Raw genomic sequence first — 127,747 nt, forward strand, 5'->3', positions numbered from 1 at the left:
GTATGTTCTTGTGAGTAGACTGAGTATACCAAACATCAGGAACACCTTCCTAATATTGAGTTTTGCCCTCAGAACAGCCTCAAGTTGTCTGGGCATGGACACAAGGTGTCTAAAGCGTTCCACAGGGAGATTGTGTGGTGCACCATTCTTGATAAATAGAGGACTAGATGGAAATAACTCATTTTGGTTTTGACATTGCCATTGATGACTTCCACAATGTCACGTTCTGACCTTTATTTCCTTTGTTTTGTCTTTATTTAGCATGGTCAGGGCGTGAGTTGGGGTGGGCAGTTTGTTTTTCTATGTTGGTTTTTGTGTTCGGCCTAGTATGGTTCTCAATCAGAGGCAGGTGTTGTTAGTTGTCTCTGATTGAGAATCATACTTAGGTAGCCTGTGTTTCACTTTTGGTTTGTGGGTGTTTGTTTTCCGTGTGTGTGTTTGTTGCCACACGGTACTGTTTCGGTTTCGTTCATGTTCACGTTTATTGTTTTGTATTTTCATAGTGTTCAGTTTATATCTTAAAATAAAACGTTATAGACACTTACCACGCTGCACGTTGGTCCTCCGATTCTTCACGCTTCTCCTCCTCAGAAGAGGAGGAGGAATGCCGTTACACACAATTTAAAAGTAGTCAACTGGGTGGGGATTCCTACGGGTTGGGAGTGATCAGCCAATGATCAGACAGCATTGTCTTCTTCATATTATGTGGCCTATGGTTTGTAAACCAAAAACAAAGGTCATTTCCAGGAGCCAAGACCAAGATATATACCAGGACATTGGTCCCAAGATCCAGACCCAGTGAGTTGAGACCATGACAAGTTAAAAACTGAAATGATGTGGTCTTGAGTGGTTTCAATACCAAGACCATTAGATCAAGAGACGATGGGCACTTTCTTCAATTGTAAGAAAGTAAAGTATACTGAACAAAAATATAAATGCAACATGTGAAGTGTTGGTCTCATGTTTCTCTCAAATGTTGTACACAAATTTGTTTACATCTCTGTTAGTGAACATTTCTCCTTTGCCAAGATAATCCATCCACCTGACAGGTGTGGTCTATCAAGAAACTGATTAAACGGCATGATCATTACACAGGTGCACCTTGTGCTGGGGACAATAAAACCACTCAGGGATTTCACCATGAGGCCAATGGTGACTAAAATGGTTACAGAGTTTAATGACTATGATGGAGAAAACTGAGGATGGATCAACAACATTGTATTTACTCCACAATACTAACCTAGTTGACAGATTTAAAAGATGGTAGCGTTTACAGAACAAAAGTATTCCAAAACATGCATCCTGTTTGCAACAAGAAACTAAAGTAATACTGCAAAAATTAAGCAAAGTAATTCACTTTTTGTCCTGAATACAAAGTGTTATGTTTTGGTCAAATCCAATGCAACACATTACTAAGTAACGCTCGCCATATTTTCAAGCATAGTGGTGGCTGCATCATGTTATGGGTATGCTTGTAATCGTTAAGGACTGGGGAGTTTTTCAAGACAAAAAATAAACAGAGTGGAGATAAGCACAAGCAAAATCCTAGAGGAAAACCTGGTTGAGTTTGCTTCCCACCAGACACTGGGAGATTAATTTGCCTTTCAGCAGGACAATAACCTAAAACACAAGGACAAATCTACACTTAAGTTGCTTACCAATAAGAGAGTGAATGTTCCTGAGTGGCCTAGCTACCATTTTGACTGAAATCTACTTAAACATCTATGGCAAGTCCTAAAAATGGTTTGTTTACTAATTATCGCCAGCCAATTTGAAAGAGCTTGAAGAATTTTGAAAATAATAATTGGCAAGTGTTGCACAATATAGGTGTGGAAAGCTCTTAGAGATTTACCCAGAAAGACTCGCAGCTATAATCACTGCCAAAGGTGCTTCTACAAAGTATTGAGTCAGAGGTGTGAATACTAATGTAAACGGTGTCAATTATTTTAGTAGCGACCATTTTCGGTTAGTTTAAAAAAAAACATGTTTTTGATTTAGCTAACATGGCTGGCTATTTTTCATTTGGACAGATGTACATCCCAGTAAACTATATGTTAGTCCTAAAACCATACATAACATATTTCTTTATATTAGATGTTTGATAGGGACATGTCTTAAAAATAAATTATTTAGATTTAGCAACTTAGTATACTACCTGTGGTGTCAAAGGTTGTTGAAAAGTGTGTAGCAGAACAACTGATTGCCCACCTCAACAACAGCCCCTTCACATTACACTCCATGCAGTTTGGCTTCAGAGCGAAACACTCCACAGAAACGGCCAACTGCTTTCTTCTGGAAAATGTGAAGTCCAAGATGGACAAAGGGGGTGCTGTTAGGGCTGTGTTTCTGGACCTAAGGAAGGCTTTTGATACTGTTAACCATGAGATTCTCATCACAAAATTGTCCAAGTTAAACTTTTCCCCTGATGCCTTGAGATGGATGAAATCATACCTTGAAGGCAGAACTCAGTGTGTCAGTGAGCAATGAGCTGTCGCCCACTCGTAGCTATGATGTGGGCGTGCCCCAAGGGTCAATACTGGGGCCCCTCCTGTTCAGCCTGTACATTAATGATCTGCCTTCTGTCTGTACTGGGTCTGAAGTTCAAATGTATGCAGATGATACAGTGATATATGTGCATGCAAAGAGCAAACAACAAGCTGCACAAGAACACTACTGTAATGGTCCAGGTTACAAAGTGGCTCAGTGACTCGTGTTTGCGTCTCAATGTGAAAAAAACTGTTTGCATGTTCTTCACAAAGAGGGCAACAGATGCTACTGAGCCAGATGTCTATGTGTCAGGGAGAAGCTCCAGGTGGTATCCGATTTTAAGTACCTTGGCATCATACTTGATTCCAACCTCTCTTTTAAAAAGCATGTGAAAAAGGTAATTCAAATAACCAAATTCAACCTAGCTAATTTCCGATTTATGCGAAATTGTTTGACTACAGAGGTAGCAAAACTGTACTTCAAATCTATGATACTCCCCCACTTAACATACTGCTTGACTAGTTGGGCCCAAGCTTGCTGTACAACATTAAAACCTATTCAGTCTGTCTACAAACAGGCTCTCAAAGTGCTTGATAGGAAGCCCAATAGCCATCATCATTGTCACATTCTTAGAAAGCATGAGCTCTTGAGTTGGGAAAATCTTGTGCAATACACCAACGCATGTCTTGTATTCAAGATCCTTAATGACCTGGCTCCCCCTCCACTCAATATTTTTGTTAAACAGAAAACCCAGACATATGGCAGCAGATCCACAAGGTCTGCCATGAGAGGTGACTGTATAGTTCCCCTAAGGAAAAGCACCTTTAGTAAATCTGCATTCTCTGTGAGAGCTTACCATGTCTGGAATACACTGCCATCAGACACACATAACTGCACCACATATCACACTTTCACAAAATGCTTGAAGACATGGCTAAAGGTCAATCAGATTTGTGAACATGGTCCCTAGCTGTGTGTTGCCGCTTTCCATGTTGTCTGTTGTCTGTAGCTTGTGAGGTGTGGAAACACTTTGTTGCTTTTATGAATTTTGTCTTGCTGCTTTTTGTTTTATGTTGCTCTGTCTGTATGCTACGTCTTGCTTGTCCTATGTTGCTCTGTCTGTATGCTATGTCTTGCTTGTCCTATGTTGCTATGTCTTGCTTGTTCTATGCTGCTATTGTCTATATTGTAATTGTTTTTAATAACCTGCCCAGGGACTGCGGTTGAAAATTAGCCGGCTGGCTAAAACCGGCACTTTTACTGAAACGTTGATTAATGTGCACTGTCCCTGTAAAAATAAAAAATAAACTCAAACTCAAACTCAAACTTATTCACACATAAAAAAAAATGCAGCTAGATTACTCACCATGTGGCCGTAAAGTATAGGGCTGCAATCCCATCACCTGGTGATATTTGTAGGGTTGTGGCATAGCCTTTTCCCCTGACAGCCGCTGTCATCCCCGTATACGGGTTGAAAATGGCAGATTTGTTTTATTGTTAAGCACCAAAATTGGAACAGCATCAGATACAAAATACAACACATCAGAGTTCAGGTTCTCCGAGAGCCGATAACTTGAGCGCGACGAGAAGACGCCCCCATCCCTCCTGCTAATTGGGCTACTTTTGCACCTTTCTTGTCTGAGTGAGGGAAATGCTGTGAATCGTGAGGCGACGTCGAGGTTACCAGTAAATATACATGTGCACTTCACATTTCCACATCCATTCTACAGTCTTTTAAATTGTGTTCTTCAGTAGTGACATCAAAAGTGGGGACAGCATTTTTCAGAGAAAGATGTTTGAAAATTTACTAAACTATATATATTATATGAATTTCTTTATTTTCAAACATCAAGTTTAGGAGTCAGGGTTCTCAATATAGATAAGCATAAACACAATGACTGTACTATATTAACATAACAATATGTTTCTTATTGCTTTGGATTGAATTAGAACATATTATGATGTAAATAAATGTCCTAAATTTGGAGACATAACAGTTTTTTTTTTATCTATATTTTTTGGGGTGAGACAGCAATTTACACCACTTCTGCAGAATCACCCATATAAGGCAGAGGTGCACAACATTTGGAGCACATGCCAAATGCGGCCATAGAGCTGCCCATTTTTGGGCTGCGGGTGTCTTTATAAAAAATAGAATCAAATGTATTCTCTGGATTGGAGCAACTGCTAAACGATGAATGTAAATGTGTAAATGAAGATATAAATATAATAGAAAAACAAATGAAGGTTTTAATGTCTACCTGCCACGCTGTGCGCCTCTCCTGTGCATCACCCCCTGTGTCTATGTCTCCCCCATGTGTCTCTGCAAGACCCATGGCAGTGGGTGTCTCTTGAGAGTCTGGATCACTTTGACTCATGACACACATCACTCAGACTCGAGTTGCCTATAATTGTAGAATAGCAGGACTTTGTGCTTACCATCAAGAACAGAACCTCTTCATAAACACCTTGGCTCCACTGAATAAGTTTTGAATTCACAATGTGATTACTAACGATACGTTCTCCATCTCAACTCCTTGTATGTGGAGGCGTCATCGGCTGGAGCATCCTAATGTAATGTATGTATTTAAAAAAAATGGTCTAATAAATTCAATCATTCAATCCTTAAAGAGCCACCACTCTCCGAGGATACTTACCTCAGCAGCTGCTCGGGACGTCGCGCTACGAATACTTCCATCAAGACGAGTTGCCACGTTTATCAGAACGACATATAAAAGGTAGGATCTCCTTAGTTCTGTCAGTGGTTGGTTCACACATTTTTAATGCTATGACTCGCCCCAAGCCTTTGCTGTGGCCAACCCGATAGACAACGATTTCAAAAATGTGGAATCTAACCGTGACCCAGGAACAATGAGCCAGAGGCTAGCCACAACCCACTAGTAGGCCCCAAACCACTACATGGGAGAAACAGTCCTAGTTGGATTGAGACATGTTTTCTGTCTGTATGGTGCCTGACTGCATTACCCATCTTCACTGTTCAATGTTTTTTCCTAGTTTCAGAATCCCCCTAGTATTTTTCCCATGGTTTTCCTCAGGTATTCATCTGAAATGGTCATCATTTATTTTAAAGAAAAACGTTCCCATATGAACACCACAAGCAGCTTTTATGATATTATTACCTTTGTTCTAACCATTAACTTTTTTTATGTACTATTGTGGATTATGAAATATATTTTCTTTATTCCCGCTCTCTTTCCCATCTTTCTTTGCAGTGTTGTGCAGTAAAGAGAAAATAGAGACAAACAGCTACAAATTCAAAACAAAACCCATCTTGTCACTCTACATAGTAATTTCTTTAGTTTTATAAATCCCTGGACCAAAGAAGTAGAATACATAGTGTCAACCTATACAGTCATATTTTAAGTACAAGCCTCCATCTTTTGCTCCTCTTAAGGAACGTCACTGATCTTACTGTACCAGAATCAGACTGTTGCTGTAGTTTGTGACAGTATGTGTGTAATTCAACCTTTTCTTCAAACTTTACCCCAAAACTGTTTTCTCGTGTGTCCAGATTCTCTCACATCTCTTGCATTGACCACTGTCGAACAGGCAGATCTATTGACAAATCAGACCAGCCAAGTCATTCCAGCAAAATAAACCTTACCTGTTGCTAATGAATGTTTCTCCTTCTTGATGATGTCAAGAAGTCTCTTTTCATCCTCCCAGGGAGCTCCAATGCTTTTTAGTACCATGATCTACGCTGGAAGCATCAGTACCCAGATCCCTAATGAGCTGCTAGACTACAACAGGTGGGGCGACAGCTTGGTTTAGCCGTCGCCCCACCTGTGTCAGTGTCAGTGTTGACAGAATTGGCTGATTAACAAGGGGGGAGGTAGAGAGACGAATATAGCCTGTATGGATATTAATGCCATTGGATGCCCATCAACTTGTGGAGTGGATGTGTATAAAGAATATCAGCCTGTGAAGGAATAGCCATAGAACTGGGTCATAGTTCATTGGGGTGCATCGTTACATCACGTTCCAATGTAAATATTTTATTTAGAACCGGCATGCTTCTCTGTAATGTAGGTAATCGTTTCAACTCATGTCAGTGCATGGTACCCCAACGACAAGATCCTGGTGTCATTCCTGGTGAAGCTTTTCACTCACTGCAATAAGCTGTCAAAAGCCCCCTCAAAAACACTCATGAGAAGTTGCAGGTGTGAAAGGCACACACGTTTGGACCCTTGAGTGCCTGGAAATACCAACATATGTTGTTCTTCAATTTCTATCATTATCAATTTTTATCAAATCAATTTGTATTTGTAACATGCGCCAAATATAACAGGTGTAGACCTGACAGTAAAATGCTTCTTACAAGCCCTAAACCAACAATACTTTAAGAAGTTAAGAAAAAACAAGTGTTAAGTAAAAATAATGAAAACAGCAGAAGTAAAATAACAAGCGAGGCTATATACAGGGGGTACCGGTACGGTACAGAGTCAGTGTGCCGGGGCACCGGTTAGTCGAGGTAATTGAGATAATATGTACATTTAGAGTTTAAACAGAGAGTAGCAGCAGTGTAAAAGAGTGGTCTGGGTAGCCCTTTGATTAGATGTTCAGGAGTCTTATGGCCTGGGGGTAGAAGCTGTTATTAAGAAGCCTTCTAGACCTCGAATTGGCGCTCCAGTACTGCTTGCCATCCGGTAGCAGAGACTACAGTCTATGACTAGGGTGACTGGAGTCTATTACCAGGCAGTGATGCAACCAGTCAGGATGCTCTCGATGGTGCTGTAGAACCTTTTGAGGATCTGAGGAACCATGCCAAATCTTTTCAGTCATCATGAGGGGCCGCAGTGGCTCGCGGGTCCCCACATCCACACCCACAACCACACATGCAGCCACTGAACATTTGTTGGGGGGCCCCACCACCCTGAGCAAAACATTTTAGCTTGACAGTGGAGAGAAAAAAATTGAAGTTTTATAGATAATTTCCTGCAATTCTACACATTCCATGGAGTGTAGAGAAAATGTTGCCGTTTTAAAGCAAGTTTGCTGCAATTTTACACATTTTGCCATGGGACAGAGAGAGAAGTTGGCAATGTTATAACTCATTTCATGTAATTCTATTCATTTTGTCATAGGGTGGAGAGAAACATTGGCACTTTTTGATATGATATCTGAATCATTGGAAGCCCCCGGTAATTTGACCATGATTACTACAAATTTAGATAGCTGGTTAGACTAACTTACCATTCTAACACAATGTAGCTGACATGGGCTAATTGAGTGACTGTCAGTAACTAACATAACAAGTGTGATGCACACCTACATTTCAGAATTGCACCTTACTGTTCTAACTCTCAACAGTAAGTTGAAACGCCAACTGAGTTCCAATTTTTTATTTTTTATAAATACATTTATTTGGGGAAATTGATCCGCAGGCCTACAAAAGGGGTATGCCAGTTTTACATTCCTGAAATAGTTTCCGTTTGGCATTGTAGCCACTGTAACAATTCAAAGCAGTAACAAACCTCAGAAATGCCTGAGGTATGTGTGATTTTGAGTTTGGAACCCATGACCGTTTGGCCCCTGAAAAGTTTAATTTGACGGCTAGGGGTTTACCCTTCCACGTAATTATGACTATATAGTCGGCGAGCGTGTTCTCTACGAGAGGGTTGTATACATATACTGTAGGTGGCACGTGTTCGGGCGTTGGTGCCAGGTTCCTTCTTTTCAGAGCTCTTTGGTGGACATTTTGATGTTCTTGCAGGGAAATCTTGAGCATGGCCTTTCTTTTTCCAAATTGAAGGTTTATATGGCAGCTATCTCAGCGTGACATGTAAAGACTGACGGTTCTATCCCAGCATCTCATCCTGTGATGGTACGCTTCCTGAAAGGCGTGTATCGGCTCAGACCAGTGTCTAAGCCTATAGCACTGACCTGGGACCTTATTTGGTCGTTGACGCTCTGTGTGAGCCTCTGTTTGAACCATTGGAGTCTGTGGAACTGAAACTCCATTCCTACAAGACTGCCCTGCTCATGGCCTTGGCGTCGGCCAAGCCTGTTGGGGATCTCCATGCGCTGTCAGTACACCTTCCTGTTAGGGAATTTTCGCCTGGTGACGCCAAATCGATGTTATGTCCTAATGCAGCTTTTGCTCCCAAGGTTATGCCTATTTCTTACAGGTCCCTGGCTTTCGAGCTGTTCCCTTTCTCACCTCCTCCACTTGCTTCCAGTGAACAACGGAGATTGCATGTCCTGTGTCCGGTGCGTGCTTTACACACGTATATGGGTAGGACCAAGGACAATCAGTTTTTAGACCAGCCATTTGTCTGTTTTTCTAATCCAGCGGGCGCAAAACCGGACAGGAAGATCGATCAATCAATCAAATATATTTGTAAATCCCTTTTTACATCAGCCAATGTCACAAAGTACTATACAGAAACCCAACCTAAAATCCCAAACAGCAAGCAATGCAGGTGTAGATCACGTCAGTGACTCAATCCACTCAATCCACCAGTGACGCACCCCTCCTAGGGATGACATGGAAGAGCACTAGTAAGCCAGTGACTCAGCCCCCATAATACGGTAAGAGGCTTGCCATTCACTTTCGCACCCCTGGGCCAGACTACGCTTAATCATAGGACCTACTGAAGAGATGAGTATTCAGTAAAGACTGAAAGGTCAAGACCGAGCCTGCATCTCTCACACAGATAGGCAAAGCCCTGCCCATGTACATATGTTTGCTTAGAAATTCTAGGGACAATAAGGAGGCTTGCGTCTTGAGACTGTAGCGTATGTGTAGGTATGTACGGCAGGACCAAATCGTAGAGATATGTAGGAGCAAGTCCATGTATTGCTTTCTAGGTTAGCAGTAAAACATTGAAATCAGCCCCAGTCTTAACAGGAAGCCAGCCAGAGGCTAGCACTGGAGTAATATGATCACATTTTTTGGTTCTAGTCAAATTTCTAGCAGACATGTTTAGCACTAACTGAAGTTTATTTAGTGCTTTATCCAGGTAGCCGGAAAGTAGGGCATTGCAGTAGTCTATTCTAGAAGTAACAAAAGCATGGATGAACTTTTCTGCATAATTTTTTGACCAGAAGTTTCAGATTTTTGCAATCAGAAGAGATCAGGGTCCAGAGTCATGAGGGGGTCCTTCAGTTTTATTTGACACGAATGTACAACCATCAAGATTACTTGTCAAATCCAACAGCAGATTTCTTTGTTTCTTGGGATCTAGAACTAGCATCTCCGAGTTTAAAAGGAAAGAATTTGTCGCCATCCACTTCCTGAGACGTATACTACGTAAACTCACAAACCGTAAATCCCACCTCACTTCTCAACACATTGAATAGAAGGGCATTTTCCCTATCAACTGTTTATTGAATCATGGGATCAAGCGTGGATGTCACACGATTGGTTGCCACTTGCATGTCAAATCCGGCCAATCACGAGTATGATCAAAGATTATGGCACGGACAGTAGAGCCATGGTAGAGCCTTATTCAACACAGCTCATTCTCAACAAGCAAACAAACCGTGAGGTGTGAAAACATGTGCCATAAATACAGGCTGGTCCTAAGAAAGACAAACATCTGATTATATCTGTTTTAGATTTAAAGATTTGTTTTTTACTAAATTAATTGTACTATTTTTTGTGAATGCCCTGAATTGAGACTGTTAAAGTGTGAGTTTGTACAGTAGGCCTAAAGCCCACCTTATTGTTGTTGTGTGGTGGCATTGAGTGGAAGTGAAATACTGTTCTGTGCTTTGGTTCGAGTCAACCTCCATTGCTCCTGTCCCAGATTAAAACATCAACTCTTATCCAGGGTAGATTTTTAGATTTAGTCATTTTTTCTTTCCTTTTCTGTCCTGCTCAGCTATCACATTGTATGTAGATTTCATATCCTTTTAGTAGTTTGTTTTTCAACTTTTGGGGGGTTAATGACTCAGGTGTTTTTTGCCTTGAACCTTTCTGATCTCCCCATCCCGGATCCGGGATCGTGAATACAGACTCAAGCTCATTACCATAACGCAACGTTAACTATTCATGAAAATCGCAAATGAAATGAAATAAATATGCTAGCTCTCAAGCTTAGCCTTTTGTTAACAACACTCTCAGATTTTCAAAATATGCTTCTCAACCATTGCAAAACAAGCATTTGTGTAACAGTATTGATGGCTAACGTAGCATTTAGCATTAGCATTCAGCTGGCAACATTTACACAAAAAAACAGAAAAGCATTCAAATAAAATCATTTACCTTTGAAGAACTTCAGATGTTTTCAATGAGGAGACTCTCAGATAGCAAATGTTCAGTTTTTCCTGAAAGATTATTTGTTTAGGACAAATCGCTCCGTTTTCTGCGTCACGTTTAGCTATGAAAAAACCCCTGTATCCAGGATTGTGTAAATCTATCAGCAAGCTCATTAGCATAACACAACGTTAACTATTTATGAAAATCGCAAATGAAATGAAATAAATATGCCATCTCTCAAGCTTAGCCTTTTGTAAACAACACTGTCATCTCAGATTTTCAAAATATGCTTCTCAACCATAGGAAAACAATCATTTGTGTAAAAGTAGCTAGCTAGCGTTAGCATTTCGCGTTAGCATTTAGCGTTAGCATTAGCGTTAGCATCCAGCACGCAACATTCACAAAAACATAAAAGCCTTCAAATAAAATCATTTACCTTTGAAGAACTTCTGATGTTTTCAATGAGGATACTCTCAGTTAGATAGCAGATGCTCAGTTTTTCCAAAAAGATTCCTTGTGTATTAGAAATAGCTCCGTTTTATACATCACATTTGGCTACCAAAAAAAATCCCCAAATTCAGTCCTCAAAACGCGAACTTTTTTCCAAATTAACTCCATAATATCGACTGAAAACATGGCAAACGTTGTTTAGAATCAATCATCAAGGTGTTTTTCACATATCTCTTCATTGATACATCGTTCTTGGACACATGCTTTCTCCCCTGAATCAAATGGTAAAGTAGAAGCAGCTGGCAATTGCGCACCGAATTCGACGCAGGACACCAGGCGGACACTTGGAAAATGTAGTCTCTTATGGTCAATCTTCCAATGATATGCCTACAAATACGTCACAATGCTGCTAAGACCTTGGGCGAACGACAGAAAGTGTAGGCTCATTCGTTGCGCAATCACAGCCATATAAGGAGAGAATGGAAAACAGAGCTTCAGAAATTCTGCTAATTCCTGGGTGATGCATCATCTTGGTTTTGCCTGTAGAATGAGTTCTGGGGCACTTACAGACAAAATCTTTGCAGATTCTGAAACTTCAGAGTGTTTTCTTTCCAAAACTGTCAAGAATATGCATAGTCGAGCATCTTTTCGTGACAAAATATCGCGCTTAAAACGGGAACGTTTTTTATCCAAAAATGAAATAGCGCCCCTAGAGCTCTAACAGGTTAACTTCTTTGGGATCAGTATCCCTTCCACGGGATGGGTGAGATAACGTAGGCTAATGCGAATAGCGTGAGGTTGTAAGTAACAAGAACATTTCACAGTACATAGACATATCTGATATTGTTTGAAAGCTTAAATTATTGTTAATCTAACTGCACTGTCCAATTTACAGTAGCTGTTACAGTGAAATAATACCATGCTATTGTTTGAGGACAGTGCAAAATTTTGAACATGAAACCTTATTAATAAACATATTGGGCACAATTTGGCAGTCTTGATACAACATTTTAAACAGAAATGCAATGGTTCATTGGATCAGTCTAAAACGTTGCACATACACTGCTGCCATCTAGTGGACAAAATCTAAATTGCACTTGGGCTGGAATAATACATTATGGACTTTCTCTTGCACTGCAAATATGATGGTACAAAAAAAATACTAAATAATGTTTTTTCTTTTTTCTTTTACCAGATCTATTCTGTTATATTCTCCTACATTCCTTTCACATTTCCACAAAGTTCAAAGTGTTTCCTTTCAAATGTTACCAAGAATATGCATATCCTTGCTTCAGGTCCTGAGCTACAGGCAGTTAGATTTGGGTATGTCATTTTAGACGAAAATTGAAAAAAATGGGGTGTATCCTTAAGAAGTATTAAGCAAGGCCATTTACAGTAGCTGTGGGCTCTGAGAAGCGCTATTTGTTAGGAAGGGAGGCTAGTTAGTGACACATTCACAGTGACACATTCATCTACAGCTTCAAAATGTAATATCCGGCTACCCGGATAAAGCACTAAATAAACTTCAGCTCGTGCTAAATACTGCTGCTAGAATCCTGGATAGAACCAAAAAATTGGATCATATTACTCCAGTGCTAGCCTCCCTACACTGGCTTCCTGTCAAGGCAAGGGCTGATTTCAAGGTTTTACTGCTAACCTACAAAGCATTGCATGGGCTTGCTCCTACCCATCTCTCTGATTTGGTCCTGCCGTACATACCTACACATACGCTACAGTCACAAGACGCAGGCCTCCTAATTTTCCCTAGAATTTCTAAGCAAACAGCTGGAGGCAGGGCTTTCTCCTATAGAGCTCCATTTTTATGGAATGGTCTGCCTACCCATGTGAAAGACGCAGACTCGATCTCAACCCTTAAGTCTTACTGAAGACTCATCTCTTCAGTGGGTCATATGATTGAGTGTAGTCTGGCCCAGGAGTGTGAAGGTGAACGGAAAGGTTCTGGAGCAACGAACCTCCCTTGCTGTCTCTGCCTGGCCGGTTCCCCTCTTTCCACTGGGATTCTCTGCCTCTAACCCTATTACAGGGGCTGAGTCACTGGCTTACTGGTGCTCTTTCATGCCGTCCCTAGGAGGGGTGCATCACTTGAGTGGGTTGAGTCACTGATTTGATCTTCCTGTCTGGGTTGGCGCCCCCCCTTGGGTTGTGTCGTGGCGGAGATCTTTGTGGGCTATACTCGGCCTTGTCTCAGGATGGTAAGTTGGTGGTTGAAGATATCCCTCTAGTGGTGTGGGGGCTGTGCTTTGGCAAAGTGGGTGGGGTTATATCCTTCCTGTTTGGCCCTGTCCGGGGGTATCATCGGATGGGGCCACAGTGTCTCCTGACCCCTCCTGTCTCAGCCTCCAGTATTTATGCTGCAGTAGTTTGTGTCGGGGGCTAGGGTCAGTTTGTTATATCTGGAGTACTTCTCCTGTCTTATCCAGTGTCCTGTGTGAATTTAAGTATGCTCTCTCTTTCTTTCTCTCTCTTGGAGGACCTGAGCCCTAGGACCATGCCTCAGGACTACCTGGCATGATGACTCCTTGCTGTCACCAGTCCACCTGGCCGTGCTGCTACTCCAGTTTCAACTGTTCTGCCTGCGGCTATGGAATCCTGACCTGTTCACCGGACGTGCTACCTGTCCCAGACCTATTATTTGACCATGCTGGTCATTTATGAACATTTGAACATCTTGGCGATGTTCTGTTATAATCTGCACCCGGCACAGCCAGAAGAGGACAGGCCACCCCTCATAGCTTGGTTCCTCTCTAGGTTTCTTCCTAGGTTTTGGCCTTTCTAGGGAGTTTTTCCTAGCCAACATGCTTCAACACCTGCATTGCTTGCTGTTTGGGGTTTTAGGCTGGGTTTCTGTACAGCACTTTGAGATATCAGCTGATGTACAAAGAGCTATATAAACACATTTGATTTGATTCACAATCACCTTTGTTTTTTTACATATCTGTTTTGTTTGTTTTATTGGTGGGCTTATTATGAGGCACTTAAATGTTCAAGGCATTATTGCTGCTTCAACAGTTCTGGTTTGTGGCAGGGAATGCATCTCTCCAAGCTGTCTTGTAAAAAAGGTTTTTAATAAACATTATTTTCCTTTTACTACAGTTGTCCTTTGGTACACATGCACATGTGCACACTACATATGAAATCAATGTTGTTGTTTCCTGTCTGTACAAATGTACTCTTTCAATCCATAGACTTACTTCGTCAACATCCCTGTAAGGCTAAAAACTAGGTCACTCATGACTACAGCTGCTTTTTGGGTAATTACTTTTATCTCAACCTCACTCCTTCCCACTCCTCCTTTTTGCCTCCGTACTAGAGGGATTACATTTCCCTAATTTCTCAAATGTGATGATAGGGCACTGGTAAGTGTGATTAAGTGTGCCCAGGGTAAGCTGGGATAGTCCCGTATTCATAAAGCACCTCGGAGTAGGAGTGCTGATCTAGGACTAGTTTTGCCTTCCAAATCATGACAAATAAAATGACATAGATGGGAGGGACCTGATCCTAGGTCAGCACTACTACTGTAAGATGCTTTGTGAATACAGGCCCAGGTGTATATATAAAGTCAGCACTGTGGAGGATCCATTCGGTTGAGGATGGGACGAGCTGCCTCTCTACCCTGCAGGAGAGGAACCACCTATGTCACAGAGCTCTATGAGTGGTTAAGGTAAGACTTGTATCTAATTTTATCTACATTCAAAATATCAATTTGTTTTTTAAAGATCTTAATTGATTGTTCTTTTAATGACTTCTGAAGTTAAATGTTGATTTTGTCTGGTTCATGAATGATGGCAATCAACTATAGATGGGTTGGTTGTTTAGCAAAAAAATGTATACGTGCTCAACTGTGGGGCAACACAGACGGGGCTGGATTTGATTGTTGACAACATGTAAACTATATTTTGTCTTCAATGTTTATTGAAAACATAAATAAATGTGCACAGTGAGCACTTGTTGTCTCTCAAATACATTGTACAGTTGTTTTTTAGCTAGCCAGCAAATGTTTTGCCATATTAGCATAGACTTGAAATCAGTCAAAACAGCTAAAAACAAGACATGGTATCAACAACATAAAACTAGCTAACACGAGCTACCTACGATTCTCCACATGGCAGCTTCTTGTCATTGTTGCTAGCTATCGGGTCATCCAGAATCACAACATCACACAGACTTCTGCCCCATTGAAGTGTTCGCATCGTTTATAGATAACCACTTAGAAAAGTGACCATAAAAACCAAAGCCCATTCAACTAAAGGCAAGAAAAGCAATCTACTGTATTACACATTGAACCTCATGTAGATTTAGAAATCCATTGAACAGTTTAATGACAAAAGTATTTAAAATTATAAGTCCATTTCAGAAAAGGACAGTGAAAAGTAAAATTGTACACTTGTTAAAAGTCTCAAATAGCTACAATTGTTTGCAATTTTCCATCAATATTTTGCTGGACGGCTTAAATAGAAGTTTCCTGAAATGGCTTCCCACTGGGCACACACTGGTTGAATCAACGTTGTTTCCACATCATTACAATAACATGAGTTTGAACCAACCTGGAATAGACGCTGAATTGACGTCTGTGCCCAGTGGGTTATCAGTGATAGTTTAGCCTAATTACCCTAACACTCACCTGCCAGGATGTAAAGAAGCTTTCAGCCATATTAAACCACTCCACTGTTGAAGCTGTTTTTTTGACTTAGCTGTCTAAGGCACTGCATCTCAGTGCAAGAGGCGTCACTAAAGTACCTGGTTTGAATCCAGTCTGCATCCCATCAGGCTGTGATTGGGAGTCCCATTGGACGGCGCACAATTGTCCCAGCATCGTCCGGTGTTTGGCCGGTGTAGGCCGTCATTATAAATAATAATTTGTGAACTGACTTGCCAAGTTAAATAAATAAATAATAATACATGTAAATCCATTATTCACGATACAGCTGAGTCTATATAATTTTACACTGTTGATTGATGAGATCTACTTTTATAATTAAGAGGAGTAAAATCTTTTCATTTTAAAACATTTTTGTCTGTGTTCTTTCTTTGGTTGTGTTTATTTGTGATAGAACATTTATGAATGAGTGCCCTAGTGGACTGATCACTCTGCATGAGTTCCGGAGACACTTCTGTAAGGGTACTGTGGGCAATGAGTCAGCTGAGTATGCGGAGCAGATATTCCGTACCTTGGATAATAATGGGGTAGGCACCAAAAACAAACTTTTCTCATCTTTACGTCTTTTTACGTTTCTTATCTTTAATTCTTTCCCGTCTGAAAATCTGAAAAGTGTTAGCCATCCTTAAAACAGACTGCATATCAGCTCTGTATAGGTGCACTGCTATTGACATATTTCTTTACAAAATACTGGAAATAATTTACATTGTGTACCTGTGTAGTATCACACTAACTATTCTATAACAGCATTGTATTAATATGTTGCTAGTAAGTTAGAAATGTACTGCAAATCATTTCCTGGTAATTGCATAGTAGTGGAATTAAACATTATTTGGTTATTGCACAAGTGGAATAGGGAACAGGCGTAAAGATTTACTGGAATGCTTATCACTGTGTGTGAAACTGAGGTTCTGTGGTTATCCACAGGATGGGGTTGTTGACTTCCGGGAGTATGTGAAAGCCATCAGTATGCTGATTGAAGGTACCCCAGTGGAGAAACTACGCTGGTCCTTTAAACTCTACGATAAAGACAAAGATGGAGCCATATCACGCAGGGAGATGCTGGAGATCATGCAGGTAGGTCCTTAGACCATAGATATATAACATAATACATTATATTTCATTTTGTGGTTCCAACTGGAAGGTGCAATGCTAGGACACAGTGGGAGGATGCAAATTGAACAATGTTACTGTTCTTTACCTTTACTCAAAAAATATTTGCTCAAATTCAGATTACCTCTCAGGATAATTCATGACTGGAATTTGTGTGGCTGCTGTGGGAGCCTACTGGCACTGCATTGCACTGTCAGTGGCACTTGCACTAGCTGCATTCATAGCAGACATAACTGTGCTTGTTGTTATTCACTAGATGGCGCTAGATGTCCAATTTCACAACAATGTGTATGGTCTCTGTTTACAGGCTGTGTACAAGATGAGCGTGGCAGCCTCACTCACCAAGCCTAACCCGCTTACAGCTGAGGAGTGCACCAACAGGATATTTGCAAGATTGGATAAAGACAACAATGGTGAGGACTGCACAGAAACCATTCCAAAACACACATAATCCTAATTTACGGTTATAAAACTTTTAGCATCCTCAGCTGGTTACCTACTGCTGCCATTATTCTGCTTCTACTGTAATCATCCAGCCCTGCCTTGAACTCTATGTTCTGGGACTTGTGATTGTATCTTAGTCTTGTGAGTGTGCAGCCAATACAAGGCTGTAAACATATTTTTTATTATTCTATTCTATTCAGCCATCATCAGCCTGGAGGAGTTCATCGAGGGGGCCCTGGATGATGAGTGGATAAGGGAAATGCTGGAGTGTGACCCCAACACTGTGAAGGTTGAGAGGCCCCCCAAGGGCCACATCTTGCTTTAGTAAGGACAGACAGAGAGGTGCTGTGGATCCAGAGTTTCGTTTCATTCTACCTTGGATGTCAGCTGATGAACTGAACTGGGCCGAGACAATATATGTAATCTAGCTATATTTGTAATGCTTCAACTGTTTCCAAAAGCCAAAACTACATCAAAGTGTTCACATGGTGTTACAGGTCTTGAGCGCATTTCTATAGCCTACTACCATTTCTGAACAAAATGCCATTCTATTAATTAGGTCTAAGATGTGATGTTTTTCTTACTTTGTGTAAGCTATACATATTTATTTGATTTTTTTGCCGTTTTATTCTGTCCTCACACTATTTAAAAAGGCTCATTAGTGTTTTCTAGCTGACATTTCTTTCACATTATGTAGTTTTACTCTGTCCTCTTGTATAACAACACTTATTTTAGCAGTGTCTGTGTCTGAGACATAATACAAGCCAAATAAAATGTGTGGGAAATGGCATCTTAGTTATCCCTTATATTTATGAGCAGAAAGAAGGACGATAAAACACAGAAATTTGTAAAGTAACGATGAAATACATTTACAGACAATTTCACTTAGGCTAATTCTGTGCCCCCTTCAGACCACATGAGAACATCTTGCTTTTTCAAAGTTGATTGGCAGGCACCTCCCAAACACGGAAAAGATCCCAGAGAAATGACTCTTCCCAAACCAATCCAATCGGGAGCGGGGCGGGATGTACATTCAATGACGTTTCCACTTTCCAACTTTCCACTCAACTCCCATTTTTGACATGGCGTAGGGAAGAGGCAACGCAGCGGGCAGGCATTGTAGCGGGAAAACCGTGATCAGTTGATAAAGTAGAGGAATTTCTATGTTTTTATTTCAGTAGGTTGATATACATTTGCAAGTTGTAACTAAGAGTCAAGCAGAGTTTAGGTAAGTGCGACATTTACGCAGTTTTGTATCCATCTAACTCGGTCTTATTGCGTAGCGTCTGCTGTGATTCAACGCAGAAGTTGGTAACAACGTTGACAGACGTTGTAATGTTACTGTTATCCGTCTCGTTCTAATCTTTGCCATTTTAATAATGGCATTGTTTCAATATTATCTTTGCACGTTGATTTATTTGCAAGGGAACTTGTCTTAATCATTTTCGAGTAATTGCTTCTACAGGTATTTGCCTTTAGACAGCATTTATTTTGATCCAGTGAATGCATTTAGCCTACGTCAAAGGAGTTTGTTCCAGTGAAAAGTTTTAATAATTAAAACCTAAGATACAATGTAGTCAGCAACGTGGCTTGTCCCTACATTGCTCTTGTTAGGTTTGAAGTATTATAACATTTCACTACAGACAGCTACAGATCGCTTTGAGATGCTTTCAAACACTTGCTGCCATTCATCAATAGCATGTTAACGATTTCGCAACACAGACAGCAGTGTTTTTACAGATTGCCACGAATGTTCTCACCCAGATTCAGCTTGATAAATAGTTTTCTCTAACCTTACAGGGTAGAGTTTATAGACCTAGACACAATCTCAACTGTAACTAATGCTTTTCGTGGTTTGTTTTGGTTGATTGCTCATTGCTCCAATCCAGACAGTAGTCAAGTCAACTGTGATATTGACATGTTCTATTCTGTTATATATTTAAAAATTAATGTATTAGTTAATATTTCTGCATTGGCTTTTCGGGTAGAGAATGCATCTCAAAAGGAGTCTACTGCAGCTAATAGCCAACTAGTCAAAGACAACACATTTTTGTTGTCACTCACGGATGTTGGGCAAATTGAGGTAATGATTAGTTTGCCCCATATTCAGAGCACTGGTCTCCTCCTGTCTTTTTTCACAGATGTCCAACCCTGGTTCAAAAGTCAGGGAACCCCTTCATGTCAGAGGTTGTTCTCCTCTACACTGCACAATAGCAAATAGAAGTCGATGGTAAAATCAATCAGTTCAATGGCGTCCTTGGTATGTTCTCTTCTTATCAGGCATTTTGAGTATGACCTGTTCTAGAGCGGGCCAAATTGGAATGCTATTTTTTTTATTCCAAACTTGAACAACTGCTGCGTAATGTTAAAATAATGTCATTCATGCTACCTAAAAGAGTAGCTGTAAGTCCTCCAACCAACTGAACAAGGCATGCATGTGGCGAAACATAGACACTTCAGAACTCTGTAAAAAAAAAACGTATTCAGATGCTTGTCATCACATTCAAACTATTTATTTTAGCTCACAGCTGTCTCTGATATTCTCTGAAACTTCATACTTTTTTGTTGTTGTAGCTCTTGTCTTGCACCATGTGCACATAAAAATGCCATAGAGATGCAGTATTTTTACAGTAAACTAAGCTATATATAGACATATGGGAAAGGCCCCTTTTGATCATTTTAACCTTTCATATAGTTGTGTGGGGTATAAAATGTGTGATATATTTTGCCCCCTCACCCAGACCAGGTTTGAAATAGCTGGGAGTTTATTTCAGATCAGCCAGTGTCCTAGAGGCTGCCTGCCCTGGATGGCTCGGCTGCATCTGCTGCCTGTGGAGAATAGAAATGCCATGATCACATGCAGGTGGGAATAACTCTGGACAGCTCTGAACTTGAGGACATCACAGGTGTAAATAGCAACTTGTTGCCATACTGGCACTGTGTGTGTGGCACGTACATTGACATATATAAATGGGGCATTTACAATAGAGAAATATACTAAAGAAAATCACATGTTGATTGATTGGGGAACCAAGTGTACAGTAAAGACACAGCTAGACCACAGCTAATACTGCGTACTAAAATAATGTGCTGAATAGCAAGAGCATGGCATGAAGTGAAAAAACTACTTTTCTGACAGTCAAGATCCAGGTAACCTCTAGTGCGCTGTCACATAATATTGTGATTACCTTCTCTGTCATTCATCCTCAGTACAGACGTCTGTCTTTGCTATTTCCTGTGCTGGGGAGAACATTCCTTCGTTGAGCTAAGAGGAGAAGATCATAGGGTAAGAAAGCTAGGCTCAAAGTGGGTCAAACAGACTCAGTTCTGGGTTGTAAATGTGTAAAAGTGGTTTATTCAAGGCATATGTCTCAAAAAATGAAATCCTATGAGGAAAGCCAAGCGTATCTATGAAGAATGTCTTTGGTGGATCCAGCTCTGGCTGAATCAGATGTTTATGATTGAGTATTGTTAGATTTTCTATTATTTTAACATTGACTGGGTCAACAGTACTGTCCCTCCCTCCCTGGCTGTCTGGCAGAATACTGTGCAGCACACATGGGGATCGGTGCCAAGATCGTAAATTCCTCTCTCCCATGCGGAGCTCTTTATTGCCAGAGAAACAACACATAGCAATGCATTTCAGCTTAGTCTCTTGGGATTCAGAGCCAGCTCCCAGAGTTGCATGGCTGCCATAAATGCTTATTTTCTTCCCAGACGAGTGGCCCTCAGGCTAGTGTTTTTCTGAAGCATGTGCCAAGAGAGGGTTTTCTCTCTGTTAGTCAGACAGGCAGAGTTCAACATAGGACAGGGGTTTGTATGCTGTGCTCATCAGGGAACGCAGGGGAAATCGCTTTAAAACGCTTCGCCACTGAAATGAAAATGAGCATTTCGTATTGTCCAGGTTGTCCCTTCTTGTTTCAGTCCATTTTCTTCCATTTGGTGACAAATGAATACGACCCAGGATGAGCTTGGTGCTCTGTGGTGTGCAGAGGATGGGTTGTGATGCTTTCTCAGCCTGAAGGGCCCAAAGCTGCTGGATCTGAAAAGCCATTAGTGAGAGGATTACATGCCTGAAGTTGCTTCTTGAGGACAATAGTGTTTGTGAGTGACTGTTGAGCAATGTTTTTACTCAGTACAGTAGGTCTGAAAAGCATATTCAATCAGACAACTGGCATTACTGTGCAGTGTTGTCGCTTGGTATTGTCATTGTGATTTCTTTGCAACCGTCCCTACAGTCTTTGTGTTTGTCAGTTCAAACCCCCTTCAGCATCAACAACAGTTGATCGTGTGTCTTCTTGCACTTAGTAGTTATGGAACACACTAGGTGGTTCTCAAATGCATGCTACCGTGCACCACACGCTCATGCTCCTAGTGCATTCTCCGAGGATGTTCTCTTGAGTACGTTCTTGTACGTTCTTTACCTCACTCTGCACCTCCCCATTCACTGGGTCGCAAGATAGCAATTATTTGTAGCCAGCCAGCCCTATTGACTTGCTATGGACTTACCCATTCGCTGAACCTTCTTCCAGCCAGGACAATGGCAACAATAGTCAAAATAAGATATACACAAAGCAAACGTTTTACTTCACAACTATCAGCTAGCAAGATGTGAATCGTAATAAAGTAGCTAACCAGATAGTTTAACAGGAAAAAATGACCTAAAACTAATGTTATGTAAGGTAGATGTCAATTCTTTGTGGGTAGCTAGCTAACTAACAATTATTTGTGGCTATCTGGCAAGCTAACAGTAGTAGCTAGCCAGTTAGCCCTATTGACTTACTATGGGCTTGCGATCTACGCAAATTACGGTGGGTATTGTAGGCAGGTAAAGATGTCAAAATTTAAATGGCATGTATTTATTAACATATCAAGATCAAATATTGTAGTCGGGCAACATATGTGATGTAAATTGGCAACATTTAATTCCAAAGTTGGAGTGTATACTGTCTCGCTTAAGCTCAAATAATGTCTGCCATTGATTTCAAGAAATGTTGTGTAATTCTTTGTGGTTGGGGCATATTTCTGGGCATACTTTCAGTTGAAGCTTGCATTGATGCATGCTTCAAAATATGTACAAACTGAGTACGCATTCGAGAAGTGCCCGCCGTGTTCTATTTCGCATACTTTCATTTGGACCATTCCGTGCTCCAATTTGCGTGTTTGGAGAATGGCAGTATGCATTTTGAGAAACACCCGCTGAGGCCTAGACGACTTTAAAATGTTTTCAAATAATATTTGAACCCATGTCTTGTACTTGCTGGCTGCAGACAGTTGTTCATGAGCGATGAGTGGAACATAGCTGCAGAGTAAGCATTACCGCCATTAAGCATGCTTTGTTAGGAAGTCTTGTCGAGCTGTTGCGTACACAGCACTAACACATTGAATGCATAGAGGCCTTGGAGGATGATTTAATGTCAGAACCGCTCAGATGGAAGTGTTCAGACATGATTCCTGAACTTGTGAACTTAAAGTGGATGACAAGTGGGCAGCAGGCTTCAGAGCAGTGAGCACATCTGGTGTGGATATGCCTGTCTGTTTGAAGTGTGAGGGGCCAAGTGTTTGGCAGGTGTCAGCCAGGCAGGCCACTATTTGTCTTCAGGGATGTGCTGAAATAGGGGTTTTGAGTTGGGCTACATCACAGATTGTCTTTGACTTTGATTGAATAGCATCATGAGACATTGTAAACAAATTGCTCCCGCAGAAAGGATGCAGGACATGTGCAGTCTTAGCTGTGGATTGTTATGGCTGTTGGTTCTGTGACGTTGTGGCTTATTAGATCTTAGCCTTACTGTTAGTTGTCCTGATTCTAGTTTCTCCATGGTTCCTCCAATGCACAGTGAGAGCACTGCTATCACTAATAGCATATTTGCCTCAACCTTTCATGGTCTTTCTGGATTGTGCTGAGTCGAGTGCAGTCTACCATCTAATTCTGTTTGTCTGACATGTGAAGAGACAAAATAAAAGCAGACTTATGGACAAATTCCACCTTGAGATGAGTCAAGTTAATTCTCCACTTGCCCTCTGTGATTCTCCGAAGCTTTGAATGTCTGCAGCTTAGGCTAAATCGGTGAAGATGCAACTTTTTACAAATAAACAGGACTGGCTTTTGTTATATGCTTTATTGACAGTTTGTGTCACCGATGTTGATTGTCTTTGGCTCTGTGAAATGATTTAGTCCTATTTTTGGCCACCTGAGTTTTGGATTATTGCTTTTGAAATTACTCCAACCATGGGCCTAATACAAATCCCAACTATTTAGAAATGCGTATGCTTCTGAAAGTTAATCATTTTAGAGTTACCAGAAACTCTGGAATTACATTTCAGGGGGAGATTAAAGGGTTTTAGGCTCTTGGAAGTATTTAAAGTCATTCAAAGGATTTCTGTCAAACTTGCTGATTAGCCCCACATTACAGTGCCTTCAGAAGTATTCACACCCCTTGACATTTATCACATTTTGTTGTAAGAGCCTGAATTTAAAATTGATTAAATTTAGATTTTCTGTCACTGACCTACACCCAATACCCCATCCATGTCAAAGTCATTTTTTTAAAACTGAATGGTCTTGCATCATTAAGTATTCAACCACTTTATGGCAAGCCTACAGTGCATTCAGAAAGTATTCACCTTTGGCAGTGATTACAGCCTCAAGTCTTCTTGGGTATGATGCTATTAGCTTGGACACCTTGTCCCGAAGCCACTCGTGCATTGTCTTGGCTGTGTGCTTAGGGTTGTTCTATTGGAAGCTGAGCCTTTGCCCCAGTCTGAGGTCCTGAGTGTTATGGAGTAGGTTTTCATCAAGGATATCTCTTTCCCTCGATCCTGACTAGTCTCCCAGTCCCTGCCGCTGAAACATCCCCACAGCATGATGCTGCCACCACCATGCTTCACCGTAGGGATGGTGTCAGTTTTCCTCCAGACGTGACACTTGGCATTCAGGCTAAAGAGTTCAATCTGGGGTTCATCAGACCAGAGTATCTTGTTTCTCATGGTCTGAGTGTCCTTTAGGTGCCTTGTGGCAAACACCAAGAGGGCTATAATGTGCCTTTTACTGAGAAGTGGCTTCAGTCTGGTCACTCAGCCATTAAGGCCTGATTGTTGGAGTCCTGTAGAGATGGTTGTCCTTCTGGAAGGTTCCCTCATCTCCACAGAGGAACTCTGGAGATCAGTCAGAGTGAACATCGGGTTTTTGGTCACCTCCCTGACCGTTCTCCCCCGAATGCCCAGTTAGGCCTGGAGGCCAGCTCTAGGAAGAGTCTAGGTGGTTCCAAACGTCTTCCATTTAAGAATGGTGGAGGGCACTGTGTTCTTGGGGACCTTCAATGCTGCAGACATTTTGTGGTACCCATCCCCAGAGCTGTGCCTTGACATAATCCAGTCTCGGAGGTCTACGGAGAGTTCATGGCTTGGTTTTTGCTCTGACATGCACTGTCAACTGTGGGACCTTTCCAATCAGGCCTGATCATCGACAACGACGAGACAGAGACCTGGCCGTGTGGTGCCAGGACAACAACCTCTCCCTCAACGTGATCAAGACAAATGAGATGATTATGGACTACAGGAAAAGGAAGACCAAGCACGTCCCCATTCTCATTGACAGGGCTGTAGTGGAGCAGGTTGAGCGGGCACGACAAAACAGGAGACTGAAAAGATTTGGCATGGGTCCTCAGATCCTTAAAAAAAAAAGCCAGACTACGGTTTGCAACTGCACATGGAACAAAGATCGTACTTTTTGGAGAAATGTCCTCTGGTCTGATGAAACAAAAATAGAACTGTTTGGCCATAATGACCATCGTTATGTTTGGAGGAAAAAGACGGAGGCTTGCAAGCTGAAGAACACCATCACAACCGTGAAGCATGGGGGTGGCAGCATCGTGTTGTGGGGGTGCTTTGCTGCAGGAGGGATTGCTGCACTTCACAAAATAGATTGCATCATGAAGGAAGAAATTGATGTGGATATATTGAAGCAACATCTCAAGACGTCAGTCAGGAAGTTAAAGCTTGGTCGCAAATGGGTCTTCTAAATGGACAATGACCCCAAGCATGCTTCCAATGTCGTGGCAAAATGTCGTGGCAAAAAAGGACAACAAAGTCAAGGTATTGGAGTGGCCATCACAAAGCCCTGACCTCAATCCCTTAAATGTATTAGCAGAATTGAAAAATTGTGTGTGAGCAAGGAGGTCTACAAACCTGACACAGTTACACCAGCTCTGTCAGGAGGAATGTGCCAAAATTCACCCAACTTATTGTGGGAAGCCTGTGGACGGCTACCCAGAACATTTGACCCAAGTTAAACAATTTAAAGGCAATGCTACCGAATACTAATTGAGTGTATGTAAACTTCTGACCCACTGGGAATGTGATGAAAGAAATAAAAGCTGAATAATAATCAACGAATAATCAATAATTCTCTCTACTATTATTCTGACATTTCACATTCTCAAAATAAAGTGGTGATCCTAACTGACCTAAAACAGGGAATTTTTACGAGGATTAAATGTCAGGAATTGTGAAAAACTGAGTTTAAATACATTTAAATGTAAACTTCCGACTCCAACTGTGTAATTATAAATAAGTTGACGCTCAACTACTGTATGACTCTTTCAACATGCAAATGAAACGGTTGAAAGCTACAATTCATTTTATTACACCTGACAATACTGCAGAGTAATTTAAAGCCATTTGCAAATAACAAGTTGGATGCTTTGCAAAAACAACTTTGAATATCCATCTGAGGGTAAGTGTTCTTGTTTCAAACACATACTTTACCATCTTTGAAGGGATAGTTTTTTTAAATAATACAAACTAACATGATATTCCACCAACCTCGGGTGTAGTTGATTCAAGAAGGCAGTTTTGTGATATTTAGTTTATTTTCGATACTTAAGACATTTTTTTGTTACTGTTAGGATTCTCAGTAAAATTTAACATGAATCTGTTCTTGTGCATGTTACAAGACTTTGCTAATTGCATTTTAATACCCTAGTAATGAGCTGAGAGTTGTTACTACTGTACATGAGTAATAGTGACTTTCTTATACCACTTATGTAATAACTATTATTTCCAACCTATGCGACAACAATGTGATATTGTCATAATCCCAATGTTACAACACGTGTAAGAACTAGATGTCAATTGTTACTGTATTTCCTGATGTCTCACTCGTGAAAATACAGTATATTTGTTAGTAATTTTGAAGCTGCCTAAGTGGTCTACTCAAATGTTGAGGTGATTCCATGACCCTAATGTATTTAATTGTAGGCTATAGGCTATATTAAGATTTATATCTAAGGGCCCTCCAAACCATGTGCTTATGATCGTATATTTCATTTTAATTGACTTGTTTTTGGTTTTCCATCAAATATTTGGCGGCCGTCAAATACATATTTGTTTGATTTCAAATAAGTTGCATATATTAAAATACCTTCAAATATTATTTGTTTTTCTGAGACCTGTATTTGAATATCAAAGAAAAAAGTTGCCTTTTAGTTGAAACTATATTAACTATATTTGACTACCTCAAGTATTTTAAAAGTTTGTATTTTCAAATAAACTACAACTTTTTTCTGCCCAGGTCTGGTGCCAAGTCGTCAGGACGAGTATCGTAACGGATATGAGCAATTGTCCTGATACAATTCTGATCAGAGTTTTTATTTGATTTTATTATCCTTGATCAGGAACGCCTCTGGGTGACGGCAAACCTGTCTGCCCACTGTAAATTGAGGACACAGACACTGTTATTAATCTGCAGCTTGTTTCAATCTATAAACATGCAGGAAGAATATTTTGCCAATCTCCTAGTTAGGCATATTAAAACACTTAAGTGTTTTACGATCATGAGTATCATCCGATCCGACTATAAACTGTCATTACAGACACAATTGCGAATATGAGTATGGCCAGGTCGACACACCCCTAGTAAGGCAACAGCCGGTGAAGGAAAGCTCTCAGGAGTGTGTGACTCGGGAGTGGAGTATCACAGGCTCTGTAGAACACTGCACTGTGTGAGTGGGTCAGTGGGATGGTTGAAGTGGGCAGGACCACATTGACTCAAATCGTATAGCAGTGTCCTAACATGCTGGACAGTTGAACTGATGGACTGACTCATTTTGAATGTAATTTTGACATAGAAAAGGCCTGTATTGTTACTTGCATTGATGATTGTCGTCAGAGCTGATATCGTGTGTGTGTGCGTGTGCGCAGCCTTTTGATCGGGAAGCTAGACTGAAAGAATGGCCCTGCTGTGCTTTTTTGGCATTTGTACAATCTATGGCCCAGAAGATGTTTCTCACTGGTCTCCAAAACAAAGTGTCCAGTGTCCATAGCGGTAGCTCACTCAGTGTCAATAAGAAGGGTAAATGTCTTAGTTCTTATCCTAAATGTGTCCAATGACCCACACCTGACAGGGTTACCCAGGGAACACAGGAAGGGCTGAACTTTGGCCAACATTTCACCTCAAGCACAACAAGGAAATCCTATTTCTCATTTGGATGTGAATATGAACCCCACCTCCTGCCTGTATTAAAACAACTGTGTCCGTGTTTGAACAGAAGCAACCACTTTACGAGTGGGGAGATAAGAAAAGGGGCTACTTGTGATGCTGCCGCACATTTACATTGTTTGTTAAATCCTCCTTATGTGAGGGTCTTGTTCCAGCCAAAACGGTGTGTGAGTTTTCGTTTTCTTATTAATTATGAGTCTTAAACATGTGCACCTGTGGAAAAAAACAACTCCCCATTACTGATTGTTGTTATGTACAGTCTAATTCAACCTGGAGTACTTCTCACAACACTACATGTCTTCTCTCTTGTGTTTTCTCCTTTCATCCACTGAAGAATTTCCATTCCATTGCCTCTGTGCAGACTGGGTGTAATATCTGGGTGGATAGCTTATGAAATGACAGGCTTATCAACAGAGCTGCTCATTAAGGTGTACAGTAGGGAGCTGCTGCGTTGCTGCTGAGGCTTTGGTTTAAGACTGCTCTGGATTTGCTACATTGCTGCTCAAAAGTTGTTTCAAAGTTTGCTACTGAATCGAAGTATTTCAGGCTACTTGTATTAACCAACAGAGGAACATAGCCTATGCATGTCTTCAAAATCTCACCATGATTCTGGTCCAGTAAAGCTTTCAAAGTATTCAGACCCATTGACTTTTTCCACATTTTGTTAGGTTACAGCCTTATTCTAGAATTGATTAAAAAAAAAAAAATTCTCCTTCATCAATCTACAGACAGTACCCCATAATGACAAAGCAAAAACAGTTTTTTAAAATGTTTTTTGCTCATTTATAAACATTTAAAAAAGTGATGACATTTACATAAGTATAAGTGTAGGCTTTGTACTCAGTACATTGTTGAAGCGCCTTTGGCAGCGATTACAGACTCGAGTCTAATTTGGTATGACGCTACAAGCTTGGCACACCAGTATTTGGGGGGGGGGGTTACTCCCATTCTGCAGATCCTCTCAAGCAATGTCAGGTTGGATGGGGAGCGTTGCTGACCAAGACCCTTTTCCTCCGCTTGCTCAGTTGACCTGGCGGCCAGCTCTAGGAACAGTCTTGGTGGTTCCAAACTTCCACCCCTCCCGGGTGGCGCAGTGGTTAAGGGCGCTGTACTGCAGCGCCAGCTGTGCCATCAGAGTCCCTGGGTTCGCGCCCAGGCTCTGTCGTAACCGGCCGCGACCGGGAGGTCCGTGGGGCGACGCACAATTGGCCTAGCGTCGTCCGGGTTAGGGAGGGCCGGGCGCAGTGCCAAGGTTGCCAGGTGCACGGTGCAGGTGCACGGTGTAGCCTCCGTGCACCTGGCGCGGCTGGCTTCCGGGTTGGATGCGTGCTGTGTTAAGAAGCAGTACGGCTGGTTGGGTTGTGTATCGGAGGACGCATGACATTCAACCTTCGTCTCTCCCGAGCCCGTACGGGAGTTGTAGCAATGAGACAGTAGCTACTACAACAATTGGATACCATGAAATTGGGGAGAAAAAGGGGTTTTGCTCTGACATGCACTGTCAACTGTGGGACTTTTTTTTATATAGACAGGTGTGTTCCTTTCCAAATCATGTCCAATCAATTGAATTTACCACAGGTGGACTCCAATCAAGTTGTAGAACATCTCAAGGATGTCAGTGGAAAAGGGAAAAGCTCAATTTTGAGTCTCATGGCAAAGGGCCTGAATACTTAGGTATCTGTTTTTAATTTGGGAACATTTCTAAAAATGGGGTGTTGTGTGTAGATTGATGAGGAAATGTTTTAATTAATCCATTTTAGGATGAGGCTGTAACGTATCAAAATGTGGAAAAAGTCTGAATACTTTCTGAAGGCACTGTGTATATAATGTGTATACTTGTAGGCAATCGGCATATCATGAATACACCGCAATCATGAATGATTCAGTTGTAGTGCTGAGCGATTGGTGCTTTTTGAAGTCGGTTCGGTTTCGATTAGATTTTTACAAAATCATTTAAAAAATGTGTCCCTGTCAATTTTGCATTCTTCTCTCCGTGTCTGCCCCATACAGACTAGACAAGTAGGCATGCAATGGATTATGGTTATTGTACTTAATTACCATGTTTTCTGCGCTAAACAATGTAAAATATTGGCCTGTTGGAAACTACAACCCCCTTCACATTGCACATTTCGGGCTTGATCTGATTTATCTCTAATTGAACCGACGTTGGTCAGTTGTTTTAAGAAAAACATTTGGTTAATTGCTCAGCACTAATCAATTGTCATTTCCTTCTTTTGTCCATTTTACTTTACGTAGTTTTTCTGCCCTTGTATATACTCAGCGCCACTGTAGTACTGTATTGTAGCTTCTTTATGCCGACTGACAGTGTTGCAGGGCTCTACGCTGACCTGTTTCTGCAAGGCTCACGCGTGGGCCTAAAATGTAGGCGCTCAATAAAAATGATTTAGGTAATAAAGCTAGAATCCTTAATTTTGCTCCTAAATTAAAATTCCAGGTCGCAGAGCAAAATATTTTGGCTCCGATGCGAGTAAAATGGTCGCACTGTAGAGCCCTGTGTTGTGGAGAAAATTCCATGTGAGATACAGATCTTTCTCTAACTTGATGCTCCATTTGTCATGTCTCCACCATGATATTATTAACTGCAAGTCTGCACTTAAATATTTTTGTCCCCTCGAGACTTGTATTCCAGACAGTTAATATTTACTTAGTGTAACCATTCTACCTAACCATGTCATTTCGTGACCGGCTAACGTCAGAAGGCATGTTTGACTAAGAGGAATCCTTTTAAGTTCTTATTGTATTCTTCTTGCATAGCTAGATTTCTTGGCTAGATTTTGGCTGTGTCCTTGCATATTCTGGCTCTTGGCGATCTCGTATAATGGTCTTTGTGTCAGCAAGCCAGTAATGAGATTTCCCTGTGAAACACTGAGCCGACTGTTGATAAGAAAGCGTCACATTTCTATGCAGGGGTTTCCTCTACTCACTTCCTACCCGTTTAGACTCTAGCTTGGCCTCCCCAGGGTTTGTTTCCATTTCATTATTTTATATTTTCCTTTTAAAATACTTACATCTCCTTAACTGCTCTAGTGATGTAGCGATTTCATTTTTAAAGTAAGTAGGTGTAAGTAGGTCTACGAGCCTATACTTATGAGCAGCAGTTTTTTTCTGATCACAGATCAGTTGATAAGAGCATGACAGAGCAATGCCCCGGTCATGGGCTCCATTCCCACAGGGATCACACAAATACAAAACTTTTACTCACTGCAACGTAAGTAAATAGTGGCATGTATTACATAACCCTAGTGGGAAAACTCCTATCCCTAATTATCTGTATCCTTCAGCTGCATGCTTCCCATCCAAAACATTTTGTGCATATATAATGACATTTGGGTCTTTGGCAAGGTTTTTTTCTCGAGGCAAGCTGAAGTTCGGAGCTGACTGCTACACCCCTTCATCGCCATTGGTCAACAGATTCTTCAATTAAGTGTTTGTCATTCAATAATAGACTATTTGTTTTCGTGCACATTTTTTCTTGAGAAATACTGCACCAAACATACTTTTGGTCATGTAGTGTGGACACCTTTTTGTCGAACATCTCATTCCAAAGTCGCTGGCATTAATATGGAGTTGGTTTCCCCTTTGCTATAACAGCCTCCACTCTTTTGGTAAGGCTTTCCACTAGATGTTGAAACATTGCTGTGGAGACTTGTATCCATTCAGCCATGAGCATTATTGAGGTCGGGCACTGATGTTTGACAATGAGGCCTGGCACGCAGTCGGCGTACCAATTCATCCCAAAGGTATTAGATGGGGTCAAGTTCTTCCACACCAATCTCAACAAAACAATTCTGTATGGACCTCGTTTTGTGCATGGGGGCATTGACACGCTGAAACAGGAAAGGGCCTTCCCAAAACTGTTGCCACTAAGTTGGAAGCTCAGAATCGTCTAGAATGTCATTGTATGCCATAGCTTTAAGAGTTCCCTTCACTGGAACTAAGTGGCCCAAACCATGAAAAACAGCCTAAGACCATTATTCCTCCTCCACCAAAATTTACAATTGGCACTATGCATTGGGGCAGGTAGCGTTTTCCTGACATCCGCCAAACCCTAATTCGTCCGTCGGACTGCCAGATGGTGAAGTGTAATTCATCACTCCAGAGAAGGTGTTTCCACTGCTCCAGAGTCCAATGGCGGCGAGATTTACACCTCTCCAGCCGACGCTTGGCATTGCGCATGGTGATCTTGGTGTGCGACTGCTCGGCCATGGAAACCCATTTTATGAAGCTCCCGAAGAACACTTCTTGTGCTGACATTGCTTCTAGAGGCAGTTTGGAACTCGGTAGTGAGTGGTGCAACCGAGGACAGAATAATTTAACGCGGCATGCGCTTCAGCAAATGGCGGTCTCGTTCTGTGAGCTTGTGTGGCCTACCACTTTGCGGCTGAGCTCCTAGACATTTCCACTTCACAATAACAGCACTTAAATTTGACCGGGGAAGAAATTTGACGAACTGACTTGTTGGAAAGGTGGCATCCTTTGACAGTGCCACGTTGAAAGTCCCTGAGCTCTTCAGTAAGGCCATACTCTACTGCCAATGTTTGTCTATAGAGATCGCATAGCTGTGTGCTTGATTTTATACACCTATCAGCAACAGGTGTGGCTGAAAAAGCCAAATCCACTCATTTGAATGCGTGTCCACATACTTTTGTATACAGTACCAGTCAAGTTTGGACACCTACTCCTTTAAGGGTTTTTCTTTATTTGACTATTTTCTACATTGTAGAATAATAGTGAAGACATCCAAACTATGAAATAACATATATGGAATCATTTAATAAGCAAAAAAGGGTTAAACAAATCTAAATATATTTTAGATTCTTCAAAGTAGCCACCCTTTGCCTTGATGACAGCTTTGCACACTCTTGGCATTCTGTCAACCAGCTTCACTCTGTGGTCCAACTCATCCCAAACCATCTCAGTTTGGTTGAGGTTGGGGGATTGTGGAGGCCAGGTCATCTGATGCAGCATTCATCACTCCTTGGTCAAATAGCCCTTACACAGCCTGGAGGTGTGTTGGGTCGTTGTCCTGTGATAGTCCCACTAAGCGCAAACCAGATGGGATGGAATATCGCTGTAGTAGCCATGCTGGTTAAGTGTGCCTTGAATTCTAAAACAAATCTGACAGTGTCACCAGCAAAGCACCCCAACACCATCACACCTCGTCTATGCTTCACGGTGGGAACCACACATGCGGAGATCCGTTCATCTACTCTGTCTCACAAAGACACGCCGGTTGGAATCAAAAATCTCACATTTGGAGTCATCAGACTAAAGGACAGATTTCACCCTGTCTAATGTCCATTGCTTGTGTTTCTTGGCCCAAGCAAGTCTCTTCTTCTTATTGGTGTCCTTTGGCAGTGGTTTCTTTGCAACAAGGCCCGATTCACACAGTCTCCTCTGAACAGTTGATGTTGAGATGTGTGTGTTACTTGAACTCTGAAGCATTTATTTGGGCTGCAATTTCTGAGGCTGGTAACTCTAATGAACTTATCCTCTGCAGCAGAGGTAACTTTGGGTCTTCCTTTCCTGTGGCGGTTCTCATGGGAGCCACTTTCATCATAGTGTTTGATGGTTTTTGAGACTGCACCTGAAGAAACTTTCAAAGTTCTTGAAATGTTCCTTGATTGCCTTACCTTCATATCTTAAAGAAATGATGGACTGTCATTTCTCTTTGCTTATTTGAGTTGTTCTTGTCATTAATATTGACTTGGTCTTTTACCAAATAGGAATATATTTTGTATACCACCCCTACTTTGTTACAACACAGCTGATTGGCTCAAACGCATTAAGGAAATAAATTCTACAAATTAACTTTTTACATGGCACACCTGTTGATTGAAATGCATTCCAGGTAAACTACCTCATGAAGCTGGTTGATTGAATGCCAACAGTGTGCGAAGCTGTAATCAAGGCAAAGGGTAGGTCATTTCAAATATAAAATATATTTAGCTTTGTTTAACAATTTTTTTTGGTCACTACATGATTCCATATGATTTCATAGTTTGGATGCTTCACTATTATTTTACAATATAGAAAATAGTAAAACTAAAGAAAAACCCTTGAATGAGTACAGTAGGTGTTTCCCAACTTGACTGGTACTGTGTCGTCAGATGTAAAATTGTGCGACTAAGATCTCCTTGTCAAAATATAAATTTCTTAGACAAAATCTGAGTATTTTGAGGAGGTACATACTGGCTACAGCATCTTAAGATGGACAAACGGTACTATAGTTCCTTTCTCAGAATGTTCAATGAAGGTATTTTAAGGGAGTATGCGATCACACTCGTTCGTCTAGCCGAACCTAACCCGAAGCATATTGAACACTTAATGGTTCATTGTCCCTTTCTCTTTCTCTCCCAGGGTGCCCACTAAGTGTTGAAGATGATGTCTGATGCCAGTGACATGTTGGCAGCAGCTTTGGAGCAGATGGATGGGATAATAGCAGGTAAGGGTCTCTTTTGCATTGACATGAGGAAGAACAAGGAGTGATCTCGCAATGTCACATTCACTGGCTCCGCATTATCAGTCAGTAAGACTTGGGACTGTATTCACAGAGTGAGTCATTTTTTACTTCTAGGTCATAATAAGCTCATATGGGCAGGGGGTACCTGATCCTCTCTAGATCAGCACTCCTTCGCGGAGACACTTGATTAATACAGTAATTAATTTACAGTAAAATATGCGTCATAATGCTCACTGATGGCTTGTTGGTCATACCTGGCCAAAGCAGTGTAGCTCTACAACACATATTTCAACATGAGGACTAACATTTTTAGACTGATAAATTAACCTTTTCACACATGAGTTCCAAATATCTCTAACGGTCGCCCCAGCTTGAGTTTTTTTAATGCGCGTGATGTCACAATGCACTCACTGTTCCAAAATGTGATCGTTACACCACAGGACAGTTAACCAGCACTGCCCTCAAGCCAAGGCACATAGCCTATAGATAATTAGCAGGCAATGTTTCAACTTCTCAATCTCAACTTATTTTCTAACAATTTAAAGTTTTTAACAACCGTTTGAATTAAGATGTTTTCCGCCTCATTCATGTACATAGAAGTAGCCCATTTCACTGTTGGGGACAATTTCTGTTTGAGGCTTTTCTGATCCGTACAAACTTATCTCTTCAACGAGAGGCCAAGCACTTCCCCAATGTTTTCCCAGATTGAGTATGCAGACATTTGCTCATCTCCAGGTTCTGTTCGAACAGAACCTGCGCAAACTTTTATCCCTGGCACATTTTCCTGCTGGCAACGGCATTGGCTTTGTTGTTTTCCTTACTACTAATAACTTTGGACATGTGTGCGTTCCTATCAAAGTAAGTGCCTTATTACGTAATCAATATAGCTTCTGTATATCGTGTTGTCGTTTCTACCCTAGCACACCGTGTGTATTCGGAAAGTATTCAGAGCACTTATTCTAAAATGAATTAAATAAATACAAAATCCTTAATCTACACACACTACCCCATAATGACAAAGCGAGACCAGGTTGTTAGACATGTATTAAAGATACCTTATTTACATAAATATTCAGACCCTTCGCTTTGAGACTTGAAATTGAGCTCAGGTGCATCCTGTTTCCATTGATCATCCAACTTGATTGGAGTCCACCTGTGGTAAATTCAATTGATTGGACATGATTTCCAAAGGTACACACCTGTGTGTATATATAAGGTCCCACAGTTGACAATGCATGTCAGAGCAAAAATCAAGCCGTGAGGTTTGAAGGAATTGTCCTTAGAGCGCCGAGACAGGATTGTGTCAAGGCACAGATCTGGTGAAGGGCATCAGAAAATCTGCAGCATTGAAGCTCCCCAGAAACACAGTGGTCATCATTCTTAAGTGGAATAAGTTTGGAACCACCAAGACTCTTCCTAGAGCTGGCCGCCTGGCCAAACTGAGCAATTGGGGAAGAAGGGCCTTGGTCAGGGAGGTGACCAAGAACCCAATGGTCATTCAGACAGAGCTCCAGAGTTCCTCTGTGGAGATGGGAGAACCTTCCAAAACGAAAACCATCTCTGCATCACTCCACCAATCAGGCCTTTATGGTAGAGTGACCAGATGGAAGCCACTCCTTAGTAAAAGCCACATGACAGGACGCTCAGACCATGAGAAAGATTCTCTGGTCTGATGAAACCAAGATTGAACTCTTTGTCCTGAATGCCAAGCGTCATGTCTGGAGGAAACCTAGCACTATCCTTACGGTGAAGCATGTTGGTGGCGGCATCATGCTGTGGGCATGTTTTTCAGCGGCAGGGACTGGGAGACTAGTCACGATTGAGGAAAAGATGAACGAAGAAAAGAACATAGTTCCAATGCTGTGTACGATTCCCTTCACAGAATTGCGCAAACTGGCTCTAACCAGAATAGAAAGAGGAGTGGGAGACCCGGTGAACAACCAAGCAAGAGGACAAGTACATTAGTGTCTCGTTTGAGAAACAGATGCCTCCCAAGTCCTCAACTGGCAGCTTCATTAAATAGTACCTGCAAAACACAAGTCTCAACGTGAAGAGGAGACTCCGGGATGCTGGCCTTCAAGGCAGAGTTCCTGTGTCTGTGTTCTTTTGCCCATCTTAATCTTCGTTTTATTGGCCAGTCTGAGATATGTATTTTTCTTTGCAACTCTGCCTAGGGCTAACTGGCCTTCTATCACGACCGACTCGATCACAAAATTGTACTGAACAACACTGCCTCGTGTAGAAAGAGGGTTTATATTGCTACCTAGATACTTACAAAACAACTTAGTTGTTTGTCATTTGCCCTCTTGGTCCAGTTGGTCTTGGAGGTTATAAACATCTCCAGCACCCTTCTATCCGTTTGTTGAAACGGATGGTTTGCCACACACATGATCCATGTGGTCTGCATTGACCCTCTCCAGTAAGAACTGTCTGTGATTGAATTTGTTGCATTACAGACATTCCTCGTCAGTCTACATGGCTGGACGGCCCACCATTCGGTTTCTAACCATGGCTCCCCCAGGAGCGGTGGCGGCTGCAGCAGCCGCTGCTTGCAGGTCTCGCAATAATTTTTCTCGCTGTCTCAACTTCTCAATATATTCCCGATCAATTAAATAAGGCTGTGTGTTCCTATGTAAAAGAACATAGAAATAAGAAGCAGCCATTGTAATTATTTAGCAATCTCGGATAAATAGTGCACACTGACGTAGTTCCCATGAACTTGTATAAACTAGTATTTCCCCCATTTTGAAAAGCCAGCTTTCGAGGATGGGAACACAGTTGGAACAAGGAAAAGGGCTCCTGTCAGGCTGTAGTATTTACAAAGCTAGGGAAAATAAGTCATCCTAGATATCCTGCAATATCCTGGCAGATAGGAACATCATTGAGACAAGTCCAGTGGCTCTATTGAACAAGGACAACCATTGCTACAGAACACGACTCCATTCATGTTCAGATCGGACAGCAGGCTCAATCAACCGATGACATCATTGGTTGAACTCTTGCTGTGCGACCCCAAAAAAGTAGACTGGAAAAACACCCCAAATAGTGTGTAGCTGTGAAGTTTCCCTTGAACTCTTTTTGATGATTATCATGTTTTCAGGCCAGAACTGTTGTCAGGCTAATTCCATAAAGGTTTCTCTTCAGGAAGTGGACATTTCTTCGGTTGTGTTTTTAGTAGCTGATAAGAGTGACTCTATGTGAAGCCCATTTCAGTACTGCTGTATGATTGCTTTAGTATAATGTTAATGCCCAGAGTCGGCGTGGACCTATTTTTCTGCATTGGGTTAATTATAGGTCTGACATTTTTGTAAACTTTCCGATCACATGAAGTCCAGGTCCACATTTCCCATGTAACTTTTTCTACTGTCCTCATTCAAGTTCTCTCTTTCTCACCATCTCGATCTCTCGGTCTCCCGTAGCTGTTTTCCTATAGTCTCTTGTGTAAAGTGATTTGGCTTTAAGTAGCCAGATTTCCCCACTTGCCATGTTGGCTAATTCTTGTAACAGGGAGCAAGATTTAATGGTCTAACCAAGAGTTACTTTCCACTATTCATTGGTGTTTGGCCAGTGCTTCATGCATTGATTAGAAATGCAGGGCTGACGTGCACCCATTATATGTACCACTCTTGTTTCTTGGGCTAAAATAAACTCCCCCTTATTATGTGGGAATAACATTGAAATTGGACTCAAATAATCAATTGATTAACTTATACCATTAACCTACAGTAGACCTTATGAAAGACTGAACCTTTGTCCCTCTTTCATAGGGAGGCAAGTTGCAAATGGAGAAAGATGCTCTATCTAATTGTGTGCCCCCCCACCCAGGCTCCAAGTCCATGGACTACTCCAACAGCCTGTTTGACTGCCAGTCACCAACCTCTCCCTTCTTGGGAAGCCTGCGGGCACTGCACCTGCTGGAGGACCTCCGGGGCGTGCTGGAGCTGATGGACACCGAGGAGAGGGAGGGCCTTCGCTGCCAGATCCCTGATGCCACCGCAGACAGCCTGGTGGACTGGCTGCAGCAGGGACACCTGATGGTAAGAGCAGTCAAAAGTAGTGCACTATATAATCCATAATTATTCAACGTTCAAACGACCACCCCTCATCACTGTCAAACGCTCTCTAAAACACTTCAGCGAACAGGCCTTTCTAATTGACCTGGCCCGGGTATCCTGGAAGGATATTGACCTCATTCCGTCAGTAGAGGAGGCCTGGTTATTATTTAAAAGTGCTTTCCTCAAAATCTTAAATAAGCATGCCCCGTTATTTTTTTAAACCAGGAACAGATATAGCCCTTTGTTCACTCCAGACCTGACTGCCCTTGACCAGCACAAAAACATCCTGTGGTGAACTGCATTAGCATTGAATGCAACTTTTCAGGGAAGTTAGGAACCAATATACACAGGCAGTTAGGAAAGCAAAGGCAAGCATTTTCAAACAGAAATGTTCATCCTGTAGCACAAACTCCAAAGGTTCTGGGACACTGTAAAGTCCAGGGAGAATAAGAGCACCTCCTCCAAGCTTCCCACTGCACTGAGGCTAGGAAACACTGTCACCGCCGATAAATCCACGATAATTGAGAATTTCAATAAGCATTTTTCTACGGCTGGCCATGCTTTCCACCTGGTTACCCCTACCCCAGTCAACAGTCCTGCACCCCCTACAGCAACATGCCCAAGCCTCCCCATATCTCCTTCACCCAAATCCAGATAGCTGATGTTATGAAAGAGCTGCAAAATCTGGACCCCTACAAATCAGCCGGGCTAGACAATCTGGACCCTCTCTTTCTAAAATGATCTGCCAAAATTGTTGCAACCCCTATTACTAGCCTGTTCAACCCCTTTCGTATCATCTGAGATCCCCAAAGATTGGAAAGGTGCTGTGGTCATCCCCCTCTTCAAAGGGGAGACACCCTAGACCCAAACTGTTACAGACCTATAGCCATCCTGCCCTGCCTTTCTAAAGTCTTCAAAAGCCAAGTTAACAAACAGATCATCGACCATTTCGAATCTCACCGTACCTTCTCCACTATGCAATCTGGTTTCCGAGCTGGTCATGGGTGCACCTCAGCCACGCTCAAGGTCCTAAACAATATCATAACTGCCATCGATAAGAGACAATACTGTGCAGCTGATATTCATCGACCTGGCCAGGGACTTCGACTCTGTCAATCACCACATTCTTATCGGCAGACTCAACAGCCTCGGTTTCTCAAATGACTGCCTCGCCTGGTTCACCAACTACTTCTCAGACAGAGTTCAGTGTGTCAAATCGGAGGACCTGTTGTCCGGACCTCTGGCAGTCTCTATGGGAGTGCCACAGGGTTCAATCCTCGGGCCGACTCTTTTCTCTGTATACATCAATGATGTCGCTCTTGCTGCTGCTGGTTCTTCTGGCCCTTCTTTGGACACTGTGTTTGGACACTGTGTTAACTAACTTCCACACGAGTTTCAATGCCATGCAACTCTCCTTCCGTGGCCTCCAACTGCTCTTAAATACAAGTAAAACTAAATGAATGCTCTTCAACTGATCGCTGCCCACACCTGCCTGCCAGTCCAGCATCACTACTCTGGACAGTTCTGACTTAGAATATGTGGACAATTACAAATACCTAGGTGGTTGGTTAGACTGTAAACTCTCCTTCCAGACTCACATTAAGCATCTCCAATCCAAAATTAAATATAGAATCGGCTTTCTATTTCGCAACAAAGCATCCTTCACTCATGCTGCCAAACATACCCTCGTAAAACTGACTATCCTACCGATCCTTGACTTCGGCGATGTCATTTACAAAATAGCCTCCAACTCTCTACTTAGCAAATTGGATGCAGTCTATCACAGTGCCGTCTGTTTTTGTCACAAAAGCCCCATAAAATACCCATCAGTGCGACTTGTATGCTCTCGTTGGCTGACCCTTGCTTCATATTCGTTGCCAAACCCACTGGCTCCAGGTCATCTGTAAGTCTTTGCTAGATAAAGCCCTGCCTTATCTCAGCTCACTGGTCACCATAGCGGCACCCACCCGCAGCACGATCTCCAGCAGGTCTATTTCTCTGGTCACCCCCAAAGCAAATTCCTCGTTTGGCTGCCTTTCCTTCCAGTTCTCTGCTGCCAATGACTGGAACGAACTGCAAAAATAACTGATGCTGGAGACTCATATCTCCCTCACTATCTTTAAGCATCAGCTGTCAGAGCAGCTCACAGATCACAGCATCTGTACGTAGCCCACCTGTAAATAGCCCATCCAACTACCTCATCCCCATACTGTTATTTTGCTCCTTTGCACCCCAGTATCTCTACTTGCACACTCATTTTCTGCACTTTTATCACTCCAGTTTATTTGCTATATTGTAATTATTTCGCCACTATGGCCTATTTATTGCCTTACCTCCCTTATCCTACCTCATTTGCACACACTGTATATACACTTTTTCTATTTTATTATGTATGTTTGTTTGTTCCATGTGTAACTCTGTGTTTGTGTTGCACTGCTTTGCTTTATCTTGGCCAAGTCGCAGTTGTTAATGAGAACTTGTTCTCAACTAGCCTACCTGGTTAAATAAAGGTGAAATAAATAAAAATATATAGGTACTATGTTGCTGTTTTGTATACATCCACTCATGATCCTAATGATAATCTCAATGGGTCAATGTGGTTTAATTTTTTGCATTGTGAGGATTGCAAAGTCTTCCTGGTTTCATTGATCAACTAACATTTACTTTGATATATTTAGCACCTACTATAAGCCATGTGTATTAACTTTAAATCCCTTGTCACACCTGATGTGAGAGACACACATCTGTGATTAGATAAAGAGGACTAGGAGAATGTCATAAAGACAGACGTACTGTACACAGACATGGGACACGAATGTTACTATCCGTTAAAGTTGATGTTCAGCTCTGATTACATCCCTCTTGTCACAGCAGTCTCCACAGCGGTGTCTCGTTACGGCTGGTGTTTGTCCAGATATGTCATAGCGTGTATAAATATAGGCCTGCTGTTGCTGTGTCCTGATTTAGGTTGAGAAAAGGTTAGAACCATACGGGACATCTTTTTGTTGTGGCGTCTGAGTTATTCCCTCCGGTGTCACTACAGACAACCTGTCAGAGACTGTGTCGTGGGGAATCTGGGATGGTATCTTGATGAGTTCTGCTGCTATTTAAAGGATACGTATGGTATGAGGTGCTGCATTATCACCAACATTTGCTGGTCAGTTTTAGCAGCAGAGTAGTAATATAGAAACCCTTTACCTATTGGTTGGGGTTGAAGGGGAGGCAGGTTAGAGCGTTGGGCCAGTAACAAAGACCTTTCTTCTGGAACTTGTCAGTCTATTCTTGTTCTGAGAGGTGAAGGTTATTCCATGTGAGACATTGCTTGGGGGTAAAGGTTGTTGAGAAGACCTTTTGGACCTAGACTCGGCGCTCCGGTACCACTTGCCGTGCCGTAGCAGAGAGAACAGTCTATGACTGGGGTGGCTGGGGTCTTTTGGGGCCTTTCTCTGATACCGTCTGGTGGAGAAGTCCTGGATGGCAGGCAGCTTTGCCCCAGTGATGTACTGGGCCGTACGCATTACCCTCTGTAGTGCCTTGCGGTCGGAGGCCGAGCAATTGCCGTACCAGGCAGTGATGTAGCCAGTCAGGATGCTGTTAAACCTTTTGAGGATCTGAGGACCCATGCCAAGTCTTTTGTCTCCTGTGGGGGAATAGGTTTTGTCGTGCCCTCTTCACGACTGTCTGGTGTGTTCGGACCATTTTAGTTTATTTATGTTGACACCAAGAAACTTGAAGAGCTCAACCTGCTCCACTACAGCCCCGTTGATAAGAATGGGGGCGTGCTCGGTCCTCCTTTTCATGTAGTCCACAATCATCTCCTTTGCCTTGATCATGTTGAGGGATAGGTTATTATTCTGGCACCACCCGGCCAGGTCTCTGACCTCCTCCCTATAGGCTGTCTCGTCGTTATCAGTGATCAAGCCTACCACTTGTCGTCTGCAAACTTAATGAGGGTGTTGGAGTCGTGCCTGGACATGCAGTCGTGCGTGAACAGGGAGTACAGGAGGGGACTGAGCACGTACCCCTGAGGGGCTCCAGTGTTTAGAATCAGTGTGGCAGATGTGTTGCTACTGACCCTAACCACCTGGTGGCGGCCTGTCAGAAAGTCCAGGATCCAGTTGCAAAGGGAGGTGTTTAGTCCCAGGATCCTTAGCTTGGTGATAAGCTTTGAGGGCGCTATCGTGTTAAACGCTGAGCTGTAGTCTATGAATAGCATTCTCATGTCAGTGTTCCTTTTATCCAGGTGGGAAAGGGCAGTGTGGAGTGCATTAGAGATTGCATCATCTGTAGATATGTTTGAGTGGTATGAAAATTGGAGTGGGTCTAGGGTTTCTGGGATAATGGTGTTAATGTGAGCAGTTACCAGCCTTTCAAAGCACTTCATGGATACGAACGTGAGTGCTACGGGCCTGTATTCATTTAGACAGGTTACCTTAGTGCTCTTGGGCACAGGGACTATGGTGGTCTGCTTGAAGCATGTTGGTATTACAGACTCAATCAGGGACATGTTGAAAAGTGAGTGAAGACATCTGCCAGTTGGTCAGCACATGCCCGGAGCACACGTCCTGGTACTCCGTTTTGCCCAGCGGCCTTGTGAATGTTGACCTGTTTAAAGGTCTTACTCACATCGGCTACGGAGAGCGTGATCACACACCTCAGTGTTGCTTGCCTCGAAGCGAGCATAGAAGTGATTTAGCTCGTCTTGTAGGCCCGTGTCACTGGGGAGCTCGCGGCTGTGCTTCCCTTTGTAGTCTGTAATAGTTTGCAGGCCCTGCCACATCCGGCGAGTATTAGCGACATTTACTGGTGCTTCCTGCTTACATTTATGCTTGTCATCAGGAATCAGGAGAATAAAATTATGTTCAGATTTGGCAAATGGAGGGCGAGGGAGAGCTTTGTACATGTCTCTGTGTGTGGCGTAAAGGTGTTCTAGAATTTTCTTCCCCTCTGGTTACGCTTTTAACATGCTGATAGAAATGACGTAAAACTGATTTCAGTTTCCCTGTATTAAAGTCCCCGGCCACTAGGAGCGCCGTGAGCGGTTCCCCTTTTGCTTATTTCCTTATACAGCTGACTCAGTGCGGTCTTAGTGCCAGCGTCTGTCTGGTGGTAAATAAACAGCCACAATTTCTTTAATAAAAGCTCTCTTAGAAAATAGTGTGGTCTACAGCTTATGAGATATTCTACTTCAGGCGAGCAAAAGCAAGAGACTTCCTTAGATTTTGTGCACCAGCTGTTGTTTACAAATATACACAGACCACACCTCTCGCCTTACCAGAGTGTGCTGTTCTGTCTAGCCGGTGCAGCGTATATTCCGCTAGCTGAATGTTTTCCATGTCGCCATTCTGCCACAATTCGGTGAAACATAAGATGTTAGTTTTTTATGTCCCTTGGTAGGATATTCGTGTCCGTACCTCGTCTAATTTATTGTCCAATGATTGTACGTTGGCAAGTAATATTGATGGTAAGGGCAGATTTCCCATGGTAAAGGCAGATTTAAGTCTTGAGCTTCAACTAGTTTGTTTGAACCATCTGGTACATCCTCAGCCTGCTCACAGTTCTTCAGCCTGTCCTCGCTTTGAGCGTTTCAAAAACACCCCTAATATCAGGCTCCATTGTCCCAAGAACCGTATCTCTGAATGTACCAAGCAAATATCTCCCTGAACTCTTACAATATGCTGTAGTTAGTGTTCCCCTGGAAATGTGAGATACAACCCAGGTGTTGTCAGAGACTGCTGTGAGAAACAACCCTCTGATGTGTTGGAATTGAGAACCAACAGTATGCTGTGGAGAGAGCACTGAGATTTAGGCTTTAGGCCAGGGAAATGCCAGAGCCTCTGTGTAATGCTGTAACTCTCTATGTGTACACTCGTCTCTGGAAATTGTTCTCTCTTTGACCATTTAAGGTGTTGCTGGCAAATGCAACATCAATCATGCTAGCTGTCACTCGAAGACTTGTGTGTGATTGTTTGATAATTGTCCATATTCAAGGTACTTAAAATATGCCCTGTTCACCCTTAAAATACTCCAGTGACACAACACAACTCTTTAGGTTTCTGACTTTATCTTGATACATTAGTGACAATATGTTACTTTTTGGGCGACCTGACCAAATTCACATAGATCAATAACTCACATTCCTATCGTTCTACTTGAAAGCAAGTCTAAGAAACGATAGATGTGCTATGCTCTATTCCTATGCTTCCTGTTTTTGTTTTTACTTTCGGTTTTGTACGCAAGCTGGAACAACGGTATTTTTCGTTATGGAATATATATTTCACAGCGGTTTAGATGGTACAATGATTCTCTACACTTTACTTTTTTTTTTTTTTTGTCACATAAACTGAAATTAGGCGAACTTTTAGGCGAGAGTTTTAACAACCAGGAAATTTCCAACCAGTGCAATTTCTGCATAGTGCAACTTTAAGCACTGAGCATGTCACCAGTCTTACCAGTGTAGTAGAGGCTTAATCTTAGAACCCATAACCAATATTGCATCCACCATGGCCAGCCACTCATAACTTGATTAACATTTGTTAAGTCTGTCACTAGGGACAATTGGAGTCTCGTATGTTAACACTCACAGACCAATCCCATGTGTCACTCTCTCACTGACTATGTTGTCTTCTCTATGCCTGCATGCAGTCCAATGGCCACCACATTTCCATGGGTGGTGACCTCTACCAGGAGAGACTGTCTCGACTGGAGGGTGACAAGGAATCCCTGGTGCTTCAGGTACAGTACACCACAACCTGGCATAGCTAGTAGCTATCCTACCCAGGCAGCATTAATGGCTCATTAAATGTCACAATAGTATTGATTAGTCTAGGCTGCCGCAGTCAGTTGATCTAGGAGGTTCTGAACACCTCCAGCACCCATCTATCCGTGCATCGATGGTCTGTTGCACACGATCCATGGGGTCTGCAGTGACCCTCTTCAGTAACAACTGTCCGCGATCAAATGCTAAGTGGCCTTTTTAGTGCAATGAAGTGTAATGAACGTAGCCTGGTCCCAGATCTGTTTGTGGTATATAGCCAACTCACAAAATTGTTTGGGAATGACAACCACCATAGGAGTTGGCTATACGGCACAAACAGATCTGGGACGGGGCTATATAATAAACTTGGTGTAATAACAAAAACTCAATCAACTCCATTACTTTGCAAATACAAATCACTATGCACCATAATTATGTTAATCTTTAAATTGTAATGACAGAGTAACTACACAGGTATAAGAGTTACTTAGTGTTACCCTTGTGTTCCTGTGCAGGTGAGTGTGTTGACAGACCAGGTGGAGGCGCAGGGGGAGAAGATAAGGGACTTGGAAATGTGTCTGGATGAACACCGGGAGAAACTGAACGCCACTGAGGAGATGCTACAACAGGTGAGTTTGGATGAGACGGCCCCTGAAAAGGGGTCTTTGTTGAAGTTATTTTGTCAAAGCTGCTGAACAACAAAACCCAGCAAGCAAGCTGTGTGTGTGTTTATATTTAGCGTGTTTTGTTATTTCGCAGGAGCTCCTGTGCAGAACGACTCTAGAGACTCAGAAACTGGACCTAAAGGCTGAGGTGTCCAACTTGAAACTGAAGCTGAACTCATTTGAGAAGGACATACTGCACTTTGACTTCAGGGACAGTGAGGTATGTGATGGGAGGCCTCTGTTTAAGGACTGATTCTTCTTAGTCTTTCTCTCTCCCTCTCTCTTTCTGACACGCACACACTTACCCTTTCATGCTGCCTGAAACCTGTTTGGGGGAGGGAAGGCTTGCATCATCATGTGCTCAAAACCATAGTGTGTTGGGGCAATAGAGACCATTCACTTCTAAGGGAATGTCAGCCTTGCCATGGCCAGAGGTACTATAATTGTCTTATGTTTGAAGGTATGAATGAGTTGCTCTTACATGAATGTGAAGCTTCAGGGCTTTGATAATGGGAAATTGGAAGATGTATTTTTCCTCTGGTTGTATGGTTGCAAACAATGAACAAATGGTGATGTTCTTATCTTGTTTACGTGGAAGTTTGGAGGAAAGGAGAACAAAGGGGGTGTGTATTTGGACTCCAATGAACTGTGGTGGATTCTTGGACAGCTCTCAAACACGTCATGTTATTGTTGTGTCACAGCCGTCTCTTCCAGTCCACTGGAACAGTCCAGTATGTTCCGCTTCACAGCCTATCTGCGAGAGCAGAACACAGAAGTACTCCCCACCAGAGGCACATTCCTGTCACATCTCTTAACCTGCTCTGGGATTTCTACTGTATCTGCAAAGCAGTCCCTCCAGAACAGATATGGTCTCCATGAGGATCAGTAGTAGGCCTTGGACTATGTCGGAGAAAACTATAATATGGTTCTCGGTATAGGCTTCTTTTGATAAAAAAATAATAATGGTGTTACCATTTACTTAGATAAGGAAAAGCCACTCACTCTAATGGTCACGATGCAATACGTTTAATAAACCGTTTCGACACCTAGGCTGCCTTCATCAGGGTTCAAAATATATATTTTCAATGAAAATGAAAACCAAGGCCAAGTTTTAATTAAAGTGGAACTGATATGCTCCAATCAACCTACAACATTGTTTTACATGTCCATGTTAGGTAACCTTGTTGAACGTGATGTTATGAAAATGCTTTTAGAACATATTAGATGTTTTTTGAGCGCCTAGCACAGGCAAGAGAGATGTTGCCGCAGCCATATTGGAACAACGTCATGATAATGGTAGAGCGTCCGCACACCTACTTTACTCATGGCTTTTTTAAATTAAGACTGATCAAGAAGTTAATCAACTTAAATTGAGATGGAAAAACTAAATACAAACAATAAAGTTAACAAGCCTGTATAGTCAGGTCAAAAATCCACTTGCATACATGTTTGAGCTCATTCAGCTGTAGGTTACGTTAGTGATTTTCACATGGGCAGGGGCATCGAATGTAACATTAACTCTTACCCGACATTAACATTAGCAAGCTAGCTAAATGCATGACGTCCAAAATAACAAAGCATGTAGCTAGCGTCATCAATCCTGTATAGTCCAGTCAAAGCCCCACTTGCATATGTTTTTGTGTTCATTTAGCGAGCAAGGTCTAGCTGTTAAACATTACAGTAGTTTTGACATGGGCTTTGTTAGCCAGCAAGCTAGCTAACAGCAAACAAGTTTATTAAATTAGCTAACTGCATGGTAATGCCAACAATAATAGTCACTTCTTCTGCAGGCAGATATTGTGTACACTACGCATAAAACAGTATTCAATATGGTTTGCGGTGAGGGACTTCAAATGTGCCAAATTAGGAAAGGCTATCTAGCTTGCTGGGCTATAAACAGCTGGCTAAAAAAAACGAGTTTTCAGTCAATGCAACCTAAGTGTTATGAAAGAGTTAACATCCCTACCGGTCTGTAGCTAAGTGTCCACTCCTATTAAATCAATTGCAGCTAGTTGTGAGTCATCAAATGATGCTGCCAATGTCCATAGTGAAATTCATAATCCATTGTAAAATCCTGCACAGGTAGCAAGCTGTTCTGCTTCGGTCACTACAGTAGCTAGCAAAATATTCATCAATGATAGCAGAGCTTGCTTGGTTTTTGAACTAGTTGGCTAGATATCATAGCTGACCTTGCACAGTATAAATGTTTTTGTCAATTTAGAGTTCATGTCATGTTACTTGTTACTCTAACAGGATAGCCTTTTACAAAAGCACTAATTTTCATATTTTTTGTTGTCAAAATAAAGACTTTCTCAGTGAGGCTACTAACATGCATTGTAATCTGGGATGCCTTTCAGATGAACCATTCAAGTGATGTCATTGATAACATGTTATCAAGGTTACTCCTGCGGTGCTGACCTGTTGCACCCTCTACAACTACTGTGATTATTATTATTATTTGATGCTGCTGGCCATCTATGAACATTTGAACATCTTGGCCATGTACTGTCATAATCTCAACCCGGCACAGCCAGAAGAGGATTGGCCACCCCTCAGAGCCTGGTTCCTCTCTAGATTTCTGTTACATTGCTTGTTCCTCTGGGATCATATCTTACTGATTTATCAAGCCATCAGGGTGACTGTTGCTCTATGACTCCTTTTAATTCTGAGAAATTCTCTGATTTAACAAGCACGTATACAGCTTCCCTCCTTCCCCCGTGTAAGTCAGTCTTTCTCTCCCCTCTCAGGACATGGGTCTGGAGATTAATGAGCTGAGGTACAAAGTGACTGAGATGGAGAGTGAAAGACTACAGTATGAGAAGAAACTGAAATCCACTAAGGTTAGTTATCATGAGTTAGGGTTGGCCTACCTACACTGCAGTACGCAAGCATAATTCTGCAGATAATTATCTACTTCCAAAAGGAAAGCTTTTACCTAGCCATTTATTTTTTACACATATATCCTTTTCTTTTGACTACTTGTCAGCTCTTTGGGTATCCCCTCCTCCTTTTTGGCATCGCTTCTCTTATGACATCTCTCTTTTTCTCTTTTTCCTTGGCTTTACCTTCCTCTCCACTGCTACTAGTCGCTAATGGCCAAGCTTTCTAGCCTGAAAATCAAAGTGGGCCAGATGCAGTATGAGAAACAGAGGAACGAGCACAAACTGCAGGCACTGAAGGTTGGCTTCTCCCAGGGTTTCTGCTTGTTGCCATCTAATGTCTTTCTACTTTTTACTTTGGTTTAGTTTTTGGTTTTTGAGCAAGATTGTTTCAACTGCTGTTTTTTGTGTTTTTGTTTTTACCTATCTCTAGATGAAATTAAAGGGGTGTATAATCAGAATCTAAAACACACTGATCCAAATTATTAAATTCATTATTTTTTTGGTGCCAGTGAAAAAGCCAAAGCACTTAAATGTAAATATAAACCCTAAAATACACCTTCCGACACCCACAAGGCACCAGTTTAAGCATATACTGTAGCACATGTAAACCACTTTACATGTGCTTTTTGGCTTTCTTTGCCCTCATTTGTTTCTTTCTTTTCCTCTCTCCCTTCTTCTCATGGATGAAATGCCATCTGAAAGATTGTTTAATTTCTCAGTTTGCCTTTTTAGTTCGTTTTGAAATAATGACCTTTTCACTCTAGCCTGGTCCCAGATCTTTTTGTGCTGTTTTGGCAACACCTGTTGTCATTGTCACGTCAATTGACTTGGCAAGACAGCACAAACAGGACTGGGACCAGGCTATTTTGACACTGCCATGTAAAACGGCCCCTCCAGCACTTGCTGAGACGCAACCACCCCAGACGCAACCACCCCAGACGCAACCACCCCAGACGCAACCACCCCAGACGCAACCACCCCAGACGCAACCACCCCAGACGCAACCACCCCAGACGCAACCACCCCAGACGCAACCACCCCAGACGCAACCACCCCAGACCCTACCACTGACCCCTACATCCCTACCTCCCCCTCTTAAACACATACTCCCAGAGCAGGTGTGACCATTGTCTCTGCCTGCCAAGTCAGCATCTGAATGGTTGTTATGGTTTGTTTGTGGTGATGGGTGTTGGGTATGAAAGGGGGTAAAATAGGGGGGGAGTGATAAGTCAGTGGCCACATTCCTGGCTGACTACGTTGCAGACGCCTGCCAGATCTCACAACACCTGCATAGGTGGTTAACATATCAGTTAACCGCACCACACGATATAGTAATCTGATGCTCTACTGCACAGTTGATGACGTGGCACACAGCCATTGGCATTGCAACGTCTGCAATTTAGTCGGTCTGGAATGCAGCCAGTGTTTTTTGGGAGGATGTCCCTGACTAACTGTTGTGTGTTGAGCAGGAGGAGCTGGTGACGCTGAGGAGGCAGCTGGAGGGAAGGGACAGAGAGGTGAGGAGGTTACACGGCGAGACTGGGTTCAGAGCCAACACCCCGGGTGGCATGGACTGTGGAGACAGAGGTGAGATCATGGACCATATTCACTGGTTCTCTGTGTCTTTACTCTATGGGGTTGTTTTCCAGACACAGATTAAGTCTAGTCCTAGACTAAAAGCATGAAGTGCGGCAGGTAGTCTAAGCGGTTAAGAGCGTTCGGCCAGTAACCAAAAGGTTGCTGGTTCGAATCCCGAACCGACTAGGTGAAAAATCTGTCTGTGCCCTTGAGCAAGGCACTTAACCATAATTGCTCCAGGGTCGCTCGTCGTCGACAATGGTTGATCCCAGGCAGTGACACCACTCTCCGAGGTTGTTTCAGGTAGTGGGATTTGCAAAAAAACGATTTTCCAATGGGACAAATTTAAGCACCCACCTAATTATAATAATAACACAGTATTATAATGTCTTTCAAATGTGGTTCTTTGTCTAAGACTAGCCTAAATATGTGTCTGGGAAACCAACCCTATAAGACAAACATGTTCCATTTAAGCCCAGATGATAACATTTTGGTAAAGCTTTACTTAAAGCCGATAGTTATAATGCATTATAACGTGTTCTGAGCATGTATGAGCATTTATGTCTTATTATGCTTAAAAAATATTATCTCAGAAATGTCTGTCATATTTTGTGACCAATCAACATGATTTAAAAGAATCCAGTCTTGACAGAAGTCATGATGGACAGTCTTCAGAATCTGGAGCCAGTTTTTGTTTCATACAGTAATTCTGTGTCCTGTTTAGTCTCTCACCCAGATGAAACTCTTAAAAAGAGGCTGAAAGAGAAACGTAAGGTTATGGGTTTTATCAATGCTTGTATTTATTATTATTTGCTCTTGCACAACTGTCACTGTTGCATGTATGGGCATGAATGACCCATCTGAACCTTGCTTCTCCATAACCCATTGGAAAGCTATTTAATACAATGTATACTCTGTGCAATTGTTTTATTATCACTTCAGATCAGTTCAGCCACCGGTGTTTTAGAACTCAGGGAGGTGAATGAAAAGATGATATCAGTGGTTTATATTGCAGAAAGGTTGGCCTTTATGTACTTTAAGAATGGTAGAGTAAGTTTACTTAATGGAAATATCTTAAAGATGAAATCTGTTCGTTTTTTGTTCTCCGTGGCAACCAGATGAAGTTCAAATGCAAATAGTGTGAAACGCAACCTGCACACAACAACAAGAAATATATACTGTTCAAATTAACTCACCTGCGCCTCTTTGGTATTGTGATTTCAACAGCCTCAAACTTTCTACACAACATATTGATTACAATGGGAATCAAACTTACGAATTGTGCTTTAAGTTTGCCCTAGAGAATAAGAAAGACACTCCCCTCTGTATTTATTTGTAAATAAAACTTCATTTGTCTCTATACTCCAGCATTTGGGATTTTAGATCAAATGTTTTGAGGCGACAGTACAGAATTTCACCTTTTTGTTTGAGCTTATTTTCATACGGTGCATTTGGAAAGTATTCAGAGCGCTTCTCCACATTTTGTTACGTTACAGCCTTATCCTAAAATGTATTAAATATTTTTTTCTCTCATTAGTCTACACACAATACCCCATAATGAAGAAAAAACAGGTTTTTAGAAAGTTTTCCAAATGTATTACAAAAAAAGAATCATTACAGACCCTATTCAGACCCTTTGCTATGAGACTGGAAATTGACCTCAGGTACATCCTGTTTCCATTGATTGGAGTCCACCTGTGGTAAATTCAATTAATTGGACATGATTTGGACAGGCACACACCTGTCTGTATAAGGTCCCACACTTGACAGCGCATGTCAGAGCAAAAACCAAGCAATGAGGTTGAAAGAATTGTCCGTAGAGCTCCGAGACAGGATTGTGTCGAGGCACAGATCTGGGGAAGGGTACCAAAACATGTCTGCAGCATTGAAGGTCCCCAAGAACACAGTGGACTCCATCATTCTTAAATGGAAGTAGTTTGGAACCACCAAGACTCTTCCAAGAGCTGGCCGCCTGGCCAAACCTAGCAATCAGGGGAGAAGGGCCTTGGTCACGGAGGGGACCAAGAACACGATGGTCACTCTGACAGAGCCCCAGAGTTCCTCTGTGGAGATGGTTGTCCTTCCGGAAGGTTTTCCATCTCTGCAGCACTCCACCAATTAAGCCTTTATGGTAGAGTGGCCAGACGGCAGCCACTCCTCAATAAAAGGCACATGACAGCCCGCTGGGAGTTTGCCAAAAGGCACCTAAAGGACTCTCAAACCATGAGAAACAAGATTGTCTGGTCTGATGAAACCCAGATTGAACTCTTTAGCCTGAATGCCAAGCGTCACATCTGGAGTAAAACTGGCACCATCCCTATGGTGAAGCATGGTGGTGGCAGCGACGCTCCCCGTCCAACCCGACAGAGCTTGAGAGGATCTGCAGAGAAGAATGAAAGAAACACCCCAAATACAGGTGTGCCAAGCGTGTAGCGTCATACCCAAGAAGACTCCAGGCTGTAATATCTGCCAAAGGTGCTTCAACAACGTACTTAGTAAAGGGTCTGAATACTTGTGTGATTTTTCTGTTTGTTTTTTTGTTGCAAAAAATAAACAAAAACAATTGCTTTGTCATTATGGGTTATTGTTTGTAAAACAATGTCATCAATTTTAGAATAAGGCTGCAATGTAACAAAATGTGTAAAAAGTCAAAGGGTCTGAATACTTTCTGAATGCACTGTATCTATTTAACCGTTCAGAAATGTGGAGTGGCAGGTAGCCTAGTGGTTAGAGAATTGAGCCAGTAACATCAGGTTGCTGGTTTGAATAACCGAGCTGACAAGGTGAAAAATCTGTCTGTCTCCTTGAGCAAAGCACTTAACTCTAATTTGCTCCAGGGGCACAGTACTAATATGTCTGATTCACTTAATAGTGTATAAATTCATGGTAAATAATGTATTGTGTCATTTTGGAGTCACCTTTTTTTTATTTTAAATAAGAAAAGAATATGTACTTGAACACTTCTACATTCATGTGGATGCTACCATCATTACGGAAAATCATGAGTCAATCGTGAATACCGATTAGTGAGAAAGATAGTGGCATAAATATCACAAACAACTGCAAATTAATCAAACAAGTTTATGGATTCACAAGCTTAATGTCGTCATTGTGTGCTAGAAATACAATACCAGTCAAGTTTGGACACACCTACTCATTCAAGGGTTTTTCTTTATTTTGACTATTTTCTACATTGTAGAATAATAGTGAATACATCAAAACTATGAAATGGAATCATGTAGTAAGCAAAATAGTTTTCAACAAATTAAAATATATTTTATGAGATTCTTCAAAGTAGCCAACATTTGCCTTGATGACAGCTTTGCACACTCTTGGCATTCTCTCAACCAGCTTCACCTGGAATGTTTTTCCAACAGTCTTGAAGGAGTTGTGCTGAGCACTTGTTGGCTCCTTTTCCTTCACTCTGTGGGACTATCATTTGTTTTTCAACAGGACAATGACCCAACACACCTACAGGCTGTGTAAGGACTATTTGACCAAGAAGGAGAGTGATGGAGTGCTGCATCAGATGACCTGGCCTCCACAATCACCCAACCTCAACCCAATTAAGATGGTTTGGCATGAGTTGGACCACAGAGTGAAGGAAAAGGAGCCAACAAGTGCTAAGCACAAGTCCTTCAAGACTGTTGGAAAAGCCTTCCAGGTGAAGCTAGTTGAGAGAATGCCAAGAGTGTGCAAAGCTGTTGTCAAGGCAGAAGGTGGCTACTTTGAAGAATCTAAAATATATTTTGATTGAACACTTTTCTGCTTACTACATGATTCCATGTGTTATTTCATAGTTTTGATGTCTTCACTATTATTCAACAATGTAGAAAATAGTGAAAATAAAGTAAAACCCTTGAATGAGTAGGTGTCCAAACTGTTGACTGGTACTGTGTGTATATATAAGACAAAATACTAAACTTTTGACAAAATGTGTTAAATTATTAATGAATTTGTCCAAATATGTAAGACACCTTGACAATGGGGGACTTGATACATATAGTGCATTCATTTCTAAACGGTAGAACAGATATGTATGAAAATACCCTTAATTGAAAGGTGACGTTATGTACTTCAAATCTAAAATGCTAGATTATAGAGCCAAATTAAACGTTTTAGCTTCACTGTCCAAATAAATACGTAGGGGAGTGTGTATAAGATGCATAACCTGTCTACATGTAAAAAGAAAAACACAAAAAAACATCCCTTTCTGCCACCTGTCGTGTCATGGATGCGAGCTCACTGTTCAGTCTGTGCTTCTATCCTGCTTTCGCCTACAAACAATAATAATCACCTTTTAACACAGGCCTCTCCTCACCCTTTCCTTACCCCTGTCTCCTCTCACCACTTGCTCCCACCATCAACACCCAGTGTGCTGTCTGCTAACCCTCATCAAAATCATCCTTGTCCTCCTCACAATGTCTCCTCTCATTATGTCTTTGTGACAGAACAACACATTGACATGGCTGTACCCACCAAGTCCAAATCATCCACCTCAAGGTTCCCCCAACTGTGTTAGATGGTGTGTTTATCTTACTGTGAGACTAGGAAGTGGTTAGACTAGATGGACAGGGAGCCAAAATGTCCCTCAGGAGCATTCCCTGTCTGTTTAGATAGTACTGTTGTATAACGATGTATATTGACAACGGACAGAGACGCCACTCTGAATAGATATATATACTGTATATATACTGTTGTACCATGGATCACAATGGATGAGTCAGTCAGAGGACCCCAGACATATCTTTGCCCAGAATTGACCATGGTTGACTGCTGTATATTCACTTGCTGAAATCCAGTTCTTCACCCTCCAGATGTGGAAGTGCAGAGAATGAAAAAAGCGGTGGAGTCACTGATGGCAGCTAATGAGGAGAAGGTACAGTGAACTACAGTTGACCCCCTCACCCCATCTCATTACTCTCGGATAGTTTGTCTTGTCAAGTTTAATGTGGCAGGCCAAAGAAGAGGTTACAACCTCTCCGAACCTCTGTTCAAAAAAATGATCTCTCTGTACCTTGTCACCTGGCTTGTACTTTGACCTTTGTGTGACCCCTCTGCACCTGTAGGATCGTAAGATTGAGGAGCTGAGGCAGTCGCTGCAGCGCTACAAGAAGGTCCAGGACATGGTGATGTCAGTGCAAGAGAAGAAAGGTTTGAGAAGCCATGTTCTATTTCTAAAACCAAGTCCTATCACCTTGATGTACATCAAATCTAATTTTATTAGTCACATGCGCCAAATACAACAGGTGTAGTCCTTACAGGTGTAATGCTTATTTACGAGCCCCTAACCAACAATGCAGTTTTAAAAAATACAGACAAGAATCAGAGATAAAAGTAACAAGTAATTAAAGAGCAGCAGTGAAATAACAATGGTTGGACTGTATACAGGGGGTACCGATACAGAGTCAATGTGAGGTTATTTAAGGTAGTATGTACGTGTAGGTAGAGTTATTAAAGTGACAATGCATACAGCTGAAGTCGGAAGTTTACATACACTTAGGTTGGAGTCATTTTAACCACTCCACAAATTTCTTGTTAACAAACTATAGTTTTGGCAAGTCAGTTAAGATATCTACTTTGTGCATGACAAGTAATGTTTCCAACAATTGTTTACAGACAGATTATTTCACTTATAATTCACTGTATCACAATTCCAGTGGGTCAGAAGTTTACATACACTAAGTTGACTGTGCCTTTAAACAGCTTGGAAAATTCCAGAAAATTATGTCATGGCTTTAGAAGCTTTTGATAGGCTAATTGACATAATTTGAGTCAATTGGAGGTGTACCTGTGGATGTATTTCAAGGCCTACCTTCAAATTCAGTGCCTCTGCTTGACATCATGGGGAAATCAAAAGAAATCAGCCAAGAAAAAAATTGTAGACCTCCACAAATCTGGTTCATCCTTGGGAGAAATTTCCAAATGCTTGAAGGTACCATGTTCATCTGTACAAACAATAGCACGCAAGTATAAAGACCATGGGACCACGCAGCCGTCATACCACTCAGGAAGGAGATGCGTTCTGTCTCTTAGAGATTAACTTACTTTGGTGCGAAAAGTGCAAATCAATCCCAGAACAACAGCAAAGGACCTTGTGAAGATACTGGAGGAAACCGGTGCAAATAGTCTGGGTAGCCATTTGACTAGATGTTCAGGAGGCTTGGGGTAGAAGCTGTTTTGAAGCCTCCTGGACCTAGACTTGGTGCTCCAGTACCTTTTGCCGTGCGGTAGCTGAGAGAACAGTCTATGACTAGGGTGGCTGGAGTCTTTGACAATTTTTAGGGCCTTCCTCTGACACCGCCTGGTACAGAGGACCTGGATGGCAGGAAGCTTGGCCCCAGTGATGTACTGGGCCGTTCGCACTACCCTCTGAAGTGCCTTGCGGTCGGAGGCCGAGCAGTTGCCATACCAGTGAGTGATGCAACCAGTCAGGAGGCTCTCGATGGTGCAGCTGTAGAACTTTTGAGGATCTGAGGAGCCATGCCAAATCTTTTATCTCCTGGGGGGGAATAGGTTTTGTCTTGCCCTCTTCACGACTGTCTTGGTGTGCTTAGTTTGTTGGTGATGTGGACGCCAAGGAACTTGAAGCTCTCAACCTGCTCCACTACAGCCTCGTCAATGAGAATGGGGGCATGCTCTGTCCTCCTTTTCATATGGTCCACAATCATCTCATTTGTCTTGATCACATTGAGGGAGAGGTTGTTGTCCTGGCACCACACAGCCAAGTCTCTGACCTCAGCCTATAGGGAGGTCTCATAGTTGTCGGTGATCAGGCCTGTGTCAGCGGCAAATTTAATGATGGTGTTGGAGTCGTGCCTAGCCGTGCCGTCATGAGTGAACAGGGAGTACAGGAGAGAACTGGGCATACACCCATGAGTGGGCCCCTGTGTTGAGGATCAGCTTGGCAGATGTGTTGTTACCTACCCTTACCACCTGGGAGCGGCCTGTCAGGAAGTCCAGGATCCATTTGCAGAGGGAGATGTTTTGTCCCAGGGTCCTTAGCTTGTTGATGAGCTTTGAGGGCATTTTGCTGTTGAACGCTGAGCTCTAGTCAATGAATAGCATTCTCACTTAGGTGTTCCTTTTGTCCAGGTGGGAAAGGGCAGCGTGGAGTGCAATGGATATTGCATCATCTGTGGATCTGTTGGGGTGGTATGCAAATTGGAGTAGGTCTAGGGTTTTTGGGATGATGATGTTGATGTGAGCCATGACCAACCTTTCAAGGCACTTCATGGCTACATACTTGCTACGTGCTATGGGTCGGTATTTGTTTACGCAGGTCACCTTAGTGTTTTTGGACACAGGGACTATGGTGGTCTGCTTGAAACATGTTGGTATTAGACTCGGCTAGGGAGAGGTTGAAAATGTCAGTGAAGACACTTGACAGTTGGTCAGTGCATGCTCGGAGTACACGTCCTGGTGATCCATCTTGCCCTGTGGCCTTGTGAATGTTGACCCGTTTAAAGGTCTTACTCGCATCGACTGTGGAGAGTGTGATCACACAGTTGTCCGGAATAGCTGGTGATCTCATGCATGTTTCAATGTTTGCTTCAAAGTGAGCGTTGAAGTAGTTTAGCTCGTCTGGTAGGCTCGTGTCCCTGGGCAGCTCTTGGCTGTGCTTCCCCTTGTAGTCTGTAATGGTTTGCAAGCCCTGCCACATCCGACAAGCGTCAGAGCCGGTGTAGTACGATGCTGACCTTGTGAATGACTTGTCAGATGCAGTTTAAGTAGTGATACCGAAGTGATTTGTAAGAGCTGATAGAAGTGTTCTTGATGTCAAATCTTTAAACTTCAAAGCTTCACATTTCTGGCATTGGGCTCCAATAGAATGGACAACTCTGAACTCTCTCTCTAGGCTACATTCAAAGCTGACTGCTAAAAATAACTCATCTTCCATTCCAGACAAAACCAAAGATGGTGAGAGTGATGAGAGTAACAGCGACAACTCCCTCTCTGTGATGTCAACGACAACCACCCCGGTTGCCCTGGAGTCGGAGAGGCACGCGCTAGCTGGAGTCGAGGAAGTAGCAGCGAAGAACCCAGACGAGGTACAGGATTACGTGATGATTTATAGATTGACTAAACAGGCTAAGGCCCTCGGATCACGGAACAGATTATATTTCTATGAGTTCATCTGTCACCCTCATTAGACCTTCTCAAAAATCCTTGATGTCCTCCAACCAATGAAACAGTCAATGATGACACATGCTGTCCTTAGATTTCACACTTCTGAATGAGGTGTTGAGTCGCTGTCACTTTGTCAAATTAGTCTGGTAACATTAAATGTAGCTTTGCAGTGACACTTGTCTTTTTGAATTATGACAACACCATTGTCTTGACTGCTCGTTATTCTTAGTCTACTAAATCGTAAAAACACCTTGACACAACAGAGAAAAGTAACATCTGACTTTGATGGCGGTTGTATTTTACTACATGTTTTTCCCCGTTTTGGTCCTCTGCCTCAATGCATAGCTGGAGACGCACTATGGAGCTACTGAAGTGCCTTCGGCAACAACCCGCCCTACAGTCCAGTCAGCCTGCGCTCAGAGCGTGCCAGAGCTTAACCAAGCTGAACCTGAGAGGTGAGCTGAACTAGATGATTATCTATAATCTTTGTAACGGGCTTCAGCTAAACCTGTGGGACAATTTCCAAATTTCTTCCAGAACAACATCTGCTTTTCTTCAAGAACAATGTTAGTGTTTGGCTTTGGGTGTCTGTCCAGTGCTGTTCTTTTTACTAGGGACAAAGCGGGAACGGACCTACCTGAATTTCCCCAATGGACACTCTTGTTTACATTGCAAAATATTTTGCTACTGTGCACACACCTGTTGATGAACAAAGTACCTTAGTTTGAACATTAGATGAACAAAGTACCTGTGTACCTTAGTTTGCCTCTGAGCAGAGTGAGCTGACTAGGAAAGAGAGATGTCTTGACTGGTGTGTAGACCTAGTTCCTCAAATGAGACCCGGCTATGGAAAAGGTCAACACCTAGGCAAGATATCACGCCTCATCTTGCCTTAGCGTGGTAAATGGGGCATAATTCATGACATTTGGACACCACGAGGTCCAAGGTGTCCCATAAGGGTGTTTAAATCCGCTTGACTGACAAATAAGGCTTCCTACGACAAATATCGATAGCCTCCACACCCATGTTTGACAGTGTACAGTATAGCGTGTAGCAGGCAGCTCACAGCTTGTCTGTGTTAGCATGGCGTTAAAGTCCCAACACTCTGCAGCGAGGCAGGGGATCAGGAAGTGTCACAGGAGGCTCCCCTATCATGTGATACTCCACAGTGAGTATGCCCATGGTGTGAAGCCACGTGTCGTTATCCTTTTGCTCAAAGCTTCCGCTGTCTGTCAGATTGTCTTCCTGCCGAAGGCCAGCGGTTCAGTACCGCACTTTGACCGCACCTCTTGGCACATTGACTAGATTAAAGTCTTGTAGTGTTCACTGTGATGAGCTTTGCCATTTTAGGACCCTGCGTGTCCCAAAGTCAGCGAGTCAGGAAAACTTGTATGTCAGCAACAGTGAAAAGGTAAAGATATTTCTGAATTCCCTTGAAGTTCTAAAGTCATCATTATCATGATTGGATTTGATCATTAACACTCCATCCCATGTCATCATACCTGTGACAGATTACATTGGTGATTGACGAAAAGCCAACAGAGGTGAGTCTGTTCTCTACAGTCTTCTTTCCATATTTCGGGGTCAGACACTTTATTTTTTGCTTATCCTCTCTTTATCATTCTTTAAATTGTTTTCCACTTTGGCCTCATCCGTCTTGTTAAAAGGCTGATAACCTATTCCTTATGAGGTTAGCATCCTCAGTAAAGTGAGTGAGTTTCACCTTGGTTTCATTGCATGCGTTTGATTGCCTTCTATCATATTGCATTGAAATTGATCAATCCTTTACACTTAAAGCCAACTCTACACTGTCAGTTATTTTCAAATGCAATTTCTTAAAGATGGTTTTATTTATTACTACATGTGTGTGAAATGACCTGCTTCTGGCATTGTGTGAACTGATTTAGCAGATAATGGCTATTTTGAAGGAGGTTTTTACTTGCAATGACTGTGATATGTTTATTTTTACCTACTGTGCCTTAGTTGAATGCGCTGATTGTAAGTCACTCTGGATAAGAGCGTCCGCTAAATGACCAAAATGTCAAATTGACGTGTCAACTCTGTATTTTACTACTGTTCAGAATAAGGCTGTGGAGGACATCGATAAGATCAGCGAGCGCCCGCCCAAGTCTCCCTCTTCATCTCGCCCAGAGGACGACAGCTTCGGTACCAAGAAGGCTCGCTCCTCCTTTGGCCGAGGCTTCTTCAAGATCAAGGGGGGCAAGAGGACAGCCAGCACCCCTAACCTGGGTAAGATAGGGTGGATGGATGGCCTAGTGTGCGTGAATGGGCTGTGGGTCTCAGGTGGAAGCTTTGTGGGGACAGGTCCCATATTCACAAAGCAACTTAGAGTAGGAGTGCTGATCTTGGATCAGCTCCTCCCTGTCCATGTAACTTTGTTCATTATGAACTTAGGCAAAACCGATCCTAGAGCAGCAGTCTTACTCTGAGATGCTTTTTTTAATAAGGGCCCAGATATAACCCTGCTACTTAATGGTTTTTGACAGTTATTTTGCTTCTTTTGTGCTCTTTTGACTTGAACTGTTAATGACATGATTAGTAAGATTGTAGTGTTATTCTTTGCTTTTAAATATATGTGCAGTGTATATACAGCAAAATGTCTTTCTCTGAGCAATTGTATTAGTATAAAATAACAAAATATCTATATTTTTTGGAGGATAGAATATAGCCTAGTATTTAAAATTATTTATTTTATACAGCCATTCCTCATCTTTATCAATGGGGCCAATAAATTCGAACCCCACGTGTTTCTGACACTTAATTCAGAGGTTTAGAGGAGAAACAATGGAAAGGGTTTACACAGGGAGTCATATCTGACATGCAGGGGAGTGGTACCACACCGGCTCTGCACAATCTTTGTTTTATTCTGAAGACTGAGCGGTTCTTTCCAAAGAGCTTAGTTTTTCGGATGTAGCTTTTAAAAAATTGTTTTATGTCCCTTAAACCACACCCATAGTTAAAATACATACAAACAGCATAATTACTAGTCCCACAAACTGTTCTCCCTGTCTGATTATGAAAATGTAGCCTAGTGTGTGTGTGTGCTTTGTATGTATGTGTTATCTGCCTCCTGCCCCTACCATCATACTATGAATATCCCCTGTTGTTTTTCACTTCAGTAACCTTTGGCCTCTTTGCTTTGTGTAACGCATTGTGATGACCGCAGCTGGATTGCAAGTGCCCCTATGCTAGGTACAGAATAATGGAGCCATTATGTCTTCAGGGCAAGGCGGGCTGCAGTATGGCCCCTCTGGAGGAATGACCAGTACTGGATATGACCCCTGACCTCATAACATTCCCCCCCACCCCATTCCTTCCCAAACACACTCAACCAACTGTTGACTTTCGACTTTCACCTAACTCACAAACTTGTGTAAGCTGAAGTGTCGTTTGTAATTAAATGTCTCCCAACACTTAGAAATGTATTATAGGTTTTGAACTCTCTTGGGTGCCCACTTTATATGGTTTATGAGTTGAGGGTGACTTCTATATTCCAAGACATATTGGTAGACATGTTGGTAGAAAGTAAGGGTAGGAATTTCTATTCTTTGTAATTCAATTTCAGAACTCATGATTCACCCAAGTCTTAAAGATCTTGGCGGTGACCTTTTTATTCCAAGACTTAATGAAACATGCTCATGTTGATATAACTTGGGAGTTCATGCATAGAGAAGAAAGGGTTTGAATTTCCACTCTAGACATTTGACATAGAGGTTACTCTCAGGCCACCATGCACCCATGGCAAGGCCCTGTTGTGGCTCCTATTGTGGTCGTCCGTTTAGTATATAATTCTACAGTAGCTACACCAGACTTCCTTGTATACAACCACACCCATGTTACCAGCGGTTGTTCCTCGCCAAACTGCTTTTTATGAGCACCAGTGCTGGACAGCATCAAAGCTGAGAGACAGCGTGTTTTTTGTATGTTAGTTCTGTACATCTGTAAACTCTGCATGTATATGGGCTCTTTTCTATTTCTGTTCAAACTCCCCTCGCACCAAACCATATCTGGGTCTTATTACCTGATGATGTCATCTGCAATGATGCCACCCCATAGGAATTGAACTGCCAACATTCATATAGCCGTTTCCTTAAACGTACTAACCACCGTCAGATCCTGACTGTTGTTGTTTCTCAAGTTAGACCACCTCACTCTCCCATGTACACGCTCAGTGAGGTGAGTCTCCTTTAGGAATGTGTGTTTGCACAAATTATCCTCTGTTTAAGTCTAATAAGGAAATGGGAATTAAATGCATTTCAGTCCTGTTTTGTCTTTACACCAGTGCATAACTAGTCTTTGAATGATGTAAGGCCTACAACTAAAGTTCTCTTTGGTGCTTTTATAGTCTCCACTCCATTGCATGCGTTAAGGGGGGTTCTACTAACCTAACACATGGAATTGTTTTAAAATGGTTCTGCCGAAGATCATTTAGCAACTTGATTTAGAATTTTAGATTGAATTTGGCCTTTACTGCTGTAGCCCAAAGAAACACATTGAATAACATTCATAAATGGCACAAAATAAATAACAGGGAATAAGGTTTTAGTGTCTGTCCTATATCTAGGAGATATAAGAATGCTAGATGGGGTGGGGACACAACGACTTCCATACTTCCATTTAGTGATGCACCAATATGACATTTTTGGTCGATACTGATTTTTTCCTTGCCAAAAAAAAAAACGCTTTTTAGCGGCCTTTTAAGCATTCTCGTACAGTTAAATAGTTAACTCACACACATGGACGCAGCGGTCTAAGGTACTGCATCTCAGTGCAAGAGGCGTCACTGCAGTCCCTGGTTCGAATCCAGGCTGTATCACATCCGCCAGTGATTAGGAGGCACATTTGACCCAGTGTCGTCCTGTTTTGGCCGGGGTAGGCAATAATTGTAAATAAGAATTTGTTCTTAACTGATTTGCCTAGTTAAAGGTTACACACACACACACACACACACACACACACACAACACACTGACCAAAAATATATTTTGTTGGGATTTACGCATGTCCCCATTACCAGTAGAATATAATCAAAACCCATATCTTTCACTTACTTGCTGTTCTGTTTCGTTGTTCATTTGTTCAGTCGTTTCTTTCTCAACCAGGATTTCTCATACTATGGAAGCCCTTTTGGGTCTTTGCGTGTCAAAAAAGATACACGTCAAATAACGCTGTTTGACGTGTCTCTGTCCCAGCTATTTGACCAATCAGGACCTGAATATGACTGCACATCACATAATTTAACAAGTTCATTCTTGTTTTACGTAGTTATTGCACATTGATTACACGATCACTCGTATCTCATGTCACAATGAGTCATCGATACGTATGCTATGATGCTGGTAAAGTTATCTCGCGCACCTACAGTGCTGGTCATTAAAAACGAATCTTGCTAGCTCATGGATGCAAACAATGTTCTTCCCCCAAAACATAGCAAAACGATAATCTGTTTCAATAGCTATACTTAGCTAGCTAACTTAAATAGCTAGGTGTCATCTAAAATAACCCTAATTTATAAGACAGCTCTTATTTGATTAATGGTGGTCGGACCCATCTATGTGAAGCTAGCCACAATAAGGATTAGCCACAATAGTGGACTTTTCGGTTAGCCTTCAAAATAAAAGTATGTCTTTGACAGTGATGCAAATTAATACAATTAGTGGAATGCCATAATAGAATAGATCATGCTAAAGGAGTTTGGAATGTTATAATAAAAACGACAAAAGACAAAAATCTGTTGAAATCACACTGGATGTATTATACTTTAGAATTGCATTGGGGCATACGTATTTCACTATACAGCCTTAACTATGGATTGTGAATCAATGACATGGGTTATGAGTCTACCCAGTGACACCCAGAGAGCATTAGCATCGTAGCTCTTATTGCGGGACTCTGAAACAGATGTGAATTGAGACACATTTATTGTCAACCTATGTGTATTGAACACTATTCCCGAGGAAAAACAATACTGCGTGGATGTTTTGGGGTCTGATAACTCTGAGGAGGACGTTGGGAAAACATATCTTGGGTATTGAGTAGACTGATACCCCATTTCATTGATCCTTAGGTAAAGCTGTACAGTGGAATATGAATGTCAATACACACAATAGGCTGACTGGGGAGGTGTTTTCACACAGTCACAGTCCCGCGATAAGCGCTACAGTGCTAATATTTGCGTAAACTCTTTTAAACTCTTGTTTAACATTATCTAGTCTAAATATGGCACAATTCCACCAAGTATAACCTTCTGCATCCCTTTCAAAGATGTACTTTTATTTTAAAGGCAAACCGCATATTATGCTATTGTGCCTAATCCTTTTTGTGGCTAGCTTCACAACACAACCCTGTCCAGTTGAGCCTCACTAGCCAGATAAAGCTAGCTGGCTGCTTATATCATTAGCTTCTGGCAACAGGGTTAAGTAGCTGGCTAGCTATTTATTTTCATGAACTAAAGTTCAATTTCAATAAGCAAACAACACGTGGCTACCTAGCTAATACTTACTCACAAGGATTCCTAAATCATTGCTAAGAATAATGAAAATGACTGCAGTTTCTACTGGCCATTTGTTTTCAGGCTGGTTGTATTGTTGCCTGCTCGGTACCAAGCTAAAGCTAGCTACCCCAGAAGTTGTGGTCAATCAAATAATGCTTTATTACCAACCGACAGCAGTGGAGAAGGTGGAAAGTTTTAAGTTCCTCAGCGTACACATCACAGACCGACTGAAATGGTCCACTCACACAGACAGTGTGGTGAAGAAGGCACAACAGTGCCTCTTCAACCTCAGGAGGCTGAAGAAATTTGGCTTGACACCCAAAACCCTGACAAACTTTTACAAATGCACAATCGAGAGCATCCTGTTGGGTTGTATCACAGCTTGGTACGGCAACTGCACCGCCCTCAACCGCAAGGCTCTCCAGAGGGTGGTGCGGTCTGCACAACGCATCACCAGGGGCAAACTACCTGCCCTCCATGACACCTACAGCACCCAATGTCACAGGAAGGCCAAAAAGATAGTCATAGACATCAACCACCCAAGCCACTGCCTGTTCACACCACTACCATCCAGAAGGCGAGGTCAGTAGAGGTGCATCAAAGCTGGGATGGAGAGACTGAAAAACAGCTTTTATCTCAAGGCCATCAGACTGCTAAACAGCAATCACTAACTCAGAGAGGCTGCTGCCTACATTGAGACCCAACCACTGGCCACTTTAATAAATGGATCACTAGTCATTTTATACAATGCACTCTAAATAATGCCACTTTAATAATGTTTACATATCTTACATTACTCATATCACATGTAATACTGTATTTTAAACCATCTATTGCACTGTGTGCCTATGAAGCTTGGCCATCGCTCATCCATATACTTACATGTACATATTCTTATTCCATCCCTTTAGATTTGTGTGTGTTAGGTAGTTGTTGGGGAATTGTTAGATCACTTGTTAGATATTACTACACTGTCGGAACTAGAAGCACAAGCATTTCGCTACACTCGCATTAACATCTACCAACCATGTGACAAATAGATTTTGTAAACGCATCGTTTGTGTCGGTGTTTGCTTGTTTGTAGATTTTTTTTGTACAGCTTTGACAGTGCTACTGATAGTGGTGGCGCGTGGCTTGCACGTGCAAATTCAGAACACACAACATTCTATAATAGAACTGTGTTATTTGACATGTCAAATTGAAGCTTATTTAACACATCAAATAGTGTTATTTGACGTTTGTCTTTTTTGACACGCGAAGACTCAAACGGCATTGCATAGTATGTCGTGAAGCTAATACCAGTGATGCTATTACTGTGTAACTCCGGTAGGGCAACATCTGAAAAATAGCGCACTTCACTTGGTAGTGTGTACCGGTGCTTGACCAGTCGGTGAAAGCCAACATCACCCACGACAGAGAACGGTTCATTGTCAAGGGCAATGAATTCCATTATGTTGGTGTTAATGGATTTCGCCTTTTGAGTTGTCTCGCTGAAATGTTCTTACTCTTTCAAATAACTTCTTGATTTGTTGACTGCTCGATCCACACAGCAGACATTGTGGGCTAGGTTAGGAATGCTGTGTTGCACGTGTAGCACAAAATTTTACGTGGCGTCATTATGTCATGTACTTACGTTTATATAGGTGTGCACTAATATGTTCACTGATATATCGTGCATCCCTATTTCCTTTATTTGTTTTAACCCGTCGACTCACATTTCTCCGCTAGGAATCGACTCCTAAGATTCAGTATGTTTGCAACAGAGGAAACTATTTGCCCTAGTCTACTTCGAGAACACAAACTCTCGCATCTTTCACAGCAAAGAAAGAGCGAACTAGAGAGGGAAAGAGCGATGGGAGAGGCACAACCAGGTATAGGTAGGCATGTCAGCCATCAGGTAGACAGACATGGGAGTCGAGGGATCGATTCTTTTGAAGAATAGAGGAGGAAACCAGAGTGCCTTCATTTTGCTATTTGATTGGTTATACCAGTGACCGTGGACGTTTGCCTGACAAGTAACTGTTACTGGAAATTCTATAACTGTCACAGCCCTATCGGACGCTACAGATGTTTTTGTGAGATGTCTCCTTGTCTTACAAACAGCGCTGTAGCTCTGCCACTTTCCACCGCAGATGCGGAAGGCCGGCATCGGGTAGCACATGCAAGGAATAGATCTCTAGCTTAAACAGACAGATTTTTATGGGTATTCAAAACATTTTTAATTAGCGGGTTATAACAGACCAGACTGTCAGGGTATTAGTGTTGATGCCACCCCCACGATCTCGTTGTCTGGGGGTTGCCTCAGCCTCTGACCCTGGGAAGCAGATATCTGTGCATGGTTTTGTCTGAAATGACACCCTATTCCCTATACGGTGTACTATTAACTAGAGCCCTGGACAAATATAATGCACTACATAGGAAATAGGGTGCAATTTCGGACACGCCCCATGGCTGTCACCTCAGTCGGCATGGTAGCATGGCGGTGCTGATGCCTTGTTTGTACAGCTGAGACCGTGCGAGAGGGGGGCACTGACCATCTGGACCTGGCCGGGCTACCCCAGAGGTCAGCCATCAGCGACAGCACCAACACACTGACCAGTGTGACCTCCACTACCTCTCCCGAGGGCAAGAAGAAGTCCAGGGGAATCAAGGCACTCTTTGGAAAGTGAGTGTAAAGATGATTGGTACGGAACACCAAACGAAGGACACTAACTGAAAGGGAGTGATTACTTGAATTTGTCCAATACAAAATGCTTGTTTTCGGTTTCTGTTCCAAAACAATTTTCTACGGTGTGCGCTAATGAATGCAACCCTGGTTAATCTTAATCTGATTTAGCTTGCAATATATAGCTGAAGTCAAAAGTTTACATACACCTTAGCCAAATACATTTAAACTCAGTTTTTCACAATTTTCACAATTCCTGACATTTAATCCTAGTAAAAATTCCCTGTTTTAGGTCAGTTAGGACCACCACTTTATTTTAAGAATGTGAAATGTCAGAATAATAGTAGAGAGAATGATTTATTTCAGCTTTTATTTCTTTCATCACATTCCCAGTGGGTCAGAAGTTTACATACACTCAATTAGTATTTGGTAGCATTGCCTTTAAATTGTTTAACTTGGGTCAAACGTTTCGGGTAGCCTTCCATAAGCTTCCCACAATAAGTTGGGTGAATTTTGGCCCATTCCTCCTGACAGAGCCGGTGTAACTGAGTCAGGTTTGTAGGCCTCCTTGCCCGCACACGCCTTTTCAGTTCTGTCCATACATTTTCTATAGGATTGAGGTCAGAGCTATGCGATGGCCATTCCAATACCTTGACTTTGTTGTCCTTAAGCCATTTTGCCACAACTTTGGAAGTATGCTTGGGTTTATTGTCCATTTGGAAGACCCATTTGCGACCAAGCTTTAACTTCCCGACTGATGTCTTGAGATGTTGCTTTAATATATCCATATAATTTTCCTACCTCATGATGCCATCTATTTTGTGAAGTGCACCAGTCCCTCCTGCAGCAAAGCTCCAAAATAGTACGATCTTTGTCCCCATGTGCAGTTGCAAACCGTAGTCTGGCTTTTTTTATGCCGGTTTTGGAGCAGTGGCTTCTTCCTTGATGAGCAGCCTTTCAGGTTATGTCGATATACGACTCGTTTTACTGTGGATATAGATACTTTTGCAGCTGTTTCCTCCAGCATCTTCACAAGGTCCTTTGCAGTTGTTCTGGGATTGATTTGCACTTTTCTCACCAAAGTACGTTCATCTCTAGGAGACAGAACGCATCTCCTTCCAGAGCGGTAATGAGGGCTGCTTGGTTCCATGGTGTTTATACTTGCATACTATTGTTGTACAGATGAACGTGGTACCGTCAGGCGTTCGGAAGTTGCTCCCAAGGATGAACCAGGCTTGTGGAGGTCTTGTGGAGGTCTTGGCTGATTTCTTTTGATTTTCCCATCTTTTGATTTTCCCATGATGTCAAGCAGAGGCACTGAGTTTGAAGGTAGGCCTTGAAATACATCCACAGGTACACCGCCAATTGACTCAAATGAGATGTCAATCAGCCTATCAGAAGCTTCTAAAGCCGTGACATTTTCTGAAATTGTCCAAGCTGTTCAAAGACAGTCAACTTAGTGTATGTAAACTTCTGACCCACTGGAATTGTGATACAGTGAATTATAAGTGAAATGATCTTGTCTAAACAATTGTTGGAAAAATTACTTGTGTCATGCACAAACGAGTTTGAATGACTCCAACCTTAGTGTATGTAAACTTCCGACTTCAACTAAGTAACAGAAACATGTTTTGGAGATGTATTATTTTATAAATTGCTTTCTGCAGTGGTTACTCCACCACCACAACTTTCAACCATGACCAGACTTAATTTATTTATCGTTTTTTTGTGTGTTTCTTTTCCCTTTTAAGGCTGAGGAGAAGTCAGTCCACCACGTTCAACCTGGATGACAACCTATCAGAGCCGGTTGAGTTCAAGAGGGGCGGAGTCCGGGCCACAGCAGGACCCAGACTGGGATGGTCCCGGGACCTACAGCAATCACCCAACATGTTAGTGTGAATGTGCACTCACCTTGAATTAATTTGAAACGACAAGTTAGTGTGCACAGTGCACTCCCCTTGAATAATGATGATGAGGAAGTTAAATCGAAACTACAATGGTCAAGTCATTCAGAAATGTAAGCTAGTGTGTCCTACTGTAATTCTCTCACTTGTAGTGACTTGGACACCCCGTTTGCCCGCTGGTCCAAGGAGCAGGTGTGTGACTGGCTACAGGAGCAGGGACTGGGGCTCTACCTGAACATGGCCCACGTGTGGATCTCTTCTGGACAGACTCTGCTGCAGGCCTCACAGCAGGATCTAGAGAGGGTGAGAACTGAGCAGGAGAGATATTATATCTCAATGAGACTGACCTGTATGAATAAAGGTTAAATGGAACGAAAAAACACCTGCAGTACATTGCAGTACACCTCCAGTACAACCATATGTTATTTGTTATTATAAACTGGGTGGTTCGAGCCCCGACTGCTGATTGGCTGACTGCCGTGGTATATCAGACCATATAATCTAGAGGCAAAATAAACGCACACCTATTTAGGCGAGGTGCTGGCTTGAGGAGTGGAACACTTAAAAATAAAAATAAAGGAGAGCCGCACACTCTAGGAGCTCAGATGCAAAAAAATGTTATGTCCAATGTTTGACAGACAAGCTGCCTTCATCAGGATATAATGACAAACACTGTGGGATGACTAATTTATGTAGTGCCAAAAGTCATGGCTGTGTGTGGCCGGATATCATTGGTTAATTCTCATATTAAAACAGCATACAAAAAACAAATGGATAGCGTACGATCATAGATGCAATTTGGCTACATAAGCCTACAAACATTTACAACAGCAAAATCACATTAATGACTTCAGATTAGTCTATGTTGGGGGAGCAAGGGTCTTTAAATTAAAGATCCAGACAGCCTCTTGTTTTAACAATTAAATTGTCGAGGTCAACCCCTCTCCTAGGGAGGGTGACATGTTCGATGCCAATATAACATAAAGACGAAATTGAGTGGTTTTCTTCCAAAAAGTGGCCGCAACTGGGTTAGTCCAGTTTTTGCACCTAGTGGTGCTACGATGCTCTGAGATACGTACTTTTAATTTGTGCTTTGTTTTACCCCCATTTTTTACCACAAGGACAAGTTATAAGATAAATAACTGCCTTAGTGTAGCACGTGATAATACCTTTGATTGGGATCTGTTTCCCTGTTTGGGGGTGTTTGAAGGATCTACATTTATAAGTGCCATTGCATTGAGCACAGCCATTACATTTGTATTTTCCATTCAGTAGGGTTGGAAATACACGCTGTGCAGGGATATCTTGGGGTGGTAAATCAGAGTTTACCAATTGATCTCTGAGGTTTCTGCCCCACGAGAATACGACCAAGGGAAGGTCTGAAAACACATTACCGATACTATCATTGGATCTTAGAATGTGCCAATGTTTGTGAACGATTCCCTTAATTTGTTCAGAGCAATTTGAATAGCGGGTAGTTAGAACGCAATAATGCTTATTTTTGCGACACTGACCTTGAAAAAGGTCATGTTTTGTTTTGAATTTTCTCAATGGCATTATTAATCTGACCATGTTTGGTACCCGCTCTCTCTTTCTGTCGAAATCTGATTTGTTTTTTTACAAATTCTTTTGATTCGACAGAATTGGCTGTCGGGCAAACTGTTTCTCAAGGGAAGTGGGTGACAACGATCAGCCCTCCACAAACTGTTACGATCAGTAGGTTTCCTGTAAAGAACAGTGTATAGAACATTATCTTCACACAAGATCAGAAGATCGAGAACTGATTTGACGTCTATCAGATTGCATAGTGAATCTCAGATGCTCAGAACAGGAGTTAAGAAAAGCATGGAACGCCTGGAGCTGTTTTGCATCACCCCTCCATAGAACAAAAATATCAATATACTGTTTCCAAATAATGATGTGAGGCAAGAAAATATTTTTGAGAGGATTGAAAATAGACTGTTTCCACATACAAATTAGCATAGTTATGCGCCATGGGGGAACCCATAGCAGTACCCTTCGTCTGAATGAAGAAATAATTTAGAAACATGAAGTAGTTGTGTGTGAGTACCATTTCAGCCAATGTTATAATGCACACACTGTAAGGTAGTTCATTAGGGTCACTTTGCAGAAGAAAATGTTCCACAGCCTCAATACTGCCCTCGTGTGGAATATTTGTGTATAACGACTCAACAACAAAAGTAACTAACAAATTATTATCAGGGAGAGGATCAAGAGATTCAATAATAGAGATCATACTGCTGGTGTCCTTTGCAAGGGAGGGGATCTGTTCTGCGAGTGGTCTAGTAAAAAAGTCAACAAAAGTCAATAGAGGGGCCATCAATGCCCGCTACAATAGGGCGCCCTGGAGGTTTTGTAACATTCTTGTGTAATTTCAGGTAGTATAAAAAGTGGCAATTTTGGGGTGTTGAATAGCCAAAGAGTCATGTTATTTTTTGGATATCTGACCAGAACTTAACCATCTAGGACAGTAAAGATCATGTTATGAAATTGGGAAGTGGGGTTACTTCTGAGTTTCTTGTAAAAGGTGTTATCTATGACACCCATTTACATAAACTGTCCTATCCATGAGTACAACCGACCCACCCTTATCAGCAGGGCGGGTAAGGACTGACGGGGAGCTAAAGTATCCCCTTAAAACGGATGTTTCTAAAAAACTTAAACATGTCTACCTTAACATCAAAATTGTTGCACTGGGTTGTAGGCACAAAAGATAACCCTTTATTAAGCAAGGAGACATGGGCAGGGCTCAATATCTTGCTTGATAAATTAAAAACACTCAGTCCCGTGGGTTTTGGGAACGTGTGAATGGTCCCCTCTGCCTCTGGTAATCGTTTCTTCTTACCCTGTCGGGTGCTGCATCTCGTCGGTGCACGTGCCCGCGGCCACCTCCGCCCTAACGTCGGCTCAGTCTCTCGTTGGATAAAAAACTGCCACTGGAAGCAGATGAGGTGCTGGTTGTAGAGCGTTGGTCAGATGGAGGTGGATAGAAGTAAGCGGCACCCCTCCTGCGTCTGTCATGGAGAGGAGGAGCAGGACCTCTTATCAGGGTTTCTCCAGAAGTAGACTTTGTCCTTGGCCTTGTCTTTTTTGTCTTGGTTGAATTTCTTGATTTTAAGTTCCTTTTATTTCTGTAGACAGCTTGTCCTGGAGCGCTTGGTTAGTTTGCATCAGTTAATTGAATATGCCATCATCATTAACAGCTCCTTGCAGAGCTGTGCGTTTCTCTTTAATCTTGTTATCCATTTCAGTAAAATCAACAATTAATGTCAACAATTAATGTCTTTAAATCAATCGAGCATTTGTTCAGGATGGCACACCAGTGCTCACAGAAATCATCTGTGCTGAGTCCCCATGGAATAATGTCTTGACGCACATAATCACTAAGAGTGACTATATGTAGATGCATTCTCGTCTGGCACTTAGATAAATGTAACAGTTCTTTCGAGAGGTCAGAATTGCCCCCCTGGCATGTCAAAAAGGGACTCCGATACAATTATCTTACCATGTTCCCTTTGGCTGTATTCAAAGTAATCTCGTTTGGGTCTTTGACCAGTGTCTTGAAAATAATTATCATTCGGCATCGTTTTAGAGATTTTTGTCGGTAGGGTGCTGTTTACTGGGTAACAGAATAATCTATAGGCGAAAGAATCGCACACCGTATACAACGGGTATGACAAAACGTTTATTTTTACTGCTATACTTCATTTTTACTGCTGTGCTTAAGAACAGCCCTTAGCCGTGGTATATTGGCCATATACCACATCTCCTCGGGCCTCATTGCATAATTGATCCCCTATGAGGCATTTTCGCCCATTAGGATCAGGGTTGAAGCACCTATTGATGAAGTCAAAGCCAGAGGCTATGTATTATTGTACCGTACTTAAGGACCTTAACAATCTGACAAGTAATCCTGTAAGGCAGCGATTCTCAACTGGTGGGTAAGAACCCAAATTTGGGTCGCGGTACGTTTTGAATGGGTCGTGGGTGTTTGAGTATTAAAAGAATACTCCAGTCTGAATTTAGAGTAAACAACTTGATTACATTATTTCATCTCTCAACAATTGTTCTTCAATCACTGTATTTTCATTATACGCTGAGTGTACAAAACATTAGGAACTCCTTCCTAATATTGAGTTGCACCCCCTTTTACCCAAGGTGTCGAAAGCGTTCCACAGGGATTCTGGCCCATGTTTTCTCCAATGCTTCACACAGTTGTGTCAAGTTGGCTCGATGTCCTTTGGTTGGTGGACCAATCTCAATATACACAGCAAACTGTTGAGCGTGAAAAACCTAGGAGCGTTGCAGTTCTTGATACAAACCGGTGCGCCTGGCACCTACTACCATACCCCGTTCAAAAGCACTTGATTCTTCAGCCTTGCCCATTCACCCTCTGAATGGCACACATACAGAATCCATGTCTCAATTGTTTCAAGGCTTAAAAATCATTATTCTTTTCCTTCTACACTGATTTGAAGTGGATTTAACAAGTGACATCAATAAGGGATCATAGCTGTCATATGGTCAGTCTGTCATGGAAAGAGCAGATGTTTTTAATGTTTTGTATACTCTGTGTAATTCGTTCATTCATATAAAAGTATTCAAATTATGGCAGAATTGTTGAAGCCCGGTGCATCTCAGCATCAGATTTCAGATGTTCAGATCCCATATATTCCATCAAATATTCACAGCATTTTATTTTGAACCTGCCTCTTTTTGTACTCTGTAGCCACTCTGGCCAAACATACTGTACTTTGTAAGCAGTTAATCAAATGGATGGAAGTAATCCTTGTTGTCAGGCTAACTGTGTCTCTGTTCTGCCCTGGGGGTGTGGCGTATAATACACTGACTTTGGGTGGTTGTTATCTCTGTGTGCGCATTTGCACGTACGTGTGTGTTTAGGAGCTGGGCATCAAACACCCTCTGCACAGGAAGAAGCTCCAACTGGCCCTGCAGGCTCTGGGCTCTGAGGAGGATGACAATAAGGGCAAACTGGACTACAACTGGGTGACCAGTGAGTAGATGAACTGCCAGTATGGGGTCAAGGTTTTATACTGGGGTTTTACTATGCCTTACGTCATCTCATGTTGTCTAAATTATATGGTGGGCGTTTTGAATTAATTGTAATCCAATTTACTAGTTATAAATGTGATTCAAGTGCTCTCAAAATGCAAGTTTGATTGTTTGATTTCTGATGGCAAAATTGACTGGCAGGTTGGCAAATCTCACTCTCTTTCTTGCCCTCTCTCGCCTTCTCTCCCCCTCTCTCGCCTTCTCTCCCCCTCTCTCGTCTCCTTCCTCAGGATGGCTGGATGACATTGGCCTGCCTCAGTATAAGACCCAGTTCGATGAAGGGAGGGTGGACGGCCGCATGCTGCACTATATGACAGTAGTGAGTCAGACCGACTGATGCTCGCGCACACACACACCCACCAATATTCCTGTCCTCAGGCCATGCATGGGTCTGATCAGAGCCACAGATAGAGATATATGTCGTATGTCTCTGGGCATAATGATCACACTGCTAGTTCACATTAGGCTGAACAGCGTGGATTAGTAACACTGGAGAAGGCATAGTCTTACCCTCTGGACGCAATCACTACACAATGCCTTGATATAAGACCGCTCACAAAAACACTTGCCATGCACCACACTACTATTTGTTTTTTTCCATTGCTTTCGTGCAATTCTCACAAGTACAGTGCCTTCGGGAAGTATTCAGACCCATTGAATTTTCCACATTTTGTTACGTTACAACCTTATCCTAAAAGTGATTAAATAAATCTAAAAAATCCTCAGCAATCTACACCCAATACCCCATAATGACAAAGAGAAAACAGGTTTTTATTTTCTTTTGCAAATGTATGAATAATAAACAAAAATGACCTTATTTGCATAAGTATTCAGACCCTTTGCAATTAGACTGAAAATTGAGCTCAGGTGCATCCTGTTTCCATTGATCATCCTTGATGTTTCTACAACTTTATTGGTGTCCACCTGTGGTAAATTCGGTTGATCGGGCATGATTTGGAAAGGCACACACCTGTCTATATAAGGTCCCACAGTTGACAGCGCATGTTAGAGCAAAAACCAAGCCATGAGGTCGAAGGAATTGTCCATAGAGCTCCGAGACAGGATTGTGTCAAGGCACAGATCTGGGGAAGGATAACCAAAACATTTCTGGAGCATTGAAGGTCCCCAAGAACACAGTGGCCTCCATCATTCTTAAATGGAAGAAGTTTGTGTATTACTTTGTTAGTTACAGCGAGCAAGGACAACCAGCACCGTCAATCATAGTTAACGGGTTGTAATGTTATTCCACCATTGCCTCACATATACCGCAGGTGTCATAAGAGTGTCATAAACCATCACTCAGAACCCCATCAATACATTTTTTTTTTTTTTCTTCATCTGTTTTTTTTTTTTTTATATACAAACGTACACATTTCATCAACAAGTAATGCCAATTCACAAATATCAATTCTTCTCTGTTTTCCAATAGTCAATCATGAACATATCAAAACAAACCTCAACAACTCAATGAGTCAGTGTTTGAGTCCATTAAACATCGCCACTGAACATTCAGTCTTTCTGGAGGCCTGCTGGCCCTCTCAGACCTGCGCAGGTTCTAAGGCTCTGTGTCTGAAGCTTCTGGCCACTCCTAGTACCTTCTGTCACATCCCCACTTGTTCTCCATTCTTTGGAGTCCAGTGGCAGTATGCCGGTGTCCTCAAACGTCTCCTGTGTTCTCAAAAGGTTTTGTCTGTTGCGCCGATACACAGACCCATCTTCTGTCCTGACTGTATATGATCAAGGCGCAACCAGTATCCTTTTTATCCCATAAATTCGGATCCCGGATTCGTACCACATCCTGAGCTGCCAACGGTAACAACTCTCTAGCAGTTTTGTTATAGTAGAATTTGTGTCTTGCCTTCAGCTGTAGGGCCCTATCATTCACACCTAATGGGCAGTCATTCAGGCAGAAACTAGGCAACCTGGAACGCAACTTGCGTCCCATTTTAAGATTTCTGCAGGTGACCGGCCACATTCCAAGGGCGCTGTTCTGTAAGACAATATAGCCAAGTATTGATCAGTCCCACTGTGTGCTGATATTTTAAGAGTCTCTTCACAATTTGCACACCTTTTTTCAGCCTTCCCATTATTTTTAGGATATAGCGGACTAGAGGTTATATGTCTGAACTCATAATGCTCTGCAAACATCTAAAACTCACTGCAAGCAAACTGAGGTGCATTATCAGAAACAACCACTAGGGGGAATACCATGCCTAGCAAAACATTATTTCAAGTGCAAAATGACAGTCTTTGCTGTTGTGCTGGACAAGAGTGCAATTTCAGGGTAATTTGACAAGTAGTCGATAGTCAACAAATAGTCCTTACCATTGCAGTGAAACAAGTCGACTCCAACCTTTTCACAGGCTGTGGTGGGTACCTCTCCCATAACCATGGGCTCCTTAGGCTGTCTAATGAAATTTGAGATGTCTCACAATTTCCCACCATTTGCTCAATGTCAGAATTTATATTTGGTCAATAAAGGGACTCTCTGGCCCTTCACTTACATTTCTCAGCTCCCAGCTGTCCTTCATGTACTCTCTTTATCATCTCTTGTTGCATTAAAGTAGGTATCACCATTCTGTTATTCTTCAACAGCACACAATTGACCACTGACAGCTCTGCTTACAAGAGCCTTTTTGATAGCCATTTTCCAGATTATGGATCACCTTGCAAAGAATGGGATCTGTTGTCATCTCTAAAACAATTCTCTGTCGTTGCTGCTCTGGAACAGGAAGTGACTCCATGACCATATCCACATGCAAGGAAACCTCTTCCTCCATAGACTCCTGATTGAGTCTGATTTGGGCCACCACAGATGGAGCCCTTTAGTGGTAGCAGATGCCCTCTCAAGTTGACCCAGGCACATTGGTTAGAACAAAATCATAGCGTTGCAATCTAATCAACATCCTTCGAAGACGAGGAGGCATGCCATTCAGATTGTTTTGAGAGATTGGAATAAGGGGTTCACGGTCTGTTTCTAGAATCACCTTTAAGCTGTAAATGTAACAGTGGAACTTCTTACGACCAACCCTAGGCGCTCCTTTTCTATTTGAGCACAACACTTCTCGGCATCAGTCAAAGAACGGGCCACAGGCTTCCACACACCTTGATGGAGGCGTCCATGGTCACCTTAGTAAGCCTTGTCAGGTTCGAGAAAAGTTAGCACTTGCTATTCTGCCAAAATGTTCTTTACATTGTTCCACTCTCTTTCATGTTCTCTGTTCCACGAGAACTCTGTCTTGTCCTGAAGGAGTGTCCTTAAGTTCATTGTTTTAGCTGACAGATTTGGTACAAACTTTCCCAAATAATTGACCATACCCAAAAACCTGCTGAATGTCTTTCCTATCTGTGGGATTAGCCATCTTCCTCGCCGCATTGACCTTGGTATGATCAGACTGCACACCCTCCAATGATAGCCTATCCCCAAGAAATGTGATTTGCTTCACACAAAACTGACATTTAGCCTGATTTTAGCTTCAAACCATGCTTCTGAACCCTCTGCAGATTATTTTCCAACCGCTCATTTTGTTCCTGAATAGTGGACCCCCAGACCAGAAAATCATCCACACACACACACAAACTCCCTCTAACCCTTCAATGACCCTTTCCATGTTCTTGTGAAAGAGCTCAGGGGCAGAACTTATGCCAACAGGTAACCTCTTAAAGGAATATCTTCCAAAGGGGGTATTGACTGTACAAAACTTGGTGCTGGCTGCATCCAACCTCACCTGCCAGAATCCATTTGAAGCATCCAACTTGGAGAAATAATGTGTGCCAGCCATTTCACACACTATCTCATCCCTCTTAAGAATCTTAAAATGCTCCTTTTGATACATTTATTAAGGTCTTCGGGGTCCATACACACTCTCAGATCGCCATTCCTTTTCCGAACAACACCATGAAATTGACCCAGTTGGTTGGCTCCTCTGTTTTCACGAGCACATCGAGTTTCACCATTCTTCCCAACTCCTCCTTTAGATCCTTCCGTAGTGGCACCAGGTACTCTGTGCGGTGCATGAATCACTGGCTTGGCATTCTCTGTGAGGGTAATCGAGTGAAGGAGAGGTACTTCTCCAAATCCTGTGAACACATCCGAATATCTTTGCCAATCTCCTCACCATTTTGATGACTTGTCACCCGTTGAACACTGTGCAGCCAGTCAGTCATTAATGGTGTACGCTCGCTTAACCAGTCTCAACGACTCACATGCTGTATTTCCCAAGAGAGAATCATGCCCCTCTGGTACAATCACAAACATAAGTGTGTGTGGCTTCTTGTTTTTCGCTTTACAGTTAGCCGACACAAAACTTTAGTCTCAATTGCTTGGCCATTGTACGCTTTGAGCGCCACAGCCTTTTGCATGATGACTGGTTTGTGCTTTAACTCATAAACATACCTCATATTAATTAGGTTGACTTTAGCTCCTGTATCCAGCTTTAAGTTCAAAATTGTACCATTGACCACTAGTGGTACAACCCAATGGTCACTAGCTATAGTATGGACCTGTGATGGTTCTTGCCCATCCTCCATGCGCCCCCTTGTGTCCTCACAGTGCCCACAAACAAATCACTTTGTTCATTCTCCTCCATTTCAATAGTGTGAACATTTTGTCCCCCATACTTGTCCTTTGCAATACACATTTTGTAGTGAAATGTCACAAAGGCAGGACACTTCCTGTTCTGGTGCCTGGTGCCACACCTGTTAGATTCATATTGCTTGTGAATCCTTTGATCAAAGTCGTATTGCTTGTGGCTCCTTTGCTCATAGCGCCCCCTTGTGTCCTTATCTATAATATCCACTGCTGCGCTTTCCACCTCCATAGCAGTGCTTGCTGGTGTGGAGCTAAAGGTTTTAATATGCAATTGCATTCGCCTGACATATATATTTTTACTACAGTGTCCAAATGTAACTCACTTTCCCTCAGAAATCTTTCTATAACTCTAGAGTCATTTATACCAAACACAGTCTTATCTTGAAGCATAGATGAGGTTAGGTCTACAAAATGACACGTCTGTGCTTTTAATTTCAAATCAGTAAGAAAGACGCCAAACTTTTCACCTTGCTGTTGTATACGACAGTGAAACACAACATTCATATGTCTCATTCTTCTTAGGTGAACAATATGCATCAAACTGATCCAGTTCCTCCGTGAACTCGTCTTTATCCTCCTCATTTGCAAACGTGAAGGTATTGAATATATTGATTGCCTGGGTACCCGCTATAGTAAGAAAAATAGCAACTTTACATTCATCCGGCTCCTTCGTAACTCCAATGGCACACGTATACAGAAAAAAACCCTGCCGAAATGTTTTTCAATTCACATCCACATTCCCATCCAGGTTCAAAGCCTCTGGTGGCTTGATTATATCCATTGCACTTACATAAACTCCAACATTCACAGAAAAAAGCATGATTTCCACTCCTAGTACCATGTATTACTTTCTTAGTTACAGCGAGCAAGGACAACCAGCACCACCGTCAATACAAGTTTGGAACCACCAAGACTCTTCCTAGAGCAATCGGGAGAGAAGGGTCTTGGTCAGGGAGGTGACCAAGAACTCAATGTGCACTCTGACAGAGCTCTAAGGTTCCTCTGTGGAGATAAGAACCTTCCAGAAGGACAACCATCTCTGCAGGACACCACCAATCAGGCCTTTATTGTAGAGTGGCCAGACGGAAGCAACTCCTCAGTAAAAGTTACATGACAGCCTGCTTGGAATTTTCCAAAAGGCACCTAAAGAAACAAGATTCTCTAGTCTGATGAAACCAAGAATGAACTCTTTGGCCTGAATGCCAAGCGTCACGTCTGGAGGAAACCTGGCACCATCCCTACGGTGAAGCTTGGTCACCACCAGCAATATTCTGTGGTGTTTTTTCTAGTGGCAGGGACTTGGAGACTAGTTAGGATCGAGGCAAAGATGAACGGAGCAAAGTACCAGAGAGATCCTTGATGAAAATCTGCTCCAGAGCGCTCAGGCTGGGGCCAGGGTTCACCTTCCAACAGGACAACGACCCTAAGCACACAGCCAAGACAACGCAGGAGTGGCTTCGGGTGGCCCAGCCAGACTCCGGACTTGAACCTGAACAAACATCTCTGGAGAGACCTAAAAATAGCTGTGCACCAACCTGACAGAGCTTGAGAGGATCTGCAGAGAAGAATGAGAGAAACTCCCCAAATACAGTTGTGCCAAGCTTGTAGTGTCACACCCAAGAAGACTCAAGGCTGTAATTGCTGCCAAAGGTGCTTCAAAAAGTACTGAGTAAAGGGTCTGAATACTTCCGTAAATGTGATATTTATTAATCTTCTCTTTTTTTATTTGTCATTATGGGGTATTGTGTGTAGATTGATGAGAATAAGGCTGTAACCTAACAATGTGGAAAAAGTCTGAATACTTTCCTGAAGGTACTGTGTGTGTAATAACTGTGTGTGTGTACAGTAAACATGTTTCCAAAATGGAGTTGCTGGGGCCTTTTTGATGGGGGGTTTACACTGCTTTACTAAAATGTAATTGGCCAATACAGTACTTTATTACTGTAAAATGTGCCATTTACTTAAAAGATGCTTTTATCCAATGGGACAACAGTGAGTCCAATACAATGCGTGATTACAATACAGGTAGGTGTATGATTGCCATCTGTATTAGCATGCGACTCTCCTCCAAGCCATGGGTGAGGCATGCGATGACATCAATCCAGACCAATGTCAGGCTTGGATTCGTCATGCCAACAGGTTTTTCACCAGGCGAATGAACAATGAGGACATTGACTGCAATGTCGATGAGAACCTATGGCTGAGAGTAGAGTTAGTGCTTGATGCAAACTAGTGCCTGCTAAACGTTAAGTTTCTTTCATTCCTTTCATTTGTTTAATTTGTTGCTGGGTTTTTCACGCTCAACAGTTTCCCGTGTGTATCAAGAATGGCGCCGAAGGAGATGGCCGCCGTTTTACGATCCGTAACCAATTGTGCATGTTTTTTCGCGTTATTTGTGACTTATTTGGTACATAATGTTTCTGCCACCGTGTCTTATGACCAAAAAGAGCTTCTTGATATCAGGGCAGCGATTACTCACCCCGTACTGGATGCATTTTTCTTCTTCAACGAGTCTGATGGAAGGGATTTACTCCAGACACCCGACAAGGCCCTCATCCCCATCATTCGCAGGAGGAAAAGACGGAGGAATCGTGGACGACGGTCCGGGTGCCTTGTAAGGATATGTCGCTGAGAGGGTAATTGACCTTTACCATCAGTTCTATTAGCCAACTTACAATCAATCAATAATAAAATAGATGAACTACGAGCACATATATACTACCAACGGGACATTAAAAACTGTAATATATTTCACTGAGTCGTGGCTGAACGACAGCATGATTAACATACAACTGGTGGGTTTTAAGCTTTTTCGGCAGGATGGAACAGCAGGCCTCTACCTGAGGTAGAGTATCTTATGATAAGCTGTAGACCACACTATCGACCAAGAGTGTACATCTATTTTTTTCGTAGTTGTCTATATACCACCACACACCGATACTGTCCCTAAGACCGCACTCAATGAGCTGTATACGGCTATAAGCAAATAAAAAATAAATAAAAAATAAGAAATCACTCATCAAGAGGCGGTGCTTCTAGTGGCCGGGGACTTTAATGCAGGGAAACTCAAATCAGTTTTAAACTTACTGAGTCTGTAATACCAACATGTTTCAAGCAGACCACCGTAGTCCCTGTACCCAAGAACACTAAGGTAACCTACCTAAATTACTACTGACCCGTAGCACTCACATCTGTAGCCATGAAGTGCTTTGAAAGGCAGGTCATGGCTCACATTAACACCATTATCGCAGAAACTCTAGAACCACTCCAGTTGCATACCGTCCCAACAGATCCACAGATGATGCAATCTCTATTGCACTCCACACTGCAAGGAACACATACAGTTGAAGTCAGAAGTTTACATACACTTAGGTTGGAGTCATTAAAACTTGTTTTTCAACCACTCCACAAATTTCTTGTTAACAAACTATAGTTTTGGCAAGTCAGTTGTGTCATGCACAAAGTAGATGTCCTAAGTAATTTTTCTAACAATTGTTTACAGACAGATTATTTAACTTAATTAATTCATTGTATCACAATTCCAGTGGGTCAGAAGTTTACATATACTAAGTTGACAGTGCCTTTAAACAGCTTGGAAAAATCCAGAAAATGATGTCATGGTTTTAGAAGCTTCTGATAGGCTAATTGACATAATTTGAGTCAATTGTAGGTTTACCTGTGGATGTATGTTCAAGGCCTACCTTCAAACTCAGTGCATCTTTGCTTGACATCATGGGAAAATCAAAATAAATCAGCCAAGACCTCAGAAACAACATTGTAGACCCCCACCAGTCTGGTTCATCCTTGAGAGCAATTTCCAAATACCTGAAGGTACCACATTCATCTGTACAAACAATAGTACAAAAGTATAAAGACCATGGGACCACGCAGCCCTCATACCGCTCAGGAAGGAGACGCGTTCTGTCTCCTAGATATTAACTATCTTTGGTGCGAAAAGTGCAAAATCAATCCCATAAAAGCAAAGGACCTTGTGAAGATGCTGGAGGAAACGGGTACAAAAGTCTCTGTATCCACAGTAAAACCAGTCCTATATCGACATAACCTGGAAGGCCGCTCGGCAAGGAAGAAGCCACTGCTCCAAAACCGGCATAAAAAAGCCAGACTACGGTTTGCAACTGCACATGGGGACAAATATCATTGTTTTTTGAGAAATGTAATCTTGTCTGATGAACAAAAATATAATTGTTTGGCCATAATGACCATCGTTATGTTTGGAGGAAAAAGGGGGGTGCTTGCAAGCTGAAGAACACCATCCCAATCGTGACGCACGGGGGTGGCAGCATCATGTTGTGGGGGTGCTTTGCTTCAGGAGGGACTAGTGCACTTCACAAAATAGATGGCATCGTGAGGTAGGAGAATTGTGGATATATTGAAGCAACATCTCAAGACATCAGTCAGGAAGTTTAAGCTTGGTTACAAATGGGTCTTCCAAATGGACAATGACCCCAAGCATTCTTCCAAAGTTTTGGCAAAATGTCTTAAGGACAACAAAGTCAAGGTATTGGAGTGGCCATCACTAAGCCCTGACCTCAATCCTATAAATTTGTGGGCAGAACTGAAAAAGTGTGTGCGAGCAAGGAGGCCTACAAACCTGACTCCGTTACACTAGCTTTGTCAGGAGAAATGGGCCAAAATTCACCCAACTTATTGTGGGAAGCTTGTGGAAGGCTACCCGAAACGTTTGACCCAAGTTAAACAATTTAAAGGCAATGCTACCAAATACTAATTGTGTATGTAAACGTCTGACCCACTGGGAATGTGATGAAAGAAATAAAAGCTCAAATAAGTAATTCTCTCTACTATTATTCTGACATTTCACATTCTCAAAATAAAGTGGTGATCCTAACTGACCTAAGACAGGGAATTTTTACGAGGATTAAATGTCAGGAATTGTGAAAAATTGAGTTTAATGTATTTGCGTAATGTCTATGTAAACTTCTGACTTCAACTGAATGTGAGAATGCTGTTAATTGACTACAGCTCAGCGTTAAACACCATAGTGCCCTCTTAGCTCATCACTAAGCTAAGGACCCTGGGACTAAACACCTCCCTCTGCAACTGGATCTTGGACTTCCTAACAGGCCGCCACAGGTGGTAAGAGTAGAGAACAACACATCCGCCATGCTGATCCTCAACACGGGGGCCCCTCAGGGGTGGGTGCTCAGTCCTCTCCTGTACTCCCTGTTCACTCATAACTGCATTGCCAGGCACGACTCCAACACCATCAAGTTTCGGCAAACAACAGCCTGATCAACGATGAGACAGCCTATAAGGAGGAGGTCAGAGACATGGTCTTGTGGTGCCAGGACAACCTCTCCCTCAATGTGATCAAGACGAAGGAGATGATTGTTGACTATAGGAAAAGGAGGACCGAGCACACCCAATTTTGTCATTGACGGGGCTGTCGTGGAACAGGTTGAGAGCTTCAAGTTCCTTGGTGTCCACATTACCAACAAACTATCAGGGTCCAAACACACCCAGACAGTCATGAAGAGGGCACAACAAAGCCTATTTCCCCCTCAGGAGACTGAAACGATTTGGCATGGGTCCTCATCCTCAAAAGGACCTCTGTGTCAGAGGAAGGCCCTAAAAATTGTCAGACTCCTGGCACCCTAGTCATAGACTGTTCTCTCAGCTACAACACGACAAACGGTACCGGAGCGCCAAGTCGAGGTCCAAAAGGCTTCTTAACAGCTTCTACCCCCAAGCCATAAGACTCCTGAACAGCTAATCCAAGGGCTACTCAGACGCCTCTCTTACTCTGCTGCTAATCTCTGTTTATAATGAATGCAGAGTCACTTTAGTAACTTCCTACATGTAGATATTACCTCAACTAACCGGTGCCCCCGCACATTGACTCTGTACCGGTACCACCTGTATTTTGCCTTGCTTGTTATTTTGCTGCTGCTGTTTTAATTATTTGTTACTTTTATTATCTATTTTTTTACTTGAACACTTATTTTAAAATCTTAACTTCTTCAAGCATTGTTGGTTAAGGGCTTGTAAGTAAGCATTTCACTGTATTTGGCGCATGTGACATACAATTTGATTTGAATGGTCCACCACCCAAAGGACATCTCAATATAAGGAAGGTGCTCTTGATGTTTTGTTCACTGTGTATCTGATAAATACATACATTTTTTTTTTGCATCAATGATTGTGAAAGATGTCCTTAATGACCACACCTTTGATTACACATGGGATAGAAATTATATTTCCAGTCCATTTTGATGGGTGTATTGCATACTGTGAAAACAGTGTAATGTACTATCATTTACAGTACTGTAGCATATACTTTATTTGCTATTGGATTAACTGGTTGTTAAAACAAGTAAATTGAGAAGATATTGTTTCAGTGATTTAAATCAAACTGTTCTCATTGTATTTCACATACCTATATTTTGAATATAAGACTTACTGCGTTACAAGTGTTACCAGTTTGGCATTTTGTACTAGAGTTTTGAGAATTCACTGCATACTTGTGAAAATAGCAGCAACGCGATTGGGGAAAAAAGCTGTATTATCTTGATATTACTTTGGTCAAGACAACCAAATAGAATCTCATCAGATTATATGACTTTACCTGCTGGGTAGTAGGTTTTTTCTTTGCTTAATGAAAAACTCATCACTAACTCAACCTGAGTGCTCCTGACGGCTTTTTCCGTCTGACCTGACATATTACTCTTAACATTCTTGTTCCTGTGTGTCCTCTGTTAGGATGACCTGTTGTCTCTGAAGGTGGGCAGTGTGCTCCACCACCTCAGCATCAAAAGAGCCATCCAGGTGCTACGCCTCAACAACTACGAGCCCAACTGCCTGCGCCGACGGCCCTCCGATGAGGTTAGGCCACTGGAACACTGGTCGTTTTCATTAGGCAACAAACGCAAGACAACTGACTGAAACAGGGCTTATTGTTGCTTTCCGTTGTTTTAAATTGTTTTCTGGTGTGGGCCCTAATGAACACAACCCTGGTTCCAGGGATACATGATACATTGTCAATGCTACTGTTACTGTTGTGAAGGCTCATGTCCTCACCCATAACCTCTGGACACGTCCCTCCATTGCCACTCACCTCACCTGTCTTCACTTTGCTCATTAGCACCCTTGACTGTTTAAGCAGTAGTTTCTCCCTCTAGTCTTCCTTATTCCTGTTGGTGAATGCATGGGGCGGCCAACTTATATTTTCCTTTCAATGTTGTGCTTGACGGACAATAAACATGTTGAGCTCCTGTTGGAGAAACTCCCCTCTGAGCAGTTTAGCGAATTCAAGCATTTCATCTGTACAGTCGTGGCCAAAAGTTTTGAAAATTACACAAATATGAATTTTCACAACGTCTGCTGCCTCAGTTTGTATGATGGCAATTAGCATATACTCCAGAATGTTATGAATAATGATCAGATGAATTGCAATTATTTGCAAAGTCCCTCTTTGCCATGCAAATGAACTGAATCCCCCAAAAACATTTCCACTGCATATCAGCCCTGCCACAAAAGGACAAGCTGACATCATGTCAGTGATTCTCTCGTTAACACAGGTGTGAGTGTTGACGAGGACAAGGCTGGAGATCACTCTATCATGCTGATTGAGTTTGAATAACAGACTGGAAGCTTCAAAAGGAGGGTGGTGCTTGGAATCATTGTTCTTCCTGTGTCAAATATGGTTACCTGCAAGGAAACACGTGCCGTCATAGTTTATTTGCAAGAAAAGGGCTTCACAGGCAAGGATATTGCTTCCAGTAAGATTGCACCTAAATCAACCATTTGTCAGATTATCAAGAACTTCAAGGAGAGCGGTTCAATTGATGTGAAGAAGGCTTCAGGGAGCCCAAGAAAGTCCAACATGCGCCAGGACCGTCTCCTAAAGTTGATTCAGATGGCCCGGTGTCAAAAAGGGCAGCAAAGAAGCCACTTCTCTCCAGGAAAAACATCAGGGACAGATTGATATTCTGCAAAAGGTACAGGGGTAAAGTCATTTTCTCTGATGAATCCCCTTTCCGATTGTTTGGGGCATCCGGAAAAAAGCTTGTCCGGAGAAGACAAGGTGTGCACTACCATCAGGCCTGTGTCATGCCAACAGTAAAGCATCCTGAGACCATTCATGTGTGGGGTTGCTTCTCCGCCAAGGGAATGGCTCACTCACAATTTTGCCTAAGAACACATCCATGAATAAAGAATGGTACCAACACATCTTCTGAGAGCAGCTTCTCCCAACCATCCAGGAACAGTTTGGTGATGAACAATGCCTTTTCCAGCATGATGGAGCACCTTGCCACAAGGCAAAAGTGATGATTAAGTGGCTCGGGGAACAAAACATAGATATTTTGGGTCCATGGCCAGGAAACTCCCCAGACCTTAATCCCATTGAGATCTTGTGGTCAATCCTCAAGAGGTGGGTGGACAAACAAAAACCCACAAATTCTGACAAACTCCAAGCATTGATTATGCAAGAATGGGATGCCATCAGTCAGGATGTGGCCCAGAAGTTAATTGACAGCATGCCAGGGTGGATTGCAGAGGTCTTGAAAAAGAAGGGTCAACAATGCAAATATTGACTCTTTGCATCAACTAAATGTAATTGTCAATAAAAGCCTTTGACACTTATGAAATGCTTGTAATTATACTTCAGTATTCCATAGTAACATCTGACAAAAATATCTAAAGACACTGACAGCAGAGTTTGTGAAAATTAATATTTGTGTCATTCTCAAAACTTTTGGCCATGACTATAGATCTAGCACAGGTGCTGTATCCTTCAACCTACCAGACTTTGCCACCTGGCTCCAGGCAGAGTTGCCTGCCTCGACACAGAACAGCATCAGGTCAACAGCGTCACTCCCCTCGCCGGCCCATCCAAGGCACTGCATCTTCCACTGGTCAGGTTGAGTCGTCAGCCATCATCACCCCGTATACCCACAAGTGCAACCTGCTATTCAGCTGATCACCACATTAGTAGATGTGCACACTTCAGACAGATTACCAATGACCAGATGGTAAACTGGATCCAGAACCTCAAGAGATGCTGGTGCTGTGCCCGAAACCACCAAGCTGAAAAATGCGATCAATCCACAACGTTATCCTGCATCCTTTCCCCATGTGCTCCTGTGTTTGTGTGAAATAAAACCCCACTATTTGGATTCCTGCTTTATCTCATTTCATTTGCATTCTTATCGATGTGCCATGGTGGCACTTTGAACTCTGAACCAGTCAAACCTCCTAATAAAGTCCACCTTTTCTATAGTTACTGTACCATCCTCTTTTTGTTGTTTACTCGTTCTCTACTTCTTCAATCTCCACAAGTGTTATCATATCCTGTCGCTCAGTCATTTGTTGTGTTGGTAAACACATTATGTTCTCCTGATTTGTCAGAACAATATCACACCAGCAGAGATCTCCCAGTGGACCAATCACAGAGTAATGGAGTGGCTGAGATCAGTAGACCTGGCGGAGTACGCCCCCAACCTGAGGGGCAGCGGCGTGCACGGGGGACTCATGGTGAGAAAGAATGATCAGATTTAATGTGGCCCAAAATTGTCTTTATAATTGTGGGCCACACGTTTAAACTCGAATATCTAAAATCAGATAGAGACTGCGTAGAAAAGATGATGGGTTATTTCGTCTATGAAACTCTGGTTAGTTATAATTTTATCTTTACAATGAGAATGGGATGCGTCTCAACCTATCCCACATCTCATAATGTTCCCTCTTCCCCCAGGTGCTGGAGCCTCGGTTCAATGTGGAGACCATGGCCCTTCTGCTGAACATTCCCCCCAACAAGACCCTGCTGCGGAGGCACCTGGCCACCCACTTCAACCTGCTGGTGGGATCTGAGGCCCAGGGGCTCAAACAGGATTATCTAGAGAACCCCGACTACACCCTGCTTACAGCCACCGCCAAGGTCAAGGTAGGGTTCAAAGGGAGTGCACAATATAAGAAATATGGTGCTATTTTGGATGCAGCCATGGTTTTACTGTAGGTAGGGGTGAGGAGTGATGGAGAAGGGGAAGATGTGGGTTTGGCTGTGGTAAGATATTGTTCTCATGTGTTTGACACTGGTTTTGGTTATTAACTTTAGTCTCAATTCATAATCATTTGAGAATTGATCTGTTCCCACCAGCTGAGGAAGATGACGTTTGGGAGCTTTGGCAGCCTGAGAAAGAAGAGGCAGGATGAGAGTGAGGAGTATGTCTGCCCCATGGACGTGGAGATGCCAAAGGGACGTAGCTTCCAAAAAGGCTATGAGCTCTACGAGGACGATCTGGACCGGCTAGAACAGGTCAACTTCTGGTTTGGTCCCAGATCTGTTTTTGCTGTCTTGCACAACTCCTATGCTGATTGTAGCCCACGCATTTTGGCCCAACATTTCTCTGTAGTGGTGGCATTGTGCTCAGTACACATAAGTTCTCCAAATAATAAATAAGTCATCACATCAATACTTACATTCAACCTCCACCTTTAGATTGTTCTCTAAATGTTTAGAGTTTGGTCGTCAGTACCGTGACAGGAGATGTATTGAACACTGAGGCACACTGTGCCTACTTAGTGTTCAGCTGCTCTGAAGGAATACACAAACAGGTCTACTAACAGGTGTTTTTAGTAGTGGTGTTGAGTGTCAAAAAACTAATCTGTTATTGTAGATGGAGGACTCCGAGGGAACTGTGAGGCAGATTGGAGCCTTCTCTGAGGGCATCCAAAACTTGACGGTATGAAGGAAACTATCTTGTGTTAGTGTTATGTTGATATGGTTTGTGGATAACAATATGTCACTATATTTGGGTAGTCCCATATGGATGATCAACAGATAGTTTGTTGATCGCATGACCATCTGTTGATAAGCAACATATTGCAAGGTTATGGTTAGGTTTAGAATAAAGGTTAGGGTAAGGGTTAAAGTTGAGGCCTGGGGTTAGTGGATAGTTAGTTCAAATGTTGTTGACAGAGCATTGAACATCTACTAAGGACTATCCAAATAGTTGTACTAAACAATATTTTAGGGTATAAGATGCCTTTGTGACATAAATATAAATATGGGAATATTTCAGTGTTTTTTTTTTTTTTTTTTTTTACAGTTCTCCTCTAGTATTCATTCTTATTTTCCTGTATTTCCTGTCTGTTTCCAGAGCATGCTGAAAGATGATGAATTCTTCAAAGAGATCTCTAACTCTCCCAACCCCAGCGTAACAGATGACGATTCCAACATTTGAGGCCAGCGCCATGGGACTAGCCGACCAGGATTGAAATACTATTTGGAATCATTTAAAATACTTCAGCTGTGCTTGATTGAGCTTGCCTTTTGGGATGGAATGCATAAAAGTGGCACTCCAGGCAGGCTAAAGCAAACACTCAAAAGTATTCCTGAACCCAGGTGTGCCACTAGCACACACCGACTCCACCGTACCCTCCAACTCTCCGTACCCCCCAACAAGTTTCCGTAACTCCCAACAAGCACCAGATCTCCTTTTAGTATTTTTGGCATAAAACATTTTTAAAGAAATTAAAAAGTCCATGTCTGTTGTCATGTGAACTGATACGCTGTTGTTTAAGGTGCTGTCAAAGCTAAAATACCCCCTATGCAGGATTAACAATTCAACTCGCCCCTGTCTACCCAATAGCAGGTCAGTTATCAATCCTCATTAATCCCTACAGATCTGATAGATCCTTCTCTGCCTTACCTCTGAGCTAGTCTACATCAAGGGACTGTTCCTCAAGCTCAACAGTAAGGGCCTTACAGTAAAGTGGGCTATCCCCGAAGTAGAGTGCCTACGCTCCCTCACCCTGAACCTTATAAACCCGGCGTCTTCTCAGGATTGTCCGGGCCAGAGTGTCAACCTCAGCACACTGAACGGGTCGCCCTCCTCTGGGTTGGCTTTTAGCCGAGAGACACCCCTTCCTACGACTCCTACCAATGCACTCAGTACCTATAGTTCGGGTCCCATGTTCCTTTATACCAGCAACTCGGGTTTCCTATGGAATGATTAACCAAGAGAATTAGCTAGAGATCCTCAAATAATCAAGCATATTTCATAAACCTAGAGTAAAACGACATGCAGTTGTATGACTGATGACACAGGGTTTTAGAACAATAAAGTGAGTTTATTAAAAATTCCCCAATCAATCACAAATAATTTATAAGCAAACATTTACTGTAAATTGAATTGATAGACAACCTTCAGCACCCTTAACTAAATCCCTATTGGGGTGTTCCAATAAAATGTTTTGTCTGTTACAATTTTATGAGAAGCACATTATTTAATAACAAGAAAAAGCTTATACAACTCTCTCAACAGTTTTTTTTCTCTTTTTTCTTTTTCTCACCTAAATTGCATGTCAATCCGCTTCACCCCTAAACGTTCTAACCTGGAGAGTTCCAGATCAAGCTAACATCCTTAAACTTCTTTTTTTTTCACATTACCATTCCCCACTTGGCACCATATTAATCCCCCTCCAACTTAACTAATTACTCCCATTGCCTCTTAAATATCCAAAAATGTAAACATTTAATCATTACATTTCAACATTATAGCCTTCCATTAACAATCTCCAACAGGCCCTAAGGCCTTGTTCCTCTAAACTAAACAAACATAGTCTATATGCATCATACCTTAAAGCAAACATCACATTAACTATTTTACTGGATTACTTAAATCACACATTGTTAACCCTCTTACTAAATGGTTCTAATCACCCTTTAATCACCTCTGCCACTATACATTTCTCCATGCTTTCAAAATGTAACATTTAACCTTTAATCATCAATTAATTTATTTTACTTATTTTATTTTCCTTAGTCAATGTCAATTCTCTCAATATTCATTCTTCTCTCTCTTGTGTGTGTGTGTGTGTACGAAACTTCTTGAGTGTGCTCAAATGTTTTTCTAAAATGTCAGACAACTGGGCCTTAGCCAACTACTATTGACAGTACAAGTCCATATTAACTGTCCTATTTGGAGAGGAATTATTTCAGAGCAATATACCACCATAATTTGCCTACCAGCTGGATACTGGAGACGTTTGTACTCATTGTTTTTATACTAGCCAACTTTCTGTGGAATTTAAATATTAAAGTGAGCCATATCAATATCTGATAAACCCTTTTTTTTACATTAAGATGTAATGTAGGGCTTTTGCAAAGTCTAATGTCATTTTAAAGAATATGTTTGGCTTTTTAACAGTCACTGTCGGAGGATGAAAAACATGCTGTGCAGTTTTGCCCAAGTTAAATGAATTCCCCAAGACAGCTGCTATGGTTTACAAAGAAAACCAGACTATTTCAGCTGCAACTTCTTTATTCTTTCAGCACATCTCACAATATCCTAGACACTCCCAGTAATGGTGTTTATTTGAATGCATTTGCACCTATAATGTACAGTTCAAAGCACATCATTCCCTTTTAAAGTGTCATTGCATGTTATTGAAGCCTTTCTAGTTGCCAAAATGTTGTACACCTGCTAACGGAATATGGATTTCTTGTTTATTATAATTTGTACTGCGATAACTATTCATAAATATTGCCAGATAGCATAGTTATTTTGAGAATACCGTAGCTAGCCTGGGTGCCAGTCTGTTTCTGCTCTCCTGCCAACTCCTTTATGGAATTGGATTGGCAAGAGAACAGAAAGTGACGAACTCAGGCTGTTGTAGCATGTTGAAAGAGTTGAGCGATAAAGCAATGACACTGTTATGCATCACCCTAACCACATGAGGATAAAGTTTGTACTGTGTACTGGTTGAGTTTTTACCCATTTCTAGGGTCAATAAATTCATTGAAACTGTCTAATTTCTCAAGTAGAATTGGATATTTAGAACATATAGCATATAGGTTTGTTTTGCAATTCAGATTCATTACCATTTAAAAGCCTTTACCTCTCCATGTTTGTAGAGACTCTTATTTTTGTTAACACCAAGCCAATAAAGGGATACATGACAGTCACAGACCATTTGTACAGTAGTTGCCCAACTTGAACAACTTTGTATGCTGTTTCCTACTCTGTGTGCACTTTAAGATAAAGGTTTGACAAGCCACTATTTGCAGAATGATGACCAGATAAAACACATTTACACAGATATTAAAAGCAAAATAGAGGGTCAGGACAAGAGCATTGCAGCTTCCTCGGTTCTGTTCAGGCAGAAGTAGAGTAGGCTGCTGTGTGCCATGTTCTTTATGTAAAACTACCTCATTCACAGCTGGCTGCTGTTGATGTCGTCTGGACAATGTATTTTGTGTGGCAATCACCTTGATCCTCCATCCTGATATAGTGGTCCTGAGCTAAACTAGGGATATAACCTCAACTCTAATGAAGAACAATGACTGGACAGGTTTCATTGAAGGAGAAAAATAACACTGAACTCATCTAAGGGTCTTTTAAATTTTGTGAAGGGTTTTAGTATTTTCCATTGTCTCTAATGGGGAAACTCTTTCAATAGCGCTAGACTAAAAAGTTTGCTCTATGTTCAATTTGAGGTTTCAGTCGAAGATGTCTGCCAACATGGGCCTGGGAAGCTCTCAGGAGCTGACTGAGGAGATGCAGAGGGGCGTCCAGTCTGAGGTCTTCTCCAGGGCATCTCTTCATACAGCCTGCCAGCTGAGGACCTTCCTTTCTGTAAGTGCAGATCGTAATGTACAAGTTATATTTTAAAAAATTGTAAACATTGCTGGAATATTGTACTTGAGATGTGGTGTTTTCTTTGAATATTTGTGGTGCATTTTGTCTAATATAAATTCAGATAATGCTAATTGGTTATTCACTGTGTCTGGGTGTGTTTTATGTATTTTGTACAGCGCACGTGCACAGAGTAGAATGATCTGTGGTTGCTGCATTGCATGGCGTGCTATCCATGCTGTTCACCAATCAGGTACATTTGTGAAATGATTAGTATATTGTGCATTGTAATTTTCATGTATTCCTGTTGTAAACTATTTTTGGTAACTATGGTTTCCCCAGTCAACAAGCGCCAAACCAGCGTGTGCGCGTGCAGAGTAGAATGATCTGTGGAGGCTGCATTGCATGACGTGCTATCCATGTTGTTTCCCTATTAGATAATACACTTGTGACTGGTGCTACATGCTGGAGTCCTTGTCAATATTATTCATAACACAATGGAAGAAGAGTACTGTTACACAGTACATTAAGAAAAATTGATTTATTTGTATTTTATTTAACCTTTATTTAACTAGGCAAGTCAGTTAAGAACAAATTCTTCTTTACAATGAGTATTTGGAACTTTTGTGGTAGTGGAAGAAGTTTAACTTTTTAAACTTAAGCCAAGCAGTTAAATATTGTCAAAGTGACATTTAGTAAAATAATTGGTCTTATTATTTTGATAGTGGGGCACATACAGTGCCTTGCGAAAGTATTCGGCCCCCTTGAACTTTGCGACCTTTTGCCACATTTCAGGCTTCAAACATAGATATAAAACTGTATTTGTGAAGAATCAACAACAAGTGGGACACAATCATGAAGTGGAACGACATTTATTGGATATTTCAAACTTTTTTAACAAATCAAAAACTGAAAAATTGGGCGTGCAAAATTATTCAGCCCCCTTAAGTTAATACTTTGTAGCGCCACCTTTTGCTGCGATTACAGCTGTAAGTCGCTTGGGGTGTGTCTCTATCAGTTTTGCACATCGAGAGACTGACATTTTTTCCCATTCCTCCTTGCAAAACAGCTCGAGCTCAGTGAGGTTGGATGGAGAGCATTTGTGAACAGCAGTTTTCAGTTCTTTCCACAGATTCTCGATTGGATTCAGGTCTGGACTTTGACTTGGCCATTCTAACACCTGGATATGTTTATTTTTTAACCATTCCATTGTAGATTTTGCTTTATGTTTTGGATCATTGTCTTGTTGGAAGACAAATCTCCGTCCCAGTCTCAGGTCTTTTGCAGACTCCATCAGGTTTTCTTCCAGAATGGTCCTGTATTTGGCTCCATCCATCCATCTTCCCATCAATTTTAACCATCTTCCCTGTCCCTGCTGAAGAAAAGCTGGCCCAAACCATGATGCTGCCACCACCATGTTTGACAGTGGGGACGGTGTGTTCAGCTGTGTTGCTTTTACGCCAAACATAACGTTTTGCATTGTTGCCAAAAAGTTACATTTTGGTTTAATCTGACCAGAGCACCTTCTTCCACATGTTTGGTGTGTCTCCCAGGTGGCTTGTGGCAAACTTTAAACGACACCTTTTATGGATATCTTTAAGAAATGGCTTTCTTCTTGCCACTCTTCCATAAAGGCCAGATTTGTGCAATATACAACTGATTGTTGTCCTATGGACAGAGTCTCCCACCTCAGCTGTAGATCTCTGCAGTTCATCCAGCGTGATCATGGGCCTCTTGGCTGCATCTCTGATCAGTCTTCTCCTTGTATGAGCTGAAAGTTTAGAGGGACGGCCAGGTCTTGGTAGATTTGCAGTGGTCTGATACTCCTTCCATTTCAATATTATCGCTTGCACAGTGCTCCTTGGGATGTTTAAAGCTTGGGAAATCTTTTTGTATCCAAATCCGGCTTTAAACTTCTTCACAACAGTATCTCGGACCTGCCTGGTGTGTTCCTTGTTCTTCATGATGCTCTCTGCGCTTTTAACGGACCTCTGAGACTATCACAGTGCAGGTGCATTTATACGGAGACTTGATTACACGCAGGTGGATTGTATTTATCATCATTAGTCATTTAGGTCAACATTGGATCATTCAGAGATCCTCACTGAACTTCTGGAGAGAGTTTGCTGCACTGAAAGTAAAGGGGCTGAATAATTTTGCACGCCCAATTTTTCAGTTTTTGATTTGTTAAAAAAGTTTGAAATATCCAATAAATGTCGTTCCACTTCATGATTGTGTCCCACTTGTTGTTGATTCTCAACAAAAAAATACAGTTTTATATCTTTATGTTTGAAGCCTGAAATGTGGCAAAAGGTCGCAAAGTTCAAGGGGGCCGAATACTTTCGCAAGGCACTGTATTTCATTACAAATAACTACTCTGACTAGCCTACTACACTTTTATACACCTCTCCTACTAGAATACCACAGTATATTCAAACTGTAACAAAAGAGCACAGTTCCATGGTAGTTATTCAACAGTGGGTAGTTAGCTAAATTAGTTGATGTGGTTACTAAAACAGCTGTACCTCCTGATTGGTGTTAGATATTTATGTTCTTATTTCAGATGGAATAGCAGAGAAGTAGACCAAGGTGTCATAACCACGAAGTTTGTCTAGCTTGATGGGAAAGTGGTCAAAATGGCAGGTGTTTGTAAAAGTTGATACAAAAAGTTGTTGATGTGGTTACTAAAACAGCTGAATCGTTTGATCCTATGAATATATTTGTGCTCCTATTTCAGATTTGAATAGCAGAGAAGTAGACATGTCATATCCTCTAACTTTTTGTCTAACTTGTTGGGAAAGTGGTCAAAGTAGCTGATTTGTGTCAAAAGTTACATTGTTTACACTGAATGTTGGAAGTCATGATGTCACAATGGGCCCTTTAGATTGTTTAGGAAATCCCATTAAAGTGGATGGAGGACAACAAGTGTAATAGTATAAAAGCTATCCAAAAAGTTAAATGGAAGCACACTATTCCAGATCAGTCTTTACGTTTGAATGGCGTTTATAGCTTAAACGGTGTAAGAGGTGTAGCGTGCAGAAGAAGAAGAATAAGAACTATGACGAAGATTTAAAGTTGGGACTTTTGCGTCAAGTCACAACTAATAGTGGGCAAATATTATACAATCCAGGTATATAAAGCTCTTAGAGACTTACCCCAAAACACTCACAGCTGTAATCGCTGCTAACGGTGATTGTCACGAATATTACCAAAGGTGACTCCCCTTCTTGTTCGGGTGGCGCTCGTCGTCGCCGGTCTACTAGCTGCCACCGATCCTTTGTTCTGTGTTCGTTTGGTTTTGTCTGTTTTGGTTTTGTTTTGTCTGTTCCTTGTTTGGTTTTGTCTGTCTGGTTTTGTTTTGTCTGTTCCTTGTTTGGTTGTTAGGGTGGGGTTATTGAAGTTCGTTCAGCCCGCTTCTGTTTGTGCGGGCTTGTTATTCTGTATGTGTTTGAGTGGTTAAGTGTTTTCATTTGGGTTTCTCGCTGTCCTTTTATTTTTCACGATAGGTTACATTTGTTCTGTAGTATTACCTGGTTTGGTATACTATTTTTGTACCTGTGATTTATTCTGGACATTAAAGTGTGTTTTTCCTGCATCCTTTGCTCTCTGCGCCTGACTCCACACCTATTCACTCATTGAGCGTTAGTGATTCTAACATGTATTGACTCAAGAGAGTTGAATACTTATCTAATGAAGATATATTCACTTTTATTTTTCATTTTTTTCTATAATTTTTCAACCACTTCGAGATTAGAGTATTGTGTGTGGATCGTTGCCAAAAAGGGATAATTCAATAATTTTAATCACACTTTGTAACGTGTGTAAACAAAATGTGTAAAAGGTCAAGGGGTGTGAATACTTTCGGGAAGGCACTGTAATTATTTTATGCAAATGATGGATATGATAAGTGGTGTATTTGAGTTATAAAAAAAGGAAAACTTAATGACAAGATGTAGAGATTTGACATCAGTGAGAAGAGCGAAAATCTATTCTCTAAAATAAATGGAATATAAAATGAGACAGGAATCTATTTCCCATTTATTTTATTTTCATAACGATTGCAGAATAAATTCCTCATGTTTTCTGGCCATGATGGATTCATATTTCCGAAGTATCCATACAACAAATGACCATACTCATCTCTCATTTCATTGGGCCTATAGTAGCCTAGTAAATAGATAAGCTATGTAGTATTTCAAATGTTGCTGTATGATATTCCATAGGCAGCACAGTTTATAATAGGCCTATAACCTACAGTTGAATTAGACAGGTGAACATGCAGACCATTTATCTTATACTTTGAAGTATGAATTCTACTACTGTATGTTGTCACGCCCTGACCTTAGAGATCCTTATTTATTCTCTATGTTTGGTTAGGTCAGGGTGTGACTCGGGTGGGAGAATCTGTTTTCTATTTCTTTGTTGTTTGTGCCTAGTGTGGTTCCCAATCAGAGGCAGCTGTTTATCGTTGTCTCTGATTGGGGATGATATATATGTTATTTTCTGTTTAGTCTCTGTTACCTGACAGAACTGTTCGCTTTCGTTTTGTTACTTTGTTCAAGTGTTTTTTGATAATAAAAAAAATCATGAACACTTTTCACGCTGCGCTTTGGTCCACTCCTTCCGACGACAGGCGTTACATATGTAGCCTACTGTAATTTCATTATATATATATTTGTATCCTAGACGATATTTCAGAATTCGCGGGCAGTCGAGCATATTTAGGTTGGGGGAAAGTCAATGAGAAATATTGTTGAATTGAAACGTTCTGCTGACAGGTCCACAACAATGTGTCATTATTTTCGCTTTCAGGAGCTGTCAGAGTCCTTTGCCAAATACAGCATAAGTTACTGCTAAATATCAAAACATTCTGCCCACACTTCTACAAAATATAATTTATCTTTCTTTTAGAAACTGCCGTGACCTAATTCCAATAGTTCCAATTTATACAGCAAATAAAGGGCTTATTGTCACCATAAATGGTGCATGAAGGGCGTTTTCCAGGCAGTTAGAATGCTTGTTCATGCAGTCAGTGTTAGGATGGGTTGGATTTATAAACGGAAAACATCCGTATGTATGGAGTGCGCCAAGTTTATAAATATCAATATATTTAGACATACATATTCTTTTCAGAAATGGCACACGCAGATATTTAGTGACAACGTAATATGCTAGTTAAAAATACATACTATCAAAGGAGTGCAGAAAGGATAAATAAATATGGCATGGTTCACAGGGAATCAAACAATGTCCTCACATCAAACAGCAATTCATTTGTAAAAGGAGAGAAGACCAGTTCTGTCATTTCATATATGCAAGATAAAAAAATATATATTTTTAAACATAATCTACAGGGTTTCAAACATTTATCAAACAAACTAACTCACCTTTGTTGATTTCATGACGAGCAAAAGTCTAACTTATCTCCACAGTCTCTGAAGGTACGCTGGATGTTTTCCAAGTCGATTGCACAGGTGAAAAAAGGAAAACATTTGTGCATATCCACATCTCCACTTGCTGTGATCTTCAAAAACTTGTCACGTATGAAGTACTTTGCCCTGGTGACACTTGGATCCTCCCCTTGTACTGGTGTTGTATGTTCATGCGAAGTGTAGTGTGCAAACTCTGGAAAATAATCCTCTATTTTAGATTTCCCCGCCAACACCTTCTCTGCTAGCAGGTCCTGTTTGTTCAAAAAGAGGAGGACAGGACGGTCCATTGTCCGCATTCTGCGCCAGAGGTTCTCTAAGTTGTTTAGTGCCTCCTGCAGTTGGTTGGTCTGATTGTCTCCCTGACACACCATATCATAGCTGCTGCTGTCCACCACTAAAATATAGGCCGACTGGTCACAAAACACTCTCCTTATGGATCTCCATCCACCTCTGCCATTGAACAAATAAAAAACGTATTCTCCTACTCTGAAATATGTCTCAAAAATGCCTGAAGCTTTTTTGTGTTGCATGTATTGCATTAATTTCTCCTCCGCAGTTAATTCTGTGTCCAACAATCGCATCTGATTGAATATTGTGCTTTTCCCTGAGTCACAATCTCCTAGTAGTAGGAGCCTGTGAGATTTATGGTATTGCTGTTTATCTTTTTTAAGCTGTTTCTCAATCCTTTTGTTTGCTTCTCTCCGTGCCTTCTCCTCTTCTTCTCCACATTTGCCTTTGGTCTTATTACCAATGCCAAAACAAGCCATCTTCCTAAAAAAAAAAAAAATACAATAAAAGGAGGTAAAGTAATAAGTAGCCTTGTCTGAGCCAGAAAGGCCCATAGGGCAGGAGCCTATTTCTGTAGTGTGAGGCAGCTTGATGTACAAGTACACCCAGGACAGGATGCTAGTCTATTGCAGGGCCTTCCTCCTAATCCATTTAATGAGTGCCAAACAGGGAGGCAATGAAAAGGAGGGGAAATGGTACATTAATTATGCTAATTGCTAGACTGATCCAAGAAAAAAACACCTTCCTCAATATTTGTGAAAGGTTTAAAAGAAAAACTCCACCACAACCAGATGGGTAAAACAAATGGAATATCACAGCAGATGAATCAGACCTAGCTCTAGTCCAGGGCGCCGTTCGGCTGCGTACTCTCACGAACAGAGGCAATGTTGTTGTGGTTGTCGTGGCGCAATGTTCCAAAGCTAATTTTGACCAACCTTCTTCCGAGTGTTTTGATGTAGCCTTACCACGTAATTCTGGTTTAGTCACGCTTTTATTTTCACTTCTTGTCAAGTTTGATTTTTGGATTAGTCTCAAAGCAGTAATTGTTTTAGAATATGAATCGAGACAAATATGGTCCAAAGTAGCCTGGAAACTAGTCTTGTTTAGCTACTATAACATTCAACTCCTTCCTCTCTGAGTCATGTGTGTTTCGCAAGGAGTACCTAGGTCCAAAGTTCTTACTTTCTCTGTAGTAGGATGTCCCTTGGGGGTATCCTCACCTATGTAGGACGTGCGAGGGTTAGGTTAATAAACATGCCGGAGCTAGAACCTGGTTGTCGCGCGTCCTCATTTTAGATCATACTACATGGTGTCAAAGTGGTTTTAAAATACACATAAACGTGAAGGACGTACCAAGTAAATCATACATTCAGGCTGTTTCAAATCAGGGAGGGCACAGTGTTGGAGATAAAAACAGCGCGTATCATTATTTTGCTAGCTAACGAGCAAGGAGTAAATTACTGCTAAGCAACATGTTGCAAGAGGAAGAAGCTGGCCGGATTTCAGGGTTTGCGACTCCAAGTTCAACGGGCTCTGGCGCAAACACGGACAGGCCCTGTGGCTAGTGCTGACGGATTTCGCATTCGTCCCCCGGATAATTTTGTTTGTATGGACATTAAAAACGGGCCGAAATGGATCAGGCGCTTTGAAAGGTACAGGGTAGCATCAGGCTTAAACGTGAAAAATGAGGCATTTCGAGTTAATACACAGATCTACTCTATGGGTGATGAAGCCGAGGATATGTTAAATGCTTCAACGTTGACCGAGGAAGAGAAACTTAACTACAGTGCCGTTAAAGACTGTTTTGAAACGCATTTTGTAGGGAGACACAACATTATTTTTGAGAGATCTAGGTTTAATATGCGCTAACAGGAGCAGGGTGAAACCACCGACAGTTTTATCACAACCTTTCACAAACTAGCAGAACATTGTCAGTTTGGCGCGCTCAAGGAAGAGCTGATCCGAGATCGGATTGTAGTCGGAATAAGAAATATATCACTTTCTGAAAAGTTAGTTGGATTCCCAATTTACCTTGTCCAAAGCTGTAAACCAGGTTAGGCAGAGTGAGACAGTAAAAAGACAGCAGACGATACTGTGAGACAGCAGCTCCTCGCAGAACGAAGAGAGTGAGGAAATACATGCATTTTCAGAGCTAAAAAAACGGAGGGGAACACAGAACAGAGACCGACGTGGAGAAAACAATCACAGACAGCACCAGTAGCTAGTTCAAGTGTCGCAAATGTGGGAAATCCCCTTTCCACAGATGGAAAGATTGCCCAGCAAAGGATGCGGAATGCAGGAAATGTCACAGGAGAGGATACTTTTCAGCTGTCTGTCGATTAAAGCAAATGCATGAGGTCTCAGAGGAGGTACAGCAGGACAGCATCTTTCTGGGAGAAGTAAAGGAAAACAATGCTGGCTGGCATTCAGACATTAAACTCAATGTGGAGGTTGTGTCATTTAAACTAGACACTGGGGCAGCAGTGACAGCTATCCCAACTAGGCTGTATAGCTATAGCTGGCCCTTAGCGCTCTACAAACAAATAACTGTACGGCCCAGTAATAAGATTTTACCAGTGGTAGGGCACTTGGTGATTAAACTGGAGAGTAAAGACAAAAGTGCCATCCAGCCTGTCTTCGTCATTGACTCTCTAGCCAGACCGTTGCTGGGGCTGCCAGCAATTGAAGCATTGCAACTCATTGAGAGTGTGAGCGAATTAGAGGACCCAGTTAAGGTTTTTAAAAAGAAATTCCCAAAAGTGTTTTCTGGTCTAGGAAGGATAGAAGGTGACTACAAAATCTGCCTGAAAGAGGATGCTATCCCCTATGCCCTTACCACCCCCCGCTGGGTGCCTATCCCCTTATTGGCCAGAGTAAAGGAAGAGTTGGGGAGGATAGAAGAAATTGGGGTGGTGTCTAAAATAGAAAGTCCCACAGACTGGTGTGCAGGGATGGTAGCGGTCCCAAACGCCAATGGGGAAATAAGGATCTGTGTGGACATGACTAAATTGAATGAGACACATCTTACCATCAGTGGAGCAGTCACTGGCTCAGTTGGATGGCTCACAAGTCTTCACAAAGCTGGATGCCCGCTCAGGTTTCTGGCAGATACCGCTGTCATCAGAGTAGGACACTCAAAACATTTATAACACCGTTTGGCCGTTACGGTTTTAATGTTTTGCCATTTGGAATCGCTTCTGGCCCTGAGCATTTCCAAAGACGCATGTCCCAGCTGTTGGATGGGCTGAGTGGCGTCATAGTCCACGCGGAAGGGACAGAGCAGAACATGATGCAAGGCTCACAGCAGTTCTGAACCGACTCCAGGAGACTGGCCTGACACTCAATGAAAAATGAACTTTTGCACAATCAGAGGTCTTGTTCTTGGGACACAAAATCAGTGCAGCTGGAATAGAGCCAGACCCAGAGAAGATCAGCGCCATCACAGATATGCCCAGACCCCAGAATGTGGCTGAAGTCAGGACCTTCTTAGGCATGGCCACATATGTGGGTAAGTTCCTCCCACAGTTCTCAGATACAACCAAACCTCAGAGACTTACTAGCCAAAGAGAATGACTGGTTATAGGGTCACATGCAACAGGTAGCGTTTGACAAAATCAAAGGAGATCTGGCCTCACAGAGAGTGCTGGCCCAGTACCGTCCCCACGCTAAGACAAAAGTATCAGCAGATGCATCATCCTTTGGGCTAGGGGCGGTCCTCACACAGATGCAGGACAACATGGAGTGGCATCTAATAGCTTACATCTCCCGAAGCTTATCCGACACAGAGCAAAGATATGCTCAAGTGGAGAAGGAGGCGTTGGCTATCACATGGGCATGTGAAAGGCTCAGCCAATACCTTATTGGCCTGCAGTTTACAGACTGACCATAAACCGCTGTTGGCTCTGTTAGGGACAAAAGCACTGGACGACTTGCCTCCCAGAGTTCTGCGCTTCCGCCTCAGATTACTGAGATTACAAAATGGGGTATGTGCCAGGGAAGGCACTGATCACAGTAGATGAACTCTCCAGGGCCCCAATTAAACGTCCATTATCAGAGGAGGAGCAATGGCTAGAGGGTAAGGTACAGGTGTCCATTGATGCAATAAGGGACAGTCTACCTGCATCTCAGACCAAACTGCAGCAGATTGCAGAGGAGCAACAACGAGACCACATCTGCCAACAGATAGTGCAAAAAGGGATGGCCCAGGCAGGAGGAACTGCCTCAGCTGCTGAAGCCCCATTGGGTGCACCAAAGTGACTTCCACTGTAATGGAGACCTTCTCATGAAAGGACAACGGATAGTTATCCCAGAGACTCTACAACAAGAAATGCTAGACAGAGTGCATGATGGACACATGGGGATAACCAAATGCAGACTGAGGGCAGGAGGCTGCGTTCCCCATTGCCTGTCTCGCCGGCTCAGCTTAAACACTGAGGGCCTAACAGGAAGGCCTTCGCTGAGAGGGACAAACGGCTGAAACAAACGCAAACTGGAGACTTTAATCGGAGACACCGTGCTAAGGAGAGGCCAGAGTTGACCTTGTGTGGATTACAAATTCAAAGACACCAGCAATAGTGCTGAGGAAAGCGGATACCCCATGCTTCTATGTGGTTGACATAGGCTCAGAAGAGGTACAAAGGAACAAAACACACCTCAGAGCTCTTCCAGATCTACCAGCCACACAGACTGAGGCCACAGAAAATGCACGAAAAGAGGGTGAAGGAGAGAGAATGCTCACAGAGCCACAAGCGCACCCAAAAAGAGAGACAATGCTACGTGAAGGGAAAACATACTGTTGGGGACCATACCCAGCAAAAAAGAGACTACCTAAGTTAATGTTCATACTGTGTGATTTAATGCTTTCATACTGTTTCAGGATGGGAAGTAGCATGTTAGAGAATAATACTGGTTTCCAAATTACATTTCAGTTATGCTTCAGTGGTTATGCATGTTGAGTTCTTGTTCATGGGAGAGGGGAAGATGTAGTAGGATGTACCTTGGGGGTATCCGTACCTATGTAGGACATGCGAGGGTTAGGTTAATAAACAGGCTGGAGCTAGAACCTGGTTGTCGCGCGTCCTTATTTTAGATCATACTACAGCTCTATTGTGAATGTAGTATAGGCTACCCATATTCAGTCTGGCTGACACGCGACCCACATGACTACACAGCAAGCATAGACAGGCCTACATGAGTAATGCCTCGATCACAGTGACAGTGCTTTGCATTTTGGTACACTAGAAGTACGTTTATTTCTAATGGAATGCTGTGTTTGCCTTGCAGCGTTGCATTGGAGAGGCAGTTTCAGTGCGTTCTGTGTGATGCATTGTGACGACCCTCCCACTCTGTCTGCCATATTCTGTCTTTGTTCTTGATGCCGGTGGGCGGAGTTGGGAGGGTCATCAGCTACATGGGAAACACCTGGGCCCGGTGTGTCCCAGGATAAATACACCACTTCCCCATTCATGGAAGAGACTCTCTCCTTTATAGATTTTGTTGTGTTTCTTGGTGTTGTTTTGGTTGTTTGCTTTAGCATCTTTCAACACCCTGCATTATCACATTCATGCATGCAAAACACTCACTTACATTACTGATTACACACACCATTGTATATTATACTTAGTTACTTATTTAATAAATATATATTTTGTTACTCCTTATCTCCACGTTGTCTCCCTTTTGTTACGGGCTTTGAGCCGGTTCGTGACATGCATAAATTTGATTTTTCCAACGTTTGTGTCAAACTGTATGTGTAGACGGCTTGACAGAAATGTAAGCAGAAAGTGAATGTTGAACTTGTGTTGCACACATATCCAGATGATGCTGCTTACCAATTTGCACAATACATCTGTCAGTGTGATCGAGGCATAAGGCTATTCACACACACACACACTGCTTTGGACTGGGCATTCAACCAGGCCAGTTTGCTTCAGAATTAGGCCTACACCACATAACCTTTCTTTAGACTGCACTGGAACATAAAAGGACACATCTGATACTCAGGGCATGCATGTGTAGGATATAAAACTATGGACTTGTGTTGTAAAGTCTGAGTTAACAAACATGTTTCAGAAGAGTAAGGACAGTTTAACTCCCTGTCTGATTTCAACAGCACTACAGTAGTGACTCATAGATACTGCTCATGTTAATAAATCATTCATCAAAGTGTCATTTGTTTATAAGCCATGTCATGAAGTGTAAATTAAGCATATGTGTGTGGTATGTGGTAAACACAAGCTTAGGAGATATTATAAGTTTTGTTCTATGAGATTATCTTTATCAGCTAATGTCAATTTTTAAGAATTTATATAATAAAAAACAGAAATCACAAAGGATTCATAATAAAGGATTCATAAAGGTCATGTTAACTGACTGCTATTATCTCATAGAACAAAACATATAAAACCCTATTCTTAAATTCCCACATTCATTCTCCATTCATTTTTCCCATAAGGATGGCTGAACGAACCAGAGGTAACTTATTTCTGGGTTTTAGGACTACAAGCTGGCATGCTCAATTAACAGTCAGCTAGGATACTTAATTGCTTAGCAATGCTACTCAAATGTTTTCCTCTCATTTATTAAACATCTTTAGAAATGCAATGGCCTTATTCAAAATAGCCCATGTTTTGGTCCTTAAATGTAAGTAGGCCGACTGTCACGCCCTGATCTGTTTCATCTGTCCTTGTGCTTGTCTCCACCCCCCTACAGGTGTCGCCCATCTTCCCCATTATCCCCTGGGTACTTATACCTGTGTTCTCTGTTTGTCTAGTCAACCAGTGTTTTGTCTCAGCTCCTGCTTTTCCCCCCAGTCTCTCAGCAGGGGTTCAAACTGTAGAACCCAGTTCCTAAATTTGAATATAAAAATAGATTTTATCAAACAAAAACTATGCTACATTGTATCTCTGGGGCCCTCAGGATAACAAATCCGAGCAAGATTACTGAATGTAAGTACATTATTTACCTTCAGCGGTGAATGTATCAAACCAGGTGCCGTGATACATTTTTTTTGTGCACTCTCTTCAAACAATAGCATGGTGGCCTCCCGGGTGGCGCAGTGGTCTAGGGCACTGCAGCGCTAGCTGTGCCACCAGAGACTCTGGGTTCGCGCCCAGGCTCTGTCGCACCCGGCCGCGACCGGGAGGTCCGTGGGGCGACGCACAATTGGCCTAGCGTCGTCCGGGGTAGGGAGGGTTTGGCCGGTAGGGATATCCTTGTCTCATAGCGCACCAGCGACTCCTGTGGCGGGCCGGGCGCAGTGCACAGTAACCAAGGTCACCAGGTGCACGGTGTTTCCTTCCGGGTTGGATGCGCGCTGTGTTAAGAAGCAGTGCGGCTTGGTTGGGTTGTGTTTCGGAGGACGCATGGCTTTCGACTTTCGTCTCTCCCGAGCCCGTATGGGAGTTGTAGCGATGAGACAAGATAGTAATAACTAACAATTGGATACCACGAAATTGGGGAGAAAAAGGGGGTAAATAATAATAATTTTAAAAACAATAGCATGGTGTTTTTTTTCACTGTACTGTAAATTGGACAGTGCAGTTAAATTAGCAATAATTTAAGCTTCCTGCCAATATAAGACATGTCTACATCCTGGGAAATGTTCTTGTTACTTACAACGTCATGTTAATCACATTAGCTCAACTGTCCCGCGGGGGGCACCGATCCCGTAGAGGATATAATAATAGTTCATTTTAGTATACTGTAAACAAATGGTATCATTTCAGTTGCGTTAACTAGCGCTTCGCCTGTCTACCAGAAGTTGATGCTATGTTTCAATGCAACTTCTTGCTAGCTTATTAGCATAGCTAACAAATTATTAGCTAGACATCTTACGATTTCATTAACAATGTCCACTGATAACATACAACAACTATACCACTTAGCTAAGCTAAGAATGACGTGAATAGTCAGGTTTATAAACGTTGAGTAGTTAGTCAGATAGCATATTATTAATATACTGCCAATTTCGATGTAATAGTAGTCAACTAACGTTAGGTAGCTAGCTAACATACCGGTACATACAAGCAACTGCTATGCGGTTTGTAAGGCTAGCGTAGCTAATAAATTGTCAGCCAACAACCTGTAACTTATTTGAAAGTCATTCCTTTATTACATTGCACAACATTTTCTTAACATTTGTCATAATTAGTTAAAGCAATTAATTTTTATCCGCTCTCAGCAGATTTTCTTCAAATCTGAAAATGTTGTGAAATGATTTTCTGAAGAATTGCATTATGGGCCTTAAAAGCACAGAAATAGTGTCCACTGCTTGAATACCCTTTGTATTTTGGCGAATGTAGTATGACATCCGGGAACTTTTGGCATACTAACTATATCCACACTATGACCAATCAGCATCCTACATACACTGTTTGTCACAAATAATATGGTTAGTATAAGTATTCAAACACAACTCATGTCTTGTTTTGTGGTGTTTTGAATGATTTCATGTCAATGCTAATATGGCTGAAATTCACTAGCTAGCTAACCAACAACTGTAACGATGTATTTGAGACAACAAGTGCTCAATGTGCAAATGTATTTATGTTCTCAATAAACATTTGAAGACAAAATATAGCTTACACGTTGTCAACAATCTAAGCCAACCCTATATGTTTTGCCCCATAGTTATGCACGCATTGGTTTTGTTGCGAAACAACCAACCCTTCTATGCACAGAGGGGGATTTTCCCGCACTGAAATCTGGAAGTGACATACTTCCTTCTCCATGAATGATGCCACGTGATAGAATATAGACGCCAGTGGAGTAACAAAACAAACACAGAAATAAATCTAAACTTTAATCGGAGCTGGACAAGTACAAGTTGGGACGTCACAATCTGCATTTTGATGTAGAACTTCCCTTGTAGCAGTGGCACAACAACTTCAACTTTGCCTTCTATCCCATCAGCTTTCAAAAGTTCAGTTCTTGTATGAAGGTCAATGAGAGCGTGTTGAATTTGGTTAACAAAAAATGTAATGGCTTATTTGCTACGTGTTGCGTATTTGATCAAATAGAAGTTTATTAATGATTAAGTTGTTACAAGTGTACTGATTTAAGTAGGACACCTCACGTCCCGGCAACTTTGGGAAAAAAACACTTGATATATGAGTTGAGCCTTGTCGTCACTAGTTATCACAAAGTCATAAACCTCGCCTTATATAATTTAGATTTGTGGCTGTGGTAGCTAGGGGAAACCGTTGTGCCTGTTGTTTACACGGGTATCTGCCCTCTCATTGGCTAGAATGGTCCCACCTGATCTTGCCTCCTCCCGACTGCCTTCTATTTTTAAGACATTTCTTTTCATTCTTAGAATGGTCACTAGAGTATCTGGTCAATATACTGGATAAAGTATTGAAGATGATGCCGGAGGGTAGGGCTGCCGTCTTATTGGCTCTTAACCAACCTTGCCATTTTGTTTGTTTTTTCGCGTTGTTCGTAACTTGTTTTGTACATAATGTTGCTCCTCGCACTTGTCCCCAGCCCGGTACCACCAGTGCCGGCACCAAGCCTACAGTTCGCCACGGCAGTCCGGAACCTCCAGCGACGGGCCACTGTCCGGAACCTCCAGCGACGGGCCACAGCCCGGAACCTCCAGCGACGGGCCACAGCCCGGAACCTCCAGCGACGGGCCACGGGTCAGTGCCACAAGAGCGGACTCATTGTAATGAAGGGGGGCGGCGTCCAGAACCAGAGCCGCCCCCTAGGTTAGATGCCCACCCAGACCCTCCCATATTGGTTTAGGTTTGCGTCCGGGAGTCCGCATCTTTGGGGGGTTTGTTTAGTTTTTGTATGTCTAGGGGTTTTGGTATGTCTAGGGGTTTATATGTCTATGGTTTCCTAGATTGGTTCTCAATCCGAGGCATCTGTTTATCGTTGTCTCTGATTGGGGACTATATTTAGGTAGCCATATTCCTTGGGTATTTTGTGGGTTTTTATTCTATGTTTAGTTGCCTGTTTGCACTAGTCATATAGCTTCACGGTTCTTTTTGTATTTGTTTTGTTTAGTGTTCGTTCTTCCATTAAAAGATGTACGCTTACCACGCAGCGCCTTGGTCTCCTCACGATGATGAACGTGACAATTTCACGGTAAGGTCTACTACACCTGTTGTATTCGGCGTATGTGACAAATACGATTTTGATTTGACTCGACAACGTGTCAAAAGTGTTCCACAGGGATGCTGGCTCATGTTGACTCCAATGCTTCCCACAGTCTCAAGGCTTAGAAATCCTTCTTTAACCGGTCTCCTCCCCTTCATCTACATTCATTTAACAAGTGACATCAATAAGGGGGACCATAGCTTTCACCTGGATTCATCTGGTTAGTCTATGCCATGGAAGGAGCAGGTGTTCTTAATGTTTTGTCTACTCAGTGTACATGCATATGTTATTTCCATCCTCCAGGGAATTAGACACAGGTCCTGGTGCCGCCCAACCTCCAGCCTCAGCCCAACCTCCAGTTAAAGGCCCAGACCCAGCACCACTCCCATCTCCATGTCCAGCTCCACTCCCATCTCCATGTCTAGCACTAGGCCCAGCACCACCCCCAGCTGCAAACAGATATTCTAAAATAATCAGCAGACACATTGGCCCATAAAAAACAATAACAAGTGGTGGAAGGCCATATATACAGTGGGGCAAAAAAGTATTTAGTCAGCCACCAATTGTGCAAGTTCTCCCACTTAAAAAGATGAGAGAGGCCTGTAATTTTCATCATAGGTACACTTCAACTATGACAGACAAAATGAGAAAAAAATCCAGAAAATCACATTGTAGGATTTGTAATGAATTTATTTGCAAATTATGGTGGAAAATAAGTATTTGGTCAATAACAAAACTTTATCTCAATACTTTGTTATATACCCTTTGTTGGCAATGACAGAGGTCAAACATTTTCTGTAAGTCTTCACAAGGTTTTCACACACTGTTGCTGGTATTTTGGCCAATTCCTCCATGCAGATCTCCTCTAGAGCAGTGATGTTTTGGGGCTGTTGCTGGGCAACATGGACTTTCAACTCCCTCCAAAGATTTTCTATGGGGTTGAGATCTGGAGACTGACTAGGCCACTCCAGGACCTTGAAATGCTTCTTACGAAGCCACTCCTTCGTTGCCCAGACGGTGTGTTTGGGATCATTGTCATGCTGAAAGACCCAGCCACGTTTCATCTTCAATGCCCTTGCTAATGGAAAGAGGTTTTCACTCAAAATCTCACGATACATGGCCCCATTCATTCTTTCTGTTACACGGATCAGTCGTCCTGGTCCCTTTGCAGAAAAACAGCCCCAAAGCATGATGTTTCCACCCCCATGCTTCACAGTAGGTATGGTGTTCTTTGGATGCAACTCAGCATTCTTTGTCCTCCAAACACGACGAGTTTAGTTTTTACCAAAAAGTTATATTTTGGTTTAATCTGACCATATGACATTCTCCCAATCTTCTTCTGGATCATCCAAATGCTCTCTAGCAAACTTCAGATGGGCCTGGACATGTACTGGCTTAAGCAGCGGGACACATCTGGCACTGCAGGATTTGAGTCCCTGGTGGCGTAGTGTGTTACTGATGGTAGGCTTTGTTACTTTGGTCCCAGCTCTCTGCAGGTCATTCACTAGGTCCGCCCCGTGTGGTTCTGGGATTTTTGCTCAGTGTTCTTGTGATCATTTTGACCCCACGGGGTGAGATCTTGCGTGGAGCCCCAGATCGAGGGAGATTATCAGTGGTCTTGTATGTCTTCCATTTTCTAATAATTGCTCCCACAGTTGATTTCTTCAAACCAAGCTGCTTACCTATTGCAAATTGTTTTATTTTTTTTATTTTACCTTTATTTAACCAGGCAAGTCAGTTAAGAACAAATTCTTATTTTCAATGACGGCCTGGGAACAGTGGGTTAACTGCCTGTTCAGGGGCAGAACGACAGATTTGTACCTTGTCAGCTCGGGGGTTTGAACTCACAACCTTCCGGTTACTAGTCCAACGCTCTAGGCTACCCTGCCGCCCCAATTCAGTCTTCCCAGCCTGGTGCAGGTCTACAATTTTGTTTCTGGTGTCCTTTGACAGCTCTTTGGTCTTGGCCATAGTGGAGTTTGGAGTGTGACTGTTTGAGGTTGTGGACAGGTGTCTTTTATACTGATAACAAGTTCAAACAGGTGCCATTAATACAGGTAACGAGTGGAGGACAGAGGAGCCTCTTAAAGAAAAAGTTACAGGTCTGTGAGAGCCAGAAATCTTGCTTGTTTGTAGGTGACCAAATACTTATTCTCCACCATAATTTGCAAATAAATTCATTACAAATCCTACAATGTGATTTTCTGGATTTTTTTTTCTCATTTTGTCTGTCATAGTTGCAGTGTACCTATGATGAAAATTAAAGGCCTCTGATCTTTTTAAGTGGGAGAACTTGCACAATTGGTGGCTGACTAAATACTTTTTTGCCCCACTGTAGTAAAGCACACTGTTGACCTTTAGTGAGAGCAGTGGCCACAATGGGTATCTGTTCAAAGGGAATGTCCTGATTGTCTAAAGTAATGGGTCAAGTCTCTGCCTGAACTGTACATGTCAATGTTGTTCATCTCAATGACCAATTAATTACAATTCTGCATTGAAACATTGTAGAGAGCATTGCATCTTACTAATTGTAAACTTGATGTCACGGCCTGCCTCAAATGGTAGATAGTTGAGCCATGCCATAGTGGGGGGACTTTTTTAACTCTATCCCACCTGGCATGCCCTTTACTTCAATGACCACCTTCTTGGCAGCCACAGCCATCTATGGAGCTCTGCCATTTCCATCGGTTTCATCTAAACAGAAATAAAGCTTTAGCAAAGGAAGATCAAGTGTACACATTATTCCAAGCTTCTACCAGTGTTCCAGAAATCTGCTTACTTGAATATCAACAATGTAAAGCAACAAGGCACAGCTACCACATGTTTATATACATCATGTCAGCCCTTGTATCCAGAACTCTGCCTGTGAATTGTAGTGGTTATATGTTTTAAGCTTGCTTAAAAGGTGTGCAATGCCGTTATTTAATTGTTGAATCACAGATATACAGTACATTTTAATAGTTATTTCAAATAAAATGATACATACTATACTTCTGGTTGAATAAGGCTTGTACTCCTTGCACCCTAGCCTTGCCAAACCCTTAAACTTTGACTGTGAAGCTGCAGGTTGGCCTAGATGTAACAATAAAAGAGGCACAGGACTGTGTGCTTAAAGGCATTATAGACGTATAGATTTAGGATCTTCATTTGAGTCAGTTTGCTACAGCAGGAAAATAATCCCGCAGTAACAGGAAATGTGAATTGTTATGTGGATTATAATTAATTGGCATTTTTGTCGGGGGTTGATACATGTTTCACAAAGGGAAAATCAAGTCTGACATTTCAAAGTGGAAAGCCTTTTCAAACCTCAAATACACTACAAGTAAAAAAAAATGTCCTGTATTGCATAAAAGTTGTCCTGCAACAGTGCGATCAAATTAGCTGTATGCTTGAGGATAAGTGTTAAAGTTATTTAAAAAAATATGTGTACCAGAAAAGTGTACAGAAAACTTGCCGATCAGATCCTCAACAAATTCCTTTCCCCTCCCAGATGAAGCTGTGCTGACTGGTCCCATACCTTCCAACTCGATAACCTAACAAAAAAATATGTAGAAATAGACAAGATTAATAATACATGAAATTAGATGTAAAAGAAATACAATACCCAAAAATGCTTATCGGAAAAGAGTTGGTGAAAAGAGTCGGTGTACCTTCCATAACTCCTGACATACAACAGAAAACATGACAATGTCAGTGACGTTGTTTTATCTATTCTATCAAAGCATTACAACAACAAAACATTTACTTGTTGAAACTAAGTAAAAAATATGTGTCAGATGGAGTCAGTATACTTTAGAATTTGTTGTTAGACCCACAAAGTTCTGAAGAGAAACCCCTCTGATAATTCATCTAAAAGTAATAATAATGAACCTACAAAGACACACCGATTTGAGAAATGCATTGTGTCTACTCTTTATTAAAAGAGTAGACACAAAAATATTGCTCCACCAACTCAGCTTTTTATCTCGCAGATGATTGAAAAAAGAGCCCTTATATACTATGAATTATCTGTATTGTGTCACAACCAGAGGGGCAACGAGGGGAGTTTTGAATCTGGGTTTTACCAGGCAATATGAAACTAGAGGCAACATAAACAGCTACTGGAAAAGGTATCAGCATTATCACAACAGCAGAGGAAAGGATCCAGGATTTGCATGTTATTTTGTAATGAATTTGAAGTCATGCCCCTCTGATAGCTAGCCAAGGGGTAGGGGTAGGGAGTGCATTGGGACCAGGTGAGGGAATCCAATAGCACGACAACAATGGATGAATGAATACTTCATTGTTCCCTAACGGCATTTGTTTGGGAATAATGGCACACGTCACACATCACAGGACATTCAACACTTCACTTAAATACAACATGAATATCATAGCAAAATACTTCACAAGGTCAGATAGACAAATAAATCGAAGTATACTGTAAGTGCTGGGTTACGGTTTAGTCTTCCTGTATTTAGGAACCAGATGCTGGTTGATAAGAATGTCTTGTGTGCCCTGTTTGTGGTGAGCGTACATTTTACTTTATTTGAGAATGACGCCGACAATAAACCATACAAAACCGTGACGCAATAGTGTCCGCAAACAAAGACAACTTCCCACAAAGAACGGTGGGAAAAAAAGCTACCTAAGTATGGTTCCCAATCAGAGACAACGATAGACAGCTGTCCCTGATTGAGAACCATACCCGGCCAAAACATTGAAATAGAAAATCATAGAAACACAAAACATAGAATGCACACCCCAACTCACGCCCTGACCAAACCAAAATAGAGACATAAAAAGGATATCTAAGGTCAGAGCGTGACACAAATGTTTTGCCCAGAACCCATAGAGATATTACAAAAAGACACTTTCTTATGTTCACAGAATACAAAACAGAACATTAATGATCCTCACCTCCACCACACTCCCCGATAGTCCAGTTCTGGTGGCTGCCTCAGCTGTCCCTGATCACATAAGGCTTTCAAAACCTCTCTTTGATAAGGAAAAATGGACAATCTTCTTTGTCCTAAGAAAATAATGACACTTGTTAAGACATGTCCTAATTCAGTGTTACGTATGGATTGGTATACATATCACAGACTTCATATGAGAAGTGGGCCATAATCAGCTAAGAAATCGCTAATGCATAATACAAGAGTTCACGTAAGGCAAGCCCCATGGTAGGTTATACTGACTTCACATTATTCACATCCAGCCAGTATGATGCAATAAACCCTGTTTCAGTATAAGCTTTGTGCCCTAATCCAGTAACACACTAAAAACCTACTCCACTGATTATTGCTAGGACTTACTAGTGAGATTGTTTCCATGATATGTTGGCTGATGCAGTACACTATTGTTATGTTACTGTGTTGTGTTGTTACTGACATGATGATTTTGCTTCTGTTTGTAAATAACTTTCTAACAATGGGCTGTAAAATCAGAACAAGCTTCACCAAGAACATTGGTAAAACCCAGATTTTTCAGTTTTTGATTTGTTAAAAAAAATTGAAATATCCAATAAATGTCGTTCCACTTCATGATTGTGTCCCACTTGTTGTTGATTCTTCACAAAAAAATACAGTTTTATATCTTTATGTTTGAAGCCTGAAATGTGGCAAAAGGTCGCAAAGTTCAAGGGGGCCGAATACTTTCGCAAGGCACTGTACATGTACCAGGAATTCGACCTGGTGACATGGTGCTGATATACAGTACATGGGATTCTAAGAATATCATACCAATATTACAAGGGCTCATGTATTCAAGTATGCTGTGCTGGAGTATAGTAATGTTTAGCTTGTGAGTTTAAGCAAGTAAAATGCGGATGGCTATATTTTGCCACCCAGCTCTACCCTCACGTTCTTGGACATGGATGGTGACTTTAATGGAATGTAGATAGGAAGCCATAATTTTACTCCTCAAAGACATGAGAGATCCATCGCACCTCCTTCATGAACTCCCTCCACTAAGACAGCACTGACAGTTCACAGCTTCTCATTTCTACCTGCTAGGACAAAGCCATTCCAACTATTTCCTACATGCTGCTATCAGACTCTATACTGGTAGATACACATTAACGTCTACATGATTCTAGGATACATTCAAATCAAAATCAAATTTTATTGGTTGCATACACATATTCAGCAGATGTTATTGCGGATGTAGCAAAATGTTTGTGTTCTTAGCTCCAACAGTGCAGTAGTATCTAACAATTCATAACAATACACACAAAACTAAAAGTCAAATAATGGAATTATTTATCGCTATTGCAGGGCTTAGTAATATATCAGGAAGATATGTATACTGTAGCTAAGAAAGTAAGTGTAGTACTAAGTGTATGTTGTGTATTAAGCTGTTAGTACCTCAAGTGCCTCACCATAATAATTTGGTCTATTTTCACCTCTTAATTTTGCCTACTGTTCTGACATGTAGTCTATAACCTGTTTTTGAGAAATGTAATCATCGAATATTGTAAGAGCTTTCATTGTCTGTTTATATGCCCCCTTTATTTATCATACCGTTCTGACTTGGTGTACAGGGAGAACACTGTAAGAACGGCCCATGTTCTGAATTCTGTCGCTGTATATTTTCAAAAGAGCTGAACAAATAGTTATATTGATTATGTCTATCCTAGCTCGCTCATTAATGTCTTAATCGAAATTACAGATTGCCTCTAATCCGCTTGGGGTCCTCTTATGTCATAGCTTGTACATCTCAATTGTCATTGGAAACCACATTTGTTTAAGCAAGTCAGCCATATCAGCTATGTTTTTTTTAAAGCCAATAAATGAGGCTGAATTAACTGTTTGGCTGCCAGACAAGGCTCTGCTGATAGCCAGGTGTAGCAATGGTAAGGTGTTGGGACAGCTTTATGTAGGCCCTAACAGTTTGTGGGCAACGTTTGTCACCGTTATAGTGAAATTAATGTATTGTTTCGTGTTGTGTAGTGGCTTTGCTGGCATGCAACCTAAACATTTTTTTTGACCCACCAATATTTACTTGCTAAAATTGCCACTGCATATCAGAGTAGTGTAGTGGAGGTATACGCTGTATCAATTATAAAGGCTGATGGAAAAGATCAGAATGTTCAGCTTAAACTTTTGATAAACGATTATTTCTTCACATTTTAGGTGTAGCAATGTGCACACGGCGGTAGTCCTACATGAGAATGTCCAAAATTGCAATTTGCGCAAACACCTTTCTAAAATGTGCACTGCACATGCCAGTAGTTTCATAGACAGCGATGGAAATATAAATTAGAAATGTAGAACGCATATGAGGAAAAAATAATAGCCTCCATGTTTCTATGGAGGGAATTTGGCTCAAAATAGGAAGTAAAACGTCCAGGTTTCAAACAGGTAAAATATAGCGATGCTAATAATAGGCCTAACCGTCTTCTGGTAGATGGAAAGGCCTTCCCAAAAACATTCTCAATTACATGTTAACTATCTACAAAGTTGCCTCCCACTGGGTACAGATGTCAATTCGATATCTATTCCACATTGGATCAATGTAATTTCATTGAAATGACATGGAAACAACGTTGATTCAACCAGTGTGTGCCTGGTGGGCTATGCCTACCTGGCAGAATGATATCATTATTATTTGCATCAATTCAGTGGCCATTTGTTTTGCAAACTCCATCTCATGTGCAACAGAAACACTGCTAACCAAACAACAGTGCTAGGTGCCTGTGCACTTGAATTAAAGGGTAACTACACTCAAATCAACATTTCTTAGATTTTTCCCAGACCTCAAAAGTGGTCTCCTAATTTAGGTTTAAGCCTTTTTATGGACATAGAACATACAATGCTGTTGTTTTTTTTACATAAAAAAAGTGACTTTGAGAGCGAAAACCTGAAAAAAATGGGAGAAATCAGAAACCTGTTCATTTCTGGCTCAGTTGACAGTCATTTATCTGTTTCAATAGCAGGCCTACTATTAGCCTACTTGCACACAGTGGTGAGGTGCTCTCTTTTTTAAGTGAGGGAGCGCAACAAAATTGTAAATAACAACATGATTTCCTCAATCCAAGTTTGTACCAACAGATGTAGCCATTTGAAAAGCCTATCATATAATATGCATATAATATACACGCATCTTCCAATTGCAACGTCTGCCTGTACCCACACATATTGTCTCAAGAAAAAAAGTAATAATAATGCCCAAACACCAAGTTAGGCATAAGCTACCCAATTTCAAAATAGGCCATCATCCGTCAATTGTGAATGATAATTATTCACGTTTTACCGGTGAAATGTCCAAACTGCATCTCCATGCAACTCATTTGATTGATCTCAATCAGTTTCATGTGAATATGAATTTAGATCTTTTGAATGGCTGTTTCCTGAGCAAATTAGAGCAGATGCTGTTAACGAACTATCGTTTATTGTATTCTTGTATTTTGTGTCAATCAAAGAATATACCCTGCCTAGCGGTGCGCTCTGATGAGTTTTGGCGTATGAGGAAAACAATTAGACTATTCAGCTTCAGCTAACTATCCTAACATCTCATTGGAAATTAGGTGTTTTTGGTGTAATAGTAATCTATAGGCCTACTATGCTATGGCATTATATTCGGTTTTGTTATGTAAAATGCTAATTAATTAAACATGCTAATGCATTGATCTTGCAAGACATTGATATAGCTTTGATCTAACTTTACTAAAGGAGCACCATAGTGAGAAGTAATAATCTTATGATTTTTGATGAGTATGACTATTAGGCGTAGGCAACAGACCTAGATGAGATGTAATTTTAAGTGGTTGGGGCACCCTTGGTGGTGCTGAAAGGACAGCGCCAGGATCGCCCAATGATGTTAAAGAAGTTGAACCAACTCTTGGTGCTGAAGGATAGATGATGGGCAGCTCTGCCATTCGGCCAGTTCAGTAACAAACAACAATCATTTTCAGTAGGCATATAGGCCTATGACGAAGTGGTATAGGTATTTGTAGGCTATAAATACAATTACATATAGCTTAATATTGCAACGCTTGCAAGGAGAGCTTTATTGGCAGTATGTATTTTATTGTATTGTGTAGCTTACACACTGTATCATAAATACACTTTGATTTGATTAGCTTGAACACATGGCTACAATATAGCCTATTTCAGAATAACTATCAAGTCATAGAATTTATTTGCATAGATTAAACATGCGATCAAATCAGTTGACCAAGTAGGGAGCATAAACCATTACTACATAGAATTGCACGGAAAAACAGCCATAAAAATCATGCCTTTGATGTGATGTATTCATGCATCTCAATAAACTCTAACCTAAATATAAATAATAACTCTAACTCTAACCATTATTACCTCCAACTTGGCCCAATTCACATTTCCAATTACCCACCCTGACATACAAAGCTAGAACGGGCCCTGCCTCTCAACCAATAGCCAATGTAGGCTAAATATCCTGAGGAAGGGCTACAGCAACTTCCAGAGAGGGTCAGGATTCTTGGGCTTTGCAGTGGCCACTGGTTTGGGTGTCCTCTGCAGAACTGTGTCTTCGTAACCAAGTGGTCACATGTCATTCTGGGTTCCACTGTGCAAGAGTGGTCCGTGGAGTTTTATGAAAATCAAGGCAGGCACACGGTGCATATAGATTTTTTTTTCAAAGTTCTGAATTGCCAGAGTGGTCAAGCCTCCTACCGGCCTCCGCAGTTTGTAATTGTATAGTTTTTCATGGAATTTCTGTGGTAATTAAATATATTTTTAAATGTTCTGAATACATTTTACAGAAATAGCTTTACCAGGGTCAAATTAGTAAATAGTTTCAACCAGCTCAAATTGAAATACATTTAGTGAGCACTGCTCCTCCGCGCTCCTGAAGCACTACGCCGCTGCTTGCACAGTAAAGCTTGGCCTGACTGTGAAAGACAAATATGGGATTTATCATTTTAGTTCATTCCGAGTGTATGTAACTGTTTCTTATAGAATTTTCCACACAGGGCGCCTTTCCTGCCGTTTGGGACATTTTGGGCAATATTAGAGTATACCCACTTCTCCAGGCACCACACCACTGGGTTTGGTATTCCATATATTTTCTATGTAGCTAGCCTGTATGTTTGTTCAGTGTTCTTAGCTTTTTATGACACAGCAACAATAACTTGATGTATCTTCATTCTAAATCACACTCAAAGTGATTGTTGTAAAGATTATTCCAAAATAAACACCATCTTGAGGAGCTGTAGTTTAACTAATCTAATGCATATATGGTACATACAGATCTGTGTGACCAGGTTAGTAGTATTGGGAAGGATTGGGAATCATTGGGATTACTGATAGCCTACCTGGAGTTTGACTCTGGAGCCTGGTTACAAATGATATACCGCAGAGATTGCAGCCTCAAGCTGCAGTTGGATTGAGCGTGTTTCTGTTATACTTAAAAATGTATACGAAGACTCCTGGACATCAACCATGCAAAATGACTGTCACACCAAGAACAATAGATATACGGCCACCATCATCACATCTGCACCAGCCATCATATTCCTATCCAATATCTGCACCTTCACCTGTAATATCCTGGGAGGCCAGCAGATGACAGTGCATTCTAACAGCCTCTGTCATAAGTAAACCATCAAGTTCAGTTTTCACAGTTCCACAGTTTACATACCAGTCCAATGAGCCATATCCAGTAAGTAGCCTATGACAGGTAGCTGCTAGTAGTCCTGATTGTTGAGTGGTTGAGTTATTCATGTGGTCAAATTTTTGAAGATTTTCCAGAGTGGACCATATTGAAAATTGTGATGAGCATAAACAGGCAACTAATGACCATCGTGCTTAATCTTACACTTTGAACCTCCATTTATTATACTGTCCATTCTCAGTTGGTTTGAGTGGTTTGCCTACAAGCATTACTTGTTTGTTAAAAACAATAGCTTTACTTTTGTGAAGATTTATCAAATACCAACAAGCCAGTTACTGCTCTTTCTGTCCTATAACTACAGAGAGCAAGAAAATCCATGCCTTTTATTCATTCTGCTGGCAGTAATTCATTAGAAAAGTAACTGGAGTCAAAAAAAAAAAGAAGTAACGAGTCAGAGTTGGTAGTCATTTGTGTTGACTTAGAAATCACACTACTAGGCAACGCGGCTCTCCCCCACCCAACCTTCCCTTCCCTTCCCTTCTCTTTCTCTCTCTCTCTGAGCAAACAATATACCTAACACAAATGAGTTGCTTTGTGCCAATTGAGAATACAACACAAATGCAACACTAAGTTATGTGTCATTAGTGCAGGGGGGACGACGACAACGATGGACCCTTTTGCCTCTTCAGAAGTGTTCAAGTGGTCTCCATGGTGACTGACCTGCCTGTCAATTCCGATCCTTGCCATAGAGGGGCAGCATTGATCGACAGGTTGGCAGGGGGGAGAAGTGAAGTTTGGCAGCAACCAGAGGGTTAATGATTTTAAGTAACATTTTTACTGCCTGTCTTTTGGCCTCTGATTGTGTCTTCTGGTTTATTAGCGTGCAGAGTATTCGTTAAAACACACCAGGATTCTGCGACGCTCTCTCTCTCAACTTCTCACAGTGTCTCTTTAGTAAAACACCATGTTCAGCTAACTCTTTGATATTGCATAATTAGTGTGGCACTTTTTTCTCTCCACATAAGGCAAACGTTTCTTGTGAAGTAGCGGGTATAGGCTATTGTGGGATTCTGGCTGGATCTACATGACATGTTTTTGTTGTTGGGGGGGGGGCAGAGCAGAGTGCTGAGGCACCGCCCAGTTTTGGAGGACAGCTCTAATTAGATTACTGTAACCACCATACGAGGGGCCACCTCACCCCTGGTGGTCCCGGCACCCCACCCCGTCACTGAGGCAAGACCGGGGCACTGGGGAGCGGATTGGGACTGGGGAGACTGAGCTTTAGGCTGGGGAGAGGTAGCTGCCCCAACTCAAAGGCCATGTCGAGGACTCTCAAATCCTCTCTAAACCTTTTGTAATTTATACAGGGATTTTTTAGTCATTAAAGAACATTCATGGGATCAGAGCAGCATCAAGTAGCATAATTACATATAATAAGAGTTTTATTATGGGAAAAAACACATCCTTCCTGGCCATTCAATGTAGCCTAACCTATTTAGCTAGAGATAGTATCAAGGCACTGGGTATTCATATATTTTTTCTGTGTTTGGGTCTATATTCAGAGGTGTTATGGATGGTTATGTCCCATGAATATGGTGAATTGGAATTCACCTGCTGCACTTGTGCTGCCAGTCAGGCCCAGGCTAAACAAATTATAATCAATTTGTCAACACAAACAGCTGACCGATTATTCCCACTCTCTCTCGTCGCTAGTGTCAACTCTGTGTATTTCCCCCAGTGTCTAGTTACCGCTTCTGTCGGGCTGCTCATTCCATTACTGACAGGCGGTTGCTAGCCTCCTCACCATGGTTTCCTCCAACCCCGGCGACCATGTTGGTTTTTCCCCTCCCCTTTGGAGTTAAGCCCCCATGTTCAGGCTAGTTAAGTCTCTCTTTAGCACAAGACAACTTTCTCCCCCCTCACTCACAATAGAGCGGACCTCTGGAGCATGTGTCAGCTGGACATTACCATTCAACCTCCCACTGTAGCTGTTGTTTTCTGATCTAGTTTAGCATTTATTAGACTAACCTGTGCTAAAGTTGAAGGTGAAATTGACCACACTTATATTTACGTTCATTTTCGTTTTAGTGTGATAATCTTTCTCTGAGATTCATACTTACCTAGGCCTTAAGGTCCCTTAATATTCATACTTAACATATCCTTAACTAGGCCTTTCTTTACTATTGAATGGATAGGCTACCCATTCTTCAATGTTAAGAAAGACATAGTTAACGATTTTCAGGTATTAAGCTCATACGATCACATTATCTATACAAATTCTCCAACCAATTTTCATGAGGTCTAAACTAAGTCCCCATTTATCCTGGTCCTCCTCTAGAGCAGTGTCATGTGGTTTAATAAGATCAGCCATCAGGTATGTTGACATGAATGTGTTGAGGTGAGTTATGGTTGTAATTAACCCACTTTTCTGTTCACAAGGCAGGCTATATGTGTGGGAGAAGACCAATGAAGCATTCAGCCTACTGCTTAATTTATTGTCCCCAATCATTCCACCCTAATGAAACTTGCCCTCCCCCTTCATCATGGCTCTCTGGAATGCCCCTTTGCACAAAAAAGGGCAAACAACATCAGCACATACACTCTCGTTGCTGTTTCTTGCTTCTGCTGTTCCTTTACTTGAATATGACTGTAATACCACGTCTTATGCCAGGGGACTGGGTGCTGGGAATGAGTCTACTAGCCCGTAACCCTGCACCATCTGTGTGGGACCTTAATAACCAGTGCAGTGATTTATTGGTCCTACTCAGCAGTGCCTTTCTGGGGGGACCACGGACAAAGCCAGTAACCCCCCCCCATGGTTTTTAATAGTACTGCAGGAACATACATTAAAGCAGTGGTGATGTGGAGGCTTCAGCCTTTCAGGACAAGATGCCACTGGTCTGGTGGTTAAAAAGATTAAACAACCTGAAAATGAGCTTGGGGTGTTTTCTTGGCCAACATTTTTTCCCCTAATAGTCAATGCTGTAATTGTCCTTCCAAGTAGGCCTATTTCTTCTTCAAGAACACCAGCTGTACGTTGGCTACAAGATTTTCTACCATGTCAATGCTACCCACCATAGATGCACTTGCAGCAGTGCTTTCATCTCCCCCTTCCCTCAGTCAGTAGCCTAAATGTTTTTATGGCCTTGTTGTGTATTGCAGCATTGTCATGTGAACTGCTTTCATTAAGCCCCCCCATGTCTCCTCCTGAGGCCGATAAGGAGCCCTAGTGAAAAGCGGGGTCTTATCTCCTCCTCATGCTCTGACGCTGGCCCTGCTTTATGGGTATTAGCTCTTTTGTCTCTCCCCCTCCCGATCACACTCACCCATTGCCCATCGAAGTTTAAAGGCCCAGAAAAGCTTTGCAAAAGACACCCACCCTCGTTCCCTCCCTCAAATCCGCTGTCTTCCTCCTTCGTTCCCTCTTTGAATCCTGCCTCCATATCATTTATCTCCGCACCCCCCCCCCCCTTTTCTCCTCCATTTGAGGGGGCTTTTTCTTCCAGCTGAGTTTGTTGACACAGTCAATCTAGGGTTCTCTTTCACCCCTGTCCACCACCCCTCTTTTTACCCTCGCCTTTGCCACCCTCACCCCACCCCACCCCTCCTCTCTTTCTGAACAGTAAAGCTGCCACAGCTGTGGACCGTATTAGCATAGCTGCTGAAGAGGAGGAGGGGGGATGCTAAATATATCACAGCCATTACCTTTTGTTTGAGCGGTGACAGTTTTAAAACATTTCAGCTTTTCACAGGGCCAAGGGAGCGAGCACAAGGAGCGCTACTATGATTTTATTGTAACTGCTTTTTAAATATGGGTCAAAAAGCTATCGAGAGAGCAGGAGGGGGTTCAGAGTGTTAGAAGCTGTGTGAATCCTGTTGGAGCCAAAAACAAGTGAGTAAGTCATTTGTTATAGACAAATGGAAAAAAAATAAGTGGCTGAGCAACAAACAAGTCTGGTGGCCTTTACATCCTGCAGACGTTTCTACAACTTCCACCTGTGGTAAATTGAATTGATTGGACATGGTTTGGAAAGGCACACACCTGTCTATAGTTGACAGTGCATGTCAGAGCAAAAACCAAGCCATGAGGTCGAAGGAATTGCCTATAGAGCTCCGAGCTCCTTCTGCAGCATTGAAGTTCCCCAATAACACAGTGGCCTCCATCATTCTTAAATGGAAGAAGTTTAGAACCAACAACTCTTCCTAGAGCTGGCCGCCCAGCCAAACTGAGCAATCGGGGAATAAGGACCTTGGTCAGGGAGGTGACCAAGAACCCGGTGGTCACTCTTACAGAGCTCTAAAGTTCCTCTGTGGAGATGGGAGAACCTTCCAGAAGGACAACCATCTCTGCAGCACTCCACCAATCAGGCCTTTATGGTAGTGACCAGACGGAAGCCACTCCTCAGTAAAAGGCACATGACGACCCGCTACGAGTTTGCCACAATGCACCTAAAGACTCTCAGACCCTGAGAAACAAGATCTCTGGTCGGATGAAACCAAGATTAAACTCTTTGGCCTGCATGCCAAGCATCACTTCTGGAGGAAACCTAGCACCATGGCTTGAATAAAGGGTCTGAGAACTTATGTAAATGTGATTTATTTTTATTTGTATAAATTAGCAAACATTTCTGAACTGTTTTTGCTTTGTCATTCTGGGGTATTGTGTGTCGATTGATGAGGGGAAAAAACTATTTGAAACATTTTAGAATAAGGCTGTAACGTAACAAAATGTGGAAAAAGTCAAAGGGTCTGAATACTTTCTGAAGGCACTGTACTTGAGTTCAGTTGCTTAACAGGGGTAAACTTTTAAAAACAATTGCTGATCTTAACCAGATCACAAATCCCAGTTTTGATGAAACAACTACACCCTAGGTCGAAAATAAGTAACAACTAAAAAAAGTGAACATTATTTTTAATGGTCAAAACAACAACGTTCTTTGATGTATCTGACTCGCCATGTCTCACATCACATGGTTCTTGCCAGATTGAGCCCTTTGCCATCCTGGTGAACACAGTGAGGTCCACGGTCCAGGACGCAATGGGTCAACAGTTTCATCCAGCCCAAGTAAGTAACTAAGACTGAGCATGTCCCCTGGGTCTGAGAAATACACTTTTATTGGTACTGCAAAAAATGATCAGTGTCTGCTTGTGTTTAGCTGGATTTACAATCAGATGTGTGTGTGCATGGTGTACAGTATGTATGTTTCATATCAATGCAAATTGGAAGCACTTTTTTTTGTTGCCATGCAGTCACATTTTCAGAAATTAGAGGTCGGCATTTCTTTCCTCGTTGTCTGAAATGAGGGGGGTGTAGAAGGGTTTTCAGGGTTTGGTAGGGGGCAGGAACTTGGGCTTGGGCCCAGTTCAGAGGACAGTGGTAAATTACCATGGATGGCGTGAACCCCGAGTGTGCAGTGCCCCACTGTGTTTTCACAGGCACCGCTGCCACAGAGTGGGGGGCTCCATCCAAAACTCTCATAAATGTCTTTGCCCCTCACCAAAGGAGCCAATATCTGTTTATGTCTGTGATTGTGTTGTTGTTTGTATGGAAAAGGAGAAACGTGCAGAGCTTGCTCTGAGAGACAGGTTCCATGCTCTGTCAATGTTGGTCAAATGCAAGTATTCCATTTTGCACAGACTCCATACACACGATTGTCCACAGGTCATTTGTACACCCGTCTACGCACTACTACTCTGGGGTTCAACACTTCACATTGTACATTTAAAGGTAGTTGAGCACTTGAATTTATGACAATGTTATCAAATGACCTAATGATAGTTTAGAAATATTTGTTAGGTTTTGACTTGCATGAATGGTCTAGTAGAGCACTTTCCTTTTTCATCATCCTCTTTTGAAAGGTTCAGAAGTTTACAATTTCAACGCAGCTACAAGTTGTTCTTTTTTCAACTACAGTATAAGGGTTGTGCTTTAACCCCCTAAGGTCGATGTCCATGCCCCTGGGGAATCTAATTAGCATAACACAAAAATCCCCATACAAATATGTCAGTCTAAGCTAGAGATATGGTATCTGTGTTTTTGCATTGGATGCCTCGCAATCCATCGCATTCGCCTATGTAGCACCATTTCTCTGTAAACAGGAAACAGGAGTGAGAAATGATCGGACTTGCTGAAGGGGGGATGGGGGAGGGTCTTATATGCTTTCTTTTGGGTTGAGTAACAGTGGCCTAGGACTTTATCACCCCTAGTGGAGAAGGAGATGTTGATAAATTGGGCATCATGTGTCTTAGTGACGTGGAATTCAAATTGCCAGCAACAAGAAAAGCAGCGTCCGGGTGTATGGTTTCCAGCTTGTTTTTAGTCTCATACAGTTCATTAAGTGCCAGCTTGTTGTTGTCCTGAGGTGGAATGTATACAGCAGTCACGAAAACACAGGAAATCTCTCTGGGGAGGTAGAAGGGTCGGCATTTGACCATCAGGTATTCCAAGACGGGTGAACAATAGGTTGAGAGTCTGCATCAAGGGTTGGAACCAGTTCAGGGAACAGAACCGAAAACTAGAAAATAACTAAATTATTTGAGGAGTAGAACCCGAAACGAAAATTATCTATACAGTTCCGGAACAGAACCATTAATTTAAAAGCATGGGAACCGGTTAATAACATTTTACGTTCCGGGCATTTTATTCAGTCCCACAAAAAAACGCCTATGCAAAGCCCTCTGTCACTCAAACATATTCCAGAGTTTGCCTGCCAGATGAAAATCTTGGCCAGAGGGTATGCAGGCTTACCTGCCTTTCCCCTCTGAAGCATGGGTTGCTGTAGTCTACTGACAGCGTTACAAGCATGATTCAGAAATTAGGGAGAGATGTTTAAATTAATGGATGAACTTTTTCAATGCTAGGTCAGGATACTATAGTTATCACGTTTCACATTGGATTGATTAACTACAGAAATACATGTTTTTAATTCTAGTGCTGCTCTGCACACACAAGTTGTTAACTAGCTAATGTTCTCTCTGGTCCAATGTTAAACCAACTCGGGAGTTCAAAGACATTATCGATTCCTTCATAGAAGCCGCTCCTCCATTTAATTCTGTGGGCCTAATTCAGATAATGCATGTCATAACAAGATGCCCAGCGCTTCCATTATCCTCTCTTGCACTCTCCTCACCCGCAAAATGTCAGTTGCATCTCGCACCCAGCAGTGTGTGTATTTGTCTTTCATTATGATTAAACTACCTGCCCCCCAGGACACCTACAGCACCCTATGTCACAGGAAGGCCAAAAAGATCATCAAGGACAACAACCACCCGAGCCACGGCCTGTTCACCCCGCTACCATCCAGAAGGCGAGGTCAGTACAGGTACATCAAAGCTGGGACTGAGAGAACTGAAAAATAGCTTCTATCTCAAGGCCATCAGACTGCCATTCATCCGCCGCCATCACCAGATGTTTCAGCATGATGATGCACTGCCCCATGTTGCAAGGATCTGTACACAATTCCTCGATGCTGAAAATGTCCCAGTTCTTCCATGGCCGGCACACTCACCAGA

General features: G+C 42.0%; 3 protein-coding genes and 1 long non-coding RNA gene across 10 annotated transcripts; 3 read left to right on the plus strand and 1 right to left on the minus strand.

The window, feature by feature from the left end:
* Window positions 1-14,736: 14,736 nt before the first annotated feature.
* si:ch211-245j22.3 (EF-hand domain-containing protein) lies at window positions 14,737-18,184 on the plus strand. Its single transcript, XM_021601270.3, has 5 exons — window positions 14,737-14,843; window positions 16,234-16,366; window positions 16,767-16,916; window positions 17,260-17,365; window positions 17,597-18,184. Exons 1-5 carry the CDS (start codon window positions 14,773-14,775, stop codon window positions 17,719-17,721), a joined length of 585 nt encoding a protein of 194 aa, XP_021456945.2. The 5' UTR covers window positions 14,737-14,772; the 3' UTR covers window positions 17,722-18,184.
* A 247-nt stretch (window positions 18,185-18,431) lies between these two features.
* Window positions 18,432-93,167, plus strand: LOC110522805 (liprin-beta-1). Of its 6 annotated transcripts, XM_021601252.3 has the most exons (28): window positions 18,457-18,624; window positions 34,279-34,363; window positions 38,207-38,418; window positions 45,082-45,171; window positions 45,709-45,822; window positions 45,953-46,078; window positions 48,606-48,698; window positions 48,945-49,037; window positions 50,210-50,327; window positions 51,043-51,087; window positions 55,136-55,197; window positions 55,388-55,472; window positions 58,224-58,369; window positions 58,794-58,903; window positions 59,799-59,859; window positions 59,960-59,992; window positions 60,530-60,698; window positions 67,467-67,626; window positions 69,378-69,515; window positions 69,683-69,833; window positions 74,454-74,565; window positions 74,855-74,943; window positions 85,954-86,076; window positions 88,603-88,728; window positions 88,949-89,137; window positions 89,351-89,509; window positions 89,871-89,936; window positions 90,354-93,167. In XM_021601252.3, the coding sequence occupies exons 2-28, from the start codon at window positions 34,300-34,302 to the stop codon at window positions 90,435-90,437; spliced, it is 3,018 nt and encodes a 1,005-aa protein (XP_021456927.3). In that variant the 5' UTR covers window positions 18,457-18,624; window positions 34,279-34,299; the 3' UTR covers window positions 90,438-93,167. The 6 variants fall into 6 exon arrangements, with proteins under 6 accessions (XP_021456932.3, XP_021456933.3, XP_090086954.1 ...); XM_021601257.3 differs by lacking the exon at window positions 48,945-49,037 and having other exon boundaries at window positions 18,432-18,624; XM_090230814.1 differs by lacking the exon at window positions 89,871-89,936.
* Window positions 91,306-101,717, minus strand: LOC110522807 (guanine nucleotide-binding protein G(s) subunit alpha). 2 transcript variants are annotated; one of them, XM_021601261.3, is made up of 3 exons: window positions 101,585-101,717; window positions 99,221-100,036; window positions 91,306-93,831 (listed from the first exon to the last, which is right to left on the minus strand). In XM_021601261.3, exon 2 carries the CDS (start codon window positions 100,030-100,032, stop codon window positions 99,232-99,234), a length of 801 nt encoding a protein of 266 aa, XP_021456936.3. In that variant the 5' UTR covers window positions 100,033-100,036; window positions 101,585-101,717; the 3' UTR covers window positions 91,306-93,831; window positions 99,221-99,231. The 2 variants fall into 2 exon arrangements, with proteins under 2 accessions (XP_021456936.3, XP_036833381.2); XM_036977486.2 differs by having other exon boundaries at window positions 99,221-101,681.
* A 7,336-nt stretch (window positions 101,718-109,053) lies between these two features.
* Window positions 109,054-112,377, plus strand: LOC118964589 (uncharacterized). Its single transcript, XR_016495021.1, has 3 exons — window positions 109,054-109,194; window positions 109,565-109,645; window positions 109,961-112,377. It is a non-coding gene; the product is annotated as an uncharacterized LOC118964589 (long non-coding RNA).
* The last annotated feature ends 15,370 nt before the right edge of the window (window positions 112,378-127,747 follow it).

Source organism: Oncorhynchus mykiss, chromosome 1 (genome assembly GCF_057628025.1).
Source record: "Oncorhynchus mykiss isolate SJ-2025 chromosome 1, ASM5762802v1, whole genome shotgun sequence".
NCBI classification, from domain to species: Eukaryota; Metazoa; Chordata; class Actinopteri; order Salmoniformes; family Salmonidae; genus Oncorhynchus; species Oncorhynchus mykiss.

Coding starts and splice junctions, on each gene's coding strand:
- si:ch211-245j22.3 (XM_021601270.3), top strand. CDS start 14,773: ATGGGACGAGCTGCCTCTCTACCCTGCAGGAGAGGAACCACCTATGTC. Junction 14,844..16,233: donor GAGCTCTATGAGTGGTTAAG/GTAAGACTTGTA, acceptor TATTTGTGATAG/AACATTTATGAATGAGTGCC. Junction 16,367..16,766: donor GTACCTTGGATAATAATGGG/GTAGGCACCAAA, acceptor GGTTATCCACAG/GATGGGGTTGTTGACTTCCG.
- LOC110522807 (XM_036977486.2), bottom strand. CDS start 100,107: ATGGGCCTTTCTGGCTCAGACAAGGCTACTTATTACTTTACCTCCTTT.
- LOC110522805 (XM_021601252.3), top strand. CDS start 34,300: ATGATGTCTGATGCCAGTGACATGTTGGCAGCAGCTTTGGAGCAGATG. Junction 48,699..48,944: donor AGAAACTGAAATCCACTAAG/GTTAGTTATCAT, acceptor CACTGCTACTAG/TCGCTAATGGCCAAGCTTTC. Junction 51,088..55,135: donor AAAGAGGCTGAAAGAGAAAC/GTAAGGTTATGG, acceptor TTCACCCTCCAG/ATGTGGAAGTGCAGAGAATG.